The sequence below is a fragment of the Mobula birostris genome, chromosome 16 (genome assembly GCF_030028105.1).
Source record: "Mobula birostris isolate sMobBir1 chromosome 16, sMobBir1.hap1, whole genome shotgun sequence".
In the NCBI taxonomy this organism is placed as follows: domain Eukaryota; kingdom Metazoa; phylum Chordata; class Chondrichthyes; order Myliobatiformes; family Myliobatidae; genus Mobula; species Mobula birostris.
Window position 1 is genome coordinate 47819326 of NC_092385.1, and position 144179 is coordinate 47963504.

At 42.0% G+C, this 144179-nt stretch overlaps 1 protein-coding gene across 1 annotated transcript; it reads right to left on the reverse strand.

Moving 5' to 3' along the window:
* Positions 1 to 29196: 29196 nt before the first annotated feature.
* On the reverse strand, positions 29197 to 107706 carry lmcd1 (LIM and cysteine-rich domains 1). Its single transcript, XM_072280620.1, has 6 exons — positions 107340 to 107706; positions 76523 to 76608; positions 64969 to 65224; positions 47904 to 48278; positions 35182 to 35397; positions 29197 to 32012 (listed from the first exon to the last, which is right to left on the reverse strand). Exons 1-6 carry the CDS (start codon positions 107364 to 107366, stop codon positions 31851 to 31853), a joined length of 1122 nt encoding a protein of 373 aa, XP_072136721.1. The 5' UTR covers positions 107367 to 107706; the 3' UTR covers positions 29197 to 31850.
* Positions 107707 to 144179: the final 36473 nt, after the last annotated feature.

Consider the following 144179-nt stretch of genomic DNA (forward strand, 5'->3'; position numbering starts at 1 on the left):
AGCCTGATTAAGTGAATGATCTACTTTATCCACACCAAATACTCAAAACTGGACAATTCTTAGAATTAAAATCCCTGTGGATAGGATAATTTTAAAAGATGCCATACACATTGATGCTGCTGCAAGTGTTCTCATTGTAAATAAACAAGATCTATGACCAAAGTTAGTCACATATGAAAAGTGACAAATGTGCATGAGACAGTACATTCTATTCCCCCCACCCGGGAACCAATCCATGTTTCCCAAGATCATAAATTCACAGGAACTGGAGAAATGACTGAGTTCAGGCGCTGGTGTTCCAATATTTAACACTAAGATTCTGCGTCGTAAATAATTTATTTTTCAATCACATGCTGCAATATATATGTGGAACCATGATATATTGTTTGCAATGAGTGAAGATTGCAGAATGACTATGATGCAGATAAGACCTTAAGAGTATATGACATAGGAGCAGAAATAGGGCGTTCACCCCATCGAGTCTTCACCACCATTTCACTGTGGCTGATTTATTACCCCTCTCAAACCCATTCTCCCGTCTTTTAGTCATAAACTTTGACACCTTTACTAATCAAGAACCAATCAACTTTCACATTCAACATAACCCAATCATTTGGCTTTCACAGCGGTCTGTGGCAATGAATTCAGCAGATTCACTATCATCTGGCTAAAGAATTTTCTCCTCCTCCTCTCTGTTTTAAATGGGTCTCTCTCTAGTCTGAGGTTATACCCTCTGGTCCTAGAATCACCCTCCATTGGAATCGTTCTCTCTACATCTACTCTATCTGTACAAAAAGGATGGTTGCACTTGAATCCGAGGGGGTCCAATATCCTGGCGGGTTTGCTAAGGTTATTGGGGAGAGTTTAAACTAGAAATGCTGGGGGGGGGGGGTGGGAACTGAACTGAAGTGGTGGATAAAAGGCTGACAATTAGAGAAAGTTTGGAGACAGTACGAAAGGGAGGATAGGCAGGTGATATAGAAAGGACGCGCTCAGTCCAATGGTTTCAGATGTGTCTATTTTAATGTGAGGAGTGTCATGAATAAAGCAGATGAACTTAAAGCGTGGATCAGCACTTGGAGCTATGATGTTGTGGCCATTACAGAGACTTGGTTGGTGCAGGGGCAGGAATGGCTACTTCAAGTGTCAGGCTTTAGATGTTTCAGAGAGGATAGGGAGGGAGGCAAAAGAGATAGGGGCGTGGCACTGTTTATCAGAGATAGTGTCGCGGCTGCACAAAAGGAGGAAGTCATAAAGGGGTTGTCTGCGGAATCTCTGTGGGTGGCAGTCAGGAATAGGAAGAGGTCAATAACTGTACTGGGTGTTTTTTATAGACAACCCAATAGTAACAGGGACATCGAGAGCAGATAGGGAGACAGATTCTGGAAAGGAGTAATAATAACAGGGTTGTTGTGGTGGGAGATTTCAATTTCCCAAATATTGATTGGCACCTCCTTAGAGTGAGGGGTTTCGATGGGGTGGAGTATGTTAGGTGTGTTCAGGAAAGTTTCTTAACAAAATATGTAGATAAGCCTACAAGAGAAGAGGTTGTACTTGATCTGGTATTGTGAAATGAACCTGGTCAAGTGTCAGGTCTCTCAGTGTGAGAGCATTTTGGGGATAGTGATCACAATTCTATCTCCTTTACCATGGCATTGGAGAGGGATAGGAACAGGCAAGTTAAGGAAACGTTTAATTGGACTAAGGGGAACTATGAGGCTATAAGGCAGGAACTTGGAAGCATAAATTGGAAACAGATGTTCTCAGGGAAACGTACCGAAGAAATGTGGCAAATGTTCAGGGGATATTTGCGTGGGGTTTTGTGTAGGTACGTTCCAATGAGACATGGAAAGGATGGTAGGGTACAAGATCTATGGTGCTCAAAGTCTGTTATACATTTAATCAAGAAGAAAAGAAGAGCTAATGAAAGGTTCAAAAAGCTAGGCAATGATACGAATCTAGAAGATTATAAGACTAGCAGGAAGGAGTTTAAGAATGAAATTAGGAGAGCCAGAAGGGGCCATGAGAATGCCTTGGCGGACAAGATTAAGGAAAACCCCAAGGCATTCTACAAGTATGTGAAGAGCAAGAGGATAAGACGTGAGAGAATAGCACCAATCAAGTGTGACAATGGAATTGTGTGTATGGAACCTGAGGAAATAGCGGAGGTAATTAATGAATACTTTGCTTCAGTATTCACTACAGAAAAGGATCTCGACAATTGTAGGGATGACTTGCAGTGGACTGAAAAGCTTGAGAATGTAGATATTAAGAAAGGGGATGTGCTGGAGCTTTTGGAAAGCATCAAGTTGGATAAGCCACCAGGACTGGACGGGATGTACCCCAGGCTACTGTGGAAAGCGAGGGAGGAGATTGCTGAGCCTCTGGCAATGATATTTGCATCATCAATGAGGAAGGGAGAGGTTCTGGAGGACTGGAGGGTTGTGGATGTTGTTCCTTATTCAAGAAAGGGAGTAGGGATAGCCCAGGAAATCTTAGGCCAGTGAGTCTTACTTCCATGGTTGGTAAGTTGATGGAGGAGGTCCTGAGAGGCAGGATTTATGAACATTTGGAGAGACATAATATGATTAGGAATAGTCAGCATGGCTTTGTCAAAGGCAGGTCGTGCCTTATGAGCCTGATTGAATTTTTTGAGGTTGTGACTAAACACGTTGATGAAGATAGAGCAGTAGATGTAGTGTATATGGATTTTAGCAAGGCATTTGATAAGGTACCCCATGCAAGGCTTATTGAGAAAGTAAGGAGACATGAGATCCAAGGGGATATTGCTTTGTGGATCCAGAACTGGCTTGCCCACAGAAGGCAAAGAGTGGTTGTAGACAGGTCATATTCTGCCTGGAGGGTGGTGACCAGAGGTGTTCCTCAGGGATCTGTTCTGAGACCCCTACTCTTCGTGATTTTTATAAATGACCTGGATGAGGAAGTGGAGGGATGGGTTAGTAAATATGCTGATGACACAAAGGTTGGGGGTGTTGTGGATTGTGTAGAGGGCTGTCAGAGGTTACAACGGGACATTGGTAAGATACAAAACTGGGCTGAGAAGTGGCAGATGAATTTCAACCCAGATAAGTGTGAAGTGGTTAATTTTGGTAGGTCAAATATTATGGCAGAATATAGCACTAATGGTAAGACTTTTGGCAGTGTGGGGGATCACAAGATCACAAGACAAAGGAGCAGAAATAGGCCATTCGGCCCATCGAGTCTGCTCTGCCACTCCACGATGAGCTAAACTATTCTCCCATCTAGTTCCAATTTCCGGCTTTTTCCCCGAATCCCTTGATACCCTGACTAATTAAATACCTATCAATCTCCTCCTTAAACACCCTCAATGATCGGGACTCCACAGCTGTATGTGGCAATGTGGCAATGAATTCCATAAATCCGCGACCCTCTGGCTAAAAAAATTTCTCCTCATCTCTGTTTTAAATGGGTACCCTCTAATTCTAAGACTGTGGCCTCTTGTCTTGGACTCACCCACCAAGGGAAACAGCCTTTCCACATCTACTCTGTCCAACCCTTTCAACGTTCGAAATGTTTCTATGAGATCTCCTCACATTCTTCTATAATCTAATGAATACAGTCCAAGAACCGACAAACGCTCCTCATATGTTAGCCCCTGCATTCCAAGAATCATCCTCGTAAATCTTCTCTGAACTCTCTCCAACATCAGAACATCCCTTCTAAGATAGGGGGCCCAAAACTGCACACAGTATTCCAAGTGAAGTCTCACCAGTGCCCCACAGAGCCTCATCAACACCTCCTTACTCTTATACACTATTCCTCTTGAAATGAATGCCAACGTAGCATTCGCTTTCCTTACTGCTGATCCAACCTGGTGGTTAACCTTTAGGGTATCCTGCACGAGGACCCCCAAGTCCATTTGCACTTCCCAGTTTTGAATTTTCTCCCCATCTAAATAATAATCTGCCGATTATTTCTTCTTCCAAAATGTACAACCGTACATTTCTCAACATTGTATCTCATCTGCCGTTTCTTTGCCCACTCTCCTAATCTGACCAAGTCTTTCTGCAACTTTTCCGTTTCTTCAACACTTCCTGCTCCTCCACCTATCTTGGTGTCATCCACAAACTTAATCGTAAAACCATTTAATCCATAATCTAAATCATCGATATACATTGTGAAGAGAAGCGGCCCCAACACCGACCACTGCAGAACACCACTAGTATCCAGCAACCAATCAAAATAGGATCAATTTATTCCCACCCTTTGCTTTCTGCCTATCAGCCAATGCTCCACCCATTCCAATATCCTTCCTGTAATTCCATGGGCTCTCATCTTATTAAGCAGCCTCATATGCGGCACCTTCTCGGAGGCCTTTTGAAAATCCAAATACACAACATCCACAGCCTCTCCCTTATCAATCTTATTTGAGATTACCTCAAAAAATTCCAATAGGTTGGTGAGGCAGGATCTTCCCTTCATGAAACCATGCTGGCTTGGGCCTATTTTGTCATGCACCTCGAGGTATTTCATAACCTTGTCTTTGAGAATCGAGTCCAATAACTTTCCAACTGCCAAAGTCAGACTAATAGGTCTGTAATTTTCTTTTCACTGCCTCCCTCCTTTCTTAAACAGTGGAACTACATTTGCGACCCTCCAGTCCTCTGGAACCATGCCAGAGGCTATTGATTCCTGGAAGATCATTTCCAATGCCTCCACAATCTCCAAAGCCACCTCCTTCAGAACTCGTGGGTGCACCTCATCCGGTCCAGGAAACTTATCTATTCATGGGGATCTTGGGGTCCGAGTTCATAGGACACTCAAAGCCGCTACACAGGTTGACTCTGTGGTTAAGAAGCCATATGGTGCATTGGCCTTCATTAATCATGGGATTGAGTTTAAGAGCCAAGGGGTAATGTTGCAGCTATATAGGACCCTGGTCAGACCTCACTTGGAGTACTGTGCTCAGTTCTGGTTGCCTCACTATAGGAAGGACGTGGAAACCATAGAAAGGGTGCAATGGAGATTTACAAGGATGTTGCCTGGATTGGGAGCATGCTTATGAGAATTGGTTGAGTGAACTCGGCCTTTTCTCCTTGGAGCGATGGAGGTTGAGAGGTGACCTGATAGAGGTGTACAAATAATGAGAGGCATTGATCATGTGGATATTCAGATGCTTTTCCCCAGGGCTGAAATGGCTAGCATGAGAGGGCATAGTTTTAAGGTGCTTGGAAGAGGGTACAGAGGAGATGCCTGGGGTAAGTTTTTTACGCAGAGATTGGTGAGTGCATGGAATGGGCTGCTGGCAGCGGTGGTGGAGGCGGAAACAATAGGGTCCTTTAAGAGACCCCTGGATGGCTACATGGAGATTAGAAAAAATTGAGGGCTATGGGTAAAGCCTAGGTAGTTCTAAAATAGGGACATGTTTGGCACAGCTTTGTGGGCCGAAGAGCCTGTATTGTGCTGTATGTTTTCTATGTTTCTATCTAGGCCTTTCAATATTTGATAGGTTTCAATGCGATCCCCCTCAATCTTACTATCTCTGAGTACAGGTTCAGTGCCACCAAGCGCTGCTCATAGGATCATTCATAGGACTCCTCATAGGATTCATCCCTGGGATCATTCTCGTGAATCTCCTTTGGACCCTTTCCAATGCCAGCACATCCTTTCTTAGATAAGCAGCCTAAAGTTCCTCATAACACTCCAACTGCAGTCTGTGCAATGCCTTAAGAAGCCTAGATGTCCTAATAATTCAATAGCTGCTCATTGCCTAGGCCTTGAATTAGGAGAAAATTTACACAGTGACCTCAAAGTGTAAGCAACAGCAAATTAACATACATAAACATGGGAATAAGCTTGTTGAGTAAGTATAACTGTGATGCTAGCACTACCTCATGGAAGAGTTCCCTCAGTTATTTTTCACTGATAAGGGTCCGCCAGCAATCCATGAAGTCAGATTGTTCTGTACTGCAACATTCACATAGATTTTGGGAGAGCCGTGAGCAAAGGATCATAGTTACAAGATAAGGGCCACTCATTTAAAACTGAGGTGAATAGAAATTTCTTCTTAGAGGCTGGTGAAACTCTGGAATTCTTTGCTCCAGTGGGTGGTGGTGGCAAGAAAATTGGAAATACTTAAGGTGGCAATAGATAGATGTTTCAAATATCTAGAAGCTAAGAGCTCTGGGGGTATGTCACAGAAGAGGAGTTACAACCACTGTAGATCAGTCATGATCATATTGAATAGCAGGACAAACATGAGGGCCTGGTGACTTGGTCCCATTCCTTTTCCCTTTTGTTCTTGTGTACTCTCTTCACTGGATTGTAACATTGCTTCATGGCCACTGATTCGAAGATAATCGAGCTACCACTAAGCTACAGCTGATATGTTGCAAGGTGATTATGAAATAGATTATTAGCATATGTGTTGGCTGACAGAAACATAGAACATATATGTACAATGAGGCAGGAAATGGAAAAAAAGACCACAGCAAAAGGTGAACAAGGAATGAATATGGTGAAGGAAAGTGGGTTATTTGACATGCTGCCAGCTTACAGTGAGATAATGTACAACACTGAGCACAAATATAGGGCATTCAACATTATTAAGCCCTGCGCAAGACTTTGTCCACTTCACTTCAATGTATCTTTTTATTTTAGTCTATGGTGCTGTTGGAAATATCTTATGCAATTCAGCAAAGCATCCTTACTTTTATATTCCTAACCTTAATGGGAATTTGATCCTCAGCCTGTGATGGTCCTTGCTTGAAACTTGCAGTGCCCTGTCACTATGGAACACAAGCCATGTCTGCTACAGCACTTACAATGTCTTGTCTGAGCCCATCGGAAATGAGGTTAACTGAAGATTCATTCAGTCACTTTAAACACATTTTAATTACAAGCAAATTAGGTTGCTCGTGAGAGCTGGTTCTTAAAGAGGTTTCTTAATGACAGGTCAAAACACTTGGCCTTTGTATAAATGAAACTATGAAACTGTTCCAGGATGTTCTCTTTTGGAAAGAACGTAGAAGGAAAGGGTAAAATAAGTAAAATATGGACATTCTTATAAACCCTCAAGCAATTTCCTCACTAACCAAGAATTCATTCTTCCAAATTTTATTGCTCCGATATTATATCACACAGGTAATAAGATCCAAGAAGGTTTGAATTTTTCTTTGATGCAAGACAAGAAATGTATTCGTAATTCATGAACCACAGCCCAAGTTAAGACCACATCCTACTTATTTTTAAGTAGTTTTCAAGTCACACAGTTAATGAGGCTATTAATAATTTTTTTCTTTGAGGCTGAGAAGGAAGCAATCAGCATGAAGTTGGCACCGGTACAATCAATCCATTCAGTAACCTGAGTCTGCCTTAATGCCAGTGGTGGCTCGTTACCAAATTCTGGGTGTGTGCGTGTGTGTGACAGTTGGCAGGAGGGTATACTGTTATGGGAAGATATTGACACTTTCCATCTTCTTAGTCTCATCACGCATAGGTCTTCTGTTTCCTGAATCTATTCCAGCACCCCCATCTCCAACAACCAAACACTCCCCAGAAAAACATAACACACAGCTGCTTCAGCTGCTTCAACAAGAATGGTCTTTCATTCTTTGATATATTTCTGTGCATGTGGATAAATAAACCTGTATACCCTCACAAGAAACAGCATTTGTCTGCCGGCAGACCACAAGAATTTTCTCCCCGAGTCAATATTTTTCATTGCTGCTTACAAAGGGAAATTCTAGTAATTTTATTCCTGGCCATTGGTTCTTCAATTCTGCAATGATGTGGCAAACAGACATTAGTATCAGCCTGTTTTAAAAATGAATAACATATTGGTACAGTCTTTCAGTAATGCAGCGTCTGAAAAGAAAACAGGAATGTGTTTAAAATACAAATACAACTTTTAATGAGATCTGTAAGAACATTCTGATACTGCTGATGGATATGTGGTTTTCTTTGTTGTGCTGATCAGGACTCTTAGACACCAGGTTAAACTGGAAACGGAATCTATAGTGTTTCTTCATAAAGCAGTAATTTTAAAAAAATATTCTATAATTATAAATTTTTGAGTATTTGATTTTATGGAATTAATCCTTTGCATAAAAGTGCAAGTACTATTTCAGATATAATGCCTTTGCAAAAAGTGGCTTGCTCCTTGTGACATGTGAGTCCGGTGAACCCATTTCAACTACGTCATGTAAGAATGCATATGAAGGTTCTTTAGTCAAGATGAAACCAGAGCATTGTTAACAATACAGCCTGCTCTGAGAACCAAGTGTGCTACTAGTGAAATGGTGATGGTAAGGAGGATAATAATGATATAGGTGAAGTGTGAGGATGGCCAGCCAGGTGAATCTTATGTTGAGACTGAGGTCAAATATTCAACATGCTATTTTTGCATGTTTTTGCAATTCCACACATGAATAATATAATCCCCCTTTTAATTTAGGAATTGCAATCTGCTTCATGCTTGGCCCTCTCCATGTGTTGAGTAACATAGAAAACATAGAAACATAGAAAATAGGTGCAGGAGTAGGCCATTCGGCCCTTCGAGCCTGTACCGCCATTTATTATGATCATGGCTGATCATCCAACTCAGAACCCCGCCCCAGCCTTCCCTCCATACCCCCTGACCCCCCTATCCACAAGGGCCATATCTAACTCCCTCTTAAATATAGCCAATGAACTGGCCACAACTGTTTCCTGTGGCAGAGAATTCCACAGATTCACCACTCTCTGTGTGAAGAAGTTTTTCCTAATCTCGGTCCTAAAAGGCTTCCCCTCTATCCTCAAACTGTGGCCCCTCGTTCTGGACTTCCCCAACATCGGGAACAATCTTCCTGCATCTAGCCTGTCCAATCCCTTTAGGATCTTATACGTTTCAATCAGATCCCCCCTCAATCTTCTAAATTCCAACGAGTACAAGCCCAGTTCATCCAGTCTTTCTTCATATGAAAGTCCTGCCATCCCAGGAATCAATCTGGTGAACCTTCTTTGTACTCCCTCTATGGCAAGGATGCCTTTCCTCAGATTAGGGGACCAAAACTGCTCACAATACCCCAGGTGTGGTCTCACCAAGGCCTTGTACAACTGCAGTAGTACCTCCCTGCTCCTGTACTTGAATCCTCTCGCTATAAATGCCAGCATACCATTCGCCTTTTTCACCGCCTGCTGTACCTGCATGCCCACTTTCAATGACTGGTGTATAATGACACCCAGGTCTCATTGCACCTCCCCTTTTCCTAATCGGCCACCATTCAGATAATAATCTGTTTTCCTATTTTTGCCACCAAAGTGGATAACTTCACATTTATCCACATTAAATTGCATCTTCCATGAATTTGCCCACTCACCCAACCTATCCAAGTCACTCTGCATCCTCTTAGCATCCTCCTCACAGCTAACACTGCCACCCAGCTTCGTGTCATCCGCAAACTTGGAGATGCTGCATTTAATTCCCTCATCCAAGTCATTAATATATATTGTAAACAACTGGGGTCCCAGCACTGAGCCTTGTGGTACCCCACTAGTCACCGCCTGCCATTCTGAAAAGGTTCCGTTTATTCCCACTCTTTGCTTCCTGTCTGCTAACCAACTCTCCACCCACACCAATACCTTACCCCAAATACCGTGTGCTTTAAGTTTGCACACTAATCTCCTGTGTGGGACCTTGTCAAAAGCCTTTTGAAAATCCAAATATACCACATCCACTGGTTCTCCCCTATCCACTCTACTAGTTACATCCTCAAAAAATTCTATGAGATTTGTCAGACATGATTTTCCTTTCACAAATCCATGCTGACTTTGTCCGATCATTTCACCGCTTTCCAAATGTGCTGTTATCACATCCTTGATAACTGACTCCAGCAGTTTCCCCACCACCGACGTTAGGCTAACCGGTCTATAATTCCCCGGTTTCTCTCTCCCTCCTTTTTTAAAAAGTGGGGTTACATTAGCCACCCTCCAATCCTCAGGAACTAGTCCAGAATCTAACGAGTTTTGAAAAATTATCACTAATGCATCCACTATTTCTTGGGCTACTTCCTTAAGCACTCTCTCATAATCTTTTTTCCCCTTCCTAATTAAGCCCTTTGTCCTCCTCTGCTGAGCTCTGAATTTCTCCCAGTCCTCAGGTGAGCCACTTTCTCTGGCTAATTTGTATGCTTCTTCTTTGGAATTGATACTATCCCTAATTTCTCTTGTCAGCCACGGGTGCACTACCTTCCTTGATTTATTCTTTTGCCAAACTGGGATGAACAATTGTTGTAGTTCATCCATGCAACCTCTAAATGCTTGCCATTGCATATCCACGGTCAATCCTTTAAGTGTCATTTGCCAGTCTATCTTAGCTAATTCACGTCTCATACCTTCAAAGTTACCCCTCTTTAAGTTCAGAACCTTTGTTTCTGAATTAACTATGTCACTCTCCATCTTAATGAAGAATTCCACCATATTATGGTCATTCTTACCCAAGGGGCCGCTCACGACAAGATTGCTAATTAACCCTTCCTCATTGCTCAAAACCCAGTCCAGAATAGCCTGCTCTCTAGTTGGTTCCTCGACATGTTGGTTCAAAAAACCATCCTGCATACATTCCAAGAAATCCTCTTCCTCAGCACCTTTACCAATTTGGTTCACCCAATCTACATGTAGATTGAAGTCACCCATTATAACTGCTGTTCCTTTATTGCACACATTTCTAATTTCCTGTTTAATACCATCTCCGACCTCACTACCACTGTTAGGTGGCCTGTACACAACTCCCACCAGCGTCTTCTGCCTCTTAGTGTTACGCAGCTCTACCCATATCGATTCCACATCTTCCCGGCTTATGTCCTTCCTTTCTATTGCGTTAATCTCTTTAACCAGCAACGCCACCTCACCTCCCCTTCCTTCATGTCTATCCCTCCTGAATATTGAATATCCCCGAACGTTGAGCTCCCATCCCTGGTCACCCTGAAGCCATGTCTCTGTGATCCCAACTATATCATAATCATTAATAACAATCTGCACTTTCAGTTCATCCACCTTTTTACGAATGCTCCTTGCATTGACACACAAAGCCTTCAGGCGCTCTTTTACAACTCTCTTAGCCCTTATACAATTATGCTGAAAAGTGGCCTTTTTTAATGCTTGCCCTGGATTTGTCGGCCTACCACTTTTACTTTTCTCCTTAGTACTTTTTGCTTCTACCCTCACTTTACACCCCTCTGTCTCACTGCACTGGTTCCCATCCCCCTGTTGTGAACTAACCTCCTCACGCCTAGCCTCTTTAATTTGATTCCCACCCCCCAACCATTCTAGTTGAAAGTCACCTCAGTAGCCCCCGCTAATCTCCCTGCCAGGATATTGGTCCCCCTGGGATTCAAGTGTAACCCGTCCTTTTTGTACAGGTCACGCCTGCGCCAAAAGAGGTCCCAATGATCCAAAAACTTGAATCCCTGCCCCCTGTTCCAATCCCTCAGCCACGCATTTATCCTCCACCTCATCACATTCCTACTCTCACTGTCGCGTGGCACAGGCAGTAATCCCGAGATTACTACCTTTGCGGTCCTTTTTCTCAACTCCCTTCCTAGCTCCCTATATTCTCCTTTCAGGACCTCATCCCTTTTCCTACCTATGTCATTGGTACCTATATGTACCACGACCTCTGGCTCCTCACCCTCCCACTTCAGGATATCTTGGACACGATCAGAAATATCCCGGACCCTGGCTCCAGGGAGGCAAACTACCATCCGGGTCTCTGGACTGCGTCCACAGAATCGCCTATCTGACCCCCTTACTATCGAGTCCCCTATCACAACTGCCCTCCTCTTCCTTGCCCTACCCTTCTGAGCTACAGGGCCAGACTCTGTGCCGGAGGCACGGCCACTGTCGCTTCCCCCGGGTAAGCTGTCCCCCCCCCAACAGTACTCAAACAGGAGTACCTGTTGTTAATACTTAAGCAACAATTACTGAACTAAATCCTGACAACATCAGGGCATTCAACCAAAGACAACTAAACCATGTTCCATTATATTACCGGCCAGCACCTTGCTGCAAATTCTCTGGCTAAGATAATACCTTGGATCTGGTGACATAAGGTCCATTGAACATTTTTGATTGCCTTCTTGATTGAGGTCGGGTGACCCAACAGCTTTATTTTCCACTCCGTTCAGTTATGTTCTGCTTTTATGAAGTAATCTACTGGGAGAACGCACCTTAATTATCTTTTGTGATTATGCTTCAGTTGAGCACTGACAGTAAAATGTTTTCAAGGGAACATAACTGATCATTTTTCCTGCTGAGCACACCACCTCCTGAGTTATGTGACTGAATTCCCGTGTTTAAAAACATAATTGTCTCATTCAGCCTCCTGGCGCCATGCCAACACATGAATGCAGTTCCTTCACACAACCCAACTCAGCCAGGATTACCTGTGCTGTGCATATTAAACATAACACATAGAGCGTTACACCACAGTGCGGGCCCGCAATGTTGTCCGACCTTATAATCTACTCTAAGATCATTCTAACCCTTCCCATTTTTCTTTCATTCAATTGTCAATCTCGGAGCTTTTTAAATGCAGTGTGTCTTCCTCTACCACCAACACTGGCAAGGCATTCCACACACTTACTGCTCTCTATGTAAAAAAAAATCTTACCTCTGACATCCCCCCCCCCCCCCCCAAAAAGTTTCCTACAATCACCTTAAAATTATGTCCCTCCATGTTAGCCATTTCTGCTCTGGGGAAAAATGTCTCCAGTTGTCCACTTTATTTATGCCTCTCATTATCTTATACAACTCTGTCAAATCACAAGAGATATATACTGCTTATGAGATATTGACTATCAATTCATATTCATACACATATGAATACCCATGCTCAAATGCAAGTGCACAATTCATCTGACACGCAATCACATAACTACATTCAAAACCATATGAAATCATACAGAGATGTTAGCTGAAGGGTCTGTACTGCGTTGTGCTGCACTATTCTATGTTACTTCCATTGTCATAACAATATACACGTTCACATACTGTAGCTACACGGTCTCATGGACTTGTACTTATGCCCTCGTTAATTCACACATTCATATACTTATACACATGTGGTCACATAGATCAGATGCATCATTTAAAAACAGTATTCAGATTCAATTGGGATGCCTAAAGCCCTTGGCCAGTAAACATCTGTACAGTCTGTACACATCAGAATAGCCCTGAGTTTTTAATGAGCTTGCTGGGCCACAGCACATTGTCACAACATACTGGAGTTAGGAAGGGAGAATACATTATCCTCGTTATCCAGGATGCAAGTATGTAGGTACTGGGTAGCAAGAAATGGTTGTAACTGCTGCCTGTGCCACGGCAAATCAGCTGCGAGGAAGCTAGGATGCAATTGTATCCATGAAATTTTATGAAGTGTTGGAGACAATTATAGATATTAAAGAAAATTATCCCTTTTTGCACTACCAGTAATGGACAACCTTCATGGAATTAACCATCAAGTTGCTGTGGGAAAGAACACATCATTTACACATACCATGGACAAGATTTGGAGGAAGGGGTGAAATTAGGACCAAAATTCCTTGTTGCAAATCACTTGTCACTATTGTAATTAGGAAAGAAATGTATATTCCTTTCAGGACTATGGCATGACTCTGCCTCGCTAGAAAACTGCTCAGAATGAAAAAAAACTAAATGCATGTTCAATTTTAATTAACCACTAGGAATTCAAGTTGAAAGGACCCTTCTCTGGTTACAAATTGAGTCCAGATGGAACAAAATTCACCATCCACAGGGTTAATTATGAAATGTCTGGTTTGGCTTGTTAAGTATTGCATTGCCATTTTCCTGACAATTGGACTCAAATTTATAAATATGTCTACGTTTAGGACGTCCAACAGATTAGGTAGGCTTAACTTTCACAGTAAAAGGACTACAAATTTCAGGACTATAGCATTACTTGCCATAGCAAGGAATTTAAACTTCAAAGTTCAAAGTTCAAGATTAATTTATTATCAAAGTACATACTGCATATGTCACCATATACAATCCTGAGATTCATTTTCTTTCAGGCATACTCAATCCACAATAGAAGAATAACTGTAATAGTGTGACGGGATCCTGAATTACCCCTACTAACTGTGCTTTTGAAAAGAGAGAGAGAGTTATTTAACACCAACAACTTGTTTGTAAAAGTGAGAGAGAGAGAGACGAAGGCTAACTGTTGGACTGTCACTTTAAGGCACTGGAAGTAACTTTTGGATTTCTGCTGAGTTGGAGACAGCACCGAGCAGCTCGTAAGTTGCTATGGTGACCGAGGGCGTTATTTGATGGACACTTGATGTTATGATTTTCGGCAGCGTGTTGATACTTCTCAAGGACAGTTCGCTTGCTAGTGTATTTCTTACACAGGGAGAGGAAGGAAGAGTTATTTGAATGACAGCTGGTATCCAGTACGGTGAGATAAATAGGAGATCAGATGATAGACCTCAGTCACAGGTTTTGGACACTGAATGAGCATTGTTGTGCCCACAGAAAAAGTGGGTTTTTGGAGGATCGATCAGGCAGATCAATCAGTTGCTCTTGCAGTGCAAAGGAACGGGGTTGACTCGTGGGGAGTTGTCCATGTGCCCACCCTCGCCTGGGTGATAGCTCCACCACAGAAAACCAGTCCCCTTTGTTAAAGTCACAGTCGGTGACTTTTAAAGGATTTCGAAGGACAACGAGGATATCGACAGCGTCAGCTCACCTGAAGACTCAAATCTCTCCCTCTCTCTCCCTCTCCATCACTATTCAACTCAATACCACAAAATGAACTGAACTTTACCCATCATCGTACGACTGTATCTTTTTACCCCTAGACTTAAAGAAGCTTGGTTGTTCATACATAGATATCCGCACTTACTGATGTACTTATTTATATATATATATAATCATTGCTAACCTGTTTGATTTATCTACATTTATATTACTGTATTGTGTAGTTACTAAAAAATATTATTAGTTAATAGCAATACTGGAATCCAAAGTGTTTTCCATCTCTGCTGGTTCTTTATTCTCGTCACAGGATATGTGACAAAATTGGGGCCTGCGTCCACAATAGGAGCAAATTGTGGGAGGCTTGTTTGAATTGATTGGGGAAAATCACTTTTGATTTGGCTGTGTGGAAATACAGCAGAAATGGATGTTAGTGTTGAGGAGTTTCTGTTGGAAACAACCCCAGAAGCGTTGGATGATGCTACGAGGGTTGTGCTGTTGGGAATTGCTCAAAAGTTAAAACTAAAGGTGACCACTATAATGACGAAAGCTCAGATGCAGATGATAATAGCCCAGCATTATATAGATAAGGGAACGCTTGATGAGGAGGCGTTAGAGTTGTTTGTGGGAAGGAAACCTACTGAGGCTGAGGTTCAGTTGAAACTGCAATTGAAATTAAAACAGCTCAAGAGCGAGGCTAGAGAGGCAGAAAGACAGAGACAGCTCGTGAGGGAGAAATGGCAATGTGAAAATCACGTGGCAGAAAGACAGAGACTGTTTAAAAGGGAGATGTAGCAACAGGAGGTTTAGTGTCGGACTCTAATGATTCTTGCAGCCCCGAAGGGCTTGTTTTGTATGATGAATTGAAAAGTTGTGTTCTTGATGATGTAAGGGCATACCCAGATGCAGAGGATGCTGATACCCTGCAGGGGTCTGATAAGAAAGCAGACGAAGATGTTTTAACCCACGAGGTTGAGTTTACTCCAGAAAAGAGTTTGCCAGAGAATAGCTGGGAGGTTCGGGGTGACCTTGAATTGGAAACCGGGACAAGTGATGATAGCCCAGAAGAGGCAGCTGTTCTGATTGAATGTGTTCAGGTTGTTGAAATACCTGTGAGTTCACAGGCTTCTGAACCTTGTGTTGAGACTCAGTTAAAATCTGAGGTGCCTGACTTGGTTGAAAAGAAATGCAGTTTTTTGTGTCAGATGATCTTGGTTCAGTGAATAAGGAGTTAAATTTGGTACCAGTGGAATGTGAGGCTTCTCAGTCACTTGTATTAGACCGTGTTTTAAAATTTGGTGATGAGGTGGATATTGGTGAGGTCAGTGTTGCTGAAAATAATGGGAAAAGTGCTGTTCCTGGACTTTTAGATAAAGTGCTGGTAAAGGTTGGATTGGTTGCGCGACCTTTGACCCTGCTTGCAGGACAGAGGCCTGCTGAGGAAGGATGTGCTACTCTGTGGAATTTTGTTTGGACGCGTGGAAGTATGCGCCTGCAAGGTTATGTTGAGAAGAAGAAGAATTGTTATGGTTTTGGAGTGAAAGTTGCTATGGAAGCAAGTCGAAGTGAAGGTCATATACAGATGGGTAGATTGTTTGGTCTCTTCCATAATGTATACATGGTTCTCATAAGCCTGGTGTTGGTGCTAAGTTTAGTAAACAATGGAGGCATGTTGACACCTCTCCAAGATAAGGTTGATATAGCTGTTCAGTTGATGAGTAATGCTGCTGTTGGGGTCTTTGATAGCAAAACCAGATGTTTAAAGTATGATGATGTGACACAGACTTTTCTATCTTGCAGATTTCAGCAGGACTTAGAGGATAGTAAAGCTGATGCGAATAAGGTGTATAAGAAAGGTTTGTCTTTGTTGAGGAAGGAATTTGTAGAGGAACAGAAGTGAGATTCTGGAATGGTGGCTTTAAGGGAGATAGCTCTCACAGGAGAGGAGGTTCAGAGAGAGTCAGTGGGACATTACCTTAAAGATGGGGTGTTGATGAGGAAGTGGAGACCAGCCACAGTGCCTGCAAGTCACAAGGTCATTCTGAACGTTTACAGGGCTGAACTTTTAAACATGGCTCACAGTATGCCTTTAGGTGGACCTCATGGAGTGAGAAAGGCAGTGAACAGGATTATGAAGGAATTTTACTGGCCTAATTCAAGAAAGGATGTTGTGAATTTTTACAGGACTGGCTATACCTGTCAAGTTGAGGAGAAATCTAATCAGGTTATTCAGGTAGCACTACTTAAACCAATATCTGCTCTTGGTGAACTTGTTCCTAGGGTCATAGTGAATTGTGTAGGCCCATTGCAAAAGACTGCAGCTGGTTATCAGTATGTGTTAACAATTGTGTCTGCTGTGTCTACGTCCCCTGAAGCAGTGTCTTTTGGAAACACTGAGGCCAAGACTGTGGTAACAGCATTCAGTAAGTTTTTCACACTGGTAGGTATGCCCAAAGAAATTCAATTTAACCAGGGTAGTAACTTTACTTCAAGAACATTCCACATCATCTACATATCACACAGAGTCCAAGGGAGCCTTGGAACAGCTCAACTCAACTCTTAAGACCATGATTAAAGCACATTTTGTGAGAAATGGGAAAAATTGGGATGAGGGTTTCCCCTTCTCTTATTTATTTTTGGAGATTTGATTCAGAAGGCATTAGAGGGTAGTTTGTTGAAACCTGTATTCAGTTACAGGCCAAAAGGACCTTTGACCCTACTCAGAGAACTACAGTCTGATTTAGAAATATATGTCAGTGTGTTTAAGTATGTTTTAAAATTCTGGGAAAGATTTAATAGGCTTTGTGTCCTTGCCAAGGGAAGTTTACAAAATGGTTGAATAAAAATAAAACACTTGTTTGCTAGAATTGCAGCTGGGAGAATTGTTATGGAACAAAATGGAGTCGTGGAAGCTGATAATGGAGTGGAAAAACATGTTTACCCACTGAATCTAGTCTCACCAAGATGTCAGAGTTCCATTGTTTTGGAAAATATTACTGAAAATAAACAAGAAAGAACAAAGAAAGAGAATGGATGATTGTATTGATAAAGTGGGAAAGGGTTGAAAGATTTGTATGGAATGACCTTTGCCAGGAGGCACTTGAACGTCTGAAAACCATCCTGTGTTATCATCCTGTGCTCAAAGCACCTGATTTTTCAAAATCATTCTCGATAGCAACAGACGATAGTAACGAAGCTGCTGGGGCGGTATTGTTACAGAAGGGAGTGAATGATATTGAACATCCAGTAGCTTATTTCTCAAAGAACTTTAATGTACACCAGAAAAATTATTCAACCATTGAAAAGGAATTATTAGCACCTATTCTGGCCTTACAACATTTTGAGGCCAATGTTCAAAAAAAAACCTTGAAATCTTTCTGTTGTCCGGAGACCACTTGTGGTTAATATGGGTTGTAATCTGTTGGTGTTTCTAACTAAGATGAAGGATAAGAATAGAATGTGGTTAAATTGGAGTCTGATATCGTAAGAATGTGACTTAAAAATCAGACATGTGAAAGATACTGACAACATTATAGCTAATTAGTTATCCAGATATTAAGTTGGAAATTGTACACATTTTTGCTCTGTCATTTGATGATTTTACCTGTATTGTTTCAAACTCTGTAACTTACATTTAGACAAAACAAATTCGTCTTCGTCAAATTTTTTTCCTGAATTACCCCTATTAACTGTGCTTTTGAAAGGAGAGAGGGAGTTATTTAACACCAATAACTTGTTTGTAAAAGAGAGAGAGAGATGAAGGCTAACTGTTGGACTGTCAGTTTAAGGCACTGGAAGTAACTTTTGGATTTCTGCTGAGTTGGAGATAGCACCAAGCAGCTCGTAAGTTGCTACGGTGACTGAGGGTGTTATTTGATGGACACTTGATGTGATGATTTTCGGTAGCGTGTTGATACTTCTCAAGGACAGTTTTCCTGCTAGTGTATTTCTTACACAGAGAGAGGAAGGAGGAGTTACTTGAATGACAGCTGGTATCCAGTACGGTGAGATAAATAGGAGATCAGATGATACAGACCCCAGACACAGGTTTTGGACACTGAATGAGCATTGTTGTGCCCGCAGAAAAAGTGGGTTTTTGGAGGATCGATCAGGTAGATCAATCAGTCACTCTTGCAGTGCAAAGGAACGGGGTTGACTCGTGGGGAGTTGTCCATGTGTCCACCCTTGCCTGGGTGATAGCTCCATCACAGAAAACTGGTCCCCTTTGTTAAAGTCACAGTTGGTGACTTTGAAAGGATTTCGAAGGACAACGAGGAGATCGATGGCGTCAGCTCACCTGAAGACTCAAATCTCTCTCTCTGTCTCTCTCCATCACTACTCAACTCAGTACCACAAACTGAACTGAACTTTACTCATCATTGTAAGGATGTATCTTTTTACTCCTAGACTTAAAGAAGCTTGGTTTTTCATACATATATATTTGTATATCCTCACTTACTGATATACTTATTTATATATATAATCATTGCTAACCTGCTTTATTTATCTGCATTTATATTACTGTATTGCATAGTTACTAATAAATATTATTCATTAATAACAATACTGGACTCCAAAGTGTTTTCCATCTCTGCTGGAATAGCCGCTGTCTTGCCTCCTTTATAACTGCATCAGTATGTTGGGACCTGGTTAGATCCTCAGAGATCTTGACACCCGAGAACTTGAAACTGTTCACACCCTCCACTTCTGATCCCTCTAAGAGGATTGGTATGTGTTCCTTCCTGAGGTCCACAATCAGCTCTTTCGTCTTACTGACATTGAGTGCCAGATTTTTGCTGCGGCACCACTCTACTAGTTGGTATATTTCACTCCTGTACACCCTCTCGTCACCACCTGAGATTCTACTTACAATGGCTGTATTGTCAGCAAATTTATAGATGGTATTTAGGCTATGCCTACCCACACAGTCATACGTATATAGAGAGTAGAACAGTGGGCTAAGCACACACCCCTGAGGTGCACCAGTGTTGGTCATCAGCGAGGAGGATATGTTATCACCAATCCGTACAGGTTGTGGTCTTCCAGTTAGGAAGTCAAGGATCCAATTGCAGAGGGCCAGGTTCTGCAATTTCTCAATCAGGATTATGGGAATGATGGTATTAAATGCTGAGCTATAGTTAATGAGCAGCATCCTGACATAGGTGTTTGTGTTGTCTAAAGCCATGTGGAGTGCACTGAGATCGCACTGTCCCACTTTATGTACCTTCAGGCAGAGGGTCAGGTGTTGCCTGAGCTACGATGATGTCATAACATTCTCCTTTATTGATCACAATGCTTGAGGTTGGATTTGAACAGTAGGCAATTGACAGTAGTCATTAAGCCATAACGAAAATAGCAAAAACAGACCAAATGAATATGAAGCGTAGACCGTATAGTGTGGAGTATCTGAAATATGGATTTATACTAGCCCTAAACAACTAACAGCAGCCAATATGTCTGTTGTATGAAACCATTTTTCCAAATGAGGCAATGAAACCATCCAGGCTCCTTGATCATTTGACGAATGATAAAGCAAACAAGAACTTTGCATATTTTCAATTACTTTGTGAAAACTTTCAGAGAGGGAAAACACTTCAAAACCATGTTTGCCAGTACTTCACAACAAAACAGTGATGGCGTATGTGCTTCAGACAACCGTTTATTGCTTATTGCTTGATTTGGAAAGCCCAATACCATTGGAGAAGAACTCATTCTGCCAGCAGTAAAGAAGGGTCTGAGTATGGTTTTGCATATGTCAACAGATCAACTTCCACTCAGTGATAACCCTATTCAAGACAATTAGATGAAATGTCAGAATGTGGGAGACGCATTGTGCAACAAACTTAAGGCAATAGTTTTGCTCTGCAGTTGGATGAGTCAACTTTGTCAGACAACAAATATTTGCTTCTTCATTATGTTCATGAGTTGACGCTTGCAAGAAGACTAGGAAAAAGTATGAAAGGGGTCTCAAAATATTGGGTTGTAGAGAAAAATTTTCAAAGAGAAGGACATTATGCTCACCAACATTCTTGCTTGTTCAATAAATGGGGCACCATCAATAACAGGTCACTACTTCATACTTTATTGTCGCCAAACAATTGATACTAGAACGTCCAATCATCATAGCGATATTTGATTCTGCGCTTCCGCTCCCTGGATTACAAATCGATAGTAAATATTAAAAATTTAAATTATAAATCATAAAAAGAAAAGAGAAAAACGGGAAGTAAGATAGTGCAAAAAAAAAACCGAGAGGCAGGTCCCGATATTTGGAGGGTACGTCCCAGATCCCGTTCAGGATCCGTTCAGCAGTCTTGTCACAGTTGGAAAGAAGCTGTTCCCAAATCTGGCCATACGAGTCTTCAAGCTCCAGAGCCTTCTCCCAGAGGGAAGAGGGACAAAAAATGTGTTGCCTGGTTGGGTCGTGTCCTTGATTATCCTGGCAGCACTGCTCCGACAGCGTGCGATGTAAAGTGAGTCCAAGGACGGAAGATTGGTTTGTGTGATGCGCTGTGCCGTGTTCACGATCTTCTACAGCTTCTTCCAGTGTTGGACAGGACAACTTCCATACCAGGTTGTGATGCACCCTAGAAGAATGCTTTCTACGGTGCATCTATAAAAATCAGTGAGGGTTTTAGGGGACAAGCCAAATTTCTTTAGTTACCATGGGGTTATGGGTTTCTTGAAGAAAGCTGTACCTAAAATATTTGCTATTCACGGTGCAATTTACGGACAACATCTTGTTGCTAAAAACCTAAGTGATTGGCTGCAGAAATCAATAAATACTGCGCTCACAGTGATAAATAAAATTGTCACATGCTTTTAATTTTTGATTATTTCGAGAGCTTTGTATTGAGAATAATGAACCTCACATTGCTATTGCACATAGAAGTTAGATGGCTCTCAAAAGGAAACTAGCTGATATGCTTATATGCACATTTTGAAACTGTGATAAAATTCTTTGAAGACTTGAACGCTTCATTCAGTAATTGACTCAAGAATATTCGACGTGAATTTGCTTATTTGTCAGAATTATTGACAAAGTTTAATTCAATCAATTTTTATCTGCAGGGAAATTATATGAATCTTATCAAACTCAAATCCATTTTCTCCATATTTCTGTCCAAGTTAGCCCTATTTAAGTGCAACAGTGGATAGAGGGGAACACTTGGACATTATGTACTTGGATTTCCTGAAGGTGTTTGACAAGGTGCTGCATAAAAAGACTTATCCATAAGATAAGGATGCATAGAGTTGGGGGTGATGTATTAGCATGGATGGAGGTTTAACTAACTAATAGAAAGCAAGAGTTGGGATACATGGGTGATATTCAAATTGGCAATCAGTGGTGAGTGGTATGCCGCAGGAGTTGGTGCTGGGTCTGCAACTCTTCACTAAATACATTTTCGGTGGGACCGAGTATAGTGCATCCAAGTTTGCTAATGATACTAAATTGAGTAGAAAAGCAAATTGTGCAGAAGATATGGAGAATCTGCAGAGAGATATAGGTAGGTTAACTGAGTGAGCAAGCGTCTGGCAGATGGAGTACAATGTTGGTAAATGCAAGGCCATCCACTTTAGGGGGAAAAATGAAAGAGCAAGTTATTATTTAAACAGTAAAAAATTACAGCATGCTGCTGTGCAGAGAGACTTGGGAGTGCTTGTGCATGAATTATAAAAGGTTGGTTTGCAGGTGCAACAGGCTATTGAGAAGGCAAATGGAATAACCAGATAACCATATAACAATTACAGCACAGAAATACGCCATCTCGGCGCTTCTAGTCTTTGCCGAACTCTTAATCTCACCTAGTCCCACTGACCTGCACTCAGCCCTTAACTCTCCATTCCTTTCCTGTCCATATAGCTATTCAATTTAACTTTAAATGACAACATCGAACCTGTCTCAACCACTTCTGCTGGAACCCTGTTCCACACAGCTACACTCTCTGAGTAAAGAAGTTCCCCCTCATGTTACCCCTAAACTTTTGCCCTTTAACTCTCAGCTCATGTCCTCTTGTTTGAAGCTCCCCCACTCTCAATGGAAAAAGCCCATCCACTTCAATTCTATCAATCCCCCTCGTAATTTTAAACACCTCTATCAACTCCCCCTCAACCTTCTACGCTCCAAAGAATAAAGACCCAACTTGTTCAACCTTTCTCTGTAACTTAGGAGATGAAACCCAGGTAACATTCTTGTAAATCTACTCTGCACTCTCTCTATTTTGTTGACATCTTTCCTATAATTCAGTGACCAGAACTGTACACAATACTTCAAATTTGGCCTTACCAATGCCTTGTACAATTTCAACATTTCATCCCAACTCCTATACTCAATGCTCTGAATTATAAAGGCCAGCATACCGAAAGCTTTCTTCACTACCCTATCCGCATGAGATTCCACCTTCAGGGAACTATGCACCATTATTCCTAGATCCCTCTGTTCTACTGCATTCTTCAATGCCCTACCATTTACCATGTATGTCCTATTTTGAATAGTCCTACCAAAATATAGCACCTCACATTTTTCAGCATTAAACTCCATCTGCCATCTTTCAGCCCACTCTTCTAACTGGCCTAAATCTCTCTGCAAGCTTTGAAAACCTACCTCATCATCCACAACACCACCTATCTTAGTATCATTTGCATACTATACTTACTAATGCAATTTACCACCCCATCATCCAGATCATTAATATATATGACAAACAACACTGGACCCAGTACAGATCCCTGAGGCACACACGAGACACCGGCCTCCAATCTGACTAACAGTTATCCACCACTTATCTCTGGCATCTCTCATCCAGCCACTGCTGAATCCATTTTACTACTTCAATATTAATACCTAACGATTGAACCTTCCTAACTAACCTTCCGTGTGGAACCTTGTCAAAAGCCTTACTGAAGTCCATTTAGACAACATTCACTGCTTTACCCTTGTCAACTTTCCTGGTAATCTCTTCAAAAAATTCAATGAGATTTGTCAAACATCATCTTCCACGCACAAATCCATGTTGACTGTTCCTAATCAGACCCTGTCTATCCAGATAATTATATATACCATCTCTAAGAATACTGTCCATCAATTTACCCACCACTGATGTCAAACTCACAGGCTGATAATTGTTAGGTTTACTCTTAGAACCCTTTTTAAACAATGGAACAACATGAGCAATGCGCCAATCCTCCGGCACCATCCCCGTTTCTAATGATATTTGAAATATTTCTGTCAGAGCCCCTGCTATTTCTGCACTAACTTCCCTCAAAGTCCTAGGGAATATCCTATCAGGACCTGGAGACTTATCCACATTTATGTTCCTTAAAAGCACCAGTACTTCCTCTTCTTTAATCGTCATAGTTTCCATAACTACCCAACTTGTTTCCCTTACCTTTCACAATTCAATATCCTTCTCCTTAGTGAATACCGAAGAAAAGAAATTGTTCAAAATCTCCCCATTCTCTTTTGGCTCTGTACATAGCCATCCACTCTGAATCTCTAAGGGACCAATTTTATCCCTCACTATCCTTTTGCTATTAGTATAACTGTAGAAACCCTTTGGATTTATTTTCACATTACTTGTCAAAGCAACCTCATATCTTTTAGCTTTTCTAATTTCTTTCTTAAGATTCTTTTTACATTCTTTATATTCCTCGAGCACCTCATTTACTGCAAGCTGCCTATATTTATTGTAGATCTCTCTCTTTTTCCGAACCAAGTTTCCAATATCCCTTGAAAACCATAGCGCTCTCAAACTTTTAACATTTCCTTTCAACCTAACAGGAACAGAAAGATTCTGTACCCTCAAAATTTCACCTTTAAATGACCTCCATTTTTCTATTACATCCTTCCCATAAAACAAATTGTCCCAATTTACTCCTTCTAAATCCTTTCACATCTCCTCAAAGTTAGCCTTTCTCCGATCAAAAATCTCAACCCTGGGTCCAGTCCTATCCTTCTCCATAATTATATTGAAACTAATAGCATTGTGATCACTGGACCCAAAGTGCTCCTCAACACATACCTCAGTCACCTGACCTATCTCATTCCCTAACAGGAGATCCAACACTGCCCCTTCTCTAGTTGGTACCTCTATGTATTGCTGCAAAAAACTATCTTGCACACATTTTACAAATTCCAAACCATCCAGCCCTTTTACAGAATGGGTTTCCCAGTCTATGTGTGGAAAATTAAGATCTCCCACAATCACAGCCTTGGGCTTACTACAAATATCTGCTATCTCCTTACAAATTTGCTCCTCCAATTCTCGCTCCCCATTAGGTGGTCTATAATACGCCCCTATAAGCGTTACTACACCTTTCCCATTCCTCAATTTCACCCAAATAGCCTCCCTAGACGAGTCCTCTAGTCTATCCTGTCAAAGCACCACTGTAATATTTTCTCTGACAAGCAATGCAACACCTACCCCTCTTGCCCCTCCGATTCTACCACACCTGAAGCAATGAAATCCAGGAATATTTAGTTGCCAATCACACCCCTCCTGCAACCATGTTTCACTAATAGCTACGACATCATATTTCCAGGTATCAATCCATGCTCTAAGCTCATCCACCTTTCTTACAATGCTCCTAGCATTAAAATAGATGCATTTAAGAAACTGCCCACCTCTTACTCTCTGTTTATCCCTGATGGTGCAAACGACTTTGTTATCTTTTTCTTCCTTCTCCCCTATATCTTCGGTCTGAGTGCTCCCGTTCTCTGTCCCCTGCCTATCCTCCCTCATACACTGTCTACTAGCTTTCTCTATTTGTGGACTAACCTCCTCTCTCCAAGTCTCCTCAATTTGATTCCCACCCCGCAACCATTCTAGTTTAAAGTCTCCCCAGTAGCCTTCGCAAATCTCCCCGCCAGGATATTGGTCCCCCTAGGATTCAAGTGCAACCCATCCTTTTTGTACAGGTCACACCTGCCCCAAAGAGGTCCCAATGATCCAGAAACTTGAATCCCTGCCCTCTGCTCCAATCCCTCAGCCACACATTTATCCTCCACCTCATTCCATTCCTACTCTGGAATGAGTAGCGGGACTGTCATATGTCATATGTCAAAAGATTGGAGTGACTGGGCTTGTATATTCTGGAATTTAGAAGGCTGAAAGGGGATCTTATTGAAACATATAAGATTATTAAGGGATTGAACATGCTGCAGGCTGGAAGCATGTTCCTGCTGATGGGTGAGTCCAGAACCAGAGGCCACAGTTTAAGAATTAGGGGTAGGCCATTTAGAACGGAGTTGAGGAAAAACTTTTTCACCCAGAGAGTGGTGGATATATGGAATGCTCTGCCCCAGAAGGCTATGGAGGCCAAGTCTCTGGATGCTTTCAAAAAAGAGATGGATAAAGCTCTTAAAGATAGTGGAATCAAAGGTTATGGGGATAAGGCAGGAACTGGATACTGATAGTGGATGATCAGCCATGATCACATTGAATAGCGGTGCTAGCTCGAAGGGCCGAATGGCCTACTCCACCTATTGTCTATTGTCTCGCTGTCGCATGGCACAGGCAGTAATCCCGAAATTACTACCTTTGTGGTCCTTCTTCTCAACTCCCTTCCTAACTCCCTATATTCTCCTTTCAGGACCTCTTCCCTTTTCCTACCTATGTCATTGGTACCTATATGTACCACGACCCCTGGCTCCTTACCCTCCCACTTCAGGATATCTTGGACGCAATCAGAAACATCCCAGACCCTGGCACCAGGCAGGCAAACTACCATCCGGGTCTCCTGACTGCGTCCACAGAATCACCAATTGGACACCCTAACTATCGAGTCCCCTATTACTACTGCCCTCCTCTTCCTTTCCCTACCCTTCTGAGCTACAGGGCCAGACTCTGTGCTGGAAGCATGGCCACTGTTGATTCTCCCAGGTAAGCTTTCCCCCCCAACAGTACTCAAACAGGAGTACTTATTGTCATAAGTACTCAAACAGGAGTACTTATTGGAGGTTATGCTGCAACTGTACAGGGTTCTGATGAGGCTGCACCTGGAGTACTGTGTGCAGTTCTGGTTTCTTTACTTGAGAAAGGATATACTGTCTTTGGAGGTGATGTAGAGGAAGTTCACCAGGTTAATTCCAAAGATGAGAAGGTTAGACTATGAGGAGGGATTGAGTCGCCTGGAATCCAGAAGAATGAGAGGAGATCTTATAGAAACATCTAAAATTATGAAAGGGTTAGATAAGATAGAGGCAAGAAAGTTGTTTCCACTGGTAGGTGAGACTAGAACTAGAACCTCAAGATTCGTGGGAGTAGACTCAGGATGGAGATGAAGAGGAACTGCTTTTCCCCAGAGGGTAGTGAATCTGTGAATTCTCTGCCCAATGAAGCAGTGGAGGCTACCTCAGTAACTGTATTTAAGACAAGTTTGGATGGATTCTTGCATAGTAGGTTATGGGGAAAAGGCAAGGTGGTGGAGATGGGTCCATGGCCAGGTCAGTCATAATCTGATTGAATGACGGAGCAGGTTTGACGGCCCAGGTGGCCTACTCCTGCTTTTATTTCTTATTTGGCTGTAATGTGCTTTTCCAGTTTCTGAGATTCTCTAAGTTGTAAGAGAAAGAAAGAATACCAGATGATTATTTTCAAGTATATGTATACTGTGCCCACCTGGATGGGCTGCATATAGATATGTCAGAGAAATATCAGGATATTTTCTCAATCCAAATTCCAGATTGGATAATAAATTCATTCCTGAACACTTGAAGTGTAGAATTAACAGGAAGGATGGAGGAAAAACTTGCAGAAGGAAATCAGCATACCCTTTCATAAATAAGGAGACCAAAACTGCACACAATACTCCAAGTGTGGTCTCACGACTGCCTTATAGAGCCTCAACATCACATCCCTGCTCTTATATTCTATACCTCTAGAAATGAATGCCAACATTGCATTCGCCTTCTTCACAAACGACTCAACCTGGAGGTTAACCTTTAGGGTATCTTGCACAAGGACTTCCAAGTCCCTTTACATCTTTGCATTTTGAATTCTCTCTCCATCTAAATAATAGTCTGCCTGTTGATTTCTTCCACTGAAGTGCATGACCATACGCTTTCCAACATCGTATTTCACTTGCCACCTCTTTGCCCAATCCCCTAAACTATCTAAGTCTCTCTGCAGGCTTTCTGTTTCCTCAATCCTACCCACTCCTCCACCTATCTTTGTATCATCGGGAAATTTAGCCACAAATCCATTAATAACGTAGTCCAAAGTAAAAAGCAGTGGTCCAACACTGACCCCTGTGGACCTCTACTGGTAACCGGCAGCCAGTCAGAATAGGATCCCTTTATTCCCACTCTCTGTTTTCTGCCAACTAGCCAATGCTCCACCCATGCTAGTAACTTCCCTGTAATTCCATGGGCTCTTATCTTGCTAAGCAGCCTCTTGTGCAGAACCTTGTCAAAGGCCTTCTTTGTCAAAATCCAAGTACACCACGTCTACTGCATCTCCTTTGTCTACCCTGCTTGTAATTTCCTCAAAGGACTGCAGTAGGTTTGTCAGGAAGGATTTTCCTTTCAGGAAACCATGCTGGCTTTGGCCTATCTTGTTATGTGTTTCCAGGTACTCCATAAATCTCATCTCTAACAATTGATTCCAACAAATTCCCAACCACTGATGTCAGGCTAACAGGTCTATAGTTTCTTTTCCGCTGCCTCCCACCCTTCTTAAATAGCAGAGTAACATTTGCAATGTTACTCCGTGGGGAACTGAGGCTCCAAGTGACTCATTCTGAGTGACATTCTGCCTGATGTAGAGAAGCTGATGTCACAGCACTATGCCCATCCATCTCATTGAAAAGTAATTAAATAGTGAATAGTTGGACTACTAATTGTTCATGAAAGTCATTTTTACTCTGATTAAATAAAGAAATAAAAATTTCAGCTTTCAATATATTTGAATATTTTTGCGATTATTTGTCACTGCTTTGAATTTGTAGTTTCCATTTTCTTTCAATGTGCATCATAAATCAAATTATTAATAGTTTTTATGGAATGGCCAGAAATTGAGAGGGGATGCAGGGGATATTGTTTGAGAGCCAAGGGGCCAGTAACATAAAAAAGTTTGGGAACCACTGGTGCATATGTTTTGAAATTTGTAACGTAACCTGAATTAACATAAGTGCTGTGTCTGATGAATATTAACCATATAACCATATAACAATTACAGGATGGAAAAAGGCCATCTTGGCCCTTCTAGTCTGTGCCGAACGCTTACTCTCACCTAGTCCCACCGACCTGCACTCAGCCCATAACCCTCCATTCCTTTCCTGTCCATATACCTATCCAATCTAACTTTAAATGACAACATCGAACCTGCCTCAACCTGGTAATACAGAACCTAGCATTGTACATTTTGAATGTTGATGTGAAACCTTAACACAGCTTTCATAACCATGTAAATCATTCTGAAGATGTACAAAACAGACGCTGCACAGTTAAACAATGAAACATAAATTTGTCTTGCTCTCAGTTTTTATTGATGTTCTCATAAGGGTTAAATAACTGCAGAAATCTATACTTAGACATGTCATTCACTGTTCACCAAAAATGTCACACGTTGTCTTTAACTTATGCTAACTATATAATTTTCACAAATAGAACCTCCCTCATCTCAAATGTTCAATTAACATATCCCTTCTGTGCTTTCATCTGTGGCAAAATGTATAAATGGATGAGGGCATGCACAAGCATGCTTTTTTGTGGTGGGAATGCTGAACGCAAACTGGATAGATTACCTTTATTTGGTGAGTGAAGGTCCTGTATCTCTGTTATCCTTCTTCCTGTAAACCCACCCAAACCGAGCAGAAGCAGGCATTCTTATGTGTCCTCCCCTTCCACCTTCCACTTCAATGTTAACAGTTTGCACTGCGGAGCAAGCAATGAAATCAAAATTTATGGCGTTAATTTTAACCTAACCCACCTACTGGGAACCAGGTAAATTGGATCACCAGCCAGTCTTGCATTTTACATCGGAGACAGTACTACTGAGGAGACAATACTTTATGCTATGGATCTCTCCAGTTGAGCATATAGATCAAACTAACCCCAAATGAGTCTAAGGACTTGAAGGTATTTTTAAGGAAAGAGAATGTTTTTGCTGAGTGATCCATTTCCACATATCTCCCAGCTCTCACTCCCGAAGCCTGTGCACATCCTTTGTACTCCAAATCTCCCCTGCACCCTTTCTCCACTTGATTAGCCTTCACAGTAAAATAGCCCAGCAACCACTCTCTGCTGGTGAATTTCATTGCCAGCTCTGTGAATTTGTAACAGCTACTTTATAGAATTAAACACTTATAGAATTATTCAACAATTATAAAATTATACATAATTAGATACAATTAACATTCAATTCTTTTAAGATTTTAAATGAATGCTAGTCTTCCGTCAAGCAACAAGATACTCTAAAATAACTAATTGTTTAAATCACAAGCTCAACTCGCTACCTTCTCTCTCTTCGGCATAGAACCTACTTTCGATTATTCTGAATTAATCGATAGGGTTAGAAATTAGATATTCATTCCCTTGCTGATTTCCCTCTGAACATTCAAGGAAAGAAGCATTAAACAACATAAAATATTTCTAACCATTAGGTAGCTATTGAATTGCAGACTGTAACATGGTCATCTGATACAAGAAAAACATAGGTTTGAGGATATTGTATAGGCATTTCTTAAGTACTATCTTAAATCAGAGCATTGTTACATTAAAGGTGGCAAGCCTTGACCCTGCAAACCCTTCCTAGAGAAATGACAACAATGAAATTACTTCCATCCCCGACATCTGCTGTTCTGACTTCCTGTACTCCATTATGATCAAATCTAAATCTTGACTTAACCACCCTCAAGAGTGTAACTTGAAACTGGTGTTGAAAGCCAATATTTCTTGTAGCCATTTAGTATCTCTGTTTCTCTCATGTAGTATGTTCCAAGTGTTTTAGGGCTTATTCCTGGGTTGCACTCATGTAGGTCTATATCATTGGGAGCAGCATAAATTGGCTAACTGTAGTGTACATTATAATTCAGTCTGATTTGACTTTCATCTTGAAAAAGGCTCTTTAAGGATATAGTCACTGTAAAGCAATTTAGCAGGTGAATCCCATATATACTCTCCCTCAATAGCCCCAAGGCTAGGTGCAGCACATTTACTGTCATGATCAGATCAGGTTATTAAATCCAGAGACTGATAGGCTTCCGATCGTTTATACCTCCTTGGAAATTATTTCATTTTCTGGTGAGTAATTTAAAATGTAATTAACTGGATATTGATTTGATTCTAAGTTCAAATGTTTTACAGTTTATCATCTAAATGGATTTAAGCATTATGTTAATACTTAGGTCTAGCAATTGAATTATGACAGGAATTTAACTTCAGCTGAAATGAACCCCCACAAAGATGCCATACCTGTAGACCAGATTAACTCACCCACCAGTAATGTTCTCGTGATCTTACAGAATTCTACATTCAATACAGAAACATAGCAAGGATTGAAGTGCAGCTTTTCAATGATATATACGGTGCAAAAATAAATAATTTTTAAAAAGTTTTCCATTCCTCAAGTAAATTTGGACTCAGATTGAAGAGGGTGTACATTTCACTGAATTGAGCGCATGCTACCAAACCATAGTTTTCTCTCAGCGGGGTCTTGCAAAATTAATAAACCAATAACAAAGACATCAAACAAGAAAAAATCTGCAGAAGATGGAAATCTGAGCAACACACACAAAACGCTGGAGGAACTCAGCAGGCCAGGCAGTATCTAGGAAAAGAGTGCAGTTGACACTTCAGGCCGAAACCCTTTGGCAGGACTGACAAAGGGTTTCAGCCCAAAATATCAACTGTACTCTTTTCCTAGACGCTAGTTGGCCTGCTGAGTTCCTTCAGTATTTTGTGTGTGTAACAAATACATCACTTCCACCTTTGTAACGAACCTTAGACAACTTTAAAAGAAGGTCCACTTTGTGTAAATACTTCACTCCTGGGAGCTTCTACTAGAGTTTGACAGATTTGTATTCTATTATTTAGCTGACCAAAGTTTCTTTGGTTAGCTTATACAGATGGTGAATGTAAATTAGAGCATGATTGTCATTCCAGTGAAAGTCCTTCACATGTGCTTGATTCTTTTGTTACAGGCTATACAATACAGCTTGGTCTGCTCCAGTTCATAGGCCTTTCCAAGCAGTGGCTGATCACACTCCAAGCAGCAGAAGTGGTTCTTGTGCCACGTCAGTCCCTTGCATTCTACGAAGTCTTCTGAGAAAATTATCTGCAACCAAAAAGTGATCACAATGAAACACAAGATATTATTACTACACGGTGATTGCTATCCCTTTTCCCCTTTGCTGTCGCTCTTTGAGAACAAAACCTTGGCTGCCATTTCAATCCAGTACTTACAGCAATAACACACATACCAGAGTTCTGCATTATGTGTCCATCTTTTAAATTGGACCCAGAAGTGTAAGTGAAGCTGGGATAGGCAACTTAGTTACTACGACAAAGGAGAATATTTACCTCATCTTGTTTGTAGCCAGCTCCCAACAGGGCATTCTTATTGATTCTATTTCCTCTTCTTTGTTTCCTTATGGTTCTGCAAATTTTTTGTCTTTTCCCACATGTCCAAGAACTCCCCTTTGATTCTAAGGTGTGATTACAGTAGCCAATTAAACTACATTGGCCATCTATCAAGGATTTATTTTTTGTTATGAAAGGACAGCTCATCACTGCTTTGAGATATGGAAGAGATCTTATTGAACAAGACAGTAGGCACGAGGGACTGAATAGCCCACTCCTGCTTCTATTTCTCCTATTCCTAAGTAGACATCTGAAAAAGAAAACTTTCAAATTAAAACCTCCTCCACTTTTATTCACACAGATCCAGCTCACTGAATTTCCAAACATCTTTAATCTGTGTCACATTTTTGTTTTGTCATTCATAGTTACACCCTGTCCCATAACTTCCAATCTTCATATGCTAAACATCCACCCCAATTAACTGTGCTCCAACACAAAAGTTCCAACAAGATCCCAATTTTCCACATGGTTTTCTTGGGGCTGGAAATGTGAAAACTGAAAGCACTTCTTCCTTCAGTTATAAACACCACTGATCTTCTCTACCAACTAAAAAGCTTGATTTTATAATTGCTGATTGAGAACTGCTATAATATTTATCATATTCTCTATAACCACAATTAAGGCTACTTGATCTACAGTTTACACCAGCTCTCAGAGCAATGGCAGTAATCTCATTCCTCACTATTTCCCTGTGACATATTTTCTCCCATCAATCCCTCTCCTGCCCGCTGATTCTCCTGCCATTCACCCATACATAGGGCATTTTACAGCCACCAGTTAACCCATGATGTGTATTTGCAGCAGCACATCTTGAGCTTTATTGCTAACTAGTTTACAGACAACACTTAGGAAAGAAATTACCACAGTATACACTACGAAATTTGCACTTTGTGCCCAGTTTATTAGGTACCTCCTGCATCTAATAAAATGGCCAACGAGCACATGTTTGTGGTCTTCTGCTGCTATAGCCCATCTACTTCAAGGTTTGACGTGTGGATTCGGAGGTGTTCTTCTGCACACCACTGTTATAACATGTGGTTATTTGAGTTACTGTCACTTTCCAAGCTAGCCATTCTCCCCTGACCTTTCTCATTAACAAGGCATTTTTGGCCATAGAGCTGCTGATCATTGGATTTTTTTTTTCTCTGTTTCTTGCACCATTCTCTGTAAACTCTAGGCTCAGATGTGAATGAAAATCCCAGGAGATCAAGAGTTTCTGGGATACTCAAACCACCCTGCCTGGCAACAACAGTCATTCTATGGTCAAAGCCACTTAAATCACAACTCTTCCCAATTCTGATGCTTGGTCTGTACAACAACTGATCCTCTTGACCATGGTCTGCATGCATTTATGCATTGAGTTGCTGCAGTGTCCCCGTGTATGTTGGGTCTCATCAATGTAGAGGAGGCCACATCGGGAGCACCATATATGATGCAGAAGATGACCCTAATAGATTCACAGGTGAAATATTGCCTTACCTGGAAGGACTATTTGGATCCTTGAATGAGAAACATTGCTTCTCATTTCTATTCTGTGAGACATTGACATACAAATGATTATGGCACTTATGTAGTGTATAATGCACAGTTTGGAAGAATTGTGATTTTATGTGGTAAAGTATCATATTTGTAGCAATATAGATGTTGTCATATCCAAGGCTTACTTGTTTTTATTTTATTAATTTGATTGTAATCGGCTGCTGACAGATTTTAAAACTTCCTCAATTTTGTAACAGTAGTACAGATATCAAATGGTTGTTAATGATAATTGTCTCTGGAACTTAAAAGAATCCCATCGAGGCAGTGCGATACTGTGTGCAAAGTGACCTATCATGTGCTCTTGGGCTGTCACTGCCATAAATGGCAAAGGAGAGTTTAAAATCGGAAAGCATAGTTTGTTTTTGAATTTATATAAAGCATCATATATGAATCATAAATTTAAAACCAAATTATTTCCTATAATTTTTATTGGTTCTGGAGGCTCAGACTGGATTATCAAGTGCAAGAGAGCAAGGAAGTTCTTTGTCAGTGTTTGTTGAAAAAGTGAATGACAGATCAAAATACTTGACAAGAAAAATATGGAAAAAAGAGCAAAACCATTGCCATTAGTTTAAAACTAAGACTACAATTGAATTTGCACATGCCTCTAAAATTTCCTTTTACAACTCTCTGTAAATTATTGAATGCACCTTAAAGGCATTCCCATTAACTTCAATACCATATCAGTGCATTTCTAAACATAGTAAACATTATTTTCAGATCATTTGCATGCATGTATAGGGTATTGAGATGATTTTTCACACCAAACTTTCAATAACAACTGAAAGCCAACTTTAATTTTCACAGCCATTGCTACTATTGTTCCACATTGAACCTTATGTTTTCATCACACTGGATGTGAACCAGCTTCCATTTAAGGCTCAGTGTATTTGACAACACCCATTTGTGAATGTCATATTCAGAATGTACTCAGATAAGACATAGGATATTGTTCCTGAACTACAGCCAGCAATTGTGTTTAAATCCAGACATAAAGCTAACAGAGAAGAACTCTGTATTTTACTGTATTTTTCTCCTTGTTGTTTAGATTGACTATCTGAAGGGTTGGTTGTTTCTATACTTTTTTACGATTTTGGAGCAAGTAGTTGAAACGTCATTGAAGTAAACTGAGTTTGGCACAGATGTGATCATTACGTGAATTTCCAGGATAGACAATGTTAAATTTGCCAAAATGACTTTACCCCAGCAAGGGTAACCTAGATACCCAGTTGAATTATCATGCCTTGTCTTCGGTTGCAAGTTAATACATGTTGCTGTGTGCTTAGGTTGGTAATGCACTGAACACCATTCGCCCAACAACCCACCTCATCGCAGGCAATGCAGCGAGGTTTCTCACTCTCACAGTAATGGCGCCCACACATCAACCGGCCACTCTTCCAGAAGTAGATGAGATCCACCAGGGGTTCATTGCACCAGGTGCATAAAAAGCATGCTGGGTGCCAAAGGCGGGCATACCCAGCGCGCTCACAATACACCACAGGGCTCTCGTTGCTGACTGTCTGCTTGCAAAGTTCACAATGCTGCAAAACAAAACGCATAAAAAAAAAATCAGGCCAGCATAATAACATCAGATAAACACTTCTCTCAGGAAAACAGATCCAAAACTTGAGGTGTGCCTCACCCTTGAAACAATAGTTATTGACTTTCGGATGTCGGCAACCCATTTCCAGCACTTCCATTTTACGTGTGCTGCACCCAGAAGAATATTCAAGGAATAACTTTCTGTTAAATAGGGCTGCTGGTGGTTTGCACTTTGGATTGCTAGTATTGGGCTAAGCTCGGAGGATTGTACTACAACTGATCTCACAGTTTACTTGAATTGCCATCAATTCAGTCCAAAGATAAAGAAAAAGAATCCATTACGATCACAGGGTAATTCCAGCAACCCATATGAAGCTGATCAACAGTCCAGAAATACAGTCTCTTCAGGCAGAGCATTCTGAATGATTTAAAAATAACCTTTGATGGCATTGATGGATTCCAACAGATCTAGGAATACTAGAGCAGTGTCACAAACCTGCTGGTATATGGAGGTGTAACAACGGCCCTTTCAAATTTACGTTCTTCGGGTGGAATTTACCATCCAAGTTAAGTAAGTTTTATTTTGCATTGCAGAGCAAGTTCCTTAGCACTGCCAAGCAGACAAGTGTGTCCAGATATAAATTCTTAATATTTCCTGCAAGAGGTCTGTACATGTCATCATATAAAATATGACAACAGCTCATTGTTTGGGTAAATTGGCACCAGACACAACTCCATCTAAATGCTGGTTTATGTTTGACTGGAGCATTAGATTTTGCACTTCAAGGATGAATACACCAGCCTCAAGACTGAACTTTTATTCCTTTTATTTTCCCCAAGGTGAAAATGGTATAAGTTTTCACTATCCAAGCGAATAAAATCTGAAAGTATGTCTTTCGAAGTCTGTGTTGGTTCTGATTGTATTACTTCTAGTCAGTGATAGAAGATGTTAACCTCATAGTCAGGTTGATAATCAAGCTTTTTTGTTGACATTTTCTATCTAATCCTCACTTACCACAATTAAAATCACTGCTGTACCTAATTATATAGACATTCAAGCTGCCTAGAGTAATTTTTCTACACAACCAACAATCAAAATGGCTACTTGTTCATGTAAAACAGAGACAATGGAAACAAGAGGAGAAAAAAAGCAATGGATTAGCAAATTTGTTTCCAAACGAAAATGGTAGAGAAAGAATATTGGCAAGGATTTTAAGAGCACTTCCCCTCTCAGTAAACAATAACATAAGATTACATACTGAGCCAAACAGGTTTCAAGACTCATTGGAAAACAACAAAAACCCAAACAAGATTGCAGAAAATATAGAAGTAATTGGGCTCTGAAATCAGCTATGTGTGTACTTTGTGCTCATCATGGGTTTTGGGATCCAGTTCCTGTGTAATGAGGCAAATCTTGGGACAGTTTGAATGTGATAGTGGGGTGAGAACAAAGTCTTGGAATGGGATGAGAGTACAAGTCACAGATTCTGTTTAGTACTAGCCAAATAACCCCTGGTCCAACTGTCTGTAATTGTCTGCCAACAAATACAATTTGATTCCGGGATAATTATTCTTATCTCTATGCAATTAACACTAAATACTAATATATTCAGCTAAAATCTTTATTATTTACCAACAATTCCATTAAGGTCCTTCAGGTATAATCAGTCATCTGATGTGTTCAATGCCTTAATGTCTAATGTGGTAATTCTTTAAACTGATAATAAAGCTTGCAGGAAATACCAAAATTCTTTGACTCAAGTCTCGTACATGCACTTGCCTCACCTTCACTCAGATGGTTGTCTGCAGATAAACTCATTAAGCAAGTCAATGCATTTCATTTCCAAAGTTCAAAGTAAATTTAAAGTAATTCTCTAGCCCATCTTCCCTTTGTCTGGTTTGGCATTTACAGTTTTCTTTAAAAAAGACATTTACTTTTGAAATTAGCAGAACTTGGCATCAATTAAACAAGATCAAAGTGACAGATATATCAAAGACCAGTGTGTCACAGAATATCAACGCACAATGCAACTGATGAAGCTAAAGAACTTTATATAAATGAACGGAGGTGAAATAAAAGGCTGTGATTTCATTACCAGTGGTTAATCAATACTTAGTCAATAAGCAGGACATATTTGTCACTACAGAGTGTGTTTCTCACAACAATAGTGATCCTGTAGATTCCGCCGAATGTCATTAACCAGTTATCAGCCTTTCTCATATGCTTCATGAATTCAAGGGTGTTACACAGCATACATAATGTTATTGTATGAGGAGTGTATGATGGCTCTGGTCTTATACTCAGTGGAGTTTAGAAGTATAAGGGGAGATTTCATTGCAATCTATGGAATATTGAAAGGATAGACAGGGTCTACGTAGAAGGAATGTTTCCAATAGTGGGGAGTCTAGAACCAGAGGGTACAGCCTCAGAATAGAAGAACATCCCTTTAAAGCAGAGATGAGGAGGAATTTCTTTAACCAGATGGTGGTGAATCTGTGGAACTCATTGCCACTGATGGATATGAAGGGCAAGTCACTGGGTACATTTAAAGTGGAGGTTGATAGCTTTTTGATTAGTACGGGGATCAAAAGTTTCAGGGAGAAGACAGAAGAAAGGATTTGAGAGAGAAAATAATCTGGCTATGATTCAGTAGTGGAGCAGACTTGATGGGCCAAATTGCCTAATTTTTAATTTATGTCTTATGCTCTAATGTCTCAATCAACTGGACATTGCCACATTACTTGTCCCATGTGGAAGTGTTCTCCCAAGTGAACACCTTTGACCACAAGTTCTACAGTCAGTGGTCAGCATGAAACATCCTGCAGATACTGCGACACGGGGACTCTATCTATACTGCAGGGTGATTCTCTGAGTAAACTGCCCAAATCATTTCGCAGAAAGTCTCTTCACCGGAACTCACCAACAGGCACCAAGACCTTGCTTGGCTAGTGGCTTCTTGTACAGAGAAATATCTTCCCCAATGCCCATTTCCTCAAGGATGGCTGCAGTGGGGTGAGATAGTCACCGACCTCTTTGAAAATTGGGTATTTGTTGAGAAGATGTGGAGAAAGATGCTAAGACCTACATCATAGTTCATCCCAAGCAACTGCATAATGGAGGATACTTTGTTCCTCAAGGCACACACACAAGCAGACATCATGTTGCTGGAAGATCATCAGCTCAATAAAGGGCACTCTATGGTTAGCCCAAAATTTGTTGGTTTTCAACACCATGAGATGTCTGTATGGGAATGCTGCTCATTAGCACAGACCAGACTGCTGCGACATGCACCAAAACTTGATGTAGCCAACACAAAATTTGCGGGGGGGGGGGGGGGAAGACAACAGTTAAATGTCCTTTCACTACCATACTTTGAAGAATTATTGGGTGGAAAAATTCCTCAAGCATTATGGATTTCAAAAAAAAAGCTAATAATATTGAATGTATTGATATGTATTGGTGATAATACGATTGAATGTAAAATGTTTTGCACTGTGTTTATTCCTTTGTATACATAATTTATTTTGAATAAAGTTTACCTTTGAAACAAAAAGTGAACGAGAACCCATAGGATCCCTGCTGTACAGAGCTTGGAGGAAATTCCCCACCATCATAAAATATTAATAGATACCAGTGGTGTAGACAGCTTGAGGTATGGAAATTGTTGTTTTTCATATGACCCAACATCAGAGCTAGTTCACTTGGTAACCTCCTTAATTCTGAGATAGAAAGCTGAGGTCAAGTTTTAATCTGGAGATAACAGTCAGAGTTGTCTGTCCAATGCAGTGCTGGGGAAGGCACCATCAAGAAGTAGTCTGTAAAATGAGCCTCAATATAAAGACTTCAGTGGAGTAAAATACTCCATAAGTTTTGTTTATTTGATCCTAGTATCTTGGTCAATTTTAAAAACAGATTATCTGGTCAATATTATTACAATGTTTGTGGGTTTCATTTGTTCTCTTTTTTAAAACGTAGATTAAGCTGATGTAAAGTAGAGGAGTGGAATTTAAAAAAAAATAATTATGGAGATGTGCAATACATGATATTGGGAGAATTCCAGAAGGAATCTCACTGATCTTCCCTCTTCTCTTGCATCTCCTCTTGATTCTGATGTTTACGTATGGTAATGAAAGTCAGAGATAAGAACCCTGGATCAAGGGAAGACAAAAACACGAGGAATTCTGCAGATGCTGGAATTTCAAGCAATGCACATAAAAGTTGCTGGTGAACGCAGCAGGCCAGGCAGCATCTCTAGGAGGAGATACAGTCGACGTTCTGGCGGAGACCCTTCGTCAGGACTAACTGAAAGGGGAGCTAGTAAGAGATTTGAAAGTGGGAGGGGAGGGGGAGATCCAAAATGATAGGAGAAGACAGGAGGGGGAGGGATGGAGCCAAGAGCTGGACAGTTGATTGACAAAAGGGATATGAGAGGATCATGGGACAGGAGGCCTAGGGAGAAAGAAAAGAGGGGGGGTACCCAGAGGATGGACAAGGCGTATAGTGAGAGGGACAGAGGGAGAAAAGGGAGTGAGAGAAAAAGAATGTGTGTATGTAAATAAATAACAGATGGGGTACGAGGGAGAGGTGGGGCATTAGCGGAAGCTTGAGAAGTCAATGTTGCAGAGATAAGAACCCTGGATCAAAGGAAGAGAAGGTCCTTTCTAACACATGAGAATGCTGACCAAGAAATCCTGAGATGTTGCTGGTCATTGGCATTAGCTTTACTCCAACCAGTTTGGATTTAATTTTTATCATCCACAGGTAGGTTGTGCCTTTACTCTCGCAGGCCAGAAAGTGTTGATGGGCCTGTGTGCTTCTCTGTGTAGGTGATATCAGTGCTCTCAAATCACCGCCAAGGAAAAATCTAAAATTCACAAGGAAGACCAAACCTTAAATAAATTTACAATTATTCTTATTCATCTGAAGGGATTTAGGAAAAAAAAATGATGGATTCATCAGTTTCATGCACTGTGCCCAATTAAATCCAGAAAAGTAAAGCAAAAATGGATTGAATTTTATTTGGTCTGGAGTGAATTAGTGGCAAGCAGTACAACTACTCCTATCATTGTGATGTTTAATTGAAAACATCACTGAAGGATAGTATGGAATTAAATATGATTATTCCTTAAACTTTTGGCTCAAATTGCCTGAAGAGCCATAGCACATCACAGCACCAATACTGAATGAGAAATAAATCAATCAAGTTTCAAAAGTTTGGAATCTGAGAGTCGTGGAATGACAGAAATGAAGTAGTAGTATGGTTTCGAAGAAAGGAAATCATTGTTACGGTAATTCTTGATTTTAGTGTACATTGGGTGAAAGCACAGAATAATATATTTGGGTTTCAGTGATGGAGAGGCCATAGTCGTATAGCTAAAATAAAGCTAGAGCTTTTGCGTGGAGATATGTGCATATTTAGAAATATTCCAGACAGATATTGTTGTTTCCACAATAAAGTTCAACATAAACACAGTCAAAGAATACTTCCATGTGTTTATCCGAATATTAAAATCACTTTGCGGTTTAACTAAAGCCATATGCTTAAGTGTCAAAATGATCTACAAGTCAACTGAAACTTTACAGAAGTTTTGTTAGGTTTCCCAATGCATTGAACATGAGAATGGCGTTATTAGCACCAACATACCTATTGATACAATGCTATGCAACAGGTACAGTCCTTGTAAGGTGCTTTGAAGGGCTAAGCTACAGGGAATGATCAATTAGATGCTACAATGTTGGGGCTGTGCTGAGGAACCTGGATAGCCAGGTGAAGAACAAAGCTCTAATAAATCATGTACTTTGCACGTGTCCACTTCCAGATACTCTGGCAGGAAGGTACATAGAAGGTCTCTCTGTGGATACCACACTGTTTCTAAATGCCCGTGCTTTGGAGAAGATGTTTGTTCTTATGCTGCATGCTTCAGTAGGTTGAGGAAAATGTTAATGAAGGCTCCTCTTTGGATATGGACCTCAATAAAATAGCAGTAAGCAACAAACAGTGAGATATGACTGGCATCAGGCGCAACACCTTGGAATAATCTTGAGCTCAGAATCTGAGAGTGACAATGTCTCTGGGCTAGTGTGCAAAGCAGTCCAGACACACATAAGATGAGAGGAAATCTGCAGACGCTGGAACTCCAAGCACACACACAAAATGCTGGAAGAACTCAGCAGGTCAGGTAGCATCTATAGAAAAAAGTACAGTTGGCATTTCAGCCTGAAACATCCACTATACTATTTTTTTCATAGATGCTACCTGGCCTGCTAAGTTCCTCTGGCATTTTGTGTGCATGCTCATTCACACAGATTATAATTGAGGTTCAAGAGAGTTCATTTTCTAAATGGGGAGCAAATTCAGAAGTCAGAGTTATAAAGGGACTTGGGAGTCCTAGTGTAGGATTCCCTAAAGATTAAGTTAGTAGTAAGCAAGGCAAATGCGATTTTAGCATTTATTTTTAGAATATAAAAGCAAGGACATAATGATGAAGCTTCATAATTTGTTCCTCAGATCACTTTTAGAGTACTACAGGCAGTTTTGGGCCTCATATCTAAGGAAGGAGTGTGCTGGCATTGAAGAGAGTCCAGAAGAGGTTTATAGAAAAGATCTTGGTAATGAAAAGGTTCATGTATGAGGAGTGTTTGAGGGCTCTGGGCCTATACTCTTTGAAATTTAGAAGAACAAGGATGGAATCTCATTGAAACATGTAAAATATTGAGAAATTTGGACAGAGTAGAAGTTGAGAGGATATTTGCGATAGAGGGGGAGTCGAAGATTGGAGGGAACAGCCTCAGAATAGAAGAATATTTAGTTATTTATAGAGATACAGCATGCAATAGGTACTTCCGGTCGTTTGAGCTGTGCCGCCCAGCAACCCCCGATTTAACCCTAGCCGAATCACAGGACAATTTATAATGAGCAATTAACCTACCAACTGGAATGGCTTTGGACAGTGGGAGGAAGCCAGAGTACCTGTGGTCATGGGGAGAATGTACAAACTCCTTACAAGCAACAGCAGGAATTGAACTCCAGTCACCTGCACTATAAAGCGTTGTCCTAACCAATATGCTACCATTCCATCTTTGTGGATGTCCCTTTAGAACAGAGATGAGGAAGAATTTCTTTAGCCAGAGGGTGCCAAATCTGTGGAATTCATTGTTGCAGACAGCTGAGGCTGCCAAGTGATTTGGTATACTTAAAGCAGAGATTGATAGGCCTTTGGTTAGTAAGGGTATCAAAGAATATGGGGGAAAGCCATGATTAAATGGCAGAGCAGACTCATAGATCTGACGGACTAATTTGGCTGCTCTGTCTTATGGGCTAAACTTCTAAAACCTTTCTGAAAAGAATCTAGTTGCCCATCAAACATTAGCAGCCTGCTCTTTATCAGCACTGACAGAAGTAGGCAACAGGCCAGTGGTATGGAGTGGAGCATCAAGCACGTCAGCAGGCAATCTGCACACTATCCTTTCATCCCCTCCATAGCAAATATCCTGCATGTTTGATTATTCCCATTGCTTATACGAGACCATCAATTATGATGAGTATTCACCTTCTCCTTTCTCTTGGTGCTCCTGTGATATGAGCCACAAAAAAGTCATTGCTTGTTGACGTGTATCAAATGTAAATAAATTCACACTCCAGAGGCCAAGTTCTGGGATATATCAACCAGCTTGTAATTTGAACCAGTCCGTGCAGCTGATTTTAATCAGAATTTGGGCAACAGTGAACCCTGCTTATCACGGCTAGCTGTTTCACAAATGGTAACAATTTTCAATACAGTAAGGCCACTAATCAGATTAGAATCAGAAACTTGATGGGGAGCAGTAAAACCTGCAAAGGCTGAAATACTACAAATAGTCAGTACCTCTGAAAATGAAAGTTTTCACAAATATTAACTTTAGTTTATGCAACTGTATGTCTTTCCTAAGAGGTCAGGTTGGTGGCATTACCGTTTCCTTCTCCAATTGATTGAGAAGGGTTGCCACTGAAAAAGATGCATATGTTCACATCACTGTCGAGTGATAGCAAAGGTGATTAATAGCTCCATTCCATTCGCAAGAAAAATAATTTCATAATTACTCCTAAGTAAAGAGCAATATATTTAAATTCATAAGCTGAAGTTGGCGAGTCTATAAAATGTAATCTTATGTGAGCAAAGAGTTGCGTTTTTCCTGTTTGAAGTAGAAATTATTACATATTTGGAGTGCTGCTAATTAATCTGGGTACTATGTAAAAGCACAGATATCTGAGCTGAATTATTTTTGACCCGGCCTGCTCCACTTCCATAATTAGTGGTATAGAGCAGGTGAGGGTCAGGGTTCACTGCTGTATCAGCATTTAGTCAGGCTCCAAACTGCAGCTGGGCATTTTCATTTTTAATGCATTCCATTTATCATTTTAAGTGTTTGAAAGTAGCTGTTCCAAGTTACTACTATGCTTCCTCTGTGAAACTGTAACGGTCAACTTCCATTGAGTGGAACTACCATGCAGACCTGATGTATGTTTGCTCTTCCAGACAGGAAAATGTAATGAACTTACTAGCCTGGAGGGTTTATGAAACAAAAGGAAAGGCATACTTAATGATACTCTCAAACCAAAACAGGCCTGATGAAGGGTGTTGGGGGCTGTGGAAAATTCCCCTTTAGCTCTCTCATTTCATAAGATTACCAGAGGATGAATTTTTAAGAAAGGCCCCCACCCCCGAGCGAAATACACATGTGACGACTGGTAATTACATCATGGTAGTGCCACTATAATTTCCTCACACACCTCTTTTCATTTCCCAAGGATCAACTCCAAAGTTCATAATGATAAACCTCACCAGTACTTCGGCAATTTTCTATAAGAAAGAATCTGGATGTATTTCCTATCCTCGTGAAATCCATATGGAGAATCACAAGCAAGCTCTCCCTCTGTATTGCATGATATGAACCCAATACATGCCTATAATTCCAGTTTGATCATAGGTTTAGGTGTGCTTTCCCTAGCAAAGCTGAGTAAGAGCAAAAGATCTGGAATTAAACCTAGAAGGTATTGGACGAGCTTCTAGCAGAAGTGGTTGAGGCAGGTTCGATGTTGTCATTTAAAGTTCAATTTGATAACAAAATGGACAGGAAAGGAACGGAGGGTTATGGGCTGAGTGCAGGTAGATGGGACTAGCTGAGAGTAAGCGTTCAGCACGGACCAGAAGAGCCGAGATGGCCTGTTTCCGTGCTGTAATTGTTATATGGTTATAAGAAATAAGGCTGGAAGGTTTTGGCAAGGTCCAAACCAATCACAATCTTAATTGATGGAAACTTAACTAACAGACCTGGAGATCTTTTATTCAATATTTTCATTTAATGCAATTTTTTTTCTCTTTTGTTCCATATTTATATTCCCTTCTTGCCTTTTTTTTAACTGTTTTTGGGGTCTTTTTTTGGGTTTTTTTTCCTTTTCTCTATTTATATATATATAAATAAATTAGTATACTATTATTTTACCATATTATTTTATGTTTAAATTGCACTGTTTGTATCAATTTTTTCTTCTGTATTAATATCTCCTGTAATTTCTAACAGTGTATTAGTGCCTTTATGGTTTACCCTTTGTATAGTTATTCAATAAAAAGATTTAAAAAGAAAGAAAGAAACTTAATTGTGGTGTGCTGCAGAGATCAGTGCTGGGTCCATTGTTGTTTGTCATCCATTTCAGCGACCTGGATGAAAAATGTGATTACCTGGATCAGCAAATTTACTGATGACGCCATGACTGGGGGTGTAGCAGACAATGAGGAGGGCTATCAAAGCATACAGCAGGATTTGAACCAGCTGGAAAAATGGGATGAAACATGGCAAATGGAATTTGCTACAGATATGTTGCACTTTGGCAGGATAAAGCGGGGCAGGACTTACAATGTAGGCAGTAGGGCACTGAGGAGTGCAGCAGAACAGAAGAATCTGGAAATATAGACCCCTAAGGCCAGGTGAGGCTAGAACTAGAGTTCATGGGTTAAGGGTGAAAGATGAAATATTTAAGTGGGACCTGAGAGGGAACTTCTTCACTCAGAGAGTGGTGAGAATGTGGAACAAGCTGCCAGTGGAATTGATGGATGCAGGATCGATATCACCATTTAAGAGAAATTTGGATAGGTCTATGAAGGGGAATGGAGGGCGATGGTTCAGGTGCAGGTTGATGGCACAGGCTGAATAATAGCTTGGCATGGACTAGATGGGCTGAAAGGTTTGTCTCTATGCTGTAATGTTCTATGACAATGACTTTAGCTAGTAGAAGTGGCTTAAACAAAAGATAGATCAATCGTGTCCTATGTTCTTGATGCTGGGGGGTCAAATAGGACTGGCACAAAGGTGTAAATTGAATGCTCCAGAACACATAGGCATTAAACTTTTTATATTTTCGTTAAAGCAACTGGACACCATGGCTCTCCCAGCCTATAAGCCCATGATTCATCTGCATAACTGGCTACTGAGAATCTCCCATGGAGATTGTCAAAGAAGCAGCACACAGACGTGGTTGTAAACTTATAACATTAGGTTAGTAGAGGAAGATATACTTTTGTTTCCTTGAAAAAGTTGTATTTTACAAATTAGAGGGAGAACTTACAATCAGAATGCTTTCAGAAGGTAAAAATAAAATCCTATTTGTCTATCCAAAATTAGAGCCAGATTATTGAGTGAAAACCTTGAAGATCTCCACAGAGAAAGAAGTCTGCCAACCTGAAAGGTTATAGTTTAAGGATTCCTAAGGTTGAAAAGGGAGTTGCCGTGAGAAAATCTGCAAGATTAGTAGATGATGGCCCATTTCTCTCTTTCCTTAACCTGAAGAGGCTTTCTTCTAGCTAACGTGCAATTTTTTGAATGCTCCATCCCAAGTTATTATTGGCCATTTGACGGCAATTTAGATAGTGAGCATAGCAGCCTGGTTGACTATTTAGGACAATTGTTTGGGAACTGCCTGTTTCGGTTCCAAAGGGATAATTCCTGCAGGCAATCAAGCACAGAACAATTAAAAGTGCACTCAGTGAGAGAGGTCCTGGTTCACTTTATTAGATACAGGAGGTACTCCTAATAAAGTGGCCAAGTGAGTGTTTATATTGCTTTAGGTGTTAATCTAATTAATCCATGTTGCAGGTACAGAACATAAAGGTCAACTTTCAACTATCCCTATGCTAAAGTTGTCATTCAGTTTATTGCCTATGATAAGGACATGAATTGGCCTGGGAGGCTTAGGCACTAGAAGGCTGTAGTGCTGATGCATTTACAGTCCATTACCTTTGAGAGAATAAGGTGAAAGAATGAAGAGAAAATCTGTACAAAACACAATGCAAGTAAACAGCTTCTACAGTAAGCTTTCATCTACCTTGAGAATTCCTCAATCCACACTTAAGAATGAAGCCTCTGTCTGGTCAAATCCAAAGGGAAATCTCAGTCCATTGACTTCCCCTGTCCTTTCTGAAGCTTCCATGAAAGAAATTATGTTTTCAGGTTATGTCTTTAAAATAGTGGGATGTGTGTGGCTGGGTTCAGGCTACCAGTATTCAAAATGACTGAAGGAAAATAAATAAAATCACAAGTCAGTGACCCATGGCAGTACAAGATCTTTTGACCTTGAACTTGATAGTTTATGATTAAAGAGCTAAGCCATGTTCCCCCTGTCATTACACTGCTCATTCTATTGTAATATCAATTGAATGTAGACCAGTTAAATTATACAGCTTGTCAGTCTCACAGCCCAATAGCAAGGTGGTATCAGAAAATCAAAAAATAAAGAAGATAGACTCTTTGTTATTTATTTTTATTTATTGACACGGAATAGGCCCTCCCGGCTCTTCAAGCCGTGCTGCCCAGCAAATTAATCCTAGCCTAATAACAGGGCAATTCACAATGACCAATTAGCCCACCAACCAGTACGACTTTGGACTGTGGGAGGAAACTGGAGCAGCGGAGGAAACCCACACGGTCACAGGGAGAACGTACAAACTCCTTACAGGTATGGGAATTGAACCTGGTTTGCTAGTACTGTAAACCATTGTGCTAACCACTACACTACCATGCTGCCCCTTTATCTTTGATGACTTCAGCTTATGGCTCCTGTAACCAAGTTGAATTCTCAATTATGTTGTTTATTGTATGCAGTGGCAAGGAGTGGAAAGAGTGAGAAGGAAAAGGAAGAAGAGCTTAAGGAAAACACATGATAGGCAGAAAACTTGAAAGACATAGAAAAGGTGAAAAAGGCAATTTATACCTGTGGTTGCATTTTGTCTATGCACAAAACTGAGACCTAAGTGATGAAATGTGTAATCATTCTTATAGCACAGCTATTGTTTCTTGCTGTGTCTTGGAATAATACCTTATACCTATGCCAAGATAAGTGTTTTTTTTAAGTTAGAGAATTTGAGATAGATCTAAAACAGACCTGAAGGTGAACAGGATTCACAAATATTTTCTTTCAATTTTGCTGAATAAGTTGTTAACAAAAAAAAAAGATTTATATTGGTCACTCACATATTTGTCTTTCTGCTGGGATTCTGCCAGTGTCCCATTGGATGCAGTTGGGGTGGCCTGTGGTATCTCCTTTGCTATTTTGCCATTGGAAAATTGTTCCTTAGCTTCTGCCTTCTGCTGCTGGTTGGCTTCTTGTTTGGCACTAGCTGCTTGGCCAGGCAGTGCCACTTCTCCAACTCCCAGCACGTCACTCTTGTACTTTCTGACAAACTCCTGCATGTTCTTCACTTCACTCTCTGACAAAGCGTGACACTGAAAGGGGTCCTGGTCATAGGCAGGCAGCTGCCTCATTAATTGCTTACGGCGATAATAGGCCCCTTCCGTTCCAGCAATTGGCTGCATTTCCTTTGGAATGAAATCCATATAATGAATAGCCTGATGAAGGGAGAGACAGAAAGAATGATCTCTGAGTTATAACAGCAAACAATATGGATTTAATTGCTCAAAATGTAACTGCATTGCACATAAGTATAAAACAGCTATTTCACTCACCCCCATCTTTTCAAGTTTTAGAATTATTTTTGTTAAATTGTGATACTTTACCATAAATGGTCATAAATTAATGCCAGTGCTAGTGCTTGCTTATTACTCATTCTGATGTATTCATGGAATTCTACAAATATTGTGTTGTTTGGAACAGTTTGTGCAGATTACACTGTACATTTATATTAAATGAGAAATCACTTTCTCTTAACACATTCTTAGTTCCTGAGCCATATTTTTTAAGTAAATCCATGCTGATTATTCCTGTGTGTCCTACTGAAGATAATGTTATGTTACAACAGATCAATTACAAATAAATGATTTTATAAGATAATTCTTATCATTATAGCCAGACAGTTCTTTGGCTCCAAGACAATCATTAGAGACTGAAAATGAGCTGCCCGAGGTTTCACAGATTTGGAGTGGAGTTAGTGGCTGTGATTTTGCAAATATATTATCAGGAAATATCCTTATTGGCTGCTGTCCAAGCATTTTAAAAGAATAAGTAACTCTGTACCATAATTCCTAATTCCACATTGACACATGGGTTTTCCTGGGAAAGGGGCAACAAACCAGCAGCTTTCTCTTCTCCATGCAGACTCTGCTTCCTGTCTTCCCTAAGTGCCACCTGACCTCTTTCAGAATTCCTGACTCCACCTTGCAGGTGGTGATGGACTGCAGTTTGACAGGATTGGGATGGTAACTCCTCCATGATGAGAGGATGAAAACTGAGAGTTGCTTCGAGGGGAATCCTAGGTGCTCCATATTGCTGATCACTCAACGGGTAGGGAACAAACAGAAATATAAAAAAGCAACAATTTTCTTTATATCTGTCTAATGCTGGGCAAAAGTCAAGTCATTTGGGAAGCTTGTGGATTATGCTTAGATTGGGAGGAGGAGACCAAGTGTTTCAGTGACCATCTCTGAGCCTTGCAGGAGGGAGAGCGCTCTGTGCAGTTCAGTCTGCTGCCAGTCGTCCTTTGGGAGTTATTGGATCGCAGCCATACACTGAAATCAAGTTGTGGTTTCCCATCACTACCACAGAACTAGAGAATTTCAAATTTCAAATAAAATGTCATTTCAGGCACCAGGGTTCAGGTGGGAACTCTGAACATCTGCATGGCAATGAGTCTTCAATAATTATTCTTCTACTTGGGCAGATTTCCCATCTAGAGGTCAATAAGATTGGATGGGTACTCCTCCCCACCCCCCATAAAGCCTTTGTGGATAATGCTTGATATAGTAGATATATCCTGACATTGAGTTTGCTAAGGTTGTCAACCAAAGAGGCTGACATGCCTTTTGTCTGCATGAAACCGCGGCATCATAGAGTGGGATATTTAAAGCACACTTTGACATAGAAGGAGGTCATTCATCCTGTCATGTCTCTGCCTCCTCTCAGAATAATCCAAATTTCATACTTACCACCCTGTTCTACATCACAGGTCTATCAACTTCCAATTCTCCTAACAGCCTACTACACTGGAGATTGATCACAGTAACCAATGAACCTACTAACCAGCATGTCTAGGATGTGAGCAGAAAACCACTCAGTGGGAAGCCTATTTAGCCACAGAGAGGTCATCCAAACTCCACACTGAAAGTACCAGAGGTCAGGACTGTACATGGGTGGCTGGAGTTGAGGCACAGAACTTCCTGTACACATTGCTACGCAACATTGTGATGTAGCAGTGACGTGCTAAAGATTTTACGCTGGCAAAAACAGAAACTATTTACCTGGATTTCTCCACAGCCAGCTATAAATTCCTCACACTAAAGTGCTGTGGTTTTGTTCAGAGGTTGGATTGACTACTTCAACTTACTATGGTTGCCCACCTACGTTACAATACACTTAATGCTAGTGAGCACTAATCATGCAGAATGTAATGCAATGCCAACAAGCCCTGCCCTTGAGGGAGTGTTTTCACAGCATGTTCTCTGCCCAAATCCATGCAGCTTTCTCAGATTATCCTACTTTAAGTATTCTGCACTCTTCCCAAGTCACCACGGAGCTAAACGAAAAGAAGCAGCAGGCCCAATGGTGACATACATTGTCCAGATCAGCCACCATCTACTTGGACATTAAAACTTTCTTATATCCCAAGGAATGAAAATAAATTAGGTTAAAATACTGAAGGAAGATCAGTGCTGTACATCTGTTCTTCCAGCACACACACACATATGCAGCACAGACAGGCTAGCAAACAGATCTTATGTGAACTGTTGCTGAATATAGTTCTGAGGGCCAAGAAAACATGATTTACAACTCCTGGAGACCTAAAGAAACAATTAAACCATGTGCAAATAATCTGCAAAGGCAAAATGCAGGAATGAACATCTCTTCATGCTGTTTTATCACAGTATTTATTTTAATTTGTATAGCTGAGGGAAACTCAAATTTACTGTGAAGAATCAAAAGAATAAAGGATCCATGACCTGGAATGCTCGCTATGTTTTACTTCCCACCGAGGCGGTGTAACCTGCTGAGAATTTCCAGCATTTTCTGTTTTTATTTCAAAGTTACTGTGAATCTTTTAAACATGATTTTTTTTTTTGCATCTGTTCTCTTGAAAAAAATGGATACCATTACTTGGAGTTCAGTAATTTATTAGACTCAATCACAGTGATGGTTCCACAGAAAACATCCAGCCACCTGCAGCATGAATAGCAGCCTGCTCCAAACTTCTGCACCCGTGCACTGGAGCAAGCAAGTGCAGAATGTGCTGGAAGCCAGATGTGAGCACATCTGACCTTCTGCTTATCACAGGGCTTCCAGTGACAGCAGGATCATCTGTAACTTAATGAGCCAAAGGGCTGGAATAAAAACAGAAAATGCTAGAGTTGATCAGCAAGTCAGGCAGCTTGTTTGGAGAGAGAAAGAGTTAACAATTCAGTTGGCCAACCATTCCTCAGAACCTTATTCCTGCCCTTTTATTCTTATACAAGCCACAGATGATACAATGATCCTTACATTAAGAATAATTAGCCAAGTTCAGTTTGGTCTCCGCTCTGAATCAGGTCTCAATATTGATGAGAGTCTACAAACGATTATGTTTTTCATAAATTGTAGAAGGTTTAGGCCCCAGCACTAGTCTCTGTGGCACACTACTTATTAATCAGAAAAACTCATTAACACCTACATTTAATCAGAAAAACTCATTAACACCTACATTCTGGCTGGCTAACCAAAAACAATCTTTGATCCACACCAATATATTACCTCCTACAACATGAACTTTCATTAGTTCCCTTATTTCTTAAAAGCACTTTAATGCTTGTCAAACATGAGTTCTCTCACAAAAAAAATTGACATTGCTAGATTACTTTGATTTTTTTTCGATCTGCCCAGCTATAATGTCTTTAATAGCTTCTAACAGCTTTCTTGTAACACTAAGGTAACAGAACAATTGGTTTATGCTTTGTTTTCATTTTGAATAATGGAACTGCATTCAATACTTTCTAATGTAATGCAATTTCCTTGAACAGGGAACATTTTGGACAATTAAAACCAAGGTTCCAGCCATTTCTTTTAAGAGACAGATGAAGTCCATCATGACCCTAAAGCTGTCAGCCTACATCTACAACAATTTGTTCAGTAGACGCCCCTGGTGAGTGCATTTTTCCTGAGTTCCTCCCTCCCTACCAGTTCCTGATTACAGCTATTTCTGGAATGTTACTTTATCTTCAAGAAGGAAGAATGCTGCAAAATACTTGTTCAGTACAACTGCTATCTGCTTGTTTTCTATTATTAATTACTCTAACTTTTCCATTCAGTCAACTTTTATAACTTTTAAAAGTACCTGTCGTAACTATTACTATTTGCAATTTACAATTCTGGTTAGTTTTTTGTACTCTGTTTCCTTCCATATTAATTCATCAGACAATCTATGCTGTTTATATTCTTCCCAATCTTCTGACCTACAACCTGTTTTTACATAATTATAAGCAAACACACAAAATGCCAGAGGAACTCAGCAGGTCAGGCACCACTTATGGAAAGGAGTAAACAGTTGACATTTCGGTCCAAGACCCTTCATCAAGACTGGAAAAACAGAGAAATCAGAGTCGTGGGGGCAGATTAGTTACAAATTTATTTCTCTCTCCCTCAGACTGATAGTAAATATTAATCATATCATGATTTGCAGGTTCCTAGAGGGAACTTTTACTTTGAGATGAATAATTATTTTGATCTTTAACAGAATACCTAATGTAGCATTCCTTGCTAGCTCATGCTATCATCTGGAGCATCAAAAATCAAACTGAGATAGAGACTCAGCAAGTCTGGCAGCATCTGTGGAGTCAGAAAGATGGTTGATGTTTTGGGTCATGATCCTCCACCAAGAATGTAGAATTGTTGCATTGATGAATCTCAGGGTTGTATATGGAGACATATATGTACTTTGATATTAAATTTACTTTAAACTTTGGTTTGCCTCTGGGTCTGGTTAGCTCCAGGATGGGTTGTTCCAATAAATTACACAATAAATGCTGTATGAATTCTTAATTCAGGCTTCCTGTGCTTATCTGACTTTTTCCAGGCTATTTTTTTAGGCTAAGGCTATTGATGCATCTTTCTAACAAGCTCGTTTATTTCTTTGTTTGTACTCTGACCTACCTTGAGATTATTGCTCAACAGCCTGAACACTTCCTGCCTTTATTATTTCTCATTTCCACCCAACTTCCTTTTCCTGAACTTAGGCCATTGCTCTGTTTTGAACCCCTCCTCCACTTTATCCTTCCCTTCACAAATGTCACGTATCATCAACGCTCAGATCATAATCTGTCAAACTGCAGCCATATCTCTGTAATGACAATGAAATCACACTCGTTACTATTTGTATTCTCGATTCTTTTATCCATTTTGTGTCAAACATTATGTGCACTTCAAAATTGAAGCTCTAGTTTTTTTTCTCTATTATTTTTATTAGTATAGCATTATATTCTGTTCTGTCCTGTCATTATTTCCTATATTTCTTTCCATCTTTGTCTCTACTCCTGGATTTTCCACATCTTCCTAACTTTGATTTCACTACTTAGTCTAAATCAACTGTTTCCCCGACAGCCCCACACTATTATAGAGTTCGAGACCCCATTCAAATCCCATTGTTCCATGGGGTAAGCTGAAATGCCCCGGAGCACCTCACTGCTCTGCCAATCGACCCAATGGTGAGTCTGTAGGGTTACATAACTGAGAGAAATGTACATAATTTACAACCACCATAATTAAGTCAGGGTTTCACTTTGAGAGGCTAGTCTGACAAAGAATTTTAGCCTGCTTTTTTGTTTAGGCTCTGGAGTTCAATAAAATCTGTTGCGGGTTTTGTTAAATATAAGGCATCTCTCTCTGTTTTATTTATAAAAACCTACACTGGTGACCGCATGATCTAGGACAATCCCAGAATTATTGAACATGTCAGCCAAGGCAGTTGTTATGAACCTGATGGAGTTTTGGGAGCAAAATGCCGCCCGTTGGCTCATATAAGCTGAGGACCAGTTCACTCTGCAAGAAGTCACCGCTGACGCCAAATTCTACCATATGGTAGCAGCGCTCAGCAATTCCATGGTTGTGAGAGGGGTAAGTCTGCTTGAACACCTGGCAGAGCATGACAAATATCAATCGCTGAAAACTCACCTTTTATAGACTTCTGGACTATCGGAGTCTGAGCGTGCATAACAGTTGCTCTCCTTGCCAGGTCTCAGTGATGCTAGGCCTTTGGAGCTAATGGATCACATGCTGTCTCTTCTGGGAAATCACCATCCTTGTTTTATTTTTAACGAACTCTTCATGTGGCAAATGCCTGATCAGGTTTGCATTGCCCTCACTAATGTACCCATGAAGGACTGTAGGGAGCTTGCTAAAATGGCTGGTAGTCTACACTTAGCTAGGCAGTGGTGCATTATTCCTCCTCCTTTCTCTACTTCAATCAGCCCAGTCATCAAGGTCTCCAACATAAGGATCTGCTCAGCTGCAATACAGATGACGCCGAGCTTGTGTTCCTACATGTTCACTTTGGTACAAATGCTAGGAAGTGCTAACCACCTTGCAGCTTCGACAGTGCCAGCACATCAGGACATCAGAGGTCTATGTTCATTACAACTGTCAGGGTCATCTACTGTTCATTTCAGACACCCTTTCAGGGCAACATTTCCTGTGTGACATTGGTGCTCAAGTGAGTGTGCTACCAGCATTGTCTATTGATGAGAAGGCAAAGAGCAACAAAACCTCACTGGAGGCCACCAGCAGTAGCAGGATCCAGACGTACGGGACACAAAGGGTGATAATTTGCTTCAGTGGGCGACGTTACACATGGGTCTTCATCCTGGCTAAAGTGGCTAGAACTCTGTTCAGTGCTGATTTCCTGTGTGCCCAAGGACTATTAGTCAATCTGAAGAATCGTTGGCTTGTGGATATGAAGGACTTTGGGTCGTTACCCTGCTTCTCCAGCAAGTTCCCCACAGCGACTCCGTCAAGCACATGCACCACGGCATGTGAATTTACTCGATGCTGGGAGGATTCCCAAACCTCACCAAGCCCACATTCTCCACTACAGTCACAAAGCATGGAATTAGGCACCACATTCTCACAACTGGCCCACCAGCCCATGCCCGCACACGTAGACTAGACCCAGATAAGCTGGCAACCAAGGCTGAGTTTGCCAATGTGGAAAGACTTGGCATTGTACGCAGGTCAAATAGCCCCCGGGCTTCACCTCTCCATATGGTCCTCAAGTACGATGGTAGTTGCTGCCTTGTACGTTGATTACCAACAGCTTAACAATAGGGTTGCATCAACCCAAATCATTATCCAGTTCCACAAATCCAAATTTTTTGGTACGTGTTGCTGAAAAGTTATTTTCTCCAAAGTTAGGGGTTACAGTCAGGTACCTGTGTGCTCTGAGAGCACCCCTGACTGATGAAGTGTTGCCATGATCATCTTCCATGGGTCCTTCTGGGGCTCAGAACAGCTCCAAAAGAGAACCTGCAGTTGTCCACAGCAGAGTTAGTATAGGGCAACCATTATGAGTTCCATGGTAATTTCATTCCTGACACCACAATCATCACTCTCAACAGACTTCTACCCTCTTCAATAAATAAAATTCCTTTTCACCTATTCCTGCCTCTCCTCTTAGCGTAGAGCACTCTTAGGTTCCTGTTGACCTACATTCTGCCTCATTTGTTTTTATCTGCTATGATGCACACCAACATCCCCTTAGGCCCCCTTATGATGGCCTGTTCCACATTTTGGAATGGGCAGAAAAGTCTTTTATCGTAGATAAGAGGGGTAAACCTGAATGTATTTCAGCAGATCAACTTAAACCGGCCCACCAAGATTTGGAGTATTCTGTTCTGTCCTCCTAGCATCACAACATGACCATGAGTGCATCAGTGCACCTCTGGATGTTCCAGGGGCATCTGCTGTTCTTCCACCCGTGGAACAGAGGACCTGAGCCAGGTGGCCTGTCTGAACTCCAGACAGGCTCACAACGTTGGTTTTAGTGAATCCTAGGGGGCCTGTGTAGGGCAATGTATTTGGGAGAAATGTACATAATCACAACCACTGACATTGAGTTGGAGGCTTCACTTTAAGAGGTTGGTCGGACGTGATGACGTTATTGCTTAAAGATTTTTAGCGTGCTTTTGTGTTTAGGTTTTCTAGTTCAATAAAATGTGTTGTGGGTTTCATTAAACCTAAACACGAGGAATTCTGCAGATGCTGGAAATTCAAGCAACACACATCAAATTTGCTGGTGAATGCAGCAGGCCAGGCAGCATCTCTAGGATGAGGTACAGTCGACGTTTCGGGCCGAGACTCTCTGTCACGACTAACTGAAGGAAGAGTTAGTAAGAGATTCGAAAGTGGGAGGGGAAGATCCAAAATGATAGGAGAAGACAGGAGGGGGAGGGCTGGTGCCAAGAGCTGGACAGGTGGTTGGCAAAGGGGATATGAGAGGATCATGGGACAGGAGGCCCAGGGAGAAGGAAAAGTGGGAGGGGGGGAAAAACCCAGAGGATGGGCAAGGGGTATAGTAAGAGGGACAGAGTGAGATAGAAAGAATGTGTGTATATAAATAAATAACGGATAGGGTACGAGGGGGAGGTGGGGCATTAGTGGAAGTTAGAGAAGTCAATGTTCATGCCATCAGATTGGAGGCCACCCAGACGGAATATAAGGTGTTGTTCCTCTAACCTGAGTGTGGCTCCATCTTGACAGTAGAGGAGGCCATGGATAGACATATCAGAATGGGAATGGGACGTGGAATTAAAATGTGTGGCCACTGGGAGATCCTGTTTTCTCTGGTGGATAGAGCGTAGGTGGTCAGCGAAACGAGCTCTCTGGCGGACACCTTCCCCTCGTACCCCATCCGTTATTTATTTATATACACACATTCTTTCTCTCTCTCTCCTTTTACTCCCTCTGTTCCTCTCACTATACCCCTTGCTCATCCTCTGAGTTTCTCCCCCCTCCCCCTTTTCCTTCTCCCTGTGCCTCCTGTCCCATGATCCTCTCATATCCCTTTTGCCAATCACCTGCCCAGCTCTTGGCTCCATCCCTCCCCCTCCTGTCTTCTCCTATCATTTTGGATCTCCCCCTCCCCCTCCCACTTTCAAATCTCTTACTAGGTCTTCCTTCAGTTAGTCGTGACAGAGAGTCTCGGCCCGAAACGTCGACTGTGCCTCATCCTAAAGATGCTGCCTGGCCTGCTGCGTTTACCAGCAAATTTGATGTGTGTTGCTTCATTAAACCGAAAGTGCCTTACTTCGTTTTATTTGTGAAAACCTACAAGTCCTGCAATGGAGTTTACAGTTGGTATCTTAGCCTACAACCTTTCAGCTGTGCATTCATAGAAGTTTTAGTTACACTGAAGCATACAAATCTGATGGACAACATTTCCAAAGAAAAGTAGTGGGTATTAGTAATTATGGATTCTACCCTTGTTATTCCTAACTGTGTGGGCAACTTCCAGACTCATGTTCCTCCAGGTGGGAGTCATCTAGGACTAGGGGTGAAACCCTGATTTGCACCAAAGGGTCCATGGAAAATTGCAACAATGCCATAGCAACCTCTGCCAAGATCAAATAACTCAGAACAAATGACGCTATTTATTTTTAATGTTCACTGAAGGGATCTCCAGCAGTATTATAGATGTACAATTTATCCTAGCAGCAGAAATATAAGCATATGCAATGCACACCATTGATCTCTGCTCTTAAACCAACAGAGATGTTTTTAAAAAATAGCCACAAGGTGACCAGCTTAATTTCTGTAAATTTCAAAGGTCTTCTCGGGGTTAATTGTAGCTTTCAGAGTGGTTTGCAGACAGAAACATTTGAATATCCAGCTCCCCAAATGACTGTCTTTCTCTTTGTATTTTTTGATGCAGGGAGGTGACAGATTAGTGCATTTACATATGAATAGGTTGAATATCTTTCTCCATTGTAAGCAGTTTTTCTAGATTTTAAAAAATAGCTGCATTAAGATTCAAAAAAAATCACTAAATTAGCAAGACTGTTCAATTATAGAATAAACTGCTAAAACAGAGAGAAAGGAAGGTTGAAGAGGAAATGTAGAAGTTCCTGCCAAACAAGAGATGCTATTATATTTTATTAATGACATTTCTTTCAGGAAAAGACCAGATAAATTAGTTAGCTGGCTAGTAACTTTTGTCATACCGGAAATTAGCTGTACAGAACTGTGATAACTGCAGGTTTTATCTAGACAGAGAGAAAAAGGAGAGTGGGAGACAGTGAGAGAGTGTGGGTGACAGAGTGAGAGAGTGTGGGTGACAGAGTGAGAGAATGTGGGTGACAGAGTGAGAGAGTGGAAGAAAGAGTAGGTAACAGAGTGAGAAAGTGGGAGACAGAATGAGAAAGACTGTGGGTTTCAGAGAAACTGAGAAACAGAGGGTGAGAGGGCAAGAGGGCACAAGGGGATATGACAATCTGATTGTCATATTCAATCAGTTTTTCATTTGTCCCAGTGATTGCCAATAATCTGCTAAACATGCATAATATATATAAGGTGGTGATCAGAGCATATGGGCCTCTTGGCACTTCGAACCAGATCAGACGACTATACTCCAAGCTGTAAAAACATGAATACATCCAAGAGAATCACTAGCTAACATACATTTAAAACTTCTGCAGCATTCCTTAGCTGGAATTTCATTTGAGAATGATTCGTCCAATCTGAAATTTGGCAAATTGCCAGATCAGTCACAAAATGTTCATACTGATAATGGCACAAGATCCATCATTTACAGTGATCACTTGATTCAATGACATCACTGATCCCTCTTAGAAATTCAAGGTAGCACTAATGAAGACGGATTTGATACAAGCACTGCTGCAGTGATCCTGATAATCTCCCAATAAGCAGAATGACCACCACCACAGAGACTCATAAAAAGCAAAGGCAGATGGCAGCTGTTCAACTTATACTGCTTTGAACAAAGCTAAAGAAGCTTCAGGTAGTGTTCCATCACCCAGACTTCAAATGCAGCTCTCACACAGGAGGGGGATCTCAGGACAACTTCACACCCAGACACCACTCCATAATCCAAACTTTCAAAAACTGAGTTCAAAGGTGCCTTCTAACTGAAGGACAATATTAGTTATGATATTTTTTTAAAGATTCTGCAATCATTGTAACCAATGAACCTCAATTGAACTTGAAGAACAACAACTTAAGGCACTTTGCATGCCCTGGGACTTGGCATTAAGTTCAACAATTTCCAATAACCAGCCTTTTCTGTTTGTGTCAGGGCTTGCCATTTCTCATGCAAGGTCATCCATCTTGTTTTTCTCTTTATGCTGGGTGTGTTCTTCTTTCAGATTCCCAGCAATGGCTGTGTGTGAATTCAATGTGCCCCAAAATATTATTCTGTTCTCGGCTCAGAAAGCCTGGACAACCTTGCTCTCTGCCTGTACACAAACACTTTCTTTGTTCTCCATCCTCGCACTCTCTACAAATTGTTGTCTTACTTCTCCATTTCTAATGAAAGGTCATTGACTCAAAGCATTTATTCTATTTCTCTCTCCACAGACCCAATCTGAACTGTTAAGTATTTACATAAGTTTTTGTTTTTATTTCTGTTCCCTTTAAGTAAGCATTTCAAGCTTTGGGCTCAGCTGTACCTCACAGAGTTAAACTTCCAAAGCCAAGAGAAAACAGGATGAGAAGCCCTTAGGCGTAGTTATGTATTTGACTTGTGGTGAACTAATGCACTGACTTGTTTAGTCTAGAACACTAGAGATCAGAAAGCCCACATTTATCCCACTGTATGTACTGAGTTAATTGGTCATAAATGGTTGAGGTATTTCAGACCACCTTAAGTTACCTAGGTTAGGCAAACAAAATAAAGCCTGTTTCCCACTCCTCACTATGATTCATTAACACCATATTTGGCTGTGGGAATTTTTGCCTCCAGTTGAGAATAGGGCCCATAATCACCACCCAGTCTATACTTGTGTCCTCTGACTGCAGAAGGTTAGGAGCATGGCTTGAAGCCACGCTCTACTGTATGCAACTCCCGTCAGGCATCTGGCTAGTGTAGAGTTAGGAGAGTGAATTGGGTGAGATATGTGTGTGATCGTCAGTTAAATGCAACTTTAGTTTCCAAGCCAAATGAAGGTAGAAACAATTTCTGAAGGACACTGGGTGATAATCAGGTTGAAGGCACAGAACTCTCCCTCTCCTGCGTTACAGGCAGAACTTAAGCTTTCTCCTTTAATCACTTTGCCTTGCAATATCAGGTTAGGTAACTTTTCTGTCTTCCTAAAACTGTTGTATGTTCCACATTGAAAGTGATTGTCAATGGCCAAGTGAATGCAACTAAGTAAAGCAAGGGAAATACCACACCGAGCACAAACATGAGCTTTGGCTACACAATTAAATTAGATTATGCAGTGCCATGATCGGATTCATTTTAAAGTCCTGCATTGTTAATGTGCTTCGTGAGTAAGACAATTGAAGCAGTCAATTTATCACTGACATCCCAGGGGCAAGGATTTCCTGCTAGATTCCATATTTTTACCTCCATTCCAATCTGATGAGAGGATTAACCAGACAAGTACATAATCACTTCTAATTGATTTGCATTCTGCTTAACAGGAAGCAAGCAGAAGTCCAATGTTTGATCACATGAATAGACGTTACTCATAGTCTAATTGCCAAATGGAATTTGGATCCTCTGATTTCCGGATTTAGAGTCATTAACCATCAAAATCAGTACTAGGTTCATCAACTGTTATCTTTACCTAAACCTTTATTATTCCAGTTTGCAGTTTTTTTTCCAGTGAATTATTTTGTTAGTCTATTTAGCCTGTCATTTGTGTCAGTTTAAAAACAAACACTCCAGTTTGAGGATGAGGTTTTGGGGTACTTGGAGACTAATGATAAAATAAGTCAAAGTCAGCATGATTTCTGTAAAGGGAAATCTTGCCTGACTAATCTGTTAGATTTCTTCAAGGAAGTCACAAGCAGGGTGGACAAAGGAGAGGCAGTGGATGTCATTTATTTAGATTTTCAGAGGCACTTGATAAGGTGCTGCTTAACAAGGTAAAATCCCATAGCATTACAGGAAAGATACTGGCTTAGGTAGTTGAATGGCTGACAGACAGGAGGCAGCGAGTGGGAATAAAGGGGCATTTTCTGGTTGGCTGCCAGTGACTAGTGGTGTTCCTCAGGGGACAGTATTGGGACCGTTAATTTTCACATTGTTTGTCAATGATTTAGATAATGGAATTGATGGCTTTGTGGCAAAGTTTGCAGATGATACGAGGATAGGTAGAGTGGTAGGTAGTGCAGAGGTAGCAATGGGATTGCAGAAAGACTTTGACAAATTGGAAGAATGGGCAAAAAAGTGGCAGATGGAATGCAGTGTTGGGAAATGTATGATAATACATTTTGGTAAAAGGAATAGAAGTACAGACTATTACCTAAATAAGGAGAAAATTCAAACATCAGAGGTGCAAAGGGACTTAGGAGTCCTCGTGCAAGATACCTAGAAGGTTAATTTTCTGGTCGAGTCTCTGGTAAAGAAGGCAAATGCAATGTTGGCATTAATTTGAAGGGGAAAAGAATGTAAAAACAAGGAGATAATGCTGAGGCTTTTTAAGACAGTAGTCAGACCACACTTGGAGTATTGTCGACAGTGTTGAGCCTCTTACCTCAGAATAGATGTGTTGTCATTGGAGAGAGTCCAGAGGAGGTTCATAAGGATGATTCAGGAAATGAAGGGGTTAACATGCAAAGAGCATTTGGCAGCCTTGGCTAGAATTTAGACAAATGCCGTGGGATGTCATTGAAATCTACCAAATGTTGAAAGGACCAGATAAGTTGGATGTGGGAGTGTCCAGAACTAGAGAGCACAGCCTCAAAACTGAGGGATGACACTTTAGAACTGAGGTAAGGAGGTATTTATTTTAGCCAGAGAGTAGTGAATCTGTGGAATGCTCTGCCACAGGCAGCTGTGGAGGCCAAGATAGTAGGTATATTTAAAGTGAAAATTGATAGTTTTCTAATTAGTCAAGGCATCAAAGGTTATGGAGACCAGGTGGGTATATGGGATAGAGTGGGATCCCAGATCAGCCATGTTGGAATGGCGGAGTAGAATAAATGGGCTGAATGGCCAAATTCTACTCTTATGTCTTACAGTATTGACCTGATGTTTTTTCCAACACTTTTAGCCATTATCAAGCCTACATCCACTGGCTCATTCATCATGAATTTGAAATCTTAATTATTCATTGTTCAGAAGAAAACCACCTCTAGTTCTTTTTCAAATGCCATTAAATGTATGTTCTGTATTTATTACCTCTTCAGCTCTTGGATATCGGCTTTTATTTAAATGCTTTACGCTTCAAATAATTATTTTCACCTCTATATATTCCTAATTGCGTGTTACACTTGCACCCTAACTTTTCACAGATTCATGCAAAGTTCTCCCAAGTGCCTCTCAAGACTAACATAATTTTCAATTTCACACCTGTTAAAATATACTCGGCCTTTATTTTTGCTGCAACGTTTCATCTGTCACATCCTTAGCCATTGTCTTAACCTGCTGATCTAGCTCCATTCTCCTTCCCACACTCCATCTAGCACTGAATCACTAGCACATTTGATCAGCCCGTTCATTGTAAATGAGGTTGACCTGCTGGAGTCCCAGCACCAAGTCCTGTAACAGTCCACTGCCTCTTAACCTAAAAGTGACTTAATAGGCAATAGGGAAGGGTGCATGAATGTGTTCCCTGAAAATCCTACTGAATGTGGCAGAAGTTTCAAAAAGTAATCTGCTGAATGTGGAGACTGGTGGTGTGGAATGTGAAGACCAGGGTGACTTTATCCTTGCTCCATTTGGAAGAAGAGTGTGGAGACTGGAAAGACGCAGGAAACAGATGAGATACTGTCAAGGGCTGTGCCATCCAGGAGAGGGTGGAAGTCATGGAAAAGAGAACTCTTATTAAAGTCACTGATCTGGCTCCACCCTTCGCAGTTAAACTTCAAACATTTCAAAATCCTATTTTAAATACATAACCTCACTCCACTTCATCAAGGAAGTTTTAAAAAAGCTGCAGTTAATATTTTGGTCACAAGTCAGAATTGGGAAGTAACTCAACTCAAGAATGAAGCAGAAAATAATTTCTACTAGTTTTCCAAACATGCCATGATTCATTTTGAACTTAGTTAAACTTGTTGTTTTAACTAATTTTTTTCTCAGCCACTGACTCTTCTGGGATGTGATATGCAGGGGTGGGGTTTCTAGTTCATTTTCAATCCTCTGACTCATAGAGATGGAGATCAACTGTGGCTCTCTTCCCACCATTGCAATGGGATCAGCAAATTTTCAAACTATTGTACAAACATGGATTGTTCAGGCTTGTACTTTATGGGCTTTAATCCCCATTCTACACTGGTAGGTCAGGACAGGTCAGTTGTGGGCTGTTCATCCATGCCAATCAACAATGTAAAACCATTTTTGAAGGTTGATCTTTCAGCAACCACTATTAATTGAGTCAGAGTCAAACCTCAGAGTAAAAGGCTCTCAGCCCACTGAATCTGTGCCAACCAGTAAGAACCACTTACAATAATCCCATTTTATTCTCTAGATTATACCACTCACTTACATATACAATTAACAGTGGACAATTATCCTTCCAACCTGCATTTCTTTGGGATGTACAAAAATACTGCAGCAGCCTGTGGAAATCCATACAGTCACGAGGAGAATAAGCAAACTCCAACAGAGAAGTCAGGTTTGATCTTGAGTAGGTGAAGGTGGGAAGCTGCAATATTCTGAACTGGCTCCCCTACCCAGAGGTAGCAACCGCACAATCCCACCTTCACCACTGTACTTACATTTACCAGATACTGAGAGATGACCAAGCATTTCAAGGTGTGGTCACTGTTGAGACTGTAGCTCAGACATAGTAGTTTTTTCATGTTTGTAGGGATGGTTTTGGGGACAGTGGGGGGGGAGGGGGGAGTTAGGGGTCAGGTTAGGGTTTAAAGACGGATGTATGGAGTTAGAGGTCATATTAGGGTTTGGGATAGAGGTGTGAAGCTATGAATGTGATAAATAATCAGACTCTGCATCAGCTGACACTTGGCACCTAATGTTCAGAAAGGATAAAGGACAAGTGGGGTTCTGGCAGCATCTCCTGAAAGCCCATAACCAGAACATCTGGAGGGATTTTGATATTTCACTGTTAATTACGCCGCAGAGACTTTCTAAATAGATTTAAGCTGCCTTTGATAGTCACATAACTTAAAAGATTAATCTAAAGTTTTAAATACAGAACTTTAAATCATACAGCTGGTGATGTGGGTCACTGTTTCTATGCCAGACCTTCTGATATAAAGCTGATGGAAGGATGCAAAGTGCATTTGGACTTTTTTGCAGATTGTCACTGATGTACCACTGGACTCTGTGTGCCCAGAAATAGAACACACAGTTAAATGTATACATATTAACCTCAGGACATCAAAGTTTTATCCATACAGTTATGAAAATTGAAGTTCTCCTGAGACAACAATAGCTGGTAGCAATTTTTTAGGAACCACCATCTATCAGTTTGAATAATTGAACCAAATAGCAATAATGAGTAGGAGCCAGGATACACTTTTCTCTCACTGGACCAGTTAAAACATTCATCTGGGATCAATAAACTTAGCTGAGTCTAGGAATGAAGTTGAGTACTGATTGGACTGAACATCTCTGATGCTTGTATCTGTTTGGAAGGCTTATTCTGGGAATATTATAAAACATTTAAAAATATGAAATATTGGATCTGTAAAGTACACAAGATGTTGCAAACTTAGTATGTAAACCACATATTTCCTGTTTTATAGGCATATTTGGTTAAGCCATAGCCAACAGATTATGGTGAGCACAGAACGTGTTGAGTCAGTTGTGAAAAAGAGAATCCAGTTGGCTGCCTAAAATGACATTAATTTAATAAAATAGTCCTCAGTTACCATGTTATAATTTCTGAATGTCTCCATGTGGCCAGAAAACTGCTGAAACTTCTAGTAAAACAAGTTTGCAGAACAGCCTCTGTTCTCCTGAGCAGATCAGCTTACCAGTTTCTGGGTCAGACCTGGTGGGGCCCACTCATACGTGACTGTGTCAAAAGTTGGATCTTTTCTGGACACAATAGGGTTGGTTATAATCATCCTGTTCCTTTTATAAATGCGAACTCCATCTCCTCCCTTCACCCGAGCTGTCAGATTGGAATATTTGGAGTCAGCCAAGAGCCGGCCAATTTTCCGATCATCCTCAGCGTCAGAGTGCAGGCTGTGATCCTCTTGGCTGCATTTGCATAACTTGCATATCTTTCTGTGTTAAAAGTAAGAGTGTAACATTAGATAGCTTGCATCTCTCTGTGAAGGAATGACTATCAGCTGGCAGATCAATAGAATTAGTCATGCCACAGGATTAGATCAAAGGATTTGAAGAGCTTGGACAACGTTTGTTGGAAAAGCTGCACTTAGAACAATAAAGTCTGCATTTAAGAATACAGACTATTCAGCCTCTCTACAACAAGCCATTGTACCACTGGTCCTGTTAGGCAATATCCAAAAACATTGCCTTAATAACATCTGGGAACATAGCTGGGAGTCAAGCCAGACTGAAATAAGCAGCCGGGTTTCTGCTTCCCTCTTCGTGTCAGGAGTCACAAGAAATTGGCCAGTTCCACTTTGCAGGTGGAAGAGCCCATAAGCACAGAGTGTTTTTCTACACTTGGCACAAAATGACATTTCTGATCTGTTCACACCTCTGAGCTCTCCAGGGTAAATAATTCAAGAACTGCAATGTCATAAAGGGAGCTCTTCTAAGTTGGAGTGAACCGCAATTATACTGAAATAGCTGGGCAACAATGCATGCGCAACTGATTGCGAAATCCTTTCTGGAGACAAAGCTTAAAGTGACAGACCTTTCTATTAAAAAAGTGACAGACCATTCTATCGCTCAGCATTAGCAGTGCCCTCACATGAGAAAGCTGCCAAGCTACAGTCCTGTGAAAAAGTCTTAGGCAAATATACATAGCCTGGGTATATATTGTAGCAAATACAGACTGTATTTGTCAACTTAGAGGGAGAGCAAGTTTCTAAGACTGGTGAGTAAAGAAAGTTGTGAATGGCAAGGGTGGAGTGGTGTAGGAGGGGTGTGGGACAAGTGGCAGAGAAGGAGAGCCAGGGTGTCAGTGCAGAAACACCCAGCCCTGAAACACTAGACAAGGTCATTGGATTCCAACCAATTGGTTTATTGATTATTACAGAATGTGTCTCTGGTACTTCCTGCTCCCTCCCCTCTCCCTTCACCTTTTCCCAACCATGACTCACCTCTCCCTGTCCCGTTCCCACTCTCAGTCCATAATAGAGACCCAGATCAGAATCAGGTTTACCATCACTCACATATGCCATGACTTTATTTTTTGCAACTTGCGAAAAATTAAATCTCAAGTGGATCCCCAAAGTTCACAATCTTGCAGAGTAACACACACAAAATGCTGGAGGAGCTCAGCAGGTATAAAGAGTCGACATTTTTGAACGAGACCCTTCTTCAGGACTGGCATTTTGGATGAAGAAGCTAGAATAAGGAGTTGGGGAGAGGGGAAAGAGTACAAACTGGAAGGTGATACTGAAGCCTGGTGAATGGGGAGGTTTCGTCCCTTTCTCCACATCCCTTCCCTTCCGATCCACTCTTCCCACTAATAAGATCTTGCCAGCACTTCCCTCTCCACTGCCTTCTTAGTCCCAGTTGGACAAAAAAAAATTAGCAACATTGCCATTGTCTGTTTTTTTTCTCTGCCTCAAATCAAGGGGCAATAAGCTATCCCTTCTCTTTCTCTCACTTTTCCCACCAGCCATAACACACACCCCCCACCACTAAAATTTTCTAAGTTTTTTTTCCATACTCAGCTTCCTTTTGTTGCAAATTTTAGACGAGAAATAACAAACTTCTAAGAAATTTCCCTGCAGCACATCAGCTTCAGAAACACCTTAAATAGCTGCAGACCTGGAAAAATAGGAATCTACCATGTAAACGGAACCCAGCCAGTCCATGCCCATTTGGATTGTGCATATGCATGTGAAAGGGAAAGCAGTTTAATTCTAATCCCTGCAGCAGCAAATTAAGACTCCTTATCCTCATGGATCTGCCATGCCAATAAATAGTGAACCATGTTTCCCAACTTAAAATTAACACTGAAATCTGGACATTTTCCAGCTTGTATTTCATTGGCAAGAGACAATCCCTAATAAAGCAAGTTTGAAGACAAATTTTGGCAGGAAAAGAAGAAAAGCAAGCCTCAATTCAGACCTAATTCAATTCTAGAAACAGACCATAGGGTAATGAAAGATACAAGATCAAGCCTAAAGTTTTGGGGAATAATAAGACACTCCCATTATTCTCTTTCCCCATGACAACCTCCACACTCTGCAGTCTTCTGATGACCCACATGTTGATTCAAACAGGTTGGGAATAAAATGAATTCCATGCATTTCACACACAGTGAATTCTACTAGGTGTGTAACGCACTTTGGAAAATCAAATAGGGAAAGAATTTTAAAGGGGATCTGAGGGGCAAGTTTATTTTATACGCAAGTGGTTGAGATCTGGCAATCACTGTCAGAGGAGATAGTGGAATGAGATACAACTACGATGCTTAAGGGCATTTAGATAGACACTTAAATAACCATAGAAGGACGTAGCCCAAACAGGAGGAGCTAATGATGGCACCAGAGTGTGGCTTCTTTGAGCTCATCTACTAAACAATTTAAATTCTTCTCTTAAATGTCTCTTCTTTCCTTTTCAAGGTGGCTGGGGTCCTGTTGGAGTCTGTGATCTACAACTGCGGTTCTTCACAGCGGTGGGTTCCCACTCTTGGAGCTCGCCGAACGGCCTAGCATTTTCAATAACTCCAGGTGCAGCCCTGTGGACGAATCGATTCCTCGCCAACTGAAGCATCATGGGAGATCAAGCCATTGAGGCAGCAGGTGCAGCTGTCGGAGGCCTCTGCACTCGAGCAACCCCTCTCTCTCTCTCTCTCTCTCTCACAAATGGTGAGAGAGAATTTGCTGCTGATTCTTGAGTCAGAGAAACTGGAAATAAAGCAGCGCTGCAGACTGTAACATTGAAACAGCAAGCTGTTGGTCTGCCCTCTCGCTGCGGCAGGAGTAAGAGTAAGAGAGAGAGCCTGTGGGATGATCAATGGTTTTTGAAGGACTCTAGATCATGGTCTTTTGGGGGCTTCGCTTTTGCTTGATGGTAGGTGGTGGGGCCTGATGCTTTGCTGAGGCAGGTGAGGGAGGGGTGGGGGGGGGGAGGATTGATGCTTTGCTGCTGCTTGTGAGTGGGAGAGGGGAGGGGGATTTTGGGGTTCAAATGTTTTCCTACCATTCATTCTTTGGGGTTTTTCTTCTGTTTCGTGGATATCTACGAGGAGTAAGAATTTCAGGTTGTATACAGTCTCTGATATTAAATGGAGCCACTGTGCTATTGAAATGTCACTAAACACCCTAATAAATTTCTACAGATACACTATGGAAAGTATCCTAACTTGTCTCAAGTTTCAGGGTGAATTCTATCATGTTATGATCACTTTCCCCAAAGGGTTATTTTACCTTCAGCTCTCTAATCATTCCTGGTTCACTGCACAGCACCTAATCCAGAATAATGGGTTCTCTAGTGGGCTCAATCACAAGCTGCTCTAAAAAGCCATCTTGTAGGCACTCTAGAAATTCCCGGTCCTGTAATCTAGCACCAACCTGATTTTCTCAATCAACCTGCATATTGAAGTTTCCCATGACTACTGTAACACTGCCCTTTTGGCATGTGTCTTCTATCTCCTGTTGTAATCTGTAGGCCACATCCTTACTACAGTTTGAGGCATTACAGGGGGTGGCCTCTATCATCAAGGATCTGCACCATCTGGGTCGTGCCCTCTTCTGACTGCTCCCCATTAGGGAGGAGGAGCAGAAGCTTGAGAAATCACATACCACTAAGTTCACGTAGGTTACTTGCCTACAACCATCAGTTTCTTGAACCAACTTGCACAACCCTAATCCTACTGCAGCAGAGAAACACTGTAGACCTCCTCTTGCATTGCTATGGATTTGTTTTTAAATGTGCAAAAATAGATTCTTTTTCATCATTGTCTTGTCTAAATTATGCATAGTTTATGTACAAATTATGTTCTGTGTGCTGTCTGAATCCATCTGCCCGTGTAGGGTTGCCATCTGTTGCACTCCCAAATAAAGGACACAAGTATCAGTCAAATACAGGAAATTGGTGTTTACCCCGAGAAAGACTACCATGACCATGAAGCCTTGCGCGGGCACCTGTGTGCACATTCTTGTATGTGCCAATTTTTTCCTACAAATCGGTTTTGGCTTAATCTTCCCGATTCTGATACATTGTACATACATTATTTCTACTTTATAAATAGGCTGTGTATTTATCATATCATTCCTGCTTTTACTATATGTTAGTGTTATTTTAGGTTTTAGGTGTTATTTGGTAGGTTATTTTTTGGTTCTGGGAACGCTCAAAACTTTTTTCCCATATAAATTAATGGTAATTGCTTCTGCGCTTTACGCCATTTTGGCTTACGAATGGTTTCATAGGAACGCTCTACCTTAGCGGGGGAAATGCGTGACAAGGGCAGTCCTGTATGGGACAAATCAAATTAGCCCAATATACGGGATGTCCCAGCTAATACGGGACAGTTGGCAACCCTCTGCCCGTGATGTTGCTGCAAGCAAGGCTTTCATTGTACCTGTACCTCAGAGTATTTTGTACATTTAACAGTAAACTCAATTTAAGACTTCATGGGATTGATAGTCAGAGGTTCTGAACCTTTTTATGCCATGGACCAATACCATTACGCAAGGGGTCTTTGAACCCAGGTTGGGAACTCTGGTCTCGATGGACAAAGAAGGTCAGGTTTAACCTGGTGGGCCAAAAGACCCACTTCTGTGCTACGTGACTCTATCTGAGCAAGGAACTCTCGCCTGATTTTAACATTCCTGCATTCAATGTGAGGTGCGGCACTTTCAGAAATCAAACGCAAAGGGAAGGTACACATTTAATGGCAGGACCTGAACAGTATTGATGGACACAGAGATCCTGGGATCCAAGTCCTCAGCTCCTTGAAAGTGGTTAAAGAAAGTGAAAGGCATGCTTGAAGACTGAGCTAAGGAGTTGGGAAGCTATGGTGCAACTTCATAAAACTCTAGTTAGGCCAGGGTGGAAGGGTGGGCTAGGGTTTTGATTTTCTGCACATTCCTAACCACACAGATGTCAGCACTCATGGGATTGGGTGGAAATATTGCTGGACTGTTGCATTGTCCAGCCAGTGTTTACACACTGCCAGCTCCACAGTCCCTTAAAATTTAAGAAAACACTTTTGAAAGCTGCCTTATTTCCCATCTGGAAAAGCTCAACCAGAAAAAAAAAACACAGAAACTACCTTGAGAATCAAATTTAAGTAATGAATTTCAAATGTGGATTCATACTCAATCTGTCAGGGTCTCCCTCCCCATCAGCATCCACCACCCTCTGTCCCCAAGAGGAAAGACAACTTAGAGCTGCAGAAAAATTAACTTGATCTTTAAGTATTTCAGATTGTTCGTTTAGAAAAAAAATGAGGACAGATGTTGTTTACAGATATTGTAAAGGCCCCAGAGTAATTAAACCAATATTTTCGAGAAGCAACTCCTGTCTCTGCAGGCAATTAACCTTCAACCTTTACCAAATTGCTGGTTTCCTCATAAATAGGAGAGGCATGGTTTCCAAGTTTCAAGGTCAATAAAATCTTGCAATTGCTATGTTAAGCATGCTGGTGTGTGTGTGTGTGTGTGTGTGTGTGTGTGTGTGTGTGTGTGTGTGTGTATGTATATGTATGTATGTGTGTGTGTGTGTGTGTGTGTGTATGTGTATATATATATATATATATATATATATATATATATAAATAAATCGACCAGGTGGTTTTGTATTAGTTTGCGTTTATTGGTACTTGCAGTTGAATCTAAGATTAGCCAACCATATGAAATTAAAATAAAGAAAAAAAATTGTTAATAATTTTGGAACAGGGATCATCTCTTCAGTCCTTTGAGGTAGTTTTGCCTCTCAATTAAATTGTAGTTGATCAGCTTCTCCACATCTTTTAACCATCTTTGCTCTACCTTTGATAGTTTTAAGAAGAACCTGAAAATTAGCAGGCCATTCAGACTCTTGTGGTTACTTCCATTCAATAAGATTATGGCTGATCAGCCTTACTGGCAGTTTCCTGCATTAGCTCATTATCCTTGCCTCCACCTCCTTCACCCACCATTCCCTCGATTTCAAAAGATGCATTGATCTCTTGCTATAATCCCAAGGAATTCTACGGACCACAAATCTGTAATCTTTTGGGTGAAAAATTCCAAATTCTCACATTCTTTGCTTACGGACATCACTCCTGAATGACCCATCTTCCAGTAGCAGGACTCAGTTTCATTACTCAGGATTCCCATTGGGCAGGGGGACCTCAGCCTGGGCTCTGTGGAACCCTTGTTTAGTCCATGGTATAAAAAAGGTTGGGAACCCCTGCCATTGAGGAAATAGTTTTTCCACTGGTGGACAAATGTGAGGTGCGGCACTTTCAGAAATCAAACGCAAAGGGAAGGTACACATTTAATGGCAGGACCTTAACAGTATTGATGGACACAGAGATCCTGGGATCCAAGTCCTCAGCTCCTTGAAAGTGGTTAAAGAAAGTGAAAGGCATGCTTGAAGACTGAGCTAAGGAGTTGGGAAGCTATGGTGCAACTTCATAAAACTCTAGTTAGGCCACATCTGGGATATTGAATTCAATTCTGATTGCTCCATTATAGGAAGGATGTGGAGGATTTAGAGAGAGTGCAGAAGAGGTTTACCAGAGCGCTGCCTGGATTAGAGGACATGTGCTATAAGAAGCGATTGGACAAATTGAGGTTGTTTTCTCTGGAATGGCAGAGGCTGAGGGAAACCTGACAGAAGTTTTTAAACTTATGAGAGGCATAGATAGAGTAGACAGCCGATCTCTTATACTCTAGGGCAGGGTTCCCAAACTGGGGTCCACCAACCCTTTGGTTAATGGTGGGGTCCATGGCAATAATAAGGGTTGGGAAACCCTGCCCAAGGGTTTAGGTGTTTAAATCTAGAGGGCCTGTGTTTAAGGTAAAAGGAGGGAAAATTCACCTTTAAACACACAGAGAGGTGGACGTGGGTGTGGAGTGGTGGCGGAGGCAGATATGATAGTGGGATATAAGAGGATCTTAGATAAGCAATGAATAATCAGAAAATTGCGGGAAATGGATCATGTGTAGCCAGATGGAATTAGATTTCATTAGCTTAATTAATTCAGGGGAAAGTTATGGTCTGAGGGCCTATTCCTTTGCAGTATTGTCCAATGTTTTATGTACTATGTACAAATTTTCAAAATGTACTGCAAGTCCTTTGATGCACTTACTCTCCTTCATGGGTTTCAGCAACAGGCCTGTCAATAGATTATCACCATTTTTGGTGCGTATTTATTTATTTCATGAACTGAATTTAGCACTTTCTGCTGCCTTGGTGTGATTATAATTCACGTTGTTGCATTTGTCCAGTAGTGTAACTGTCACATCACCATACCCACAATACAGCTCTCTGCTTCAAAGCCAAACTAATGTTGGAATTTTTCTTTGGATTGTAATAAATCAGAAGCATTGAGATTGAAAGGTTTCACTAAAGTACAATATCTTTTTTTTATGGTGTTTAAACCAAAGTAATTTATAGAAAAAGAAAATTAAATTGCTTTTTCAAACAATTTAGAAAGCAGGAGTAAAACAAGTTCACCCCCCAAAAAAATCTTTTGACAGCTGAGCTAATTTAACTGATGAATAATGTCCTGGGAAAATCTGTGATAAATCTCAAATCAAAACAGAAAATGCTGAAAATAGGCTGCAGATAGGCTTCTGTGGAAAGAGAAACAGATCTAACGTTTCATGTTGGAGACCCTTTGTCAGAGTGATGATCTATGATAAGTTAACCAGCTTTCAGTTGCTTCTGTGAAGAAAGTCAAGTTCAAATGTGGAATAATAGAATGAAATTGGTTTCTTTACTAATAAGTTGAGCTGTATGAGGAAGGTAAAGACAAGGTTTTTGCCTACCACCCAATGATTCCTACTAATACTCCACAGAATACTACCCATATCTCAATTGGTTTGCCCCTTTTTGTTCATGTTTGGACCAAGGTTGTGGTAAGGACTGGAGACAGGTAATCCTGGTGAAACCTATACGGTACTGGACATCAATAAATCTAATTTAATAACACTATCACTGATGACTTCTGTCACTTTGCTGATGATTGGGGGTAGACTAATTGGGTAGCAATTTAGCTGGATAGGATTTCTGCTTTCGGTCAACAGGAAATAACTGGGCGATTATCCACATTGTCACCTAGGTGCCAGTGTTGTAATTGTAATGGTTTGACTAAGGGTACTACTGGCTCTTGAGAATGCATCTTCAGTACTACTGTTGTGATGTTGCCTTTGCACTTGGCTCTTTCTTGAGATTATGTGAAATATATTGAATTGGTTGGAATCGGGCTTCTGTTGAGTAAAGAGGAGGCATGGGTTGCAGAATTGCAGGAGAAGTTAAGATGGATCATTTATTTAGCATTTTGTTAAGCAATTTTGCAAATACATTAGCTTTTTCATTAGCGCCTTGGAATTATACAGTATAGAAACAGACTCTTCAGCCCAACTCATCCATACTGGCAGAGTAACACAGACAAAACGCTGGAGGAACTCAGCAGATCAGGCAACATCAATGGAAATGAATAAACAGTTGATATTTTGGGCTGAGACCCTTCACCAGGACACCCATACTGCAGAGATATCTTCATGAGTGAGTCCTATTTGCTTGTATTTGGCCTATATCCCCTTAAACCATTTCTATCCAGGTGCATTGGCCCTCATCAATCGTGGGATTGAGTTTAAGAGCCGAGATGTAATGCTGCAGCTATATAGGACCCTGGTCAGACCCCACTTGGAGTACTGTGCTCAATTCTGGTCACCTCACTACAGGAAGGATGTGGAAACAATAGAAAGTGTGCAGAGGAGATTTACAAGGATGTTTCCTGGATTGGGGAGCATGCCTTATGAGAATAGGTTGAGTGAACTTAGCCTTTTCTCCTTGGAGCACCAGAGGATGACAGGTGACCCGATAGAGGTATACAAGATATTGAGAGGCATTGATCGTGTGGATAATCAAACGCTTTTCCCCAGGGCTGAAACGGCTTGCACAAAAGGGCATAGTTTTAAGGTGCTTGGAAGTAGATACAGAGGAGATATCAAGGGTAGGTTTTTTAGGCAGAGTGCGGTGAGTGCGTGGAATGGGCTGCCAGTGGCAGTGGTGGAGCCAGAAATGATAGGGTCTTTTAAGAGACTCCTGATGGCTACATGGAGCTTAGAAAAATAGAGGGCTATGGGTAAAGCCTAGGTAGTTCTAAGGTAGGGACATGTTCAGCACAGCTTTGTGGGCCGAAGGGCCTGTATTGTGCTGTATGTTTTCTATGTTTCTAACTGTCCAAATTTATTTTAAGTGTTGTAATTGTTCCTGCCTCTATGACATATTTTTGCAGATCATTTTACATACCACCACCCCCGTGTGATAAAATTGCCCCTCATATCCCCTAAAAATCTTTTGCCTCTCACTTTAAACCTTTTCGACAAATAAGTCACACTTCAGCCTCCTTCGCTCAAGGGAAAACAGCCCCAGCTTAACCAGTCTCTCCTTATAACTCAAGCCTTCCACTCCCAGCAACATGCTTGTGAATCTTTTCTGCACCCTCCCTAGCTTAATCGTATTCTTCCTTTCGTATGGCAGGTAGAACTGCACAGAATATACCAAGTGTAGTCTCACCAACAACTTGAACAACTGTTACATGAAGCCCCTACTCTTGTCCCTAATACCCCATCTAACAAAAGCCAATGTGCTATACATCTTTTTTACCACCTCTTTTCTAGGGCTCTCTGTTCTATAACAGTCCCCATGTCCCTGGCATTCACTGTGTATATTATGCACTGGTTTAACTTCCCAAACTGCATCATTTCCCATGTGTTGGAGAATTCTCCCCACCATGAAGGGCACCTTCAACAGGTATTGCCTGAAAAAGGCAGCATCCTGCACTAAGGAACCTCACACCATCTGGAACTTGCACTCTTCTTGTTGCTACCATCGGGGGGAGGTACATGAGACTGAACACCCATACTCAGTGATTCAGGAAGAGCTTCTTCCTCTCTGCCATCCAATTTCCAAACGATATCCATGAACACTAAGTCATTAAATTTTTTTGCACTTTTAATTGATTTGTTAATTTATAGCAATTTTATTTTTCTGCACTGCATTGCTGCCGCAAAACAACAAATTTCATGGTATACAAGACAGTGACAATATACCTGCTTCTGCCATTCTCTTGCCTACTCTTCCAGTTGATCTAGATTCTGTTGTAACCTCAAACAACTTCTTCACTGCCCACCACACCACTAATTTGGGAGTCATCTGCAAACTTAATAATTATACCACCTAAATGATCCTCCAAATTGTAGGTACAGAAATAAGTTTTTAAAAAAAAATGAGATCACAAGAACACTTCAGTCACTCGTACTTCAAATTAAAATTATTCATGTCTTCTATACTTGCTTATGCTTCAAGTCAGAGTCTGGCACTCAGGCGGTGCTCTGAATTGCTTGTTTACAATCAAAAGGCAAAGCTTAAATGTCCAAACCTTACCTTGTTAATAGGTTAGAAAAAAGAACATGTTCGATTATACTGAGCAACACACACAAAATGCTGGAGGAACTCAGCAGGTCAGGCAACATCTGTATAAATGAAGTTAATGTTTCAGGCTGAGACCCTTCTTCTGGACTGGAGATGAGTGGGAAGATGCCAGAATAAAAAGGTGGGGTAGGGGAAGGAGGATAGCTAGAATGCAATTGGTGAAGCCAAGTGGGTAGGACAAGTAAAGGGCTGGAGAGAAAGGAATCTGATAGGAGAGGAGAGTGGACCATAGGAGAAAGGGAAGGAAGAGACTTGTGGGGGCGGGGGGGAGGGAGATAGGCAGGTGAGAAGAGGCAGGAGGCCAGTGTGCAGAGTGGGGAATAGAAAAAGAGGAAGAAGGAAGATGATATTTTTAAACTGGAAAGAAAAGAAGTCTATATTCATGCCATCAAGTTGAAGGCTAGAGACCGAATACAAGGTGTTGCTTCTCCTGTATATTATACTGTACATTATCAAGTAAAAGGCTTCTCATTTTAGGACACCAAAATCAATAGAAATAGCATTAACTTCCATTTATCCAGCAGCTACTAAATATGATAAATATTCATTTATTAGTAATGGAGAGCTTCCTTAAAAAAGTGTTTAAGAAGCATCCACCCTGCAACTCACTCGCTGAGTAGGTAAAGGAAGCAGATTTCATAGTAACCTTTGAAAGGAAACTGAATATACAGTAGAAAAGGGTAGTAAAATGCATCTAGAGAAAAAGAGTAGGTTTTACAAAAAAAAGGCACAGCACCATGAAGCAAATAGGCTCTGAATGGATCCAGATAGATAAGTTACCTCCAAGGATGAGGCTCAAATGATTTACACATCCCTCTACATCCAAGACAGGGGGTTCCTTTTCCAGCCTGAGGGAGAATGGACATCTGAAAAAAAATTTTAAAGATTTTTAAAAACAGTCAACCCAACAAGCACAGTTAACTAACCATCCATTTAGAATCTGTTCTGTCACAAGTCTGCCAAACCCATGTTTTTATGAATATTTCCAGAGTAGTGGCAAATTTTGAATACGGCAATGAACAAACTCTAGGCAGAAACTACTGTAGACACTTATGCAACACACATCAAAGTTGCTGGTGAACGCAGCAGGCCAGGCAGCATCTCTAGGAAGAGGTACAGTCAACGTTTCAGGCCGAGACCCTTCATCAGGACTAACTGAAGGAAGAGTTAGTAAGAGATTTGAAAGTGAGAGGGGGAGGGGGAGATCCAAAATGATAGGAGAAGACAGGAGGGGGAAGGATGGAGCCAAGAGCTGGACGGGTGATTGGCAAAGGGGATATGAGAGGATCATGGGACAGGAGGCCTAGGGAGAAAGACAAAAGGGGGGGGGGAACCCAGAGGATGGGCAAGGGGTATAGTCAGAGGGACAGAGGGAGAAAAAGGAGAGTGAGAGAAAGAATGTGTGTATAAAAATAAATAACGGATGGGGTACGAGGGGGAGGTGGGGCATTAGCGGAAGTTAGAATAGTAGATGTTCATGCCATCAGGTTGGAGGCTACGCAGATGGAATATAAGGTGTTGTTCCTCCAACCTGAGTGTGGCTTCATCTTTACAGTAGAGGAGGCCATGGATAGACATGTCAGAATGGGAATGGGATGTGGAATTAAAATGTGTGGCCACTGGGAGATCCTGCTTTCTCTGGCAGACAGAGCGTAGGTGTTCAGCAAAGCGGTCTCCCAGTCTGCGTCGGGTCTCGCCAATATATAGAAGGCCACATCGAGAGCACCGGACACAGTATATCATCCCAGCTGACTCACAGGTGAAGTGTCGCCTCACCTGGAAGGACTGTCTGGGGGCCTGAATGGTGGTAAGGGAGGAAGTGTAAGGGCATGTGTTCCTGTTGTTTGTAGACACTTATGCTGACTTAACTGCAAAGAATTCATGTTGGTCCATTCATGGCTACCACATAACGGGATGATTCTTTGGCCCATTGTGTTTCTGAAAATGCTTTCCTATTAGCTCTATTCTTCTGCTCCACTTCCTTCACCCACACTTAACCACGTAATATTCAGTCATCAGTGACAAGCTAGCATGCAAGGTATCAAGACTGATACTTTCATCTGACCCCTCTGTTGAACAGAAATGTAGTCAATATAGCTTGTTAAGAGTTTGCTTGAAAAGCCTGGGATATTAATGTGAAATAATGTTGGAGCAAATCATATTAAATTAATAATATGTCTAGAAATTCTGTTGCATTTTCCCACATCACCTTCAGTTTGAGGATATCTTTCCACATGCTTTAAAAAGAGGCTTGGGCAGGCCTTGTATTTCCGGCTAACACTGCGTTCAAAAGTGACATTTCTTTAAAATTTTAGATGAAAATGATGAATAGTTCCAATTCCCCAGAGTTTAACAAAGTGTACCTGTTATCATCTATTAATATGAAAAAGCTAATGTCAACGCCCAATATGTAAATACTTTGCTCTAACTCGAGTATACTTCCTTTAATATGCTATCATTGCCCTTATATTTAATTACTCAACATAATGCTCACTGAAATACAATTGCATTCTGGAAGTTGTGATGCAGACAATTTTTACGAAAGGTAAAACCAAATGCAAGCAAGATTGGCAAGTTAAAAAGATATTGTCAAGAACAAAGTTTCATGATCCATACATGTTAAAAATTTCCAATAGGTTCCAGCTATCCAACAAATCCTAAACTTTTGATATCTACATAATAGGAGGTTGAAACATGAACCTAGAAATTTGAGCGCACCATAAAGGTTGTGCTAGAATGGCATGGATGTGGTGTGTGGTGTGATATGATATTTGATCGGCTGCCATAAAATTCAGCTGCGACCAACTAAGTGTTGCACATTTTCCATTTGAATACATATCTTTTAGTTATCCTCCCAAGGCTCAGGAGGAAAATGTTGTTACGTACCCCGTAACTGGGTTGCCAAACCAGCAGAAATGGATCACTCAGTTGGAGTCTGGATTACTAGAACTAAGAAAGTTTTATTAAAGAAACAAACAACACAGTACTCTAATCAAAAGGATAATGAATGCAGCAGTTCAGCAATGATAAACATACATGTACACAGAATTAAGAAAACAGGATCAATCAAGCTCTATCGTTGTCTAGGGGTAAATGACCAGTTTCAAAGTAACACAAAGTTCAGTTCAGTTCGCAGTGATCGCTGCCATGGCGGTGGACAGTGGGGGGGAGGGGGGGAGGAGAGAGAGAGCAAAAAACGAATGAATATTCAAGGCTTCCACACACAGACCTCCGCAGTCAGCTTTCGGGCGAGTACTTTGTGATGTCATCTGAGGTCACTGACCGTGACCCCTCCGTTTCCAGACACGATCGTTTCTCTGCGCTGAACCTGGCACCCAAGCAATGGTGGACATACACCAAGTTCCCGCCGATCGTACCTTTCCACCCTGTGCGCTTATGGCCCGGTACTTCCCACTGACTTGTGAGAGACGCACTGCTTCCAGGGTCTTGTTACCTCGGGTGTCGTGTGTGTCCTGCCTTAGCGAACCTGTCCCTTTTTATCCCCCTGCTGGGGTATCGCCTATCCATCACTTCAAACAGTTCAGCGTTCAAAGGGGGGGCCGCTCTAGACAGCTCTCTCCTTCTGTTACTCTCTCTCCCGTCCCTTCATTACACATCTCCAAATGTTGCTCCATTGTTTCCCTTATCTCTCTCTCTCTCTCCTGAAGACTGATGGCAGACCAACTGCTGATCACACAGGACAGCTAACATCTATGTGTATTCCTGTCACACCTCCCCCCTTTAAGGATTTTTACCGGGGGGTAAAAATTACAAACATGAATACATTATTTGATACACACACAAATATACATCATTATCAGCTATTTGGCTAACACAGCGAGTTTGAAGTTGTCAACACCTTGACAGACAGTCATCACATTTTCTGTTCCTTTTATATGTGTTATTAATAATCCCTTAGACCAGGCTCCAACTCAGCAAACTTCATAGTGGCCAAAAACACTGATGAATTGCGATCAATGTAACCTCTCATTTGGTTTTGTCCCGGACCACAATAACAAGGGTCGTCCCATTCCGAGTTAGTTTTCTCTCGCCAGGGCTTAGTAGGAGGGGGAGGGGTAGTAACCGCAGAGTTATTGCAAAACTTCCTACAGTACCCCACCATCTCCAAGAGCCTTCTGAGTGCCCTCTTGTCTGTCGGGGTTGGGAGGTCAGCGATAGCCTGCACTGTAGCTTGCATCGCTGCCAGCTGCCCCTGTGTCACCACAATTCCCAGGTAAGTGACCTTCGTGTGGCCGAATTCATTTTTTTCAAGGTTCACTATCAAGCTGGCTTCAGACAGCCGTATTAAATTGCCAATACACACCTCTGTGTTCGTCAGCCCTTTAGTCACTGAATTACTCATTCTATATGGTTGTTGCTCACTAGGCTGGCCTATTGTAACAGACGCCACCCAACGTCCCAGTTCTTTGCATCGCCTCGGGACAATCAAACACACGGGTGCGAGTCGTTTAATTACTTCTCCTAAAGAGTCGCTTTGTTCGGGGATTAAGGGAGAGACCTTATCAGCAGAGCTGGCCAAAACAATAGCCTTCTCCCATCTGGTTGATACCATACTCATCTTTTCAAAATGGCTTTTTTCTCTTATCGGGGGAACCCTAGCTTCATTGATTTCCACACTAACGCTGACGAGGTTTGTTAGCATATCAAAAGCCTGTGACCGTCTCAGTTCGCGTCGGTCATGATCAATAACATCCTTCCCCCTGGGCAGCCGGTAAACCCCTTTCATGATTCCACCAACTGTTTCCTCCAGCACCGCAAAATGTCCACCGGGGTGTACCTTGTGGGTCAGGTTAAAAACCTCATCCCCATAACTCTTTTGCACCACCCCCCAGTCATCTGCGGGCACGGTACTTGGTCTCCCTTTCTTCCTTAGCACTTCCTCCTCCAAACAATAGCCTACTAGTTCCTTTGTTAAGTCTGTGTCAGAGAGAGCTGTCTCTGCCAAAACCATCAGCCCCTCGTCTCGCTCCTGCGTCTGCACAAATTCTTTCCTGGCTAATGCTACGTCTGTCCCAGCTCCCTCACTGCCTCTTGCCTCATTACACTCCTTCTCTTCACTTTCTACCCCCTTCTCGTACAAAGCTGGCAGAAACGTCTCAGCTAAATTCACCACCGCGGTCCCGTGATGAACCTGTGAGTCCATGGGCGGGGCCTCAATGCTGGTAGGCTGACCTGTCAATCTCACGACTGGGAACACGATTCCCCCGGCGACGTCATTACCGAGCAAGACTTCCACGCCTTTCATCGGTAATTCGGACCTCACCCCTATCGTGACTAGTCCAGAGACCAGGTTGCTTTGTAAGTGTATCTGGTGCAAAGGGACTGTCTCTGTGCCTTCTCCAATACCTTTGACCTTGACCTCCCCAGTCTGGGTCTCTGAGCTAAACTCTAATACACTCTTCAGTATCAGTGACTGACATGCTCCCGTGTCTCTCCAGATCCGCACTGGAACTGGTTTTAAACCCTCCTTTGCCGACACCAATCCGGCCGAGATAAACCTCTCGCGCCCTTCCTGAACTTTGGCAGACCTGTCCTTCCCTAGAGGTTCGTTTACCAGCTCGACTCAGCCAGTCAAAATCGCTGTTTTCCCTTTTCCTGTCTCCTTCTTTGGGGCAAAGCACCTGGACGCAAAGTGTCCGACTTTCCCGCAATTATAACAGACGACACCAGGAGACTTCCTACCAGACTGCTCCCGGTCTACATTATCCTTCTCACTAGTCCCTGGCTTACTTTCTGACTTTTCCGGCGGACTCTCCCCACCGTCCTGACTACCCTTCTGGTAGCCTTTACTCGGGGCAAACTTCATTTTATGCATCAATGCATACTCATCCGCTAACTTAGCAGTTGCAGCTAACGTGGCTGCCTCTTTCTCATCGAGGTAGGGTCTCATATCCTCAGGGACACAACCTTTAAACTGTTCAATCAGGATCAGCTGCAGCAGTCTGTCATAATCCCCCTCTACCCCCTTCGAGGCGCACCAAGGCTCACAATATGTCTGCATCTCACGGGCAAACTCTAAATACGTGCGGTCCCACTGCTTCCTCGCATTCCGGAACCTCTGCCGGTATGCCTCCGGGACCAACTCATAAATCCTGAGGATGGCCTCTTTCACCACCTCATACCTCTGGGCATCTTCCGCGGACAAAGCGGAGTAAGCTTCTTGGGCTTTCCCTTTCAGTACACTCTGAAGTAAAACAGCCCACTTATCCCTCAGCCAGTCCTGACTTGTAGCAACTTTTTCGAAATGGAGAAAGTACCGATCCACGTCGGTATCGTCAAATGGGGGAACCAGCCTAACCTTCTGGGTCACCCGGAACCCTCCACCTTGGTTCGGCACGAGCCCCTGCTCTGCCCTTATCTTTAACTTCTCCAGCTCGAATTCCCTTTCCCTCTGTTTCTCCTCTCACTCCAGCTGTCTCTCTCTCTCTCTCTCCTGCCTTTCTAACTCTTTCTCTTTCTCCCACCTTTCTAACTCTCTCTCCTGCCTTTCTAACTGCTACTCTTCGCGTTCTAACTGCCGTACCCAGAACTCGTGCTCGAGTCTCAGTTTTTCAAGCTGTACCTGTACCGCGTCTCCAGCAGGTTTTTCAATAGACACCACCCCCAGCTCGCCTTGGGGAAACACACCTTTAGATACATAGTGCTCTACGATAGCTCTGTGTATCTCCTCTCTCCTCATTGTCGACTTCCCCTTAGCAAGATTCAACCGTTTGGCCACAGCTACCAATTCCGATTCCTCAGCCTCCATTTCTGCTGTTTGTCTTTTCTTTCTTTTGGGAATTTTGACCCAATCAATTTACTCCGTCCCAAATTTAGCATTCAAAATCCCGGACGAGCCCACACTTATGTTACATACCCCATAACTGGGTTGCCAAACCAGCAGAAATGGATCACTCAGTTGGAGTCTGGATTACTAGAACTAAGAAAGTTTTATTAAAGAAACAAACAACACAGTACTCTAATCAAAAGGATAATGAATGCAACAGTTCAGCAATGATAAACATACATGTACACAGAATTAAGATAACAGGATCAATCAAGCTCTATCGTTGTCTAGGGGTAAATGACCAGTTTCAAAGTAACGCAAAGTTCAGTTCAGTTCGCAGTGATCGCTGCCGTGGCGATGGACAGTGGGGGAGGAGAGGAGAGAGAGAGCAAAAAACGAATGAATATTCAAGGCTTCCACACACAGACCTCCGCAGTCAGCTTTCGGGCGAGTCTTTTGTGATGTCATCTGAGGTCACCGACCGTGACCCCTCCGTTTCCAGACACGGTCGTTTCCCTGCGCTGAACCTGGCACCCAGGCAAGAGTGGACACACACCAAGTTCCCGCCGATCGTACCTTTCCACCCTGTGTGCTTATGGCCCGATACTTCCCACCGACTTGTGAGAGACGCACTGCTTCCAGGGTCTTGTTACCTCGGGTGTCGTGTGTGTCCTGCCTTAGCGAACCTGTCCCTTTTTATCCCTCTGCTGGGGTATCGCCTGTCCATCACTTCAAACAGTTCAGGGTTCAAAGGGGAGGCCGCTCTAGACAGCTCTCTCCTTCTGTTATTCTCTCTCCCGTCCCTTCATTACACATCTCCAAATGCTGCTCCATTGTTTCCCTTATCTCTCTCACTCCTGAAGACTGATGGCAGACCAACTGCTGATCACACAGGACAGCTAACATCTTAATCTATGTGTATTCCTGTCACAATGTAGATGGAACAGGGATTGAGGCCTGACTGGCCCTACATGTGTGGAGTTGGAAAGAAAATCACACCAGCAATGCTGTGCGAGGTTGGGGATGGCGAATGGGTGGCAGTCAATACTCAAGGTAATGTGATCCTTCAAATGAAGCACTAAATATTGCATAACAATTCACTATGCCATGCCGCACAAAGAAAAAACAAATCACTTATCTGAGTGATGCTAAGTGATCCAGAAAGGACTGTACCAATGCTTCTGGAACAAAATATAAATGTTATGCAATTATAGTTGACAATATGATTGAGTTGGTTCCAATCTCCTCTCAGCTTATCTAGGTAGACTTGAAGATTATCTGAGCTGAGAACACAATGGTTGCACCTCAATGCCTGGACTGCTGCGGTTCTGGAAAATGACTTACCGTCACATTCCCTAGTACAGGAACAGCAACAAATACTAGCCTTGTCAGCAATGTTCACATCTCAAAAATAAACGGAGTAGAACCTAATAGCAGGCCGGATACTTATTCTTGCAAATATTAGGTTCAGAGAACTAAACATGAGAAAGCTTGCTAAGAACTGCAAATACATTTGATAGTAAGTGATGAATAATAAATTTGATAACAGCCAACAATCCATACTGGAATGCTCAGTCTTGGCTTAACTCCTTCAACTTTAGGCAAGCTTCCAAATAACTGGCAGAATGTAGAAGGAGTCATAAAATCATAAAGCAGTATAGGCCAGGAATAGGCCCTTGGGCCCATTATGCCCATGCTGACCATCATGCATGTCTATACTATACTATTCTCTCTTTCTTGCATTAACTAGATGTCCCTCTATGCCCTGTTTATTCAAGTACCAGTCAGGATCCCTCTTAAATATTACTGCTCTTGTCTCCACCATTACCTCTGGTAGCTCATTCCAGATACCAACTATTTTTTGTGTGAAAAGTTTACCCCGCAGAACCTTTTTAAAACTCTTCCCTCTTATCTTAAACCTATGTCCGCTAGATTTAGATACCTCTACCCCAAGAAACAGGCACTAGCTATCTACGCTAAGTCTCTCATAAATCTTCATCTTATCACCAGTAAGCCTCTTTCACTCAAGAGAAAACAGACTCAATCTATTCTATCCCTCCTGATAACTTAAGCTCTTCAATCCTAGTAGGATACTTGTTACATTTACATTTCTTTCTAGCTTAATCACATCCTTTCCTTTTTATGGTGACCAGAACTGCACACAGTACTCCAAATGCTACCGAACTAATGTTCTGGCAATAGTAAAATGACATCTCAACACTTACTCTCATATTTTGGCTAAAGTGGGCAAACATGCCGGATTCTTTCTTCATTAACTTGCCTACTTGTTTGTTGAGGGCGCCATGTATTTGTGTTGTGACGAGAGTACACATAAATTAAGATGTTTGCTGGCCTGGGCTAGCAACAATGGCATCAGCAGTTGGTCTGCCACCTGTCTTCAGGGGAAGGAGAGATAAGGAACAATGAAGCAGCATCTGGAGATGTGTAATGAAGGGACGGGAGAGAGAGCTGTCTAGAGCGGCTCCCCCTTTGAACCCTGAACTGTTTGAAGTGATGGACAGGCGATCTGGAGATGTGTAATGAAGGGACGGGAGAGAGAACTGTCTAGAGCGGCTCCCCCTTTGAACCCTAAACTGTTTGAAGTGATGGACAGGCGATATCCCAGCAGGGGAATAAAAAGGGACAGGTTCGCTAAGGCAGGACACACACGACACTCGAGGTAACGAGACCCTGGAAGCGGTGCGCCTCTCACGAGTCAGTGGGAAGCTCTTGGACGGCTGATCGGGGGATCAGCCTTAAACGCACAGGGTGGAAAGGTACGATCAGCGGGAACCCGGTGTGTGTCCACCCTCGCTTGGGTGCCGGGTTCACTGCAGAGGATCGACCGCATCTGGAGGAGGTGTCACAGTCGGTGACCTCAGGTGACATCACAAAGGACCCGCCTGGAAGCTGCTTGTGAGCAATATCGCCGGTCTGTGAGTGGAAGCCGTTTCTGAATGACCAGTCGTTCTCGTTCTCTCTCTCCCTTCCCCCTGCCACGTTGTCCACCGCCATGGCAACGATTACTGCGAACTGAACTAAATCGAACTGGACTTTTGTGTCACTTTGAAATTGGTCATTTACCCCTAGACAACGATAGAGCTTGATTGATGCTGTTATCTTAATTCTGTGCACATGTGTGTTTATCATTGCTGAACTGTTGCATTTATTATCCTTTCGATTACTGTGTTGCTTGTTTCTTTAATAAAACTTTCTTAGTTCTAGTAATCCAGACTCCAACTGAGTGATCCATTTCTGCTGGTTTGGCAACCCAGTTACGGGGTACATAACGTAAGTGGGGTTCTCGTCCACGATTTTGAACGCTAAATTTGGGACGGAGTAAATTGATTGGGTTAAAATTCCCAAAAGAAAGAAAAGACAAACAGCAGAAATGGAGGCTGAGGAATTTATAAAGGCGCCAACCTTGGAGGCATTAGAGGATGCCAGGAAATCGGAATTGGTAGCTGTGGCCAAACGGTTGAATCTTGCTAAGGGGAAGTCGACAATGAGGAGAGAGGAGATACACAGAGCTATCGTAGAGCACTATGTATCAAAAGGTGTGTTTCCTCAAGGCGAGCTGGGGGTGGTGTCTATTGAAAAACCTGCTGGAGACGCGGTACAGGTGCAGCTTGAAAAACTGAGACTCGAGCACGAGTTCCGGGTACGACAGTTGGAGAGAGAAGAGAAAGAGAGAGAGAGAGAGAGAGAGAGAGACAGTTGGAGAGAGAAGAGAAAGAGAGGGACAGACAGTTGGAGAGAGAAGAGAAACAGAGGGAAAGGAAATTTGAATTGGAGAAGTTAAGGTTAAGGGCCGAGCAGGGGCTCGTGCCGAACCAAGGTGGAGGGTTCCGGGCGACCCAGGAGGTTAGGCTGGTTCCCCCATTTGACGATACCGACGTGGATCGGTATTTTCTCCATTTCGAAAAAGTTGCTACAAGTCAGGACTGGTTGAGGAATAAGTGGGTTGTTTTGCTTCAGAGTGTACTTAAAGGGAAAGCCCAAGAAGCTTACTCCGCTTTGTCCGCGGAAGATGCCCAGAGATATGAGGTGGTGAAAGAGGCCATCCTCAGGGTTTATGAGTTGGTCCCGGAGGCATACCGGCAGAGGTTCCGGAATGCGAGGAAGCAGTGGGACCGCACATATTTGGAGTTTGCCCGTGAGATGCAGACATATTGTGAGCGTCGGTGCGCCTCAAAGGGGGTAGAGGGGGATTATGACAGACTGCTACAGCTGATCCTGATTGAGCAGTTTAAAGGTTGTGTCCCTGAGGGTATGAGACCCTACCTCGATGAGAAAGAGGCAGCCACGTTAGCCGCAACTGCTAAGTTAGCGGATGAGTATGCGTTGACGCATAAAATGAAGTTTGCCCCGAGTAAAGGCTACCAGAAAGGTAATCAGGACGGCGGGGAGAGTCCGCCGGAAAAGTCAGAAAGTAAGCCGGGGAGTAGTGAGAAGGATAAGGTAGACCGGGAGCAGTCTGGCAGGAAGTCTCCTGGTGTCGTCTGTTATAATTGCGGGAAAGTCGGATACTTTGCGTCCAGGTGCTTTGCCCCAAGGAAGGAGACGGGGAAAGGAAAAACGGGGGTTCCGAATGGCTGTATCGAGCTGTTAAGCGAACCGCTAGGGAAGAACAGGTCTGCCAAAGTTCAGGAAGGGCGCGAGGGGTTTATCTCGGCCGGATTGGTGTCAGTGAAGGAGGGGTTAAAACCAGTTCCAGTGCAGTTCTGGAGAGACACGGGAGCATATCTGTCACTAATACTGAAGAGTGTATTAGAGTTTAGCTCAGAGACCCAGACTGGAGAGGTGAAGGTCAAAGGTGTTGGTGGAGGGACAGAGTCAGTCCCTTTGCACCAGATACACTTACAAAGCAACCTGGTCTCTGGACTAGTCACGATCAGGGTGAGGTCCGAATTACCGATGAAAGGCGTGGAAGTCTTGCTCGGTAATGACATCGCCGGGGGGAATCATGTTCCCAGTCGTGAGATTGACAGGTCAGCCTGCCAGCAGTGAGGCCCCGCCCATGGACTCACAGGTCCATCATGGGGCTGCGGTGGTAAAGTTAGCTGCGGTGGTAAATTTAGCTGAAACTGTTCTGCCAACCTTGTATGAGACAGGGGTAGAAAATGAAAAGAAGGAGTGTAGTGAGACAAGAGGTAGTGAGGGAGCTGGGACAGACATAGCAGTAGCCAGGAAAGAATATGTGCAGATGCGGGAGCGAGACGAGGGGCTGATGGTTTCGGCAGAGACAGCTCTCTCTGACACAGCTTTAACAAGGGAACTAGTAGGCTATTGTGCGGAGGAGGAAGTGCTAAGGAAGCAAGGGAGACCAAGTACCGTGCCTGCAGATGAGGAGTGGGGGGTGGTGCAAAAGAGTTATGGGGATGAGGTTTTTAACATGGCCCACAAGGTGCCTCCCGGTGGACATTTTGCAGTGCTGGAGGAAACAGTTGGTGGAATCCTGAAAGAGGTTTACCGGCTGCCCAGGGGGAAGAATGTTATTGATCATGACCGATGCGAACTGAGACGGTCACAGGCTTTTGATATGCTAACAAACCTAGTCAGTGTTAGCGTGGAAATCAATGAAGCTAGGGGCCCCCTGCTAAGAGAAAAAAACCATTTTGAAAAGATGAGTATGGGATCGATCAGATGGGAGAAGGCTATTGTTTTGGCCAGGTCTACTGATAAGGTCTCACCCTTACTCCCCGAACAAAGCGGCTCTTTAGAAGAAGTAATTAAACGACTCGCACCCGTGTGTTTGATTGTCCCGAGGCAATGCAAAGAACTGGGACTGGGGGTGTCTGTTACAATAGGCCAGCCTAGTGAGCAACAACCATATAGAATGAGTAATTCAGTGACTAAAGGGCTGATGAACACAGAGGTGTGTATTGGCAATTTAATATGGCTGTCTGAAGCCAGCTTGATAGTGAACCTTGAAAAAAATGAGTTCGGCCACACGAAGGTCACTTACCTGGGAATTGTGGTGACACAGGGGCAGCTGGCAGCGATGCAAGCTACAGTGCAGGCTATCGCTGACCTCCCAACCCCGACAGACAAGAGGGCCCTCAGAAGGCTCTTGGAGATGGTGGGGTACTGTAGGAAGTTTTGCAATAACTCTGCGGTCACTACCCCTCCCCCTCCTACTAAGCCCTGGCGAGAGAAAACTAACTCGGAATGGGACGACCCTTGTTATTGTGGTCCGGGACAAAACCAAATGAGAGGTTACATTGATCGCAATTCATCAGTGTTTTTGGCCACTATGAAGTTTGCTGAGTTGGAGCCTGGTCTAAGGGATTATTAATAACACATATAAAAGGAACAGAAAATGTGATGACTGTCTGTCAAGGTGTTGACAACTTCAAACTCGCTGTGTTAGCCAAATAGCTGATAAAGATGTATATCTGTGTGTGTATCAAATAATGTATTCATGTTTGTAATTTTTACCTCCCGGTAAAAATCCTTAAAGGGGGGAAGTGTGATGAGAGTACACATAAATTAAGATGTTTGCTGGCCTGGGCTAGCAACAGTGGCATCAGCAGTTGGTCTGCCACCTGTCCTCAGGGGAAGGAGAGATAAGGAACAATGAAGCAGCATCTGGAGATGTGTAATGAAGGGATGGGAGAGAGAGCTGTCTAGAGGGGCTCCCCCTTTGAACCCTGAACTATTTGAAGTGATGGACAGGTGATCTGGAGATGTGTAATGAAGGGATGGGAGAGAGAACTGTCTAGAGCGGCTCCCCCTTTGAACCCTGAACTGTTTGAAGTGATGGACAGGCGATACCCCAGCAGGGGGATAAAAAGGGACAGGTTCGCTAAGGCAGGACACACACGACACTCGAGGTAATGAGACCCTGGAAGCGGTGCGCCTCTCACGAGTCGGTGGGAAGCTCTTGGACGGCTGATCGGGGGATCAGCCTTAAACGCACAGGGTGGAAAGGTACGATCAGCGGGAACCCGGTGCGTGTCCACCCTCGCTTGGGTGCCGGGTTCACTGCAGAGGATTGACCGCATCTGGAGGAGGGGTCACAGTCGGTGACCTCAGGTGACATCACAAAGGACCCGCCCAGAAGCTGCTTGTGAGCAATATCGCCGGTCTGTGAGTGGAAGCCGTTTCTGAATGACCAGTCGTTCTCGTTCTCTCTCTCCCTCCCCCCCCCAACGTTGTCCACCGCCATGGCAACGATTACTGCGAACTGAACTAAATCGAACTGGACTTTTGTGTCACTTTGAAATTGGTCATTTACCCCTAGACAACGATAGAGCTTGATTGATGCTGTTATCTTAATTCTGTGCACATGTGTGTTTATCATTGCTGAACTGTTGCATTTATTATCCTTTCGATTACTGTGTTGCTTGTTTCTTTAATAAAACTTTCTTAGTTCTAGTAATCCAGACTCCAACTGAGTGATCTATTTCTGCTGGTTTGGCAACCCAGTTACGGGGTATGTAACAGTGTCCCTAGCTTGTCTCAGTCCAGTAACACTTCTAAGAGCCATTATGGCCTGTCCTGGTTTAAATTCCCAGAATACACCACCCTGTACATGTGTGGTTAAATCCCATCAGCCATTGTCTTGCCCACTTTCCCAGTTCATCTAGATCTGGTTGTAAGCTTCAACATCTTTTTCCATTATACCATCAATTTTGGTGTCATCTGCAAGACTGTTAATCTCACCAGCTATATTCTCATCCAAATTAATATACATGACATACAGCAGGAGTCCTATTGCACCCCACTGGCCACAGGTCTCCAATCTAAAAAGCAACTCTCAGCCAACACTCCCTGACTCCTGCCACTAAGCTAATTTTATATCCACTTGACTAGTGCACCCTGGATTCCATGTGATCTAACATTCTCGACCAGCCTGTAACATTCGACCTTGTCAAGGGCCTTGCTAGAGGCTTCTGTCTCTTTTTTTTTAGCGTTTAAGTGAAGTCCAACTTTATTGCACTCATTTTCCACTTTTGTCAGTAGCTGCTGTGCTTCCTCCATCTGGTCAGAGAGCAGGACTATGTCATCTGTAAAATCGAGATCTGTGAGTGTAACTGGTCTGACCCTTTTGGTTCGCCCTGGTTTCATGGTAAAACCAAGCTTGTCATGATCTTTGGTAGTTTGTCGCAGAGCGTGATCAAGGACGATTATAAAGATGTAGGGTGCCAGAGTGTCTCCTTGCAGCACATCAGCTAGGAGCTCGAACACTGCTGTTTCTCCGGCTGCTGATACAACTTTCGCCATGGTTTTGGTATAGCTGGACTCTATTGCTGTCAGTAGACGGTCTGGCACTCCGTAAGCTTTCAGGATCTTCAGCATTTTACCTCGGTGAATGGAGTCAAAAGCTTTGCGAAAATCGATGTAAGTAAGCACGGCTGGTAGGTTGTTCTTCGTGACTTCCTTGATGATTCTACGGAGAGTAAGTATTTGCATTACTGTTGTGCGCTTCTGCCAAAAACCATTCTGACTGAATCTTAGCTTAGGGTCAATGGTGGTGCGAATCCTGTTCAAGATCATCTGACTGTATAGCTTTGCTAAGATGCAGGTCAAGCTGATACCGCGGTAGTTATCTGTCTTCGCGAGGGATCCAGACTTGGGGACTGGGATAATGTTTGAGAGTGACCACTGTTCTGGTTTGTCGCCTTTCATCAGAGCAGTATTACATATGTCCAGCAAGATGTCGTCCAGGTCGCAGTTCTTCAGGACATCCGGTGGTATCCCATCTGGTCCAGCGCTCCTGCCCTGTTTGAGTGCATATTTGGCCTTCTTCAGTTCCTCAGTGGTAAACATTAAAAAGGCAGAGTACATGGCGTTTAATTGTGACGAAGGTGCTCTCAAGACCGTAAAGAATGATACCATTAGAAAGTCTTTGACTACAAGTACATCGGGTCAAGAATGATGAGTTCGGAGAAGGACATAAAGATATGGAAGGTGCTGGCGTGAAGGGCTATGAACAACATGAAGGAAACCTGGAAATCGAACCTGACCAGAGGGCTTAAAAAGAGGATTTTCAAAGCAGTCATAGAGTCCATTCTCATGTACAGATACGAGTCATGGACACCCATCAAGACGATGCGAAAGTCTCTAGATGGTTGCTATACACGAATGCTCCAGATGACTCTTGAGGTGAGTTGGTAACAGCACACGGCCAACGGTGAGCTCTATAGCAACCTACCGATGCTCTCCACTAAAATCGAGGTGAGAAGACTGCAACTAGCGGGGCACTGTCTATGCCACCCCGAGCTACCTGCCAGCCTAGTCATCATATGGGAGCCCAAGCATGTGAGGATAAACCCTATGGTCAACACGCTCCTAGAAGACAGCGGCACGGCTAATGTAGATGAACTGAACACACTGATGAGGGAGAGGGAGAAGTGTAGAGTCCGTCATCGTGCCCGACACCGGCCCCGTAGGCCTGAGTCGACATAGAAGTAATAGTCTGTCTCTAAACTTCCACACTGCTTGTCAGACATCCAGCAACGAATGAACTAAAATCTTACCAAACAAAGTACTGGAGAACAAGTCCAGTGGAAACTTTCCTCATCAGTTTCTAGTCCACTAATTCCATCATTCTCTCTTACAACTGGATCCGAAACTCTCAGTGGCCGCCGCCCCCACCTTCACCATTCCCCATTCCCATTCCCCTCTCTCACCTTATCTCTTTACCTGCCCAACACCTCCCTCCAGTGCTCCTCACCATTCCTTTACTTCTATGGCCTTCCGTCCTGTCCTATCAGATTCCCTTTTTCCAATCAACATCCCAGCTCTTTACTTCACCCCCCCCCACCCAGTTTCATCTATCAACTACTACCTTGTACTGCTTCCCTTCCGCACCGCCCCCCACCCTACCTCCTTACTCTGAGGTCGCATCTCTTTTTTCCAGTCCTGATGAAGGGTCACGGCCCAAAACGTTGGCTATTTCCTCTTTTCCATAGATGCTGTATGGCTTGCTGAATTCCTCCAGCATTTTGTGTGTATTACTTTGATATCCAATATCTGCAGTTTTTCTCTTGTTTGCCTTCCCATAGTTGAGGTAAACATTCTTTTGACTGATACTTGAGAGAGTCAGCCCGCAAAGTTAGGGTCATAAGGCAAATCCAGCATTGGTACAGATTCCTCGGATGTCAACAATTATACTTACTGTAAATCTAACTATTTCTGTTTCAAATGTGTTTCTGTTTGTTCAGCAGAGCATGTTAGTGTAAGTTAAAAGGTTGGCACAACATCATGGGCTGAAAGGCCTGTAGTGTGCTGCAGTGTTCTATGAAACTGAACCAACCTATCTGTATCATAATTGCAGGTAATGTGTTTCAGGTCACAACCCTACCCCTACAGCATCATTAAGCTTGGCTACTTTTAATTCTAAATCACTGACCATGCTTCAGCTCACCTGCTGCTGAAATCTTCATCCTCATCATCCTGTCTTGAGTGTTGCAATGGCATCCTGACTGGCCTCTCATTATGAAATCCGATGAACAACCTGCTCTGATTTATGAGTGTCTGGGCCATTCTTCCATCTCCAACAATCATTCCCCTCTTTATGGCAGTTTTTCATACAACCACTATCTATCACTGTCCTTTTACCCCTTTCTTTCCCACCATCCAGTGACCAAAAGAGTCCTAAGTCTGCAGCAGTTTAGTTGCACTTCCAATGCAGTGCTCTGCATTTGGAGAACCCAAACACCGACAACTTCACAGAATACCTGCCTTTACTTTGCAAGAGCAACCACAAGCTTTCGGTTGCATTTTAATTCTCTATCCCACTTGGGTCTGAGCAAATTTACACAGAGCATCAAATTAGTCTAGCTACATACTTCAATTAATTTCTCTGATTAACATTGCTGGAATTCCTGAAAGAAATGTTTTATGAAAATTCAACTGTAAAATGTAATAAGCTGAGCAGCATTCATAGAATTGCAGTAATATTAGTTTTGGCTTTAGAAAATCTTGAAAATTTCTAACATTACACAATATTTTGTGTGAGATTACATGAAACATGCTCTGCTAAACAAGCAAACACATTTGAAACAAAAATATTTAGACTTAAGTATAATCATTGAAAGGATACCGACATCTCAGGAGGCTGTACCTATGCTGGATTTGCCTCATGACCCCTAATACTGGGGCTGACTCCTTCAAGTATCAGCCAAAAGAATGTTTACCTCAACTATGGGAAGGCAAATGAGAAAAACTGCAGATGCTAGAAATCAAAGTAATGCACACAAAATGCTGGAGAAATTCAGAAGGTCAGGCAGCATCTATGGAAAAGAGGAAATAGTCAATGTTTTGGGTTGAGGCCCTTCATCAGGACTGGAAAAAAGAGATGAGAAGTCAGAGTAAGGTGGTGGGAGGAGGGGAGGAAGTAGTACAAGGTAGTAGTTGATAGGTGAACTGGGAAAGGAGGAGGGGTGGAGTAAAGAGCTAGGATGTTGATGGGTGAAAGAGATAAAGGATTGGAGAAGGGGAATCTGATAGGAAAGGACAGGCCATGGAAGAAAAGTAATGGGGAGGAGCACCAGAGGTAAGTGTTGGACAGGTAAGGAGATAAGCTGACGGAGGGAAATAGGAATGGGGAATGGTGAAGTAGGGAGGAACAATTATGGGAAGTTTGAGAAATCAATGTTCTTGCTATCAGGTTGGAGGCTACGCAGATGGAACATAAGGTGTTGCTCCTCCACACTGAGTGTGGCCTCTTCGCAGTGGTAGAGGAGGCCATGAACTGATATGTCAGAATGGGAATGGTTAGTTGAATTGAAATGGGTGGCCACTGGGAGATTCTGAATTTTCTGGCAGATGGAGATGTAGGTGCTCGGTGCAGCAGTCTCACAATCTACCAATACACAGGAAACTTCACCTGGAGCACTAGATACAGTAGATAACCACAACAGACTCACAGATGAACTGTTGCCTCAGCTGGAAGGAGTATTTGGGGACCTGAATGGTAATGAGCAAATTGGTGTAGGGGCAGGTGTGGTGCTTGTTCAGCTTGCAAGGATAAGTACCAGGAGGGAGATCAGTTGGGAATGGAACAAATGGACAAGGAAGTCATGTAGGGAGAGATCCTTGTGGAAAGTGGAAAGTGGGAGGGAGGGAAAATTATATTTGGTGGTGGGATCCCACTGGAGATCTTGGAAGTTTTGAAGAATTATGTGCTGGACATGGAGGCTGATGGGGTGGTAGGTGAGTACAAGAGGACCCCTATCCCCAGTGGGGTGGCGGAAAGATGGGGTGAGGGCAGATGTGCGCAAAATGAAAGAGATATGGGTGAAGGCAACGTTGACAGCAGTGGAAGGAAAGCCCTTGCTTTGAAGAAGGAGGACATCTCAATAGTTCTGGAAACTTCTATAGGACAGCAAAGAGGTTACTGTTATGAATGTGTTTTCTTATTTGAAATTAGAAGAAACAGGTTGAGATAACTGTATTCAATAATAAAAGAAGGCAATTCATAAATAACTACTTTTCCTCTGTTACTGTTTTCATATTTTCAGATTGAGTTATTATGTTGTTCAATTTGGAAATATCAGGATCCAAAGCTTAGTTCTTTGCTTCCTGCCATTGATAATGACCTTTCTTTATGTGTTTAATATTTTCAAATCTTCTTTTCTAGTTTCCAACAATTACAGTTATTCTGTTTTTGAAATTTCTATTCAGCCTTGTATTTGCTTATGTTGGAGAAAACAAATGTTTTAAACTATATTTAAAAATATCTTGGCATCCATCCTGCAAATCCCAGAATCTTGGATGTTTCAGAGGTCATCCATCAGATGAATAGTGTGTCTATTGTCTATAAAACTGTAACCCTTTGGTTCAGTAGTTATAGTGAGATATGACTGTCTAGGTGCAGATGCAGGAGACTTAGGTCCCATACCACCAAGTTCAGGAGCAGTTGGTGCCTGCAATCATTAGACTTCTGGATGGGCTCACCTTAGGCGGAATATACTCCGCAGTATACCTTGCACTCACCTTGGGGACTCTACAGTTCATGTTCCCAGTGTTTTTTGTTTACTTCCTTTTTAACCATGTGTGAGATTTGATTGGTGCGCTTCTGGGCTGGACTATCTCTGCACTGTGGTCTCCGGCCATCAGAGCGGTGCTGAGGATGACCATCAGCACAGCACTGAGGACTCACTTTTGAAGATTCTATGGTTAATGTTATTGGTTTACTTTTTATTGTTTGCACAATTTGTCCTTTTCTCCCCAAACATCTGGTCTTATACGGGGATTTTCTTTGAACAGGTTTATTGTGTTTCTTTGTCTTGCGGCTCCCCGCAAGAAGACGAATCTCAACATTGTACATATACTTTAATAATAAATTTATTTTGATCTTAAAGTATAATCAGTGGTTAATGATCAGCATGGGTGTGATGGGCTGAATAGCCTTTCTATGTAGACAACTAATTCTCATTGGCACCAAATCAGAGAGCATGATGCTGTAATTTGAACCTAATTTTTTAAAACAATTATCAATGCATTTGTGCTTTAAAGTAGCTTACAGCATATCATCACTAGGTATTTCAAAGTCAATAGACAAAAACAGAAAATGCTGGAATAACTCAATATGTCAGGCAACATTGGTGGAAAAGGAAACTGCTAACATTTCATGTCACATTATTTAGTTTTTAGATTTCTGTGGTGAAATGTGTGTTTATTTCTTTTAAGTTGAAAATAAAGATAAGCAGATTAAGCTGAATATTTTTCTGAAAAAAACAAGTATATTATAAAGTTAAATTTTTATGATTATGATGGCTGTTCAAGCAATAATAATGATTTAGTGTGAATTAAAAACTCATTCCTGCTTACCCAGTAAAATACAATATTCTTAGGAATTTGACAGGAATACTTAGTAAGCACCCCTGATTTCTGACCAGTCACTGATTCCCTGGAATTGCCCACATTAGGGTATTGCTGAGGCCAAGGTAACAATTAGGAAAGTGAACATCCCCAATGATTATCGAAAATATATATGCTTCTGCAAATTATTTCCCTGCCATTTATATTTAGTATTGGTAGCTTCCAGGAAGTTGGTGATGCGCTTAGTTGCAGCAGGCACTTCGGATCCAATCATAGGGGCAACTGATCATCTTGTTCATTTTTTTTACAACCACAAGTCACTGCTGGACACTATGAATATCAAGTACTGCAGGCCTACCCCATCAGAGAATTGCTCAATAGAAATTGAACTGGACATATTGTGTATTGTTGTGTGGTCACATGGACTGTGCCAAGACAGTGTGTGATCCAACAAATGGAGCCAGTGATTGTTGTGGACTTTTTATTGGGATCGCAATACCCTGTTGGACATTGCGATTGTAGATTACTGCAAGTTCAGTTCACTGGTTTATTGCCAAAATTGATGGCGGGGGAGTTCTATTGGCTTGGTTGTGGTGAAGACTATGCCCTCATCCATGGAGCCACCTTGGGTGCAGCAGCCTGTTGTAGCCACCCATGGGAGGGAGCAGGGAACTCTTCTGGGTGCACTGAAATCCATGCTGGGTTGGGGGGGGCTAAACCCCTCTCAAAGGCACTGCCTTTGATGTTTGCTCAGTGGAAGTATAAGTTGCACCATGAAATTCTACAGTCCCGCCACTCAGGGACTTGGGCTGTATTTGTTTTTCTTTGTGGCAGTATACATTTCTGAAATCAAAACCCTATGTGCTATATGTTATGCGCAGTGTGCTGTGCGCTGTTGGTAATGTGTTTTACGCCTTGGCTCCAAAGGAATGCTATTTCAGTTGCTTATATTCATCTATGGTTGAATGATAATTGAACTTGAACTTAATTTGAATTTGATCTAGGCACTGTAGAAAACATATTTTATCAAACTCAGTTATAAATATGTAGGTATTTTAGTGCCTAGGGTAAACAATTACATTCGTGTCCCTTTCCAATTGCGCTCAATAGTTGGTCAACTTAAAAATTAGATCCAAATACAGTTGCTTTTTGGAAAATCACTGCACTGCATCGTTGGGCTGTTTTCAGAGCTTGTGTGTTTAATCTTATAAATTATCAATTCAATTAATCTGGTTATGTCCCATTTGTACTTCATTAAATATTTATATTGTATTAAAAATCCAGTGGCAGACTTTTGAAAAGCAAAAAAAACAAAATAATGTAAAAAATGCACAATTGCTTTGGAATTCCATTGAGGTTGGGAGGAGACATGTGTTTTCATCTTTTACTGAGCGGACAGTGGAATTTGCCTGTGGTCATTGGACTAGTCCCATGGACATTTGGATTATTTCAATGTGGTATTTTCAAAGGAATGTTGAAACCATAGCTCCCATTTTGTTTCAAAAGACGTTTTTTGATCAGTGGTTGCTGGTGATGTGTTGCTAATGGAAGAAATCCAGTTCATTATAGGTGTTGAAACTTGTGACTGATATACATCATGTTAGTGGATTAATATTAGCAATCACAACTTAAGAAATGCCAGATTTTCATGATAAGTCTCCTTAAGGCACTGTAAGTATGTTAATATTAATATTGGCTTTCAGCACTGGAGTCAGCACTGTCCTTTAATTATCTGCACTGAGTGGCCACTTCACTAGGTTCACCTGTACACATGTTCATTAATGCAGGTATCTAATCAGCCAACCATGTGGCAGCAACCCAATACATAAAAGCATGCAGACATAGTGAAAGAGTTCAGTTGTAGTTCAGACCAAATATCAGAATTGGGAAGAAATAGGACTTTGACCACAGAATACTTGTTGGTACCAGTCAGGGTGGATTGAGCATCTCAGAAATTGCCGACCTCCTGGGATTTTCATGTGCACCAGTCTCTAGAGTTTACAGAGTTGTGAAAATCAGTAAGCAGCAGCTGTGGGCAGAAATGTCTTGTTGGTGAGAGAAGTCAGACTGGTTCAAACTGACAGGAAGGTGACAGTAACTCAAGTAACTTCACATTACAACATTGATGTTCAGAAGATCCTCTCTGAGTGTCTGGCGTGTTGAACCTGAAAGTGGATGGGCTTCAGCAGCAGAAGACCACAAACATAGACACAGTGGCAACTTTATTAGGTACAGGAGATTCCTAATCAAGTGGCCACTGAGTGTGTAATCATGGATTAAAGATAGTTCTACCAGGAGAAAAAGACAACATTTTTCATCCTTTCTAGTGAATACAGATTAAACTGAAACTCAGTTGTACTTTTGCCAAAGTGCTGTCATGTGTGAAATGTTAGATACTCTCATCTCTAAGCTTACTAATTTTCAATATCTTGCTTTCAGGCTATTCTCTCTTCATACACGCATTTGGCGATGTTTCCCAGTCAATTGCATATTAAGAATGAACATTACCGAGAACAATGTGCTGATCAAAAAAAAAGAGATGACTGCATTGAAATAGCTAGGTGATCCCTGGAACGTGCGCAGCTGTATCTGGTTACAGGGTTAGAAATGGTGGGTGCAACACTCACAACATGCTGGAGGAACTCAGCAGGTCGGGCCCAAAACATCGACCGATCTTTTCCACGGTTGCTGCCCAGCCTGCTGAGTTTCTCCAGCGTGATGTGAGTCTTGCTTTGACCCCAGCATCTGCAGATTATTTTGTGTTTAGAAATGGTGGGTGCCTGTTCTCCAAGCTGTGGGGCAGGTTGTCAGCTTGTGTTGGCCTCGTAGAGTGTGGATTTTTTTCTGCTCCCCTTTGTACATTGACAGCTGCACCATTTACTCTACTTCAACTATGGCAAATGTAGAAAAGTCTGTGGATTCAATCATTCTTCTGGCTCCATAACACGTGTACTCATGTTGAAATGGTGAACACATGGCTGCTTATTTCGAGCTGATGTTTTGACATGGCTAAATGTGTACAATATGACCAATGAGTCCTGTCAAAAATGATCAGTTTGAAATTCCTGTACATGCTCTTGAGATTTCTGAAGCTTAAACTCTGGAAGGCTGTGGAGGTGAAAGGAATTATTAACAACAAACTCTGGATTGACCAGGTTAACATGTAATGATAGCCAGTGCTGAGAGTTTTCATGTAATTGTAACCACCAACTGCAGGCCAATATACCAGCAAGAGTGTTCGACATTGATTATGCAGAAATAGATATCCTGATCACAACTGGAGTAAATGAGCAGTATGAGGGAAAAGACAGAACACTTGAATAAATAGTGTAGCCGTTCCAGGTTTATGTGATGTTGGTGAAGTCTAGGCTAAAATATCTCAGTAACACACACAAATACTGGAGGAACTCATCAGGCCAGGCAGCATCTATGGAAAAAAAATACAGTTGATGTTTGGGCCAGCCCGAACAATGACTGTTTACTCTTTTCCATAGATGCTGCCTGTCCTGCTGAGTTCCTCCAGCATTTTGTGTGTGTTACTTGGAGCTCCAGCATCTGCAGATTTTCTCTTGTTTCTAAAATATCTCAGCTGCCTTCACTATTGATTTGTGCCAGTCAAACATGAGAAACATTTGTTCTAACAAGCTCTTTCCTTTTTGATAGATCTTCAGCCCTCATTCTAATTTACCATAATCCTCATTCCCTCTCTCTCTGAGGAAACATTTAATACCTCTAGAACTCATTCATACCTTGACTTCCCATCATAATTTACTGCACAGGGCTATTGAATTGGTGTAAATGTTTTGGCAGGTTTCCCACTTGGCTAGTATTTTTTCCACGTGTTTGTCTTCTGCCATTAGATAATACAGTCCTTCTCCAGAATGACATCATGTCAAAATCATCTTTCGCAATCCAAGAAAAATTAGCCTGCAAAAATGACACAGTCAGGGAAGAAAGTCCTCCACATCTAGGGCAGCCGAGGGCAGGATCGAACACGGGTCAGTGGAAGCGGCAGGCAGTGTGCTAAGTGCCACAGCACTGGGCTACTCAACGTAGTTGTATCAATATCATTGTTGTGACAAAACAGCATTTCAGAGCATGCTTAATGCTAATATTTCAAACAGCAATTATTAACAACCAAGCATTATTAATGCAAATATATTAATATGATACAAAGTTGTGGACAGAGACAGAGGAAAATAGACTTACAGTCAACAGGACACAGGAGGGGAACATGAACCACAATGCACTCACTTGGAGTGCTTCTTTAGGGTTTCAATAAAACAGATTGTGAATACTGTTCAGTTCAGTATTACTTCATTGTACATAATTTAAATTATCTAACAGATATATTGCATTACAGCCAATATTCCCCTTTGTCTTGTGTTGTTTTATGGCCATGAATGTCTTGGATTAGTTTAAGTATATCTTGAAAGTAAAAGAGACTTAACTCACTTTATTATATAGTATTTTAATGTTGTTAATTTTTTAGTACTCCACAATGAAAAAATAATTTTTAATTGTTTTGGATTATTTAAATATACTTGGAGCTTTTTAAAGTGTCTCCGTCAGGCATGTGCAAAAATTTAACTTAGCTTTTTACAGCCAATGAATTCAGAATCAGAATGGAGTTCATTATTGCTGACATATGCAATGAAATTTGTTGTTTTGTGGCAGCAGTACAGTGCAATACATAAAAAAATCATTTATAAACTCCCCAGTGAGGGCTAGCTTGTGTTCTTCCTGTCATTGTAATTGTACGTTGGAGCAGTAACAACTTTCAGTGTGGTCCAGAGAGTGGAGTCTCAGGATGTGGTGTCCAAGGTTCTTTTTTTTCTTGGAACCTTTTCCACTTCAACAAGTGTTTTCTGAGTGCTGTAGGTCAGTGTGTCCAGCCCCTCAAATCTGGGGGAAAAAAATTAGTGGGATTTGCAGAGACCAGAGTGACCAAGTTGAGCAGCAGGTGGGGTCCAGGGTAATCCAGCAGATTGGCTGTTCTTCCTGACTGTCAGTGAAGTACACATATACCTCCTTCTCACTACCCAGTTTAACTACAAGTTCAATTCCCCTGATGCAGCCTGAGCAGTTAAATCTTGCTGAGTAACTACTGCAAACACTGCAGCAGAATTCCCACTTTATTTTTCCCCTTCCACTTTTAATCAGGAGCGTTATGATTGCAGTCAATTAGCTCAGTCTGGCATCCCAGTACTAAATGAAAAACAATGTTTTGCACATGTGCAGAGTTAACTGGACTCCAATCAGGCATTGATCCAACAGTTAGCGTAAGCTCTTTGATATAAACTTTATAGGCAGAATATAATTGTCACAAATGCCATAAGAATAACTCATTTAACTATTTCAGGTACACAACATTGATTTTGTCTTTCTGTTTTTAATGTTGATGCCAGCAAAATTTGTGAAGGTGTGCAAAGTAAATCAAACAGATTCAGATTAATTTCAGGTTCAGTAAATGGGTTGTTGTGATTAGTGACTAGTTTACCCAACAAATACTTCAAAATGATCAAAAGGGTCCTTTATTAATAAAGTAAGAATCATACAATCAACTCCTGTGGACTAGGTTAAGGCTGGGGCAGTGTGCATTAAACAAAACATTGAAAATGATAGGGAAACACCAGACAGGATTGTGTGAGGAATGTCAGGAAGAGGAGTCAGTAGAACACGTAGTTTTGTGTTGCAGGAAGTATGGGATACAGAGAGAGATGATGACAAATAAATTAAGGGAGTTGGGGATGCAGGATTTCACATTAAAAGGGTTGCTAGGCATGGGTGAGAGAGCACGTCCAGGTATTTTTAGCGTTTTTAAGGGGTACAGGGTTTTTTTATAGAATATGATGAATAAACAGGAATAGGATACTAGGATGGTCAAAGATGGGAGGGTGAAGTGTAGGTTTGTATATATATATGTGTGTGTGTGTGTGTGTGTGTGTGTGTGTGTGTGTGTGCGCGTGCATGCGCCATTGGGTGAAGGGATTTAGAATGTATGTCTAGTGCACATTCTGGAGCAGAGGGTGGCGGTAATGCACCATTAAGCTGGATGCCAACCGCCGTAAAACAAGATACAGACAGACAATCAACTCCTGATTACCAAACAACTATTTCTTCCTGAATCGCAAAGCAATAATGGTAAGTAAGGGTAGGATTACAAGAGACAGCTGCCAAGACAGAGAAGGTGCTGGTATGGATCAGAAAGAGCCTGGAATCACCTGGTGAGCCAAGACTTTTGAAACGCATGTGTGCTCCATCATACATCACCGTCACACATTTCTGCTGCTGACATTTTCACGGCCAGGAAGTGGTTAGAAACAGATGGTGTGAGACAGACACATCACACAGTGATCTCTCTATCTTTTTAATGCACAGCTTTAATATTGCTAACATATCTATGGCAGCCCTTCCATTCACCCCATCGCTTATTTTCCTATATACAGAGCCAGAAAAAAAAATTGTCTTCATCTAATAACCTTCTTTTGCCATTCATCCCCAACACATTTTACCAATCCACTTTCACCACCTTCACTCTCTTTCAGTTATTAATGGCCAGTGTGTGTCTGAAATCTCCGGCTCGCCTATCTTAAATGCATCAACTTCTCCCTCTCATTAGTTTTGAAGTGAAGAAATATTACATTTATTTTGCTCAGATTGCTACTACCTTTTAGGTTTTTACTGTCTAAAATTGTTCTATAATGCCTTAACCTTGGTGCTTTCTTTTCATAATCAACTTGACCTTTGAGATTGATTTATCTATGATTTAAGGAAAATAAACTTCTGTCGGTAGTACAAATAGGGATTTGTAACTAATAACAACAGCTGAAGTCAAAAGGTGTTGAAAAGGACAGGATAAGTCAAGGGCCCTTTCTCATACCAGACTAAAGTATCCCAAAATACCTACACATCAACACCATGGTAAAGAGCTGCTGCACGATTGAAGCTTAACATTACAGTTACACCACATCTCTGATTTAAAAGGTTACTTCCCATCTCCTTTCTTAAGGAAGAATCCCAGAGCAAACATGAAGGTGGCACTGTGGGACAACCGCCAAAGAGCACTAAACAGTCTGTGTCAAGTTTATGTGCTCTCTCCATGTGCCCTGGTTTCCTACTCAAAAATGTGCACGTTGCTAGGTTAGTTGACCACTATAAACTGCATCTGCATGTGGGCAAGTGATAAAATTGGGGACGCAGTTAAAAGGAATGAGAGAAAGTAAAGTGACCTTGGAAAGTATTAGCATTAACTAAGTGTTTAATGAATGGTGCAGTCTCAGTAGGCTGAAGGGTTTGGTTCCATTCCATATCTCCCTAGAACTGCACAGAGTGCATAATAACCGCAAATAATGGGGGATCTGGTTACTGTCTTGCCTGCTGCAACTTTCATCCATGTTGTCCAGGCTGGCAGCAGATGTGTACATTTTCTATTCAGAAAATTATAGCTGCATTAATGCAATCGTTCATTTCTTGGACCCAGCACCATATATCAAATAGGCTGTTGCCTTTAACCAAACTAAATGGGAGATGTAATAGATTGACAGGAGGATGAAGGTTTGAAGCTCCTCAGCCTTTTGCAGTTAATGAAAAGTTAGTGAAAACAAACAGTAAATGTCTCCATAGCATTCCGCATAAACTGCTGAACAATTGCAAAAGATTTGTAGAAATGAAATCTTTCAGAAAATTATTTGCACCTGTGCTTACAGGCAGTATCTATATGGAAGTCATCCTTCCTTTCAAATATTCTGTTCTGTCAACCCTCTGATTGCAAAGGATGGAAAATTGAGCTGGTATAATCACCCTTGCCCTTGCCTCCTTTTCATATTGTAATGGGTAGAATTTCCCTTCTGCCAGAAGTCACTTCTGCTGGCTGTCATTTCCTGACAACTTCCTTATGTCAACAACAAAAAAGTTTCTGCTTCAAGCCAAGAATGCAAATTATTCAAATGCTTGAAGGTCCAACAATGAGGAAAAGATGTGATTTTACCAGCGCTACTGAAGATAGTGGAGATAGCCAGGTCTGCTGACTGGCACTCTAAGTGGTAAAAGCAAATAGGACGAGAACAGGTTGACAGTTTGTCAGCATGTACAAGTGAGCTCTATGTTTAAGTGGGTAATGTTTGATTCTTGCCATGAGGCTGGGGCCACTTACTGTCTTCTTACTATTAGAATGCACACCTGATTTTAAACAAAGTTCTAGTACCCACTATAATAAATGTTTTGATTAATTCCATATATCTTTTCAATAAAGTATCAATGTCTGGCTCCCCTCTTACCCCCCCCCCCCGCCCCCTTTCCTCAGCTGCCTATGACCTTTCTCCCATGGTCCACTCTCATCTCCCATCGATTATGTGTTCTTCATTCCTTTTCCTTTTCTATCTATCACCTCCCAGCTTCTCACTTCATTCCCACTTTCCTTACCTGGCTTCAACTATCCCCTGCCCCCATCTTTTTTTTGGCTTCATCCCCCCTTTCTCCAAGTCCTGATGAAAGAACTCGGCCAAAACGTGTTCTCTATGCCTTTCCACAGATGCTGCCTGACCCGCTGAGCTCCTCCGGCATTTTGTTTGAGTTTTACTCTGGATTTCCAGCATTTGCAGTATCTCTTATGATTATCAATAAAAGTTTTTCTAAAGCCATGGATTCAATCAGTCGTTCCTTTACTTTCAGAGATTTAAAAACAAAATCTTGAATCTTCCAGCATCACAGATGGCCGGCACCTCTGAAGCAAGCGAAGGTCTGCATCTTGTGCTCCCGCGTACAGTCGGTTGCTTCCGTGCACAAATGTTTGGCCTAGTTAAGAAGAATGGTTGCAGCGCAGCCCAGGATACTGAGAGAATGGACTGTTCTACTTTAACCACTACCATGTAAGTACCAAAAGCAGACAAGGATTCAATCTGTTTTCTTAAGGAGACTAGCATGTTCACCTGGTGATCGTCAGTTACGTGTACATTGTGTTTATTAGGATACGATTAAAAAAAATAAAGATTAGCTTTATTCGTCACGTGTAGTGTTTGTTCGACGATGACAGGAAATCTGTGCGGGAGTTTGTTTAAGTGGAAAAGCACTGGGCAGTTCCACTCGCTCAACCTCAGGAGTTTGGGTCCAGTGGTACGAACCGGCGTCACAGACTGGGGTCTTCGCTGGTTGTAGTGGATGACAATGTCGTCTTCTGTGCCTTGTCATGCCCTTCGCTCTCCACCGAGCGTTGCGGTACCGCCTTCCTGGCGTTGGATATCACTGTTGATCTCATCCGCCCAATCCACCAGAGTTGACTTCGCATGTTAAGTCAGGCATGCCTTATAAAGTCGCCGGCTACCCTCACTTGGTTTAGCCCGCGTGTCGAAGCTGTGGACGGGGTGTGGAGCTGTCGCATGCTAAGCAGCTACTTGGAGCCACAGGTGAGTGCCTAGTGTTTGCTGGGGACCAACGGCGAGTAAGCTGCCCGGAATGGACATGACCAGCCCTTCACCAGAGGTGGTGCCCCTCCCTGGACACCCCACAGCACCCTTCTCGCACGTATACCAAAATAAAAATATACAATGAAATACGTTGTTAGAGTCAAATCAAATCAGCGAGGATCGTGCTGGGCAGCCCGCAAGTGTGGCCACACTTCCGGCGCCATCATAGCATGCCTATAACTCACTAACCATCGCCCGTACGCTTTGAACTATGAAAAGAAAACGGAGCACCCGCAGAAAACCCATGTGGTCACGGGGAGACCCCATACAGAGGGCGGCGGGAATCGAACCTCAATCTTACAGTCGGCACTGTAATGCTGATGTGTTAACCGCTCCACTACCGTACCGCCCGTTTGCTTTTATATTTATATTTATTGCGTTTTTGTTTCTTATTGTGTTTTTTAATACTGTATCGGATCTGGAGTAACAATAATTTCGTTCTCCTTTACACTCGTATGCCGAGGAATGAGAAATTGAATTGAATTGATTGTTTTTAAAAAGTCTGCGGATGGACAACAAAACTACAATCCCTGTATGAATCAAGCGAATTAGACATTCAGTGGTCTACCACGAACGATATTTTCTAAAACGAAGGAGTAGGAAATCTTTCCATGTCAAGAGTAGAACTTTAGAAAGCGAATCTACTAAACAAAAATGTGGATTTAGGATCTCCGGCTGTCTGTAAATAACACTTGGCCACTTTCAAGGACTCCGTTCCGTCCTGCCATCGATAATGCATATAATCTGAGGAGGACCTTACAGCAAAGTATAAACACCCCATTCATTCCCCAGCCCATGGGCTGCAAACATAGCCTGGAGCTGACAAAATGAAACAAAATAGCCATCGTGTGCGTGTACAGAAGTGACCCCCAACTCTTAGCCGACAGGTTAACTCATGGTATATCGATCTAAAGCAAACTTTTTTTTATTCATTTTACTCACTCCCCGCATAATATCATTTATATTATAATACCATAATATCATGTACACAGAGATTCCTCTGTTATCCTGCCACACCGAGGGGCCTGGTTCCCCGTCCTCCCAATGTCACTCCCAAGTTGGTAACGGCACATCAGGAGAGCTCCCAATGCCACCGACTCAAAGAGCAACACATAGAAAATACTGGGGTGCGTGCTAATCCAAATTTCGGCTCTCCCTCTTATTGTCACCATCGACACAAAGAACAGGTTAACGAATACCAAATAATTCACCTTACCAATTTCTGTTAGTGCCGAGAGGGAGTTGAACGATGACAGGGTTAGGGTGGGCACCTGTTTCAGTACCAAATCTACTTTAGTAGCCAACGTTAAATAAGACTGAAAAAAACCGAACAGGGTTAACAATCCGCCCGCTATCTGAAGTGATCAGACAACACTGGCAGCACATTTGGTGCAAGTCCCTTTCAGAGGTGGATTATATTGCGATCGTAACTCGACAATTAAGTTAGGTGAACTCTCACCACAAATGAACGCTAGAAAAATTCCCTTTAACTTAAGCAGTTTTGTTTAAGATCGCCTCAGAGAGCGAGCTGAACAACTCCAGCTGCTGACTTCAAACCATACCGGCTTACCTTCTGCATCCCCGTGCTCAGATCCATGTGAAACTTCTTACGCAGCACCCTTGTATTTATCGTCCGGATCAGAATCTGTGGCTGCTTCCCCTCCTCTTGTTCTGTTCGAAGTACTTGGATGTTCCGTTTGAGCTTATCAGTCTTTAGGAGCACGCCGGTTCCACAGGTCAATTCAATTTTGCACCAGGAGTCCAGAGGTAGTTTTAAGTTGAGTGGGAGGGCGGGGCTTCGGTGGCTGCGGGAGCGAATCACGAGGTGTAGGGGAATGGGATTCCCCGCCTTCCACGGGAGAGAGGGGAGGTCCAGCCCTCACTACCCAACTGGGGAACGCCGGTTCCTCCCAGACCTGACGTCAACACGGGCTGTCAGCTCCCCATTGACCCACTGCCGAAAAAATGTTTGATTCATCTTTTTCAACCCGGCGATGAGGGGTTGTTTCCTGCTTCTTATCATCGACTTTTTCCCATTCAAGGGAACGGCTGCCGGTAATGCCGTCGAGACATAAACACCAATCCATAAAGTATTTGTTGAATCAATGGACAGGATTGAAAGGAAAACTGTTAGTCAGATTTAAATGCCTCTCTTTTTCGTAGAATAACCCAACTGACTATTCATTCTTGCGCAGCTCTCATGAGACACCAGAGAACTATGAATCTGTGCGTATTTTGTGATCTTTCACCATCTGATGGAATGATGATTTTAGTCCCCTGTCGTTAACTCACTGTGCCGAAATGTTTGAGTGCCTTCCACAGTTTTCTCGCCCGTCGTAGTTTGAATCTTGTGGCATTTCATCCCTGGCCCGATATTTGCTCCATGACTAGCGTTACCAACATTCACTCCCACAACACCACCTGACAGCCTTAACCTTTACTTAGTTACGTCCTGCCCGTAACGCCGCTGATGTTTAGGGCGGCAATGAAGGTCCTCCATCTCTGGTGGTGTTCACGGCTTCTTTCATCATGCCAGTAGCTTCCTCTTGGTTTTCACCACTGTCAGTCTTCGAAGTCCCGAGTGGAGACTCAATAATACCGTCGCACTCAGGTGTGGAAGAATTCCTCACTGCTGCTTCCGTGACAATTTTGTTTTATCGGTCAGGGTTGTTAGCCCTGAACTGAACCCCCGAACCTGGAGGACCGGTGGACCACGGGCCTCTATCCTTTAACCTGTTCGGCATGGGTGACCCTACCAAGAAGCAAAGCCCTAATTCCAACCAGCATAGCTCTCAGAATCGCTGAGGCAAGCCTCCAAACCACGAGAAGGAGAAACCTTAAACTTTGGCACAACCGTTTTCACTCCAATTTCTCCTGGTTTTACATCCACCTGAATATTTTCCTCCCATTTTTACAGCCTTTGGTCTTACCTGCAAAGAGAATTGATATCTCTCATTCTGGAGCTACCTTCAATTATATTCCTGAACTCATAGTTTAGTGTTTTGCCACTGTTGAGTGTGTGACGGATCTCAGCTTTCCACCAGAGCAGCATGACATTTGCAAAGGGTCAGAGTTGTTTATGACAAAGTGAAACTTCTAACCAATTATTGTTGCTCAGCTTCTTGATGTAAACAAGTAAACAGTGAAGTCTTTTAGACCCATGTTTAATGGGGTTATGTCAATTGGCCTGCATCAAACCAGACAATACTGGCTGATTTATTTGCACCATTGCGACTGAGTTAAAAGAGGATTTCAGACCGGACTGATTTTATCACTTAGTATGTCAAATATGGTCATAGGTATTGCTATCAATCAATAGTTGGAATATTTGTGTAATCAGGGAGTCAGCCATCACAGCATTAATTTTGGGTATCTGGAATCTCTGTCCCAGAAGCTTTTAGACCATCTGTGTGAATTACTTTGTCCCTGCAAAAGTATCTGGAAAAGCATCATATGCAAATAATGTCAACTGGTAGCAAAACCATATAAATGTCAGAAAGCATTGGGGATTGTTAGGAATAACAAGGAGAATGACACAAAGACAGGGAGATAGAAAGAAAAACAAGAACTCATTGCTCAGTGTTTGATTTCTGTGGAAGACAACTTGTTCATCTGCAACTTGTTGGCATATTATTTCAGTTCATAAGGATTGTATCTATGTTTGGAAATCCATTGTAATTTATAATATTTTGTAATTCAGAAATCTTTTGTAAATCAGAAATCTGCTGTGAGTTTCAAATCTCTTACTCTTCCTACAGTTAGTCCTGACGAAGGGTCTCAGCCTGAAACGTCGACTGCACCTCTTCCTAGAGATGCTGCCTGGCCTGCTGCGTTCACCAGCAACTTTCATGTGTGTTGTGTGAGTTTTAAATATGTGTTAAGAACTGTTTGTCTAAAGTTAAATGCATATCATTAAAAATAAAATAAACTGTGTTTAGCTGGAAGTACCTCCTCCTTGGTAGGAAGCAGGAACCCACTGCTCAAGTAGTTGGTATTGCTCACTGCAGAGTCTAGACAGGGAAGCAACACAATATAAAACAATTATTTGTGTGAATGGTATCATCAGTTTTAGAGTTTCCAGTATGTCCATATTGACCTGTGAGCAAAATAAAAGGCCTGGCCTCACAAAGGGCCTGGCAGGTGAGTAAGCACAAAATTGAAATGTGTTTCCTTAACACAAGAGATTCTGTACATATTGGAAATTCAGATTAACTCAAAATGCTGGAAGAACACAGTAGGTCGGGCATTATCTATGGAAAGGAATAAACATTCGATGTTTCTGACCAAGACATTTCATCAGGACTGGAATAGAAGGATGAAAAAGCCAGAATGAGAAGTTGGGGGCAGAGGAAGGTGTACAGGCTGTCTGGTAATAGGGCAATGTGGGTGGGGTATGGGGAGTGAAGTGAAAAGCTGGGAGGTGATAGGTGGAAAAGGCAAAAAGCTGAAGAAGAAATCTGACAGAAGAGAGTGGACCATGGGAGAACGAGAAGGAGAAGGGACACCGGAGGGTTTTGATAGGCAGGTGAGGGGAAAAGGTAAGTGGGGAGCCAGAATGGGGAATTGAAAATAGAAGAGGGGGAGGGGGAGAACAAATACCGAAAGTCTGAGAAATCAATGTTCATGCCATGAAGGTGGAGGCTACCCAGATGGAATATGGGGTGTTGCTCTTCCAACCTAGTTACAGGGTCTTTTTTTCTCCAGTTTCAAGGGTTGCAGAGTTCATGTGGAGTATCACTAACACAAATTAGTTTGCTGGTCAGATGACTTTGAAACAGGGTGAAAGGTTCCTCATCAGCGTTTATGGACAGCATAGTATATTACAGAGCCAAGCTGGTTAATGCTGATAGGAGGCAATATTGGAGAAAGCACACTGAAATAATTTCAGACAAATATTGGCAGTTCAGATCTTTCATTGTTTAGTGATGTGGGCAAAGTTTAGTTTATTATGACGGTTCCTAGAACCAGAGCTTACATTAGAAATCTCTGGGCAAACTAACGAGAAGATAATATCATCTGCCCTCTGTTAGTGTGTAATAAGTTTGTGCAGTGACAAAGGAGCTCCCATTGAGCCCACAGCACAATGGGTAAGTTGATTCAGTCACTACAGGATGCAGTGGTGGGAAAGTATGGCAGGACCATCTACTTTTCTGGGATAGAGAAAAAGCAACAGTAATTTGGCTTTATGTTGTATGCTGGATTAAATGTTTTGTATCTGGCTGAGTGTTGACACTGGCTGATCAAAATGGAAGCAGTCCTGGAATCAATTACTCCTCTGGAAGAAAAACAGGTAACACAGACATTAAAACAAAACTATAAATGAAAGCACAGTGAGACTAGCGATGTATATCTAGGATAGGCAAGGCAGGAAACATCAGACTAGTGCAATAACATATTTATTGCTTATTTATTTACTATTATATCTTCTTGTATTTACTTAATTTGTTTTCTTTTTCCCACTGGTTGAATATCTCAGCTGGTGCTGTTTTTCATTCATTGTATAATGGTTATTATTCTATTTTATTATGGATTTATTGAGTATGCCTGCAAGAAAATGAATCTCAGGGTTTTATATTGTCAGATATATGTACTTTTCATAATAACTTTACCTTGAGTTTTGGACTTTGAACACTTAACCTGGAATATGTTGATAAAATGTATTTTGGGATATCCTATGAATTCCAATTTTGGTTAATTTGGCAATTTATGCACCCTGTGACTTCACTCTGTTTACTGTTGAGATTTAGGTGAAACAGTTGAGAGACTAGGACAAAGAGAACTTTCATATGGAGAAAACCACATCCCCTACTTGTAGTCTGCGCCTTTTGCACATTATCCACGTTAACATATTGCCACAGTAATGGACAGCAATTTGGCTGAGGTGCTTGGCTGTGTCTTGGGAGTTAAAGTCAAGACTTGCATTGTTTCTTTTCTTTCCTCCCTGTGCTTTTATCTTAATGGTTTAGGCAGATCGGCACTGGAATTCTCTTTGGGAGCATTTCTTGCATCATGCTGTCAGCTGCAGAGCTTCCTAACAAAGTGGGCTATTGAAAGATGGGTGTTCTCATTGAATTCAATCCATGGATTTGGATCCTATCATCTTTCCAGAAAAAATATAAAATTCTGCTTTTTGTTATAACTGCTGCTGCCTAGACTGTAAGGGAATGTTGCCCTGAGACACTAACTCTGAGACATTTTACTTTGAATGGATTCAGCAACCCTATTTAGAAAACATCTTTCATATTCCACATGAATCTTTTCCTGTGGTCATCCTTCTGATAAGAAACTATAGTAGAGGGTAGGAAGTATTTCTGCTTTACTGATTCCAGTCTCTTAACTCAGGGAATGATTACAATGGGTGTGTGGCCTACATCACGCTCCTAACTCTCCTAATTTTGTAAGGAAATGTTCTTAATATTGTGCTGACATCATTCACCTCCTTGAATTGTGGTCCAAGCGAGGTCTTGAGTGTTCCCATTTAAATTTGAGTGATTATAAACTGCAATTAAATGGTAAAAATCATTTTAAATGATGATCCATGAAGGTATAGTTTCTATTACGTCAGCTCCAGAGAGGTTGCCATCTAAGACTGTCTTCTAGCTTTAGGAAAGAACCCTTCATATTCACATACCTTGAACTTGATTTTCAAATTCTTCTTTGCAAATGTGCCCTATTTGACTGATTCGGTTTCTTTCGTGATTGAATTCCATTCTTATTAAATGAGCCAGAAATGTTTCCCAAAGATTTGCTGCTTTGCTTCCTTTAATACTGGGACACATAGATCAATTGTAGTTGAAGATGAGCCCAGGTGCTTATGTCTTATTCTTTTCATTCCACTCAAGTAAAACCAAAATCAGAGCATTGGGCAAACATATGGTTGAGAATATGTCTATTCTCCATATTTTTTGCTGGCTTTTTTAAAGGGAATGTATTAGTAATAAATTAGCAGTCTATGAAGGCATTGGGTGCCAAATTCTGGAGCTTTAAAACTCAAACTGAACATCTTTGTTCCTCATGCCATAGTTTGAAGGAGAAATGTTTTGTTTTTAGAGATACAACACAGCACAATGAGTCCATGATGCCCAATTACATCCATGTGACCAAATAACCTACTAACCATAAAATGAGGGAGGAAACCGGATCACCTATAGGAAATCATGCAGTCAGAGGAGAATATACAAACTCCTTATAGATAGTGGTAGAATTGAGCTTGGGTTTCAGGTGTTGTAATAGCGTTCCTATAACCCCTATGCTACTATGCTGTCCCAACTTGGTGTCCAAAATTTATTTTTAGAATGAAGGAACAGCTTGATGTTTCCACGTCAACTTGGAGGAAAAGCCGTAAATTACGGTGTTCATTTTCACTTGCTACCCTTAACTACTTTGGTGGTAGAGGTTGTGGATTTGAGAAGTGCTGTTGGAGTAAGTTTGATGAATAACTGCAGTGTATTCTGTAGATTTTACATAGTGCAGGCTCTATGTATTTGTGGCAGAGAGGATGAATATTTTGGATGGATTGTTACCTACTGGATGGCGGAGAGCCTTCTTGAAGGTGATCCAAACTGCATTCATCTAGGCAAATAGATTGGATTCCATTACACCTGACTTGTACCTCATAAATGATAGACTTGTACCTCATAAATGATAGAAAAATCCTCAGGGTATCAGGAGAAGAGTACCCAGCCCCTGACCTGCTCTTGTTGCCATGGGTTTTATGTAGCTGGTCATGTTGGATGTTTGTATTCTGATCGATATTCACTCTTTGGTTGTTTGCTGATCTTGGCTTTCTAAACAGCAGCTGTCACTTGTAAGATCAAACAGTTGTAAGTAATCTTAGAACTTAAATTTCATTGTTTAACATCTGGTCATAAATGTGAGTCAGTCTTCAGTTCTTAAAATATAAATGGAAATCAATAATCAGATTGAAGTGAAGAAAAGCTTTGCAAACAAGCTCTATTTATAGCACAGATGCTCTGTCTGTGAGAAGTAAAATGTAACTCACTGCACCTGCTTTATTGCTGCTCAAGATGCTGTATAAGTTAATGGGTTGTTTAACTTAGGTTGTTTCAAAACAGACAACCTGACTCTTAAGTTATTAGTTCAAGGAAGCTTGCAGACCAGATGGAAACAACCGCTTGACATTTCAGATAACTGATGTGTTATAGTTTTTATTTATGTGCTCAGAGAATTTAGTTTTACAGCATTAATTATGAACTGAATATTAAGCTGAAATCTGTGTCTCCAAGATGCATTTTTGTTGAAAGGATATCCAAAGAAATATCATACGTGTGTGAAGTCACTCAAATAGTAACCAGTAAAAGAAGAATACAGGGATTGGTTGTTGCACAGGGAACCACTTCAGCTTCCCCGATACAAACTCCCCATCAAGATTTTGTACTTCATTCAGAGCTTGCAGGCAGTATGCACCATACCTCCAGCTGATGCCGAAGGAATTCTGAAGTAGCTACTGCAGAATGGCAGGCGGTTACAGGCCTTCTAGGCCAGTGATACTCTAGACACTAGACACTAGACACTGTAATACTACAGAACAGTACAGGCCCTTCTGTCCTTGATGTTGTGCCGACCCATATATTCCTTAAGAAAGTACTAAACCCACACTACCCCGTAACCCTCTATTTTTCTTTCATCCATGTGCCTGTCCAAGAGGATCTTAAATACCCCTAATGTTTTAGCCTCCACCACCATCCCTGGCAGGTCATTCCAGGCACCCACAACCATCTGTGTAAAAAATTTACCCCTGATGTCTCCCCTAAACCTCCCTCCCTTAACTTTGTACATATGTCCTCTGGTGTTTGCTATTCGTGCCCTGTGAAACAGGTGCTGGCTATCCACCCTATCTATGTCTCTCATAATCTTGTAGACCTCTATCAAGTCCCCTCTCATCCTTCTATGCTCCAAAGGGAAAAGTCCCAGCTCTGCTAACCTTGTCTCATAAGACTTGTTTTCCAATCCAGGCAACATCCTGGTAAATCTCCTCTGCATCCTCTCCATAGCTTCCACATCCTTCCTATAACGAGGTGACCAGAACTGAACACAATACTCTTAAGTGTGGTCTCACCAGAGATTTGTAGAGTTGCAACATGACCTCTCTACTCTTGAACTCATTCCCCCTATTAATGAAGCCTAGCATCCCATAGGCCTTCTTAACTCTCCTATCAACCTGTGCAGCGACCTTGAGGGATGTACGGATTTGAACCCCAAGGTCCCTCTGTTCATCCACACTCTTAAGTAACCGACCATCAACTCTGTACTCAGCCTTCTGGTTTGTCCTTCCAAAATGCATCACCTCACACTTATCCAGATTGAACTCCATCTGCCACTTTTCTGCCCAATTCTGCAGCCTGTCTATATCCTCTTGTAACCTTCGACAACCTACAGCTTCGTCCACAACTCCTCCAATCTTTGTGTCGTCCGCAAACTTACTCACCCATCCTTCTGCCTCTTCATCATAAAAATCACAAAGAGCAGGGGTCCCAGGACAGATCCTTATGGCACTCCACTATTCACTGACCTCCAGGCAGAATACTTTCCTTCCACTACTAACCTCTGCTTTCTTCCTTTAAGCCAATTTTTTTATCCAAACAGCCAAGGTTCCACTGATCCCATGCCTCATGACTTTCTGGATGAGTCTCTCATGGGGGACCTTGTCAAGTGCCTTGCTAAAATCCATGTAGACCACATCTACCACCCTACCCTCATCAATTTCTTTTGTTACCTCTTCAAAAAACTCAATTAGGCTCGTAAGGCACGATTGTTCTTTCACAAAGCCATGTTGACCATCCTTGAGTAGACTGTACTTCTCCAAGTGCCCATAGATCCTATTCTTAAGAATCCTTTACAATAGTTTGCAGACCACCGATGTAAGACTCACCGGTCTATCGTTCCCAGGATTCTCCCTATTACCGTTTTTTAAACGAGGAAGCTACATTTGCCATTCTCCAATCCTCCGGCACCTCCACTGCAGCCAAAGAGGATTCAAAGATCATAGCTACTGCTCCAGCAATCTCTTCTCTCACTTCCCACAGCAACCTGGGGTATATCACTTCCAGCCCTGGGGGCTTATCAATCTTGATGTTTTTAAGAATATCCAACACTTCTTCTTCCTTAATCTCCACATTGTCCAGCACACAGGCCTGTTCTAGTTCGACCTCATCCTGATCAAGGTCCTTTTCACTTGTGAATACTGAAGCAAAGTATTCATTTAGGACCTTCCCAACCTCCTCCACCTCCAGGCACATTTTGCCTTCTTTATCCTTTAGCGGCCCCACCTTCATTCTTGTCATCCTTCTGTTCTTCACATACACATAGAACGCCTTGGGGTTCTCCTTAATCCTACATGCCAAGGCCCTCTCATGCCCCCTTCAAGTTCTCTTAAGTCCTTTTTTAAAGCTCCTTCCTGGCTGCCCTATATTTCTCATGAGCCCCTCCTGCTTCCTGCCTCTTATATCTAACATATGCTTCCTTCTTCCTCTTAACGAGTTGCCTCACGTGTTTCGTCAGCCACAGTTCCCTTTTCCTACCATTTTTTCCTTGTCTCAGTGGGACAAACCTATCCTGAACCCAGCACAAGTGGTCGCTACACTTCCTCCACATTATTTCTGTGCTTTCACCCTTGAACATTTGTTTCCAATTTACTCTTGCTAGTTCCCGCCTCATCCCTTCATAGTTAGCCCTTCCCCAGTTAAGCCCTTTCCCATGTTGTCTGTTTTTATCCCTTTCCATGGCTATGCTGAAGCTAAGGGAGTTGTGGTCACTCTCACCAAAATGATCCCCCGCCAAGAGGTCTGCCACCTGACCAGGTTCATTACCCAGAACTAGATCCAGTATGGCCTCTCCTCTCATTGGCCGGTCCACATACTGTGTCAGGAATCCTTCTTCAACACACCTGACAAATTCAGTCCCATTTACCCCCCTTGCAGTCAGGAGGTGCCAGTCAATAAGAGGGAAGTTGAAATCACCCATAACTACAACCCTGTATTTCCTGCACTATTCTAAAATCTGCCTGCTTATCTGCTCCTTGGTGTCCCGAGGGCCATTTGGGGGCCTATAGACTACTCCCAGCACAGTGATTGATCCCTTCCTATTTCTGACTTCCACCCACACCGACTCAGTGGACACTCCCTCTGCAGTGTCCTCCCTTTCTATAGCCGTGATACTATCCCTGACCAGTAATGCTACTCCCCCCCTTTTCTACCTCCCATCCTATTCCTTTTAAAACACCTAAACCCCAGTACCTGCATCAGCCAATCCTGCCATTCCTCCAGCCAAATTTCAATAACGGCCACAACATCGTAGTTCCACATACTGATCCATGCTCTAAGATCATCCCCTTTATCCCTAATACTCCTAGTGTTGAAATAGACACATTTCAACCCCTCTAACTGGCTACATTTATGTTTTGTCCCCTGCCTGTCCTCCCTCACCAACTCAGAACACATAGCATATTCCCATAACTCCCCAACATATTGAGCAATTCTTATTAATCTGCTTTCCCATTGTTTTGGTAGCACCTCCACATGAGTGTGGAAATCCATATCAGAGATATGTGTGGGTTTATGAACAAATAAATGGTGCTGATATTCCAGAAGATTTAGTACTGTATTGAGTAAAATATTCAAAAGCCAGGGCTTAATAACAGATTATAAGATCAGGGAACAAATGGCAAGGGCAGGCTGAGACCTAGTTCATCCTATAATGTTACCCCTTTATCCTAGTGAAAACCTCTGGACCATGTGCAGAATTGCCCTTAATCAACATCTTGACCGATTTCAGGCTGTTGAAGAGATCCTGCGTACCCACATGGTGGTAGCAGGGTTACCACCCATTCCCACACAAGGGTAACAACATGCCAGTGCAGAGTCCTCCGCTTTTCCTTTTTCCCCTAAAGGGAATGTAGGGTCGGTAAAAAAAGCATCAAACCAAACTTATTCCTCGGGCTGATTGCATTTACAGTGTTCTCCTACACGAGTCCCTCAGCAGTGAAGACGTAATCAACAAGCCAAGCAAGTTCCCTGCCTTAGGACAACCTCCATGGCTAGTCATGAGACCTTTAGCTGCACCTCCTTTGTTTGCGGAAGAAAGTCGTAGACCAAAATACTCGTTCCAGGACTGAGGGCACATTCAGAGGTCCTACAAACATTATGGAGGAGAGTATGAAACTGAGCATACACCACGAGACCTGTCTCATTCTTCACCCTCTAGGTATATGAAGGGACAGGACCCATCCCAAACATCCACTCCCTCCCCTGCAGCTCAGGGAAAATAAAGTATAAAGGGGAAGGCTAACGTTAATATAATAAAAACTGCACAGGAGAATTTCAGCAACAACTCTACTCAAAATTTTCCATCTGGCCAACAGGCATACCTAGACTCGCTTTTCCATATGCTAAGGCTTGTATTTTTGGTAAAATTCAACCTCACCATGTTGAAACTACAGACATTACAACAAATGCTGCAAAGACTGACATGGAAAAGTATAAATCTTGCATAGATCTGGCCAAACACTTCTGGTCACACCCACTTTTTGAAAGTGACAGGAAGAGGCAATGTAATTAACATTATAGAATCTCAACTCTGTTGTACAAAAGTAGATTTTCTAGGTACGACAGTTACCCTGAAGTTAGACAAAAAGTCAATCGAGTAAGTTATCCAAACACCATAAAAGCCATTCACTTAGCCTTAGATCTATTGAATGATGCTATAGCTTTCATATCTGAATATGCTCAGTTGTTAGAACCATTTTATGTCAGATGTAAACCAAAAATATTAAAAACTTTTTGTTTTTACCTCAGAAGATTATGAGACACTAGAGAAATTGATGAATACAGTTCAATAAGCAATAGAGATCCGGAAAAGAGACCGAACAAAATCTCCTGTTCTGCAAATTCATGTTTCTCCAAAAACCACTGTAGCCATCTGCTATAATGTGAGAGAAGAAGTGCAAGCCCCTGTACACTGTGCCTCATATGATTTCACCTCAACAGAACAGAAACTTCTTGACTTAATATAATATCTTACTATGCTATTGCAGGTACTCATTTCAGAAAGGCCACTGCAAAGAGACACATCAATTATTATGCCAACAACAGGAATTCTGCAGATGCTGGAAATTCAAGCAACACACATCAAAGTTGCTGGTGAACGCAGCAGGCCAGGCAGCATCCGTAGGAAGAGGTGCAGTCGACGTTTCAGGCCGAGACCCTTCGTCAGGACAATTATTATGCCAGTAGAGTTTGTGGTTTTGAGAAATGAAAGCAAATTTCCAACAAATTAATAGAGAGCTACCATGACTGGATATGGGAAAAGACAAATACTTTTACACGATGACACCTTAAAGTGGGAATACATTCCTGAGAGCTATGACTTACAAACTTTAACTGTCATGAAAGATACAGAACCATCTTCTCTATGAAATCCTTCAGAGCACAATTCTCAAATAAGGATGGATCAGCGGATAAAATTCAGGAAGATGGATCCACTCAATTATAATCCCCGTTCCTGATTATAAGCGGAAAGTTTTTCTTGGAAACTGAATTGGAACTAGGAGTTGCAAGTACATCCTTTAGGGAAACATATTTGCAGTCATCATCCTCAATTTGCAGAGGCTAAAGCCCTAGAATCATGTCTAAAACAGGTAAATACAACAGAGCAGTCTTGATATGTGCTGACTCTGATTATGTTAGGAATGCGGCAGAAAGAGATCTTCTATCTGCTCAAATACCAGATAGAGAACATACAGAGGTAAACTGCTCCTACATTTGTCCAAGTGGAAGTATATTTGTGAATTATTATTGTCTAGACTATTAGTACAGGTGTTACACATCCCAGGACATACTGTAGGCCTCTTACACAGCTATGTGTAGTAGTTAGCCAATAAAAAAATGAAACAAGCTGTCGGGATAGACCTTACTATGGTAAGGAAGGCCAGGGTTTTAGCAGTAACTAAGCAACAAATAAGAAGTATCTCGGATGATGTTTCAAGCATTCTACTAGATACTACTAAACCTAGTTCGGTAGGATTTCCAACATGGTACAAATATGAAGCTGATGGTGAAAGTAAGGTTTGAGTATGCCATCCATAAAGATAAGAAGCAAATACCTCCTGCCCGGAAGAAGGAAGCACTGATTCAAGAAGCCTGCCAAGGATTCAGACATAATCTTGGTGATGGACAAACCACTCCAGGAGAATTAACCATGGCCTTACATATTGAGTGATTATAAGCAATTAATTTTCAAATTTTAAAGAATGTCTGGTCTATAATAAAGGAGCAGTCACAAGACCAACTCTGATAAGACAAACAAAACCGACTGCACTAATGCAGGTGAGGCAAATTGATTATGTAGGCCTATTTCTGGCATCCCAAGGCAACCCACCTTAATGGAAGCCTAATAAGTATATTCTTGTGATAATTGATCTTCGTACAGGATATACGTTATTAGTCTCCATGACTTCTTGTACTGAGAACACAACTGTAGCAGCACTCCAAAACTCTATATTCCCATATGTTGGCACCCCTGCATACATGCCGACTGGGGGTCTTCCTTCAGTGATAAAGGCTTTCAAGCCATGTGTGAATATAGAGGCATACAAGTGGAGGACAGCTGCAATCGAGTGGCTTGGCAGAGCAAAGAAATCGAGAGATTAAGGAGGCAAAGAAGGATACACATGTCCCTGAAGCGCAAATGTCCGTAAACAAAGTGCTTATTGTGAAAATAGAAGTACATAAGAATGTTACGCTTTATTTTTTAATCTACAATGTCCGCCTAAATACACCCCTGATTGCTAACTCAGGCTAACCTTTGCCTACACCCAATACAACTCTCCTCAAGGAATTAAGAGAGTTTATAGGAATTCAGGAAAAAAAGCAGAAGAACCTAACAGGACAATTTGGAGACAGGAAAAGTGGACTGGATCCAAAAAAAGAACTTCTATAAAAATAATTCCGATCCTAGTTTCCATCCTAACTGGAAACCTCCTTGTCTCATTACCCAGGTTCTCAATGACAGAACTGTGCTAATCGAGACCAGGAGGGGAAAAAGACTATAAGTAAAACTGTCATGCCATGATCATACTGAATGGCGGTGCAGGCTGGAAGGGCCGAATGGCCTACTCCTGCACCTATTTTCTATGTTTCTATGTCACCATAAGTAACATCAAACCAGCCCCAGAAAGAGTGGAATCCTTATACTAGGTGCATGAGTCCACCACAAAACCCCTACGCGCCATCGGGAATTGGGGGAGCTGTTGAGATGCATTGAAAAGATAAAGCACATATTTAGACCTGAAAAGCATTGAAAAAATTCCTGTTCATTTAAGGAAGATCTTAAAGACACATTGCCCATTAACCATGCAGATTGCGTTGCTGTTTTCAGAGTTAGAAAGACTCAAACTCCAGGAATAAATATTGCGCTTGTTATATTTCAATTTTAATGTATGTTCTAAAATAATAGTGTTCTGTGCTGAAATACTGACCATTTGCTTTTTCGCAGATGAAGTCGCATTTACTATCAAAATTGTCTCATCTGCCCCAGACATTCCTTAAACTTAATGATTCGGAGAATATTAGATTAAGGAGATCCAATCTACAGAACAGCTTTGAATTGGTGGACTGGACTGTATTCAGGGATTCATCTTTGAGTCTGAGTGAGTAGACCACAGCTGTCACTGATCATTAAAACCTGTGGGGATGATTGTCTGCCTATAAGAACTGACTGCACATAAGCAAATCAAAAGCCGTGGATGAACCAGGAGGTTCATAGTCTTCTGAGGGCCAGGTCTGTGGCATTCAAGTCTGTAGACCCAGGGCTATACAAGAAAACCAGGTATGACTTACGGAGGGCTATCTCAAGAACAAAGGAACAATTTGGAGGGAGGATCGCATGCAGGGTTTGCCGAACATTACTTCCTGCAAAGCAAAACCTAACATCACGAATGGCAATGATGCCTCACTCCCAGATCAGCTCAACACCTTTTATGCTCGCTTTGAAAGGGAGAATAAAACTACAGCTATGAGGATCCCTGTAGCACCAGTGACCCTGTGTTCTCTGTCTCTGAGGCCGTGTCAGAATGTCTTTCAAAAGGGTGAACATTCACAAGGAGACAGGCTCCAATGAAGGACCCGGTAGAGCTTTGAAAACCTGTGCCAACCAACTGGCAAGTGCATTCAACAACATTTTCGATCTCTCATATTGTCAGAATTTCCCACCTGCTTCAAATGGGCAACAACAATACCAGTGTCTGAGAGCAGAGTGAGCTACCTGGTGACTATCATCCAGTAGTGCTCCTATCTACAGTGATAAAGTGCTTTGAGAGGTTGGTATTGGCTAAAGTTAACTCATGTCTCAGTAAGGACCTGGACCCACTGCAATTTTTCCATCATCACAATAGGTCTATGGCAGATGCGATCTCATTAACGCTCCATGAGGCCTTGGATCACCCGGACAATACAAATACCTATGTCAGTTTTTAACACAGTCATTCCTACAATTCTGATCAAAAAGCTCTAGAAACTGGGCCTCTGTACCTCCTTCTGCAACTAGATTCTCGACTTCCTAACTGGAAGACCACAATCTGTGTGGATTGGAAATAACATCTCCATCTGGTTGACAGTCAAGTTAGATATGGGCCTTGTGGCTGAAGGGATCAGGGGATATGGGGGGAAGGCTGGTACAGGGTTCTGAGTTGGAAGATCAGCCATGATCATACTGAATGGCGGTGCAGGCTCGAAGGGCCAAATGGCCTACTCCTGCACCTATTTTCTATGTTTCTATGTTTCAACACTGGCACACCTCAGGGATGTGTGTTTAACCTACTGCCCTACTCTCTCTAAATCCATGGACTGTGTGGCTAGGCACAGTGCAAATACCATCTATAAATTTGCTGATGATATAACTATTGTTGGCAGAATTTCAGATGGTGATGAGAGGGCGTACAGGAGTGAGATATATCAGTTAGTCGAGTGGTATCGCAGCAACAACTCAATGTCAGTAATACCAAAGAACTGATTGTGAACTTCAGAAAGAGTAAGTGAATGGAGCACACACCAGACCTCATAGAGGGATCAGAAGTGAAAGTGTGAGCAATTTCAAGTTCCTGGGTGACAATATCTCTGAGGACCTATCCTGGGCCCAACATATCGACGCAGCTACAAAGAAGGCACAACGGCGGTTGTATTTCATTAGATATGTCACCTAAAACACTCAAAAACTTCTACAGATGTATCATGGAGCGCATTCTAACTGGCTGCATCACCATGAGGTATGGGGAGTGCTACTGCACAAGACTGGAATAAGCTGCAGAGAGTTTTAAACTTAGTCATCTCCATCATGGGCACTAGCCTCCAGGACATCTTCAAGGAGCGATGCCTCAAAAAGGCAGCACCCAGCATTAAGGAGTCCCATCACCCAGGACATGCTCTGTTTTTATTATACCATCAAGAAGGAGGTACAGCAGCCTGTAGGCACACACTCAACAACTCAACAATTCAGCAGCAGCTGCCTTCCCTCTGCCTCCTGATTTCTGAACCCATGGACATTGAACCCATGGGCACTACCTCACTACTTTTTTAAAATGTTTTACTTTGCAGTACTTACTTAATTTAACTATTTAATGTATCTATATACTGACTGTAATTCAGTTTTTTTTTCCTCTAATGTCATGTATTGCATTTTACTGCTGCCATGCATAAAGACAACAAATTTCATGACCATTGCCGGTGATATTAACCTGATTCTAATTCTGATTCTGAGAACAATGATGATTCTAATTTAACTATCACTAAATGGCCCTTACCTCTTGGCCAAATATATAAACTAATACACTGGAACCCTTAATTGTTCCGGTCCACTTAATCATTTACTATTTCCACATTGCAGGTGAAATGAGCATAGATAGATGGGGAGGCAAAGAATCACTTTGAGAGATGATTAATAATAACACCCTAACAAAACCAAAAGAATCCAGCCCAGATATTGAAGGTAAACTAATAGAGGGGTTCCTTGACAAGGATCCCTCTACACTTAAAGAAAAGTATATGCACTGTTAGTTATTGACTGGTCCCTCACATGGGAACATGATATTGGAATTGTTAAACTAAAGCATTGTGAAAACTCCCATTTTTATAATGAAGATTTCTCCATTAGACAGATGTCATTATTGACAATGAGTATATGAACACACATGATACAAAGATTTAAGATATATCCATTTCTCCAACTATGGCCACTATTCCACTTCCTTGTTAAATGTCACGGTAACATGACAAATTTCTGAATTTCTGGGTTATGTTCTAAATGGTTCATTGAAGTCCTTGATCTGTGGGAGGATAAGATGGAAAAATGAAAAATAAAATGAAGATGTTTACTTCCCTGGTCAATTTAAACTGATAAGTCCAATAAGTTTTTTAGTGATTTTCGTCCCATATACTATTGTATCTACCCAGATTTCCTGTTAGCCCTTAACCAACCAGTCATGAATAATTCATGCTGTCGTGGAAAAAAAACCTTACAATGAAAATTAGTTCAGAACTATTGGTGTCCTTATGAATTTAATCATATTTTAGGTGGACTTTGACTACAAGTTGGAAAACGGGAAAAGAAGCTTATAACAGATGTTACTGTTGGAGACCAATTGATAAATCTGAATTTTTGGGTTACCGGGAAAACATCCAAACAGACAATGTTACATACACAGACAAGCTTTCAATTACAAGTGTATATGCAGTTGCATGGTGTTACCATAAACAGGCAGAGAGAAAAAATGATTTAGTCCTAGATAATGTTCATGATTTAAATAAAATATTATAGTAAAGCTGTCTGCACAGCCATGCTTGGAGAGTGCTCACTTTCATAATAGCACTGATGTGATCCTTTGGTTCACTTAGAGAGTGGAAATTTCTGATGACAGAATTTGTTCAGACATACTGAGGACCATACAATTTTTAATGTTTATAAAGGCAATGACCCTTGGAGCAATTTGATTATTTAATCTATGTTGATATCTCACAATAGAAAGACAATGAATCCAGTTTTAAGGAATGATTTATGAGAGATGCAACAATGAATATTCCATAAGGACTTGATATTCAGCAACAATGGCTGGAAGAAGCTCAGACAAATTAAAAGAATATGTCTTGATACATGATGAGAGTAACTGAACTGACACGGTCAGATGTGTGAGGCACACAAGTTTCACAAGTTTCCTTTGCAGATTCATACTAAGCCTCTGTTTGGCTTGATGCTCTTGCTAAAACAGTAGCAAAAACTTTTCCAGCTATTGCACATTTACCTGCAGTACTATGGGTTATCTCTTGTAAGACTATGTCTGCTTTGCCAAACACTGCTTTGTACTCACCTCCTTATCTATTCCTCTGGTTCATCCTCGACCCCGAAAGAGTGAAGAGCAGGGACTGCTCTGATCATGTTATCATTGCTTCTCTCCTTTTCCTAGTGTGGATCACTAACATTGTGTATGGGTAAGCATGTTTCTCACCTCATCTTGTGGGGTGGGGGGTTTTGGGATGTATGTCATGGACAGTTGGTCTAATAGCACAATCCCACGGAAATATGAGTGGACGAGCATTATATTTTTATTATCCATTTGGATATTACATCTTAACGTTCTAAACTGGGTAAATTTTTATATATATGGTTTTTAAGATTTTATATAACGTACTTTATAGATGTGTTGTTCATTGTTAATGAACAGCACTCTAAATTATAGTTTACACCTTTGACTATAAAACCACCTATCTTAATGTAGTTTGTTTGTGATGTTATTCAATGGTAAAAAACTTACAAAGAGGAGTAAGGTAGCTATCCCTGAGGAACGCCATACTCTTGATAACATTTTACCTATCTTCCTGTGATTTCCTTGGAAAAAGCAATGCAATCCTCAAGCACCTGAGGTTTTATGAAGCATTATATTGGCACAAGGTCGAGCTGTTTCAATGTATTTTACTTACTATTTGGGTATAAGCATATAATGTGTATGTGTTACTCCTACAATATAATTAGGATCACTAAGCCTACCAATATTGCTACTCATGTTATATTTAATGTTATTAGAAGTATTTGTATATTTGGTTGATAAAATCACATGGTCTGCCAGAACAGACAGAACTGCCTTGTTCAGTTAGTTTTCTGGGAAAACACAAAAATTAGGAAGATGTGTCAATTTTTCTCAGTCAGGGGAAACCCTTAGCAAAGTAAAAGGGAGAAGACCTGAACAATTATATCTAGAGTTCAGAATCACGAAAATGTGAAGAAACTTACGCATATGGTATGTTTGGTGTCAGAATATTAAATTACAGCACACCAATGGGTGTTCACTCCCATCGGAGGAACATAACCAACCCTTATGTTTATTTCTGGGAGCTTAGAATTAAAGGTAAATACAGAATCCTCAACATGAGAACTGTTTTCTTTCTTACTTTTATAAATGTTTCATTTTATCTGTATATTATTATGTTGTGAATTTATGCAGCTGATGGAAATAATTTTCTATATTTAAAATGTGGGATTACTAACCCACAGGCTAAAGAAGACAGCGATGCATGATCAGTAACTTGCTTACAAAACTCGTTTTCAGTAAAGCCGTGCACTGAATCAAAAGCAAGGTAAACACCCTGTGAAAGAAATGCACTATCTTCGGCTTATTGAGGGACATTGGCAACTGACCAGATGAACCAATAGTAACAGGGACGGTGATTCAAACTTGTGTCAAGGAAATGGCAAGAACTGCTTTTGGGGAAGAAAATTTTAAAGACGGACTAATATTGACATATCATATGGAAATTGATTCATTGTTATTATGTGTTTATGGACAATTACAATGGTGACATTTCTTTGAAGTTTGGGAAATATGTGCAGCTGAGATTGATGCGGTGAATTCTCTAATAAGAAAATCACCCAAAATTCTCAACATTGGGATGTACTCAATGAGTTATTTAAGCATTGGATTGAAGAGATCCTTTCTAGCACTGGTAACCTCCTGGAAAGGATGGAGGAGTGATACTCTGTTTCCACGAGGAGTCTTGACAGGCATCTTGATCTTGAAACTGATGTCCAAAGGAAGAAATTGGGTTAGAAATCTTCTAATAATGGGGAGTGTGATGGATATTTACTCCTTGGTTGTTTGCTAATCTCAATTTTCTAATTGCAGATTAGAAAGATCAAAGGGTTGTAAGTAAACTTCCAACTAATATTTCATTGTTTAACTTCTGGTTCTAAATGGTAGTCACTCTTCAGTTCTAAAAATGTAAATGGAAAGCAGTAATCAGCTTTAAGTCAACGCTGTGGCTGGACTTCTATTGTGACGCTGTCACGCTAAAACTGATGCTGTAAGATTCTCTTTCACAGTCTAAAGATGTACTGGTTGCTAGGTTAATTGGTTGTTCTAAATTGTCCTGTGATTAAGTTAGGATTAAATTGTGGTGTTGCTGGAAGGGCCTATTCTATGCTGCACCCCAATAAATAAATAAATAAGAGATTGCATAAATGTAAATTTTCTATATATTATTCTTTGTCTCTCTCTTCTCCAATGTTAAATTGTTGGAATGAGTCAGTGAATGTATGATCCAGTCACTTACGAGGAAGTGTTTTTTTGGTCTTGGAGCTTCACAGCTGACATTAAACTAAGAGCTTTCCATTTGTCATGTGACTATTCATTGTTGCTCCCTTGAGCGATGTATGGGTGGGCCATTTGTTGACTTACTCGCATTTATGGATAATTGGACAGATGATTAACTCTATCAGGGTACAGCTTAGCAGCTAGAACTCAACCTTATCCCTTGAAGTTCTCTCCAAGAATCTGGCAGAAATGGAGGGAAGGATAAGTAAAGAAAATTAAAAAAGCAGGCCTATAGAGAAATACATGCATGTAGAAAAAGGAGTGGCAAAAGTGCACAGAGCCATTGAGTGGGAGACAACAGAATGGCACATAAGGTTACTGAAGTGAGAGAGAGGAATAGAGAGATGTAGGGAGATGTGGATCACTCATAGCGGGACATGGAGAAAAGACCCAGGGAGCGAAAAGACCACAAAGGATATACAAGAATGACAATGCAAAATAGTGAGGTGCAATTAACACTGCAGGCAATTCAACACTTTGTCAGAGCTTCTTGGCAGTGATTTCAGTAATCATTACTGGCATACTTTGCAGGTATTGAGAGGAGGGTAGTAGAAAACAGGGCTTTATTGTGGTTTTGTGTGTGTGTGTGTGTGTGTGTGTAAGGGGGAGAGAGAGAGAGAGAGTGACAAAGAGACAGATAAGGAAAAGAAAGAGTGAGTATGTTTCAAGAATATGCATTTTTGCACTGCAGGCTGTCTTTTGGACCTTCTCTGCTGGCATTCAATATGTGGCAGAAATTTTGTGAATGACAGCCTGTGGTCTGATTGGTCCATAACCACACATTCCCAGTTCTCCAACTTTCTGATAATAATTAGTTTTCTTTTGAGAGAAAACAAACTCAAGTGATTTCCAATAGTCTATCAAGAATATCAAGTGTTGCAGTTACTTGTAAGGTTGACGCACTACAGAAAGCAATACCAAAGCTGTCCCCTGGTGAAAATATAACTGCAATAGTTATGACGATTGATTAATCCTGATCATTCAGGAAAACTAATGATTCTGACAAGGCAAACAACAGGAATTCTGCAGATGCTGGAAATTCAAGCAACACACATCAAAGTTGCTGGTGAGCGCAGCAGGCCAGGCAGCATCTGACAAGGCATTTTGTTTTTAGCCTGGGAGATTATTGTAAACCAGAGGAGTCATCACACAAATTAAATTTACTAAACCAAATTGATATATGATCTATTTAATGTTATAATGTTGTATCAAATACAAAATCATTGATGCATAGCTGAAGTTGGTTCAAAAATGAAACACACTCTTAATTAAGTTACAAGACAAGGGTAATAAATTGACCTTGTGAAAAGTTGCACCATTCTGTGGCAGCCTGGCTATCTTATGAAGCTTGGTGCCTGTATGTGGTGCTGAAACCAGTGGATGTAACCAGAAACGAAGTCTACTTTGTTTTGTGAGTCACCACTAAAATATGCTCCTACATTTTACAAAACCTGGGACCTGGTACAGAACATTTCATTAAATCCTTTGCAGTTATATTCAGCACCCCAGAGGGATATTATAAATATATTGTCTAATATGGTCACCAAACTATGTTATTTTTGTCTTGCTACATAACATCTACAATAGGTCAGTGGCTTAGTCCTCGGAACAATTGCATATTAGTTTACAAAGGAAGAACAAATGCCAATGCAGTTCATCAACATTGGCTGTTCTCACAATAAGTCATTATCAAGGTGTATCGAAAATTTGAACATGGATGCCAGATATTCTTAAATCATGAAAACAGTAGGTTTGTAAGAGCCAGAAAAGGGTAGACAGTGAAACAGGATTCTGCCCCACATTTGCAGTATTTCACAGAACATTTTGATACACTCAGTCTTTCAAACTCTCAATTGTGTATCACAGAAAGTCTTAAAGATCCTGAACAAATATATATTTTACAGAGTCAATAAGGTATGTAGGAAAGCTTGGATATTATTGTAAGCAGACAAAAATGCACAGAAATGATATTTTATTTCATCAGGAGTTCGATTCCAGCTGCTGTCTGTAAGGAGTTTGTATCTTCTCCTCGTGACTGCATCGGTTTCCTCAGGTTAACTTCCACTTTAACTTTGAAAGTGGAATACTTTCAAAGAGATTTTTCACAGCTCTCAACAAAAGTATATTCCAGTCAAAAGTAAGGACAGTAAGTGTGGGGAGAGCCAGCCTTGGATAACTAAGGAAATAAAAGGTAGTATCAAATTAAAAGCTCGTGAACAAAGTCGCAAAGAGTAGTGGGAGACTGGAGGATTTGGAAAACCTTATAAGAAACAAAGGACAGCTAAACAAGAAATAAAGAAAGGGAAGATAGAGTATGAAAGTAAATTTGCACAAAATATAAAAACAGCAAAAGTTTTTATAAATATATAAAGTGGAAGAGGGTAGCTAGAGTCAACGTAGGTCTCTTGGAAGACAAGAAGGGGAAAGTGATATCGGGTGATAAGGAAATGGCTGAGGCATTGAACGACTATTTTGTGTTGGTCTTCACGGAGGAGGACACGTCTAATATGCCAAAGAATGATATTATGGATAAAGTGGGAGGTGAGGACCTTGATATAATCACTATCACTAAAGAGATAGTGATGAGCAAACTAGGGGGCCTGAAGGTAGCAGTCCCCTGGTCCTGATGGAATGCGTTCCAGGGTGCTGAGGGAATTGGCGGAGGTTAAAATAGACACGTTGGTAATCATTTACCAAAACTCTTAGACTTTGGCAGGTCCCGGTGGATTGGAAGACAGCAAGTGTCATGCCACTTTTTAAAAGAGGATGTAGGTAAAGGATGGGCAACTATAGGCCAGTTAGCTTAACATCTGGGAAAATGCTTGAAGCTGTTATTAAGGAAGAAATAGCAAAACATTTAGAAAGGAGTGGTTCCATTAGACAGACGCAGCATGGATTCAGAAAGGGCAGGTCCTGTTTGACATATTTACTGGAGTTCTTTGAGGACATAATGAGTGCAGTGGATAGAGGGGAACAGGTGGATGTTGTATACTTGGATTTCCAGAAGGCGTTCAAAAGGTGCCATACAAGAGACTTGTAAATAAGATACAGATACATGGATTAGATTATGAGGACACTCAGTCCTCGTTTATTGTCATTTAAAATGCAGTCATTAAAAAATGATACAATGTTTCTCCAGACAGATATCACAGAAACACAGGACAAACTAAGACTAAAACAGACAAAACCACATAATTATAACATATAGTTACAATAGTGCAAAGCAATACTGTAATTTGATAAAGAGCAGACCATGGGCACGGTAAAAAAAAGTCTCAAGTCCCGATAGCACCATCATCTCACGCAGACGGTAGAAGGGAGAAGCTCTCCCTGCCATGAACTCCAAGAGCCGCAAACTTGCCGATGCATTGGAAGCACCCGACCGCAGCCAACTCTGAGTCCTTCCGAAAACTTCGAGCCTCTGACCAGCCCTCCGACACCAAGCACCGAGCCCTATCTCTGCCGAGCGCTTCGACCCCGCCCCAGCCGCCGAGCAACAAGCAAAGCCGAGGACTCAGGGCCTTCTCCTCCGGAGATTCTGGATCACACAGTAGCAGCGGCAGTGAAGCAGGCATTTCAGAAGTTTCACAGATGATCCTCCGTGCTCTCACATCTGTCTCCATCAAATCAGGATTGTGCACGGCACCCTACTTAACAGGTAACGGATATCATTCACCAGAGTGGCCGCTGCAAGCTGCGTCACGCCACCATCTTCTCCTCCTTCTCCAGTCAGAGGAGGTGTATTGGCATGGATAGTGGATTGGCTAACCGATAGAAGGCAAAGAGTTGGTATAAATGGGTGTTTCTCCGGTTGGCAGTCAGTAGTGAGTGGGGTGCCGCAGGGATCGGTGCTGGGCCCGCAGCTGTTTACCATTTACATTGATGATTTGAAAGAGGGGACTGAGCGTAGCGTAGCAAAATTTGCTGATGACACTAAACTGAGTGGAAAAGCAAATTGTACAGAGGATGTGGAGAGTCTGCAGAGGGATATAGATAGATTAAGTGAGTGGGCCAAGGTCTGGCAGGTGGAATACAATATTGGGAAATGCGAGATCATCCACTTTGGAAGGAATAATAGAAGAGCAGAGTATTATTTAAATGGTGAAAGATTGCAGCATGCCGTTGTGCAGAGGGACTTGGGAGTGCTTGTGCATGAATTGCAAAAAGTTGGCTTGCAGGTACAACAGGTTATTAAGAAGGCAAATGGAATGTTGACTTTCATTGCTAAAGGGATTGAATTCAAGAGCCAGGAGGTCATGCTGCAACTATACAGGGTACTGGTGAGGCCACACCTGGAGTACTGTGTGCAGTTCTGGTCTCCATACTTGAGGAAGGATATACTGGCTTTGGAGGCAGTGAAGAGAAGGTTCACCAGGTTGATTCCTGAGATGAAGGGGTTAACCTGTGAGGAGAGATTGGGTCACCTGGGACTATACTCTCTGGAATTCAGAAGAATGAGAGGGAATCTTATAGAAATACACAACATTTTGAAAGGGATAGATAAGATAGAAGTAGGAAAGTTGTTTCCATTGGTAGATGAGACTAGAACTAGGGGACATTGCCTCGAGTTCAGGGGAGAAGATTTAGGACGGAGATGAGGAGAAACTGTTTTTCCCAGCGAGTGGTGAATCTGTAGAATTCTCTGCCCAGGGAAGCAGTTGAGGCTCCTTCACTAAATATATTTAAGATACAGTTAGATAGATTTATACATAGTAGCGGAATTAAAGGTTATGGGGAAAAGGCAGGTAGATGGAGCTGAGTTTACGGACAGATCAGTCATGATCTTATTGAATGGCGGGGCAGGCCCAATGGGCCGGATGGCCTACTCCTGCTCCTCTTTCTTATGTTCTTATGTTCTTATTTCAAAGACATACGATTAGGATTAATGAGTTGTGAGCATGTTATGCTGTGCCAGAACTGTGGCGACTCTTGTGGGCTCCTCTGCACAAACCTTGATGATTTGATTTAACGCACATGACACATTTCACTGTATTTTCAATGTACATGTGACAAAAAAAATCTCATCTTTAAATCTTTTTTAAACTTTAATTACATATCTAATGAAGTCGTTTCTATCCTCTGTCATTTCCACAGCATGAACAGAACAGAATGTGTTGTGAAATTGTGAAATGCAGTATCTAGATTAACTCTGTAACAGGTTTTTGGTGCCCACCCCCCCGCCAGATGTGCCAATCCAAACTTTAAGAAAGAGACCCGACGCAGACTGGGAGACTGCTTTGCTGAACACCTATGCTCTCTCCGCCAGAGAAAGCAGGATCTCCCAGTGGCCACACATTTTAATTCCACATCCCATTCCCATTCTGACATGTCTATCCACGGCCTCCTCTACTGTAAAGATGAAGCCACACTCAGGTTGGAGGAACAACACCTTATATTCCGTCTGGGTAGCCTCCAACCTGATGGCATGAACATCGACTTCTCGAACTTCCGCTAAGGTCCCACCTCCCCCTCGTACCCCATCTGTTACTTATTTTTATGCACACATTCTTTCTCTCACTCTCCTTTTTCTCCCTCTGTCCCTCTGAATATACCTCTTGCCCATCCTCTGGGTCCCCCCCCCCCCTTGTCTTTCTTCCCGGACCTCCTGTCCCATGATCCTCTCGTATCCCCTTTTGCCAATCACCTGTCCAGCTCTTGGCTCTATCCCTCCCCCTCCTGTCTTCCCCTATCATTTTGGATCTCCCCCTCCCCCTCCAACTTTCAAATCCCTTACTCACTCTTTCTTCAGTTAGTCCTGACGAAGGGTCTCGGCCTGAAACGTCGACTGCACCTCTTCCTACAGATGCTGCCTGGCCTGCTGCGTTCACCAGCAACTTTGATGTGTGTTGCTTGAATTTCCAGCATCTGCAGAATTCCTGTTGTTTATCACCTCTTCGCTTTGATGCTGCTTGTCCCCAGTGTGCTCTTCACATTCTCTGTTTTGTTGTAGAGAAGATAACAGCAGGTTGCCTAAGTTGATGGTCAATTCTCATGTGAGGAAAATTTAAGGGTGAAAGAGGCACTGTGAAGCCCTTAAATATTTTTGGTACCAAGCCCGAGAACTGAGCCACAGTAAGCATGAAAGAGAGCAATATTAAAATAATAAAATAATGAAAGAGAACTGCTCACAATCATAGAATGTCCCAGATGTGCTTGCAGGTAATGTAGCACTTCCTTTTGCACCAGAAAATTTTATTCTTTAAATGCAGCCCTGCAATGGGGGAAAGGGAAAATCTGTGGGATTTCAGAGAGGGGAGAATAGAAATGGGATTACTATAGGATTAGTGTAAATGGTTGGCATGAACATAGTGAAGTGAAAGATCTGTGTTCTTGCTCTCTGATTCAATGACATCTAATAGGATTAAATATTAAGGAAGAACATATTCCTTTCGTTGATCTTCAGTTATAGATGTAAACTCCACACTGATTAAATCAAGGCTGGAGCTGCAAGGTTGCAACCCCAACAGCTGTGCCAATGGGTCTCTGAATTGTTGAAGACCGGCATTAAACTCATTATCCATCCTAAAGGATCAACCGTGATGCAGATGAAATTGAAACATGCACCTTGTGTCTGAAAAGATCCAGAAGATCATTTTAATTAAGTTTGAGGTTTCTTGTTCATTTTGTCTCTATAAACTTTCATTCAAATTTTGCATTTTCATTCTTTTTCATTTCCCTCAGAAACCCAAGAGTTAGAGGAGAGGAAAGACATTGTCAATATTTCAGGTTGCAACCCTATAAGTACAGTCATTAACTTGATTATTTTTCTCTGTATTTTACATTAATTTTGTTGAGCCTTAAAAATAGAATTGGAGTGTAAAGTATTGTTATTTAAAAGGGTAAGGAGAAGGCTACAGTTTGGCAAGTTATTTAAAGATTTATACATCAAATACTGGTGTTTGGATTTGCAATGATGTTTTTTTGAACAAATTTTATGCAAATGACACCCTTCCATTCCTCGTGTCTATTCATACTTATTTTGTATATGAAAATAAAATTCACTCTCTGCGCTTGTATTCATAAAAAAATTCTCGCTGGTTCCATGAAAATTCTGGATGTACGAATAGATGAGTGTACACAGTAGTTGTATACCCTCCCCGCTCTGATATTTTGTGCCCCAGTTATTGAATGCCAGGTACTTGCATGCCTCATTAACTAAATTATTTTCCTTTCTTGCTGCCTGCAGTGATCTTGTGCATGTACACACGCTCCTCAGCGACCCTAACTTTCACCTTTCACTATGTATAATCTACTCCTTGTATGATGCTCCCAAAATTCTTTGAGAAGAATGACTACAAGGCTTTGCAAACAAAAAAAATGTTGTAAAACAAACTTTGTAATTACCGAGGCACTGAGACATGTTGACTGTTAATTGTTACACTGCCTAGGCTGCCAAGGTCTACGGAAAAGAAACTGAGACTGTGAAAAATATTAACTTGCTCTAGGATAAAATAGTTAATTGGCCATTTTATTGAAAAACTGCTGTGGGCCAAAGTGCCTATTTCTGTGCTGTATACCCTGCGACTCTATAATTACAAACTGGCAATATAGTAAATAAGTGTTGAATCTTATTAAGCCTCCTGTCTGATTTATTTCTCATGAATAAGAGGAAATTGTTCACCCCTTTGAGTTAATATCAAATTGCAAAATCACCTCATTAATCCCATTCCCATTCATTCCGTTACCATTTCTCTCTCAATTCATCCCCAATTCTTATGTTTAACCGAAGTTGGGTAAGAGGAATTACCTTCAGATTATTTATGGAATTGAAAGAGCCATCCATCCAATTGTCTCTACACTGGATCTGAGCATTCTAGTTATTCCTACTTCCCCACTTTTCTTCTCTGTAATCTAGTCAAGTTCGAGTTTATTGTCATCTGACTGTACAGATATACAAACAAATGAAACAACATTCCTCTGGACCATGGTGTACCCTCAAAACGTATTTCACACAACAGCACATGAAACAAAACATTTTGATAAATAAGTTAATTGCATATGATCAAAATGCATTAGTGCGTAGCACGGGTAAACAGTAAACAGTAAAAAGCTCGATGTCCTAACGATAAGACCTTGGTGGTGGCAAGGTGCTCATTAGTCCCACAGGCTGGAAGTAGCCCCTGTACCTCATTCCTGATGGTAATGGGTCAAAGAGATTATAGGATGGGTGGTAGGGATCCTCAGCAATGCTTCGGGCCTTTTGTCTACAACACTCCTGGTAAGTGTCACAAATAGTGAGGAGGGAGACACCGGTGATACTCTTGGTGGTTTTTCTTATTCTCTGTAGGGTCTTGCAGCTTCTATACCACACAATGATGCAGTCAGATAGGACACTGTCAATGGTGTTCCTGTAGAAAGTTGTTAGAATGAGGACGGGGAAGCTTGCATGCATCAATCTCCTTAGAATATGTAGACACTGTTGTATCACACACAAAATGCTGGAGGAACTTAGCAGGCCAGGCAGCATCTATGGAAAAGAGTAAACAGTTGATGCCTTGGGCCGAGATGCTTCATGCATCTGCAGATTTTCTTGTGTTAGACGCTGCTGTACCTTCTTGACTAATGAGGTGGTGTATGGGTCCAGGTTAGGTCATCTGTTATGTGCATCCAAGGAACATTATGCTCGTCACTCTCTCCATGGCAGAGCCATTGACGTGCAATGGAGAATGGTTGATCTGTGTTTACCTGAAGTCCACAATCATTTCTTTTGTCTTGTCCCTGTTGAGACTCGGGCTGTTGTTCTCACACTATTTGACAATCCTCTCTACCTCCCCTCTGTATGCCAAATCATCAATGTTGCTGATAAGGCCAACCACTCTAGTGTCAGCAACGAACTTGATGATGCAGTTTCAGCAGGACCTGTCAGTGCAGTCATTAGTCAGCAGCATGAACAGCAGTGGGCTGAGCACACAGCCCCGGGGGCCACCAGTACTCCGCTCAGCGTGATGGAGTTTGAGATGTTGCTGCCAACTCGGACTGACTGTGGTCTATCCATCAAAAAGTCCAAGATCCAGTCATAGATAGGAGTGTTGAGTCCCAGCTAGCAGAGTTTATTAGCAGCCTCTGAGAGGTGATTGTGTTAAATGTCAAGCTGAAATTGTTGAACAACATCCTGGTGTATGATACATCATTTTCTGAGGAGGGGGTGCATGAAAGAGTGGAGGGCCAAGTTTATGGCGTCATCTGTGGACCAGTTTGAGCTGTAGACAAACTGGAAAGGGTCGAATGTAGCTCAAAGGTGGGATTTTCAACAATCCATTATCAGCCTCTCAAGATAGTTCATGATTGTTGAAGTCAGTGCCACAGGGCGGTAATCATTTAGATCAGTTACCATCGCTCTCTTGGGCACCAGAATGATGGTGGCTGCCTTGAAGCCTGCAGAAACAGTGGACTATTTCAGAGGGATATTAAAGATGCCAGTTATGACCTCTGTTAGCTGGGCCTCATAGTTCCTCAGCACCTGACCAGGTATATTGTCCAGCCCCACAGTTTATGTGGGTTTACCCTGGTTAAATGCGCCTCACCCCAGCTGTGGCCAGACAGGGTGCCTCTTGCTCAGGGGGGAGAGGGGGCCTTCCTCAAAGTCTCATCATTCCTTGCAGCAAATTGTGCATAGAAGGCGTTCAGCCGATCAGGAAGGGAGGTGTTGTTGATGTGCAGAATAAACTTCTAATCCGTTGTAGTTTGTATACCTTGCCACATGCACCATATGTCCCTGCTGTCATGAAGTAGCTGTGGATTTTCTATGTGTGCTCATGCTTTGCCTTCCTGATGGGATGAGAGAGCAGGGCTCTTGCTCTCCTTAGAGTCTTCCTATCCTCCGACCTGATGGCAGCATCCCAGCCCCAAAGCAGTGCACAAACTTCTGCAGTCAGCCATGGTTTCTGGCATCATAATGTTTAATCCCAGTAACGTCCTCAATGCACTTCATATCTAACCAGTCACCTCCCCTGCATGTTCATCCATGTTGATGTGATGATCATAGGTAACCACCTCCTTGAAAGTGCTCAGATCTGTGTTTTTGAAACAGTCCTGCAGTGTTGAGGTGGCACCGTCTGGCCAGGTCGTGATATCCCTGTGAACTGGTTTGACTTATTTAACCAGTAGTCTGTATGCAGAGATTAGCAAAATGGACATGTAGTCTGAGTATCTGAGGTGAGGGATCACAGTGCAGACAGCCTTGAGGCCTCCACAAACATTAGTATAAACCAGGTATATTTTCTCTCCTCTGGTTGCAATGTCGACTTGCTGGTAGATTGGTAGCAAGACTTTTTAAGTTGGCATGATTGAAGTCAGCAATGAGCTCACCATTGGGGTGGGTGGCTGTGAGGTTGCAGATTGCGTCGTAGAGCTCCTGCAGTACTTCCCCAGCACACTAACACGGGAGGGGGGGGGGTGGGGGGATGTAAACAACAACGATCACAATGGCAGTGAACTTCCTTGGTAAGTAGAATGGTCTGTACTTCACCATTGAAAACTCTATCTGCGGTGAACAGTGGACCATTACTACCAAAATGTTCACACACATTGTTTATTGACATCATCATAATCATAGTCACTCTCAATTCCACCAGTTCTCTTGCCACTGACACACACTAGAGTATCTAACTAAACTTCCAACTGGCACATTTCTGGGATGTGGGAGGAAATCAGGAGGAAAATGCAGTCACAAAGTTTGCATGCAGGGAGAACATGCAAACTCCACAGAGGCAGTGCTGGGGGTCAGGATTGAACCTTGATACTGGAGCTATAGTACAAGGCAGCAGTGCTATCTGCTGTGCCAGAGTGCTTTCTAATGCAGGAATTTCAGTTTCAGAACCTCTGAGTTATTGGATGTTGGTGAACAGTGCTTATAAGCGATTAAAACAAGTCTGGACTTGCAAAATTGATACCTGACTAGATCCTGCCTCTCAGTAGCAAAAGGAGTCAAATACACTCATTATTGCATTGTGAAGCTGAAACAAACACTATGGATTAAAGAGACTGAATTGTAATATATGCAGATTTTCAGAAGGAATTTGATAAGGCACCACACAAACAGATGTTACACAGATTCAGGCTAATGTGGTAGGAAAATAATTTTGAAAGAAAGATGCACACACATGGCATCTCATATTCCTTTCAAATGAGTCAAAAGGTGTTTTTGCTAACAAAATTCTTTAGAAATATAGCTACTTGTGTATTAGAGAACAGAGGGCAATCAATTCACACACATCAAACCCTTTCTTATGCTCTTACATTTTACAATAACCCTCATCATAACTACATTAGAACAACAATTTGAAAAGTATTCAGTAGAGGTCTAATATATTTTGGAACATCAAGGATTGTGAAGGATATCAAGTATATAGAAGCCTTTCTCTTTTGTCTTAACACAAGATCATATCTTTGTCAGTGAATTTAAATTTAAAATGTTCCTTCTTGAAAAGTTATTTAAATTAATTTAATCAATCATCTTTCAAGTCATTTGTCATATTTAAGTGTAACTCAAACCTCAAAATAGTTTATATTTGAACTGTCAAGATCATTTGTAACTAAACTTTCATACCCCCAAAGAGTTAACCAACATGTGCAAGTGTGCGTGTTGATGTAGAGGTGGGAATGATGAGGAGATTTGCAGACAATGGAGCATTACTAAAGTCTGGATCATGTTACCATATAATGTTCCACAAATCCTTGCACTCCCAAATGGGATAAGCTGCTAAGCCCTCTTATTAAACAATGCTACTGTATTCTTTTGTTCTTTAAATTTCTGAGCCATATGGTCGATATTTAACTGTAAATAAACACGATGACCTTGAAATTAAGCTTTACAATGCTGAGATACAATTGCTTATTGTGGTCCTCTTTTTAAGTCTGTTGTTTTTTGAAGATGCTTACTTATATAAAATAAATAACTTAAAACATTGTTAAAATTACTTTTATACAAGATTACAGACCTATGATATACAACATCATTTTATGCCTAATGCCTTTTTATAATTGCAGTAATATAACTATCTGTCAATGAGATCCAGACATTAAGTATGTATTTCAAAGTTTAAAGTTCAAAGGAAGTTTATCTTCAAAGTATTTATATTTCATCATATACTACCCTAAGATTCACTATCTTGCGGGCATTCTCTGTGGTTAACATTCTGTGTGTTACTTCTTCAATTTTTATTGTTTGTATGATTTGTTCTTTTTTTGCACATTTGATGTTTGATGGCTTTTACTGTGTGGGTTTTTTACTGGGTTCTATTGTGATTCTTTGTTCTGAGGCTGCCTACAAGAAGACGAATCTCAGGGGTGTATACAGTGTATATACTTTGATAATGAATGTACTTCCAACTTTAAATACAAAAATACACACTAGAATCAATGGAGAACTGCAAACATCAAAGACGGACAAAGATTTGCAAAGGATGGTTCTGTGCAGAATTTGGTATTAGCTTGCCAAAATATCAAAGCTAAAAAACAGACACAGCTTTTTATGTGAAAATACCCGAAGCAAATTGTTTTTGAGGGATGAATTATTTAAAAAGATGTGACTGTTTAAAATCTTAGACTCCAATTATATAACTGTGCTGGGATGTTTCACACTAAGAATTGCACAGACTAGCACTAGGTTTATGATTAACTGCTTAGGCATTTATAATTTAGTACCTCATCACTACACACTGATATTTCTATGTTTTATTTTGTTATTTATCAACAGGCAAGTTATTGCAGAATTGCTACATGTCCCTCTTAACATTTTCCCTTCTCACCTATATGGGTGTCAGTTACACTGGTGTGGGCACGTGGCCAAGTGGTTAAAGCATTGGACTAGCTACCTGAAGGCCGTGAGTTCCAGCCACAGCCAAGGGAACATGTTGTGTCCTTGAGCAAGGCACTTAATCACACATTGCTCTGCGACGACACTGGTCGTCACAGGACTGACGAAGGGTCCCGGCCTGAAACGTCGACTGTACCTCTTCCTAGAGATGCTGCCTGACCTGCTGCGTTCACCAGCAACTTTGATGTGTGTTGCTTGAATTTCCAGCATCTGCAGAATTCCTCGTGTTTGCATATTCTAATATGTAGTTTCTTTTAAAATTCGAAAAAGAAGTATTATTCTAGCTTAGTTACTTTGTTTCTGCATCTACCACAATTACCAGAGCAAATTCCAGGATTAGTTTCTTGTGATCTTACTTCCTAATTTATTGCCTGCAAGAATTCCTCAGTTTGTTTAGCTGTTTGGGCATCTTGCTGATGTCACACTTCAGAGATAAAACTGGTGTGTTGCCTGATAATCGATGTCAAAAAAAAAGTCCATTTCACAGTTTCCATGTGGCAATTTCTTGTGTGCAAACTTTAATAAGGAGAATATTTAGCCCCATCATTGCTGGTGAATGCCACTAAGCCATGGACCAGATCATATAAACCACATCTTAATAAAAACACAAAATTCTGGAAACATTTAAAAGGACAGGGAGTATCTGCGGAAAGATAAAGTTAATATTCCTGGCCGGGAATTCAGCAGAAGCTCTGCAATATCTGGTATATTATCCTCTCCAATTTTGTCTTTTTGATGCATTATGAATCAAGGGTCAAATTCCCTTTAAATTTAAATATATTGTGGTGCTCCAGGGGCACGGTCGACAGCTCGTCCCAGCATTCCTAGCGGCCAGTGCTACGCACCGAGCTATTGCGTTCTGTCCGTTATTGTGCTTGTCACAATAAAGACGTCAGTTGATATAAACAAGCTTTTCGCGTCTGTAATCATGGACCGAATGCTCGCCACATTGGTGTCAGGAATGGGATCAGTAATTGACAGTGAGATTGAAGAGCTATGACTTTGGATGGAGTGTCTTAAGGCCCAGGGAATAAGTCAAGCGACTGAGCTGTATGCCTCCCCTGCACACCTGGGTCACGCTCATGAAGATGGGTCACCACCCCAGAGGGAGAATCTGGGAACCAAGCATTGTGTCTTCCCAGGGAACCCTGATGGTGCGAGTGTACCCAGGCTCCCAAACCCGGGGTACATGGTGGAGCACATCACCTGCTACCCTCGACGTCCGCGCCGGAGAACCCAAGACGCCGCAGCCATGGGAGGACCGAAGGGCAGCAGGCACCACCGATGCTGCCGGAGAAAGATGAGGACTAATGGGTGCAAGCAATTAATGCCAAAAGGTCCACCCTGAAGCTTCCCAGATACAGTGGGTGGTGCCCCACTAAGGCAGCGGTGAACCTCGCCCTGCTGCTGGAGAGGGCTGCCTAGCAGGCCCTCTTCGACCTAACGCCAGCTGAGCAGCGCGACTACAAGCCCCTGCAACCTCGGCGCAGCATTTTGAGCAGAAGCCATTGGAGGAAGTAATGAGGGAGGAACTGGGCAGCAGGTGGCGCTGTGTGGGAGAAAGCCAGGAGGCATTCGCGGCAGATCTCCACCACTGTGCTCAGCAAGGCTACCCCATCCCCTGCATTTCCCTCCCGTGGCCCAAGCAGAGTTGTCCTCCTCTCCTTTGTAAAGGTGCTGACGCCGGAGTGCCTTCGGCAGCACGTTCGCCTGATATCACCAGCATCGCTGGCCGAGGTGGAGAGAGCAGATGAAACTTCAGCCCCCCCTGCCCCCGAGGCATTCCAAAGTCACCCCACACACCGCGAGCCTGGGCTTGTGTCACTGAGGTGGAGCAGTAAACTGGCAAAGAGTAGCCCTCGAGACAGGTTCGACCAGTGCCGTTGAGTGCCGTGGAGTCACCTTGGCTATCGGGGTGGCGCAGAAATGCTGAGCAGGCATTGCCATGAGGGAAGCACAGCCCGAGACCTCCATCAGAGTCCATCGAATGTCGCCTCCCCAGGTGGAGCGTCTCGGTGAAGAGCAAGGCGTATACGTGGACTGCGTGGTGGAGGGCATCAGATGCCGTGCATTGGTGGATATGGGGTCAACCACCACCATCATCCATCCCCAACATGAACCAGCCATCCCCGCTTGGGTGGGCAATGATGGAGGACCAGCTGGCTATGGTCACCAGCGACTGTGAAGCGAGGCGAGGGAAAAGGCAGTGGGGAGAAAACACAGTGGTGCACAAGGTGGGGTTAACCAACACCTGAGGCTCCTGCATCACTGGCCTGGGCCCAGAGACCCGCTGGGGGCCCGTGTGGATGTGCCAGAGACAGCACCCTACCTTGGCGCTGAAGCTGTAACTCTCCGGCAGGGCATCTCCTGGACGCAGACCAGGAGGGCGCGGCAATAATCACCACCAGTCACCCCAGCGCAGCCCACCGTGCCCCTGTCATCAGCACCTGCATCGGCACAGTGTGACGACATCAGCAGCACCGCTCTTGTGAGACCGTCCAGGCCGTGCAGAGCCATGGCAGCAAAGGGACAAGGGCTTGGATCAGAGCCGGAGGCGGTGGCTGAAATACCTCCTGGACCAGCACCCTGACACCTTTGCAGCCAGGGAAGAGGAAAGCAGATGCTCGGGGCTGGTCGAACACCACATTAACACCAGGGACACACAGACCATCCACCTGTGGCCCCATGGCCTAGCCCTCCCCAAACATCAAGGCAGCAGAGCAGTGGATCAAAGAGATGGCAGTGGCTGGAGCAGCCCCAGCGGCATTGGTCTGGAAGGAAGACTGGTTGTAGTGCTTCTGTGTAGACTACCAGCATTTCAATGCCGTGACCCCAAAGGACTCCCACCCGCTGCCCCGAATTATTGACACCCTGGACTGTATCATGGGTTCGACCTGGGTCAGCTCTCTCTATCTCCACAGTGGTTACAGGCAGGTCGAACTTGCCCCGGTGGCCCGGCCCAAGCCTGCCTTCACCATCAGTCAAGGCTGTGGCACTTCTGGGTAATGCCGTTTGGCCTATGCAACACCCTGGCCATAGTCGAGAGATGTCCCCACCGCTGACCACCAGCAGCTGCGCAGCGAGCAGGAGAGTGATCGCATGCTGGCCCAGGTGAGGAAGTGGCTGAGCATGGGATAGTGGTTGGAGTGGGCAGAGGTCTTCGCCCTGGATCCAGAGACCAAAGCCCTGTACTCTCAGTGGGACTTGTTGGAGATGCGTGACGGGTTGCTACTCCAGCAGTGGTAGTCTTCTGACAGTGGCACCATCCCCTGCAGGTGGTGATCCCCTGGGGGCTCCACTACACGGTTCTGCAATCGATACATAGGCTGGTGGGGGCCGGCCATCTCGGGGTTGCAAAGGCTTTGGGCAAGCTGCGTGAACATGTCTATTGGCCTGGGCGCAGGCAGGATGTGGAGCTGTTCGTGCACCGCTGCAACATTTGCACAGCCCAGAATTGGTTGGGTTTCCAGTCTAGGGTACCAATGCAGCAGTACCTGGTGGGGGCCCCAGTGGAGCGCATAGGGGTTGATGTCCTGGGCCCCTTAACCTGCACCGATGCAGGAAACCACTATGTTCTCATGGCCATGAATTGCTTCACGATGTGGCCAGAGGCGCACACTGTCCCAGACCAGAGCACCATCGCCACTGCTGGGAGACCAGCGGAGGAAGTCTTCTGCGATTTGGTGCCCCTGAGGAACTCCACGGTGACAAGGGGCTCATCTTTGAGGTGCAGGTGCTTGACGAGGTCTGCAGGCAGCTGGGAATCTCCAAATCACGGACCGATCCCCCCCCCCCACCCACCCGCAAAGTGATGGGCTGGTGGAGCGACTTAACCACGCGCTGGCTACGCAGCTTGCCATCCTCGTCAGCCTGCACCACTGTGATTGGGACCACCACCTACCCCTGGTATTGTGTGCATGCCGAGCACCAGTTCGGGAGAGCAC

Coding starts and splice junctions, on each gene's coding strand:
- lmcd1 (XM_072280620.1), bottom strand. CDS start 107,366: ATGGATCTGAGCACGGGGATGCAGAAG. Junction 48,279..64,968: donor CAGGTCTGACCCAGAAACTG/GTAAGCTGATCT, acceptor TCCCTTCATCAG/GCTATTCATTATATGGATTT. Junction 32,013..35,181: donor GCTGCATTGCCTGCGATGAG/GTGGGTTGTTGG, acceptor TTTTGGTTGCAG/ATAATTTTCTCAGAAGACTT.